The sequence below is a fragment of the Salvia hispanica genome, chromosome 1, assembly GCF_029641045.1.
Source record: "Salvia hispanica isolate PSC_SH4W2 chromosome 1, Shi_PSC_v1, whole genome shotgun sequence".
Classification (NCBI taxonomy): Eukaryota; Viridiplantae; Streptophyta; class Magnoliopsida; order Lamiales; family Lamiaceae; genus Salvia; species Salvia hispanica.
In genome coordinates this window covers 23,618,908-23,740,803 of record NC_142692.1, presented here as the reverse complement: position 1 = coordinate 23,740,803, position 121,896 = coordinate 23,618,908, and the positions used below count along the sequence as shown (strand labels likewise).

The 121,896-nt window shown below is 36.8% G+C and overlaps 22 protein-coding genes, 1 long non-coding RNA gene and 1 pseudogene across 31 annotated transcripts; 10 read left to right on the top strand and 14 right to left on the bottom strand.

Moving 5' to 3' along the window:
- The first annotated feature begins 8,685 nt into the window (after window positions 1-8,685).
- Window positions 8,686-11,828, top strand: LOC125185234 (uncharacterized). 2 transcript variants are annotated; one of them, XM_089063158.1, is made up of 6 exons: window positions 8,686-8,868; window positions 9,194-9,459; window positions 9,543-9,754; window positions 9,861-10,128; window positions 11,304-11,523; window positions 11,725-11,828. In XM_089063158.1, exons 1-6 carry the CDS (start codon window positions 8,778-8,780, stop codon window positions 11,727-11,729), a joined length of 1,062 nt encoding a protein of 353 aa, XP_088919284.1. In that variant the 5' UTR covers window positions 8,686-8,777; the 3' UTR covers window positions 11,730-11,828. The 2 variants fall into 2 exon arrangements, with proteins under 2 accessions (XP_088919284.1, XP_047937692.2); XM_048081735.2 differs by having other exon boundaries at window positions 11,304-11,767.
- A 4-nt stretch (window positions 11,829-11,832) lies between these two features.
- On the bottom strand, window positions 11,833-12,635 carry LOC125185235 (germin-like protein subfamily 3 member 2 pseudogene; annotated as a pseudogene).
- Window positions 12,636-20,115: 7,480 nt separating this feature from the next.
- Window positions 20,116-25,726, bottom strand: LOC125222772 (F-box/RNI-like superfamily protein). 3 transcript variants are annotated; one of them, XR_016134522.1, is made up of 6 exons: window positions 25,451-25,724; window positions 23,669-25,357; window positions 22,373-22,410; window positions 22,041-22,282; window positions 21,122-21,160; window positions 20,116-20,486 (listed from the first exon to the last, which is right to left on the bottom strand). XR_016134522.1 is itself a non-coding variant. In XM_048125573.2 (3 exons), exons 2-3 carry the CDS (start codon window positions 24,974-24,976, stop codon window positions 23,717-23,719), a joined length of 1,179 nt encoding a protein of 392 aa, XP_047981530.1. In that variant the 5' UTR covers window positions 24,977-25,357; window positions 25,451-25,726; the 3' UTR covers window positions 23,453-23,716. The 3 variants fall into 3 exon arrangements, 2 of the variants coding, with proteins under 2 accessions (XP_047981530.1, XP_088918770.1); XM_048125573.2 differs by lacking the exons at window positions 20,116-20,486; window positions 21,122-21,160; window positions 22,041-22,282; window positions 22,373-22,410 and having other exon boundaries at window positions 23,453-23,880; window positions 23,962-25,357; window positions 25,451-25,726; XM_089062644.1 differs by lacking the exons at window positions 20,116-20,486; window positions 21,122-21,160; window positions 22,041-22,282; window positions 22,373-22,410 and having other exon boundaries at window positions 23,453-25,357; window positions 25,451-25,723.
- A 3,681-nt stretch (window positions 25,727-29,407) lies between these two features.
- LOC148933467 (uncharacterized) lies at window positions 29,408-33,637 on the bottom strand. 2 transcript variants are annotated; one of them, XR_016135574.1, is made up of 3 exons: window positions 33,327-33,637; window positions 29,850-29,998; window positions 29,408-29,597 (listed from the first exon to the last, which is right to left on the bottom strand). It is a non-coding gene; the product is annotated as an uncharacterized LOC148933467 (long non-coding RNA). The 2 variants fall into 2 exon arrangements; XR_016135573.1 differs by lacking the exon at window positions 29,408-29,597 and having other exon boundaries at window positions 29,733-29,998.
- LOC148933468 (uncharacterized) lies at window positions 31,210-33,132 on the top strand. Its single transcript, XM_089065053.1, has 3 exons — window positions 31,210-31,383; window positions 32,408-32,725; window positions 32,866-33,132. Exons 2-3 carry the CDS (start codon window positions 32,408-32,410, stop codon window positions 32,950-32,952), a joined length of 405 nt encoding a protein of 134 aa, XP_088921179.1. The 5' UTR covers window positions 31,210-31,383; the 3' UTR covers window positions 32,953-33,132.
- A 3,385-nt stretch (window positions 33,638-37,022) lies between the features above and the next one.
- On the bottom strand, window positions 37,023-37,581 carry LOC125221615 (2S seed storage albumin protein-like). Its single transcript, XM_048123779.2, has one exon. The coding sequence runs from the start codon at window positions 37,521-37,523 to the stop codon at window positions 37,098-37,100; it is 426 nt and encodes a 141-aa protein (XP_047979736.1). The 5' UTR covers window positions 37,524-37,581; the 3' UTR covers window positions 37,023-37,097.
- Window positions 37,582-39,316: 1,735 nt separating this feature from the next.
- Window positions 39,317-40,381, top strand: GNA1 (glucose-6-phosphate acetyltransferase 1). 2 transcript variants are annotated; one of them, XM_048123780.2, is made up of 2 exons: window positions 39,317-39,467; window positions 39,775-40,381. In XM_048123780.2, exon 2 carries the CDS (start codon window positions 39,806-39,808, stop codon window positions 40,253-40,255), a length of 450 nt encoding a protein of 149 aa, XP_047979737.1. In that variant the 5' UTR covers window positions 39,317-39,467; window positions 39,775-39,805; the 3' UTR covers window positions 40,256-40,381. The 2 variants fall into 2 exon arrangements, with proteins under 2 accessions (XP_047979737.1, XP_088918585.1); XM_089062459.1 differs by lacking the exon at window positions 39,317-39,467 and adding an exon at window positions 39,483-39,658.
- On the bottom strand, window positions 40,358-40,928 carry LOC125221618 (2S seed storage albumin protein-like). The gene has a single exon (XM_048123781.2). The coding sequence runs from the start codon at window positions 40,876-40,878 to the stop codon at window positions 40,432-40,434; it is 447 nt and encodes a 148-aa protein (XP_047979738.1). The 5' UTR covers window positions 40,879-40,928; the 3' UTR covers window positions 40,358-40,431.
- Window positions 40,929-43,630: 2,702 nt separating this feature from the next.
- On the bottom strand, window positions 43,631-44,280 carry LOC125217696 (2S seed storage albumin protein-like). Its single transcript, XM_048119217.2, has one exon. The coding sequence runs from the start codon at window positions 44,221-44,223 to the stop codon at window positions 43,735-43,737; it is 489 nt and encodes a 162-aa protein (XP_047975174.2). The 5' UTR covers window positions 44,224-44,280; the 3' UTR covers window positions 43,631-43,734.
- A 1,842-nt stretch (window positions 44,281-46,122) lies between these two features.
- LOC125221011 (Iron-sulfur cluster biosynthesis family protein) lies at window positions 46,123-51,190 on the bottom strand. The gene is made up of 13 exons (XM_089063015.1): window positions 50,615-51,190; window positions 50,434-50,541; window positions 50,264-50,364; window positions 50,061-50,141; window positions 49,258-49,330; window positions 48,845-48,910; window positions 48,315-48,401; window positions 47,909-47,974; window positions 47,217-47,359; window positions 47,051-47,137; window positions 46,896-46,959; window positions 46,601-46,744; window positions 46,123-46,516 (listed from the first exon to the last, which is right to left on the bottom strand). Exons 1-13 carry the CDS (start codon window positions 51,014-51,016, stop codon window positions 46,373-46,375), a joined length of 1,566 nt encoding a protein of 521 aa, XP_088919141.1. The 5' UTR covers window positions 51,017-51,190; the 3' UTR covers window positions 46,123-46,372.
- Window positions 51,191-53,308: 2,118 nt separating this feature from the next.
- On the top strand, window positions 53,309-56,535 carry APG10 (Aldolase-type TIM barrel family protein). Of its 2 annotated transcripts, none has more exons than XM_048081913.2 (9): window positions 53,309-53,424; window positions 53,903-54,042; window positions 54,147-54,208; window positions 54,482-54,689; window positions 54,955-55,040; window positions 55,333-55,434; window positions 55,559-55,692; window positions 55,852-55,900; window positions 56,169-56,535. In XM_048081913.2, exons 2-9 carry the CDS (start codon window positions 53,928-53,930, stop codon window positions 56,343-56,345), a joined length of 933 nt encoding a protein of 310 aa, XP_047937870.2. In that variant the 5' UTR covers window positions 53,309-53,424; window positions 53,903-53,927; the 3' UTR covers window positions 56,346-56,535. The 2 variants fall into 2 exon arrangements, with proteins under 2 accessions (XP_047937870.2, XP_088919853.1); XM_089063727.1 differs by lacking the exon at window positions 53,309-53,424 and adding an exon at window positions 53,455-53,559.
- A 134-nt stretch (window positions 56,536-56,669) lies between these two features.
- Window positions 56,670-57,248, bottom strand: LOC125221012 (uncharacterized). Its single transcript, XM_048123137.2, has one exon. It carries the CDS (start codon window positions 57,215-57,217, stop codon window positions 56,774-56,776), a length of 444 nt encoding a protein of 147 aa, XP_047979094.2. The 5' UTR covers window positions 57,218-57,248; the 3' UTR covers window positions 56,670-56,773.
- Window positions 57,249-70,601: 13,353 nt separating this feature from the next.
- LOC148933466 (uncharacterized) lies at window positions 70,602-71,705 on the top strand. The gene is made up of 2 exons (XM_089066741.1): window positions 70,602-71,415; window positions 71,523-71,705. Exons 1-2 carry the CDS (start codon window positions 70,608-70,610, stop codon window positions 71,549-71,551), a joined length of 837 nt encoding a protein of 278 aa, XP_088922867.1. The 5' UTR covers window positions 70,602-70,607; the 3' UTR covers window positions 71,552-71,705.
- A 7,266-nt stretch (window positions 71,706-78,971) lies between these two features.
- Window positions 78,972-81,817, top strand: LOC125223608 (Thioredoxin family protein). 2 transcript variants are annotated; one of them, XM_048126822.2, is made up of 12 exons: window positions 78,973-79,320; window positions 79,403-79,467; window positions 79,534-79,606; window positions 79,701-79,719; window positions 79,803-79,922; window positions 80,315-80,384; window positions 80,565-80,608; window positions 80,704-80,745; window positions 81,068-81,127; window positions 81,307-81,374; window positions 81,483-81,540; window positions 81,616-81,817. In XM_048126822.2, exons 1-12 carry the CDS (start codon window positions 79,088-79,090, stop codon window positions 81,703-81,705), a joined length of 942 nt encoding a protein of 313 aa, XP_047982779.1. In that variant the 5' UTR covers window positions 78,973-79,087; the 3' UTR covers window positions 81,706-81,817. The 2 variants fall into 2 exon arrangements, with proteins under 2 accessions (XP_047982781.1, XP_047982779.1); XM_048126824.2 differs by lacking the exon at window positions 80,704-80,745 and having other exon boundaries at window positions 78,972-79,320.
- Window positions 81,818-82,170: 353 nt separating this feature from the next.
- On the top strand, window positions 82,171-83,729 carry LOC125223609 (alpha carbonic anhydrase 1, chloroplastic-like). Its single transcript, XM_048126826.2, has 6 exons — window positions 82,171-82,327; window positions 82,407-82,624; window positions 82,703-82,809; window positions 82,877-82,979; window positions 83,065-83,247; window positions 83,325-83,729. The coding sequence occupies exons 1-6, from the start codon at window positions 82,243-82,245 to the stop codon at window positions 83,445-83,447; spliced, it is 819 nt and encodes a 272-aa protein (XP_047982783.1). The 5' UTR covers window positions 82,171-82,242; the 3' UTR covers window positions 83,448-83,729.
- Window positions 83,730-88,694: 4,965 nt separating this feature from the next.
- Window positions 88,695-89,931, bottom strand: LOC125220005 (uncharacterized). The gene has a single exon (XM_048122112.2). It carries the CDS (start codon window positions 89,759-89,761, stop codon window positions 89,030-89,032), a length of 732 nt encoding a protein of 243 aa, XP_047978069.2. The 5' UTR covers window positions 89,762-89,931; the 3' UTR covers window positions 88,695-89,029.
- A 1,453-nt stretch (window positions 89,932-91,384) lies between these two features.
- LOC125223994 (F-box/kelch-repeat protein At1g57790-like) lies at window positions 91,385-93,709 on the top strand. 2 transcript variants are annotated; one of them, XM_048127320.2, is made up of 2 exons: window positions 91,385-91,546; window positions 92,376-93,709. In XM_048127320.2, exons 1-2 carry the CDS (start codon window positions 91,512-91,514, stop codon window positions 93,463-93,465), a joined length of 1,125 nt encoding a protein of 374 aa, XP_047983277.1. In that variant the 5' UTR covers window positions 91,385-91,511; the 3' UTR covers window positions 93,466-93,709. The 2 variants fall into 2 exon arrangements, with proteins under 2 accessions (XP_047983277.1, XP_088918638.1); XM_089062512.1 differs by lacking the exon at window positions 91,385-91,546 and adding an exon at window positions 91,625-91,761.
- Window positions 93,710-94,261: 552 nt separating this feature from the next.
- On the bottom strand, window positions 94,262-95,480 carry LOC125223965 (Nucleic acid-binding, OB-fold-like protein). The gene is made up of 3 exons (XM_048127289.2): window positions 95,372-95,480; window positions 95,013-95,274; window positions 94,262-94,521 (listed from the first exon to the last, which is right to left on the bottom strand). Exons 2-3 carry the CDS (start codon window positions 95,266-95,268, stop codon window positions 94,457-94,459), a joined length of 321 nt encoding a protein of 106 aa, XP_047983246.1. The 5' UTR covers window positions 95,269-95,274; window positions 95,372-95,480; the 3' UTR covers window positions 94,262-94,456.
- Window positions 95,481-95,873: 393 nt separating this feature from the next.
- ABCB29 (ABC2 homolog 12) lies at window positions 95,874-99,875 on the bottom strand. Its single transcript, XM_048122340.2, has 10 exons — window positions 99,253-99,875; window positions 98,893-98,979; window positions 98,679-98,786; window positions 98,188-98,454; window positions 97,722-97,805; window positions 97,119-97,335; window positions 96,934-97,019; window positions 96,497-96,684; window positions 96,224-96,353; window positions 95,874-96,124 (listed from the first exon to the last, which is right to left on the bottom strand). The coding sequence occupies exons 1-10, from the start codon at window positions 99,841-99,843 to the stop codon at window positions 95,996-95,998; spliced, it is 1,887 nt and encodes a 628-aa protein (XP_047978297.1). The 5' UTR covers window positions 99,844-99,875; the 3' UTR covers window positions 95,874-95,995.
- Window positions 99,876-100,835: 960 nt separating this feature from the next.
- Window positions 100,836-101,740, bottom strand: LOC148933465 (uncharacterized). Its single transcript, XM_089062723.1, has 2 exons — window positions 101,611-101,740; window positions 100,836-101,214 (listed from the first exon to the last, which is right to left on the bottom strand). Exons 1-2 carry the CDS (start codon window positions 101,728-101,730, stop codon window positions 101,068-101,070), a joined length of 267 nt encoding a protein of 88 aa, XP_088918849.1. The 5' UTR covers window positions 101,731-101,740; the 3' UTR covers window positions 100,836-101,067.
- A 494-nt stretch (window positions 101,741-102,234) lies between these two features.
- LOC125220187 (Pentatricopeptide repeat (PPR) superfamily protein) lies at window positions 102,235-104,197 on the top strand. Its single transcript, XM_048122342.2, has one exon. It carries the CDS (start codon window positions 102,264-102,266, stop codon window positions 104,133-104,135), a length of 1,872 nt encoding a protein of 623 aa, XP_047978299.2. The 5' UTR covers window positions 102,235-102,263; the 3' UTR covers window positions 104,136-104,197.
- On the bottom strand, window positions 104,146-106,249 carry LOC125220189 (rho GTPase-activating protein 5-like). Its single transcript, XM_048122343.2, has 4 exons — window positions 105,678-106,249; window positions 105,125-105,365; window positions 104,809-105,039; window positions 104,146-104,731 (listed from the first exon to the last, which is right to left on the bottom strand). The coding sequence occupies exons 1-4, from the start codon at window positions 106,004-106,006 to the stop codon at window positions 104,306-104,308; spliced, it is 1,227 nt and encodes a 408-aa protein (XP_047978300.2). The 5' UTR covers window positions 106,007-106,249; the 3' UTR covers window positions 104,146-104,305.
- A 3,143-nt stretch (window positions 106,250-109,392) lies between these two features.
- LOC125218900 (putative small nuclear ribonucleoprotein G) lies at window positions 109,393-112,039 on the bottom strand. Its single transcript, XM_048120696.2, has 4 exons — window positions 111,892-112,039; window positions 111,776-111,798; window positions 109,793-109,914; window positions 109,393-109,689 (listed from the first exon to the last, which is right to left on the bottom strand). The coding sequence occupies exons 1-4, from the start codon at window positions 111,924-111,926 to the stop codon at window positions 109,627-109,629; spliced, it is 243 nt and encodes an 80-aa protein (XP_047976653.1). The 5' UTR covers window positions 111,927-112,039; the 3' UTR covers window positions 109,393-109,626.
- Window positions 112,040-116,392: 4,353 nt separating this feature from the next.
- Window positions 116,393-117,041, top strand: LOC125185610 (auxin-responsive protein SAUR50-like). Its single transcript, XM_048082169.2, has one exon. It carries the CDS (start codon window positions 116,433-116,435, stop codon window positions 116,913-116,915), a length of 483 nt encoding a protein of 160 aa, XP_047938126.2. The 5' UTR covers window positions 116,393-116,432; the 3' UTR covers window positions 116,916-117,041.
- The last annotated feature ends 4,855 nt before the right edge of the window (window positions 117,042-121,896 follow it).

Below are 121,896 nucleotides of genomic sequence, written 5' to 3'. Positions count from 1 at the left end.
AAAGGAGTTCTTCCGGCTATTCTATTTTCTTAAGGTACTTGAGGTGTTTCCCCCAAACTTAAACAAAACTTACCACTAACAAGTCATTGTGATGCACAAATCAAAGGACTTTGATCATTTGGTTGTAATGGGGCTTTTGGTCAAGGTGGGATCATATTTGGCTAAGTGACTCACCACCAAGTTTAAAGTTCTAGCACATCCATTACACATCTCACATCTCAAATACAATACAATACACGCCCCCAAACTTGATATTTTTCATTTTCTCAAAACTAACAAACCAACACTTTTATTCTATTTTTATTTTTCACTTCACTTTTCTTTCTCTTTTTTTTTTTTTTTTTATCAACATCATTTACCACCTAATGGCTCAAACACAAGCCCTTTCTTGTCACACAACAAACCCTCCCAAGATGTGCTAGCTCTTTAACCTTGGTGAAAGGGACTATCAATTAAGGCTTAGCAAATGATAAAATAACATAGGCTCATTTAGTGACTCAAAAATTTCAACAAAAAATAAGGCTTCAAAGCTCAAACTTGGCTCACTAGGGGTTTATGAAGGGTAAGGCATGTGATAATATGGATGTGAGGCTTAACGTCCTATTGCCTAATCATTTTCATGCATCAACAATAACAAGTTCACAATTCATCAAGCTTAAGTTTAGAAGATCAACCTTAAGCCCTTTTTTCATCAATTTTTCAAAACCGGAATTATCCTCTCTCCTTAGCTCAAGAAATCGGACTCCTAAGGACACTACATTCACTTGATTGAAATATGGAAGTTATAGCTCTCAAGCGGTTAATAAGTGAAAGAAAGGTTCTGCGGCCCAACTCTTAAGTAAAACTAAGTCCACACCAACAAATCCAAGGAAACGATGTGCCTAGTGACATTCGAAGGAAGAAAATCAAGCATGCTTATACACAAATATAGGAAGAATTTAAGCCAAAATCAACACTAATCAAGCAAGCATGCAAACACCCCCCAAACTTAAATCATGCATTGTCCTCAATGTGCATACTCATGAAAAGCAAAGGACAAAAATAGTAAAGAAAGGGGTACGAAGACTCCATCAAATCATGTTAAGTTGGGGTGGGCGGGTCTGGTATTTCTTTCCTTCGGCTGGGCTCCTCATAAGTAGCTTGTCCTTATTCCTACAAAACAAAACTAGACAACAAACTATTTACAATACCCGGTTCAAGATCAAAAACGAGGGAAAGAACCGAGTTAAGAAAACCCTCGCGATCAAAATAAAAACTAAACAAAAAAAACATAAAACAATCTTACTACAAACCGTTGGGTTGCCTCCCAACAAGCACCTTTCTTTAACGTCTTTGGCTAGACATTCTTCCCAACTTTATGAGTTTTCACCCGTGGGATTACTAAACTTCCCGGATCCCTCCTTCTTAACAGTTGAATCCCCATCACAGACTCAAAGAAGGGATTCGAGACCACCAACCCCCAATGTTGAGATTTTTTCTTTGCTTTCTTCTTCTTGCGAGTTGGGGGTGGTGTGGATGGCCGGTGATCATGGATGCTATGGAATAGCAACAAGCCAAGTGCTTGGCAAGACTCATGCTCAACAAATGGAGGCTTTGTACTCTCTGCAGCTCTCTTCTCATCCTCCTTTACTGCTTCCACAGTCGATGTGACCCACTCCTCTTCTTTTTCTTCGCAAACATGTTGAATATGTGGATCATCTAGCGTTTCGATGCACATAGGAGGGCAGACTTCATCTTCAGTCGCGAGAGAGGTTGCTAGTTCTATCAACTCCTCCATTTTAACACATAATTCGGCCCTAGTGAGATCCTGATCATCTTCAAATGCCTTATCTTTAAGAATCTTAAATCTCTCACTTCTTGCATTTTGAAGATCGCTCAAGGTTTTTTCTAAGGCAAGTTCTTCTCCAAATGTGAAATCAGGATCATTCCGCCTTTTCTCGAGATCAGATATCCTCCTCTTGAGCAGATCAATTGGATCAAATGAGAACTCCTCTTCTTCTTCATGGCCGAAACCGAAGTGTGAGCTCGAATGGCCTTGTTGCACTCCACAGACATCACACTCAGATGTCTCCCACATCTCACACTTTCATATCTCTAGATGCCTACAAAAATAGAACATCTCTGCAACCTAGAACTCATTCCAAACAGAAAATACCAAGCACAACACAACAATATAAATCAAAGCAAGTAAGGGGTTAAGTTAGCACGATGTCACCCTTCTACCGGAAGCGAGAACCTCGACAACTCCGGGATTAGTCCTAATAATCGTGTGTGTGGTAAGGAAAGTGTTCTAGCATAAAATACTAAGAGTGGGAGTCAAGCCATCCATTACCAAACCGTTGAGAAACGGTCTACCTCATCCGAACTTGGTGACCACTCGTCACGTGCTTTCCACACAAGCCCCGTTCTCGTTGCTAAATAAGATTTCTGCACAAGAAACACACGGATTACTGGCACCCTGTGGAAAACAAAGTAAAAAAAAAACTAAAAATTTAACTAAACTAAACTACCTATAAAACTAAGAAAATTAAAAAAAAGAAAACACACAAAGTTCTAACAACTAACGCCTCCCCGGCAACGGCGCCAAAAACTTGTTGTGATTTTTAGGGTGCAATTTAAGTACACAAAACAAGTAATAAATTCCTAAAAATACTACCTCTGCAAGTATACAGACGTGCAATGCAGTATAAAAGGTGTCGAACCCACAAGGAGGAGATTAATTGCTAAAACTACTAAACCTAATTAAAAAGCAGTAAATTAGTTTGATTTTGAGTTTTTTTGATCTAGAGGCGAGTGAAGGACGAAACGAGAAGGAAAAAGAACAAGGAAATCACGATAAAGAGGGAAGACTACTCCTAGCTTGTTTCGGGTTGCTTGTTCACATGAATCCTAAAGTCTAATTACTTTCCAATATTTATCGGGATCGTGTTGATTTTACGCTCTCACGCAGCTGATCACTGATCGTGGAATTTTACACCTAGGATAAGCTGATCACGTCTCCTAGGCTCTACTCGCCAACCACTCACTCCTACAATCGCATAGTAAGCTCGAGATTGGCTTCTACAAACGTTCAACACATAAGATCCACCCCGGACTATCCCCTGATCAGTTTTAGCCTAGGGTTCCTTATCTATGTTAGCTCCCTACTCCAAGTTAAAGAGACATTGAAGTTAAGGCCTTTACCGGATTAAGTTTGCTAGCAAAACCCAACACGGATTGAAATAAACACATAGACAAGAACCAAAACATGGAAATCTATCAAAACACAATCATAGATTCATATTTACAAGCTTCCCTAACAAACTAGGAGTAATCCCTAAAATCTAGCCACTCATGGTGGGCAACAATACAAGAAAATAAGTAAATGCTACCATATGGGCAAGATTAGGGAAGAATTAGCCTCAAGCTTCTTCTTCTTCCTCCGAAAAATGGACTCCAAGCCTCTTTCTCTCTCTAAGAATCGCCTCCAGCCGCCAAAAGATGCATTGGAAGTCGTGCCCTAGCTATTTAAATAGTTAGGGCCCGAAAAACAGGCCCAGTAGCATTTGCCCGGTCGGGCGATTTGCATCTTGAAAAAAATGCCCGATCGGGCGTTTTGTCATACTCTCGATCAGGTCGCGCGTTTTGACGCCCGGTCGCGCGTTTTGCACTGCATTGCGCAGTCTTCGTAAAACAGCCGTATCTTCTTCATCCGGACTCCGATTGAGGCGTGCGAGGTATCCACGCGAAGCTCTTTCGAAGGTGAATGGAATGGTGGACTTGTAGAAGCATTTTAAGTTAATATTGCAGGGCTGATTACTGATCAGATTTGGACCTTTGTTTTCTTCCTCCTCTCTCTTATGGATTGGTCTTTTGTCCTACAATATATCAAAATGAGTGGGTGCAATTTAAGTACACAAAACAAGTAATAAATCCCTAAAAATACTACCTCTGCAAGTATACAGACGTGCAATGCAGTATAAAAGGTGTCGAACCCACAGGGAGGAGATTAATTGCTAAAACTAGTAAATCTAACTAAAAAGCAGTAAAATAATTTAATTTTGGGTTTTTTTTTTTTATCTAGAGGCGAGTGAAGAACGAAACGAGAAGGAAAAAGAACAAGGGAATCACGATAAAGAAGGAAGACTACTCCTAGCTTGTTTCGGGTTGCTTGTTCACATGAATCCTAAAGTCTAATTACTTTCCAATATTTATCGGGATCGTGTTGATTTTACGCTCTCACGCAGCTGATCACTGATCGTGGAATTTTACACCTAGGATAAGCTGATCACGTCTCCTAGGCTCTACTCGCCAACCCCTCACTCCTACAGTCGCATAGTAAGCTCGAGATTGGCTTCTACAAACGTTCAACACATAAGATCCACCCCGGACTATCCCCTGATCAGTTTTAGTCTAGGGTTCCTTATCTATGTTAGCTCCCTACTCCAAGTTAAAGAGACATTGAAGTTAAGGCCTTTACCGGATTTAGTTTGCTAGCAAAACCCAACACGGATTGAAATAAACACATAGACAAGAACCAAAACATGGAAATCTATCAAAACACAATCATAGATTCATATTTACAAGCTTCCCTAACAAACTAGGAGTAATCCCTAAAATCTAGCCACTCATGGTGGGCAACAATACAAGAAAACAAGTAAATGCTACCATATGGGCAAGATTAGGGAAGAATTAGCCTCAAGCTTCTTCTTCTTCCTCCGAAAAATGGACTCCAAGCCTCTTTCTCTCTCTAAGAATCGCCTCCAGCCGCCAAAAGATGCATTGGAAGTCGTGCCCTAGCTATTTAAATAGTTAGGGCCCGAAAAACAGGCCCAGTAGCATTTGCCCGGTCGGGCGATTTGCATCTTGAAAAAAACGCCCGATCGGGCGTTTTGTCATACTCTCGATCAGGTCGCGCGTTTTGACGCCCGGTCGCGCGTTTTGCACTGCATTGCGCAGTCTTCGTAAAACAGCCGTATCTTCTTCATCCGGACTCCGATTGAGGCGTGCGAGGTATCCACGCGAAGCTCTTTCGAAGGTGAATGGAATGGTGGACTTGTAGAAGCATTTTAAGTTAATATTGCAGGGCTGATTACTGATCAGATTTGGATCTTTGTTTTCTTCCTCCTCTCTCTTATGGATTGGTCTTTTGTCCTACAATATATCAAAATGAGTCCATTTTTCATCTAAAAATGTGTGTTAAAACAATACAATAAGGACTACAATTTGATTCACATCACTAAGCACATTACATACCATTCTAGCAAGTTCTCTCGATGCACATCAAATGTCCCATTTTACTATGGGTTGTTTGAGACTTATCTTACCTTGTGTTAGCTATAAATTATAGATGGAGGGAACTAGCACATTTTTAGTCCCTGTATATTATACTACTAATATCAAATATGATCCGTGTTTTTTAAATATCATCAAACATCCGTGTTTGAGTACTATTTATTTATGCCTTTTTTCATGCGAGAGAGAACTGTCAATTCTATTGCACTTGGTTCATTCAATTTTATTGTATTCCCAAAGAATTCACCAAAGTACGTGCCAAATAATTGTTGGTCACGCCACATAATTGAAGGAAAATGAATTAACAAAACGTGACTGTTCTGTCTCCATGAAAAATTCATAAATAACTCTAATAGTCTTGAGAATATTTTGGCCCAAAAAATACAAAAGACCTTCCAGTAATATCAATATCTAGAGACGTCTTGTGATATTTTAAGAAAAATAAGAACCACAGATAATATTAATGCAATATTCAAGGATTTAAAATATAATTCTCTCTATAGTGCAATAAAATTTCCTATATATAGTACTTATATATTGTAGTAATACCTAGTTTGTGTGGGATAACGTAAATCTAGGGATTTCATGTAGTATTATACTATCGTTTACTCGTATGTGGAGAATCCACCTTTTCAATTCTTGGTAATCAACATGAAAAATCTAAACAAAAGAAGGTTCTGTTATACTATTTCTTGTATTGCCTTTTTTTTTATATGTTAGTCATTTCTTAGCCGTTATAATGAGTGCACGCAAAGTTTTTCCATCATCTTTTTTCTATTGTCAAATTAGAAAGTTCTATTATTAATTTTATTTAAGGATGTGTTTTAAAATTGACACTTGTTTAGACACTCTGGTTTCTATAGAGTTTAGTATTCATATATTGTTTAAAGTAGTTCCACAAATGAAATGGGCAGACAAATCAAAGTGGCGAGGATTCCATACTTTCATACTCTCATAAGACATTCTTAAAATGGAAATAAAGAATGTCTTTTTCTACAATCAGAAACCATTGTTTGTTGCCACTTTAAGACTGGATTAATGCTTCATGTCCCCACTTTTGTGACTTCATATCCGATGAGTAGTGTTCACTGTGAAAATGGAGGCTGCTTTATCTTCATGCATGATCGGTTTTTGTTTATTTATGTATATGCTTCTCGATGCCCATAATTTGATTCTACCCTGCAATATCTATATGCTTAGTGGATGACTTTTTCACTAATCCACCTTCCTTTCCTTTCGCAGTTGGTCGCATTTGAACTGGAAAGGCATTTCAAGAAATATTGATCACCTTTCTATTTTTTTTATCACTAGTCACATTGATGGCACGTATTCTTCTTACTAGATCAATGCCATCCGAATCTCACAAAAAAGCAAAATATCATTTATTAATACAATTAATTTCACTAATAATTCATTGACTTTATACATTTATGACAATATATTTACCTTTAACATTTAAATTTGTAATTTTCACGATAACCAAATCATACATTCCCTATTTTCTCATTGTTGAGCCGGAACTTTTTGATATGGAATTTAAGAAATAGTATAATACTCCCTCCGTCCCATATTAAGAGTTACTTTTTGCCATTAAAGTACGTCCCAGTTTAAGAGTCACTTTTAGAATTTTTCATATTTGGTCATACAATTTTACCCCATTCTTCATCAAAATTACATAAAAATATCATTATCTACATTAAAATAAATCAAAACGAAAATCAAAAGTCAAAGGGACCCACCTTCAACCAACTCCATCATCACACTTCATTTATTACACACTCTACCATCTCACTTCATTTATTACACACTCCACCATCTCACTTCATGTATTACACACTTCAACTCTTTCTTAAAACCCGAGCCATAACAATAAGTGACTCCAAATGTGGGACAGATGAAGTATATTTCTATGGGATGGAATGAATATATAATTATTGGATATCCAAAAGATTTTAATTAACATATTCTATGAACTAAGTACAATATATTTGTTCGGTTTTTTATGCATACTAATAAATTGGATATTATACTCCTATATTTATTAAGGAAATACAACTTATTGTGCATCTCACAGAGAAGACACTAGTAAAATCGAAAAATTAAAGATGCTTTACAAAAATAAAAATCAATAGATTATTATAGTGTGAACCAAATTAATTACTCGCTAGCTATGTCCCGACTCAACTCTCAAGTGATCAACTACTCATTTGGATTGTTTCAGTGATTGATTTCCTTTTTATCATAAAAAACTACATTTTGTTCCCTCTTCAATTTTTCTACTTTATTCTCTTATATTTTATCCTTTCTATTTAATTTAATAAATATTATTTTCCTAAATCATGTGATGAAAAGAAGTTGATCACTTGCAACGGGATCGAGGGAGTATGCCTTGGTGCTAATTAATTATAAAGACAAAGAAATACTATTTTTGTCCTATTAAAAGTTAAACATTTTCCATTTTGGGTTGTCATATTAAAAATGAAACGTTTCCTAAAATAAAAATATCATCTCTAGTTTTTCTTTCTCTTATTTTATTCACTCTTGAATTAATTTACAGAATACAACACGATATAATATCTCATGCCAAAATCAAATGTTTTATAATAGTACTTCTTCCGTCCCACGAGAGTATACACTCTTTCCTTCATAGTCTGTTCCGTAAAAGTATACACTTTCTATGAAAAATATTTTCTTTCCAATAAGGTGAGACTCATTCTCCACTAATAATACTTTATTTACTTTTTTTTTTTCTACCTCTATTTTATTTTATCAATTTTGTATTATATAACTTATGTCAATAAAAAGTGAATATTCTTATAAACATAAAAAATACTCTATTTTAAAGGAAAGAAGGAAGTAGGAGTCTAGTTACAAGGTACTGATGTAAATTTAGGTTACTACTAATTGGGCCTTGACTGGAATAAGCCTCATTTATAGTAGTTGTCAAGCTACTAGGCCACTGAGGTGTGGGCCGACCTTATTTGATTGGCACACTATAGTACTATAGGTAAGTTAGTACTTATGGTCCAAATGTTGAAAAATTAGTTGGCAAATTGAAGAAACAATATCATACTAGATAACTTGATTTTCTACTATTTTGGAGGGATTGGTGCTATGATTGATTAAGCACACCACATAATAATATATTTGGATTATTTAATTTTTAGTCATCATTCTCATAGTATAAAAGGCCAATTGAAGGCCGTGTTTAAGAAACTAGACCCATTCGTCCTGCGTAAATAAAGCACTGTTCATCTTTGTTAAATAAAGATATTCCTTGATAGTGAAACACGACCTTATTTTACACACTATTAATTAAGTAATTTATTAATCAATATAATAATGATGCAAACATTTACCATTTCAGCCTTTAAAAAAATGATAATTAATTTGGCTTAATTATCAACGTTTAGAACCAAAAATGTATACAGTATTAGTGTAGTTTCTTTCCAGCAGAGCTGACTGCAAATCTCCGCTTAATTCCAGCTCCGCCCAACCAAATCATGGCGGTCGGAGCTACCAGAAAAATATCTGCCGCCTCTGCCAGGGCTCACACTCGAAAATCCAACACCAAAGCTTCTTCTCAAATTTCAGGCAATCATCTCGTTTCCTCAATTTGCACGCTCTCATTTCTATTGTTTTAGTCTAGAATAATGAGTTCCGGATTACTTATTTGAATCAACAAATTATTATTGGATGTTTCCCCAATTAACATAAGCATTAGTGATTCATGCGTAGTATTTGAGATCCCTCAGTAGTCAATTTCACTATCTATTGTGAGATTTTAGTTTGGAGTTATGAGAAAACCTTTGCATTTTGGTTGCATGATACTGAATGAATCCACCTATAGAGTCTGATTAGAAACCATTTGTGGCTCTGTTGTTATATTTGATGAAAGTTCTTATGGTAAATGATTCAGGGATCCTCATCAAACTACTGTTAGTTGGCTTGGTGGGTTTCCTAGCTTGGGCTTATCAAGCAGTAAGGCCTCCTCCACCAAAGACGAGTGGCTTGCAAGACGGGCCTCCCGTTACAGCATCTAGAATACAGCTCAAGGACGGGAGGTACTTGGCTTACAAAGAGTCTGGTGTGCCGAAGGATGTAGCAAAGCACAAAATAGTGTTTATCCATGGATTTGATAATTGCAGGCATCATGTTTCTGCAATGACGGCTAACCTCTCCCCTGTAAGGACGCTTCCTTTCACGTTACTTGAAGAATTTCCGTTGATCAATATTTACATCTGATTTATTTATGAACTCAATTGCAGGACATTGTTGAAAGTAGAGGCATATACATTGTTTCGTTTGATAGACCTGGTTATGGAGAGAGTAGTCCTCACCCTACCCGGACTGTTAAGAGCTTAGCGTTTGATATCGAGGAGCTTGCTGATCAGTTGGGGCTAGGACCTAAATTCTTTATTATTGGATTTTCCATGGGTGGACAGGTTGTCTGGAGCTGCCTCAAGTATATACCTCATAGGTGAAATTCATTTGTGCTACTTTGTAGATAATGATAACAAGGGCTTTCCATTACATCTATACCTTCTCTGATTGTACCAACATATTTTTATTTTTAAACTGAGCAGACTAGCTGGAGCTGCTCTATTGACACCAGTTGTGAATTATTGGTGGCCTGGTTTCCCTTCAAACTTGTCTCAACAAGCATATGACATGCAGTTCAGACAAGACCAGTGGGCTCTTCGTGTTGCTCACTACTTGCCATGGCTTACCTACTGGTGGAACACTCAGAAATTATTCCCTGGTTCAAGTGTTATTGCTAAACGCCCAGAAATTTTTACTAATCCAGACAAAGAACTGCTTCCAAAGATTATTTCTTTGACCAAGGAGTATCGGGTAACATGTTTTACTTTCTTTTAAATTTGAATAGCAAAACTTACATATGAATTGTTTGGTTATTGGTTAGTAAGAGATTAAGAGTAAAAGGAAAAGTATGGCTATTCCATCGGTGTTATTAGTTTTTTCCCCTGTCACTAAAGCCTATCAAACTTTCACTATGGCTGGCTGAATTAATGAAAATTTTATAAACAGAAAAATTATCAAAGAAATCATACACTCTCAGTCTGAGCTCCAGAGAGAGACATCAACCCTTTCGTAGCTGCAAATAATCTATCTTATGAAGAAATTTCATGTTCTCATAGAGCTAAGCTGATGCAGAACGAGTATTGATAATTGATGTTTGTATCAAGTTTTCTCCTCCCCTACAATTCCCTCGTTTTGAAACACTGATCTTTACAGTAGGAGTAAAGTGACTAAATACTGATTAAAAAGATTGAAGTGGTTCAAATGACCTTGCTACATCTGGGAAATGATACCTCTCTACTGGTTCGTGTTTGTAATTTTCTCAGAAGTCACTATGTAGGCAGTGTAGCTATATCTATCAGTATTAGTTGAATAACCTGATTAAAATGCTTGATGCACAAGTTTATAAAAGATATAAATAAGAAATGAGGCACATATAACTAAATAAAAGATGAAGCGTAATTTAGTCGGTAAGATGATTCCCCTCCAACCATTAAGTGGTGGTTCGAGTCATTACGGCCGTGGCGGTAAATGGCAAACCAGAATTGGTGCTCTTAAAGAAAACTCAATGAAAGATTAGAATATTGATATTTTTCAATAGCACCTTATGTTTGACAGTTTTTTATTACATACTGTCTGATCTAGGATTGGTTAATTTGTCATGAAAATAAGATACAGTAATGCAGCATTCTCTTCAACAGCAAATTGCCAAGTAAAATAGATGTCCCTCGAATTACATATCCTTCATTCCTTCTTAAAGGGCATATAAATGCAGAAGCTTGATTACATGTATAGTGTAATGTGTCGTCTTATGTCATTCTACATTGTTGGTATGGCAAAATATTTTATTTCTTCTTCAGTGTACTTGTTGATTCTCAGGTATTAATGTTTTTTTCATAATTAACCTTGTTGCACTCTCTTAACATCTTTCATTTTTTGAAATTAGAAAGAAAAGTATCTGATGCTTTTGCTTCCCTGACATGATCCAGGCAACACCAAGACAACAAGGCGAGTTTGAGTCTCTTCATCGTGATTTAATGATTGGTTTCGGGAGTTGGGACTTTGACCCAATGGATCTGAAAAATCCATTCTCGGAAAGTGGAGGTTCGGTTCACTTATGGCAGGGGGATGATGATTATCTCGTTCCTGTTACCCTGCAGCGTCACATTGCCAGCCGGCTTCCATGGATCCAATACCACGAGTTATCAGGTACTGGACATATGTTTCCATATGCTGATGGGATGGCAGACACCATCGTACAAGCACTGATTGGTTAAAAACGAAAGGTTTCTGTGACCCGTTTATGTATCTCAGCTTTGTTAATTATTGAGTTTAGAGCTTCCTTCGTTAATTATTGGGTTTAGAGCTTCCACTGCTATCTGAATTGCATGTTGTATTTTGTCTGGATAGGATAAAAATTTGTGTTAAAAGAAGGATGATGCTTTTTTCTGAATCTTGTGCAACATTGAAGTATGAATCTAGCTCAGCAGAATCCGGTGCGTGTTGAGTGTTAATGAATTGTACAGCAAATAGAAGAATTGCATTTGAATGGATGGTTACAGATTGAAAATCGATGCATGATTGGTAGCCCTAGTGATGAGGTTTAGGCAAGAATCTCCTCCTCATCTTTATAATCTGCTTAATGCTCAACCCAAACGCCTTCTCCAGAAGCACATCGCTGATTCCCGAACCAAACAGAACATTGGGAATCTTCTGCGTCCCCGGATTCTGGCTGTTGAAGCATCCGAATACAGTCGCCTGCCTTTTCCCGACGTTCATCTGGAAATGAACCAGTCCTCTCGGGAACACCATCACGTCTCCCCGCTTGATGACCTTGGCGAACACGCGGTTCGTGGAGTCCACGAACCCTGCGTACACCTTCCCGTGTAGCACGTACACCATCTCCGTCGCCCTAGGGTGGAAATGTGGTGGGTTGATCCCGCCGGGCTTCAGATCTGCACGCACCGCCGACATTCCCAGCGTGTTCAGCCCCGGGAACACGGCGTGGTTTACTGGAGACGATGATAGCCCAGTGTCCGAGAAATTGCCGGCTAATCTTATGCCGGTAAACACGAAGTCATCCGGCGTTGCCAGCGTCGGGTTTTCGCAGGCGCTCGTGGATGATGGAATGCAGAAATCCATGACAGGGTCTGGATCTGAAGCTAGAGTGGAGACGGAGAGATACAGAAGGAGAAAACCTAGTAATTTATGCATTTTGAATTTAATGAATTTTGAAATGGAGGTAAGCATGTGTTTTATAGATGTATTATGGCAATAGCTTTTGTATGCTACTTTACTACAACACATGATAAACCTAACCAAAACAAAAGATCAATAAACTTAGATGAGAAAAATAAAGTTTAAGTGATGAAAGAAGAAAACCAATAAAATAAATTAAAAACTAAAAAACACTAATTTGATGTACGATCGAAAGGAAGCAACATTGAGCTTTTTTTGAGAAAAGAAAAATAGTGGTGGGGTTTGCAACATCGATGATGCATAGGTGAGTAATAGCACACTCCATGATCATGAAATAGAGGGAGTGATTGGGATAATGCCGGAAGAGGATGATTATTGTTGCTAATTATTAATTATTATTTTTTACTTTATTCAGTGGAAATGCGGTTCCATATCATTATTTCGAGCTATCTGTTTTACTTCTTCATATATTGTTGCAATTCATCAATTTTACGTAAATACTAATGCACCAGTTCTTTTTTATATGTAAATCAATTATGCGAATTAGTGGGCCCGGCAACTCGAATGGATCTAATTGCATAATCAAAATGTCCAACACCAATGGTTTAAACAATGTAAACTGTAGTCTCTTGTAGATAATTTGATCTTCCATTTCTATTTTCCAGTTCGCGACTTCATATCTCAAATATTTTACTCTTAGACCTTAGTCGTTTACTATTCAATCGATCATAATTATCATAAATCTAATTTTCAATCTTTACATTTCTATACACGTAATTATTCATCCTATTTTTTGTACTTATATTTTCATTTCAATAAATTGTATTTCAAACTAATAATGTATAACTAAAATTAATGTAAATATGCAAAAATTCAAAACAAATAGTCAATAGAATAAAAATTTGAAGCAAGTGAGAATAATATAAAAATGTTAATTTCTATGACAATGATTATGCAAGTGAGAATAATATAAAAATGTTAATTTCTATGACAATGATTATTACTGTATATTGTTGGAATTTAGTCTAAGCTCCAACATAATTGTGAAAGATATTTTTTCTTGTTTTTCTTTTCTTTATTGTTGCTCACTTTATTAGGGTGTTTTTTTGGGCATCGAGGTTAAGATTATACTCGACAGTGATCCAAAGATGAAGCATGCCCCACGATGTTTCTCTCCGATGTTGTGACCACCCAAGGAAGAGAAGTTATATGGAGCTCTACCGGTAGCTGCGTTTGCTACCCCTAATATGTTGGTTGCAATTCTCTGAACGATTCTCTCAGGTAGAACTTTTGTAGATAATAGAGTTTGTAAAATTTTGATACTACCAACTTTTTTATAGATTTGTGCTTAAACACATGAAATAACTATATTCTGGCGTGCACATCTGTAGTTTGACATTCATGTCCAAGATGTTTTCTTCTTCAAGGATTCACCAATAGAAATAAAATGGGTGGAAATGTGTTTCGGCTACGTGTGTTTAAAGCCGAGTTTTTGTCGACATGGATTTACTGATCATAAAATTTTAGCAAAACCACTTTCCACTTTTTGTCAAAGCACATATATTTGGTTGATTTCAGGTGAGTTGGAGGAAATTTTCGGCCACTTTCTCCGGTAAAAAATTATCACGTTGTTATTCACCCTTATATTTCGGTAGGTATTGTAGTACTGAGAGGACAGACCATATCCTACATCGGAGAATGAACAAGAGTTGTAAGCATATAAATGGGCTTCCCCAACTTCATTAGTATGAGGCCTTTTGGGGAGTACCCCAAGAACAAAACTGTGAGAGCTTTATCCAAAGCGGACAATATCATACTAATGTGGAGTTCGGGTGTGCGCTTTTCCCAAAGCGGACAATATCATACTAATGTGGAGTTCGGGTGTGCACCACCGATATCCAACAAGTACAATATAAATTTAGATTTACTTTGAAGTATTTAAAATGTGTATGTAGCTCTATTTACATAGAAATTAGTTTGCTTGAGAACATAAAATCTCTCGAGCCCAAAGCTCAACAAACTTTTCAAACTATGGGTTTTTAATAATGACCAGAAGCAATCCCGACACAACCTTGCCACGACTACATTAGAATGTAATGCGGAGTTAGCCAATATACACTCATGTCGGGCTTCCTTCGTAGCATGGAGATCACCCCAGCCGTGGGGCAACATGGCACGCTGCACAACATCCCAATGTCGATTCTCACCAATTGCATCTTCTGTTGGTTGAATTGCATTCTCTCTTGAGTTTTCTAATGACAAACAAGAGAATATCAAAACCACAAACTTTCGTGATTAAGAAAGTGTTGTCAGTAGCTAAAACCAAGCGCTCAGAGCGAGGAAACACGGCCACAAAGGAAGCATCTTAAACAGGTGTTTCGCTCTACTAACTAGTTCTACAATAATCTAACCACATGTTTCCGATCCTTTCACTATCGCTGCTTTGTCTAACCACCTGTAATAGTTTGAGACGACGATATAAAGTTAGTCAATGACAATATAATTTTAATTCCATATAAATAAGGGTAAATGACCCAAAAATTAGAAAATACAACGAAGACAAAAGCTTAAAGGATTAAGACAAGTTTAAAGGTCACTTATTGATTAAATTCTAGCAATATATGTCAGGGACACCGGAAACGCGACTAAAGCATTTTTTATATCGGAATGACTTGAAATTCGCACGGTGCCATCCGACATCGTTTAGGGGGCTAAAAAGACATTTTTTTTTGTTTTTCCAATCATATTTTTAATTTTTTTGTTTTTGAATGCTCAACTAAATTCGCAAGCACCGTGCAAATTTCAATTCTTTTAACGTTCTCAGTGTCATCTACTTATCCAAAATAAACAAGTAGTATTAGAGATTATGTAAGATCTCAATGCAATCTTCAAGCAGGTCGGAGAAGGTACTCATCATGCACCTTTGAAACGTTCCTGGTGCATTACAGAGGCCAAAAGGCATCCTCCTATACGCATATGCCCCGAAAGTAGGGCTGTCAAATCGTGCGTGTTGGGTCGTTATCTGTCAACCCATTATCGACCCAACCCAATCGTGTCCCAACCCAACCCAACCCGAAATCATCGGGTTCTTATCGTGTCCTGATCCAACAGGTTTGTGTCAGGTTAGTGCGTGTTATCGTGTACCAAAAAAAAAAGTAAACTCTCTATTAATGATAATTAATAGTAAGTTAGCTTGGCACGACACGATAACGACTAAAACATGATGTTATTATACGATTTAAACATGATTTACATGATAAAAAATAAAAAATTACCAAATTAAAATAATTATTTTCTTAATCAAAATAATAAAATTAAAGTATAGTAATATTAAATATATATATAATAAAATTAAATAATTAAAAAATAATAATTTTTAATAAAATATAAGCATAATATTTTCTTAAAATTCATACAAAATTAATTAATATTTTTTAATTAATTAAAATTAAAGTATAATATTTTTAATCAACAAAAATAACTAAAAATTAAAGTTTAATAATTTTTTAATTAATAAAAATAATTATTTTTTTTCTTAACGTGTAACCCAAACTCGACCCAAACACGACCCGGCCCAACCCATTATCTTCATGTTCTTATTGGGTCGACCCTATAATGACCCAAATCCTGAACGTGCGTGTTCGTGTCGTGTTAATTTCGTGCGGATCTGTGTCGTGTTATCGTGTCGTATCAAAAATTGTCAGCCCTACCCGAAAGGGCATGTGAAGGTTGTCTTTTCTTGATCTTTTGGGTCCACATAAATCTGAAAATACTTGATGTAACCATCTAAAAAGCAAAAATACTGCTTACCGGAAAATCTCTCAAGCATCTGGTCAATGAAAGGCAGTGGCAAATGATCTTTCCTCGTAACCTCATTCAATTTCCTATAATCGATACACATCCACCACCCTGTAACCAACCTCGTGGGTACCAGTTCATTCTTGTCATTTTTAACTACTTGAATTCCAGACTTCTTTGGTACTATTACATTAAAACAAGAAAATATGTCTTCATATGTACTTAGTTTCCGAAACCTCAACTCTACAATGTTTTCTCTATCCTTCAACCTCTCATTCATGTTTATCACATAAAGCTGAAGGGGTTGGCAGCGGAAGCGCTCATATAAATCAATTACATAATAATTCCGATCTATTTAGCGGATTATTTAGAAAAATTGCATTCGCGTAATTATCACATGTATCATGCTCAAAACTCAAATAAAACATGCTTTAAATTAATTGAAACCTAAAACATGCTTTTCTACGGTTTAGCCATTATACCTTGAAGATTCTCCAAAGAATCGAAGATGGCTAGCGCCTTCTCCACGTGAAGATCTTTAGTACAAAACCACGGATCTTCTGTCTGGTTCCCGGACTGTAAACTGATATCAGGGTGGTCTGATCTCACCAGTGTACTAGGACTTAAATAAAGAAGACAGAAATCCTTTCCCACAGAGGTGAAGAAAATTCGACCACTCCTAGAAAGAGAGGGGGCGAAAATTTTGAGTAAAAAGTCTAAGTGTATTTTCTGTCTCCTTTATTCTCCTATTTATAATAAGTCACATATTGGGCCCAGACAGGGATCTATGGAGGCTTTGGATATGGGCTCCTCCAATTAGTTTTTTACTAATTAAATTAAACTCAATTTAATATAAGCTTATAATTGGAATATTACGAGCAGCCACTACAGAAGTAATATTGCACTCCCCATCCAAATCCGAAATTATAAGTACTTCAGGTTTCCATTACTTGATATTTATTTCCCGCGCTTAAGATAGAAACATCCATTAATTAATTATTGTCTGCTATGGACTTAATTAATTAATATCTTATTTATTCCAAGAGAGGACTCAGCAAGAAAAACTTATTTATTATTCATAGAGTAATTAAACTCTAACTAGCTAGGTTCCGAATAATAAAACCTTATTTCAAGCTTCTCTTGAGGACATTATCAAACGAGACTCACCTCGCGCACGATTCAACATAATAGCAATCCTAGCACCGCTAGATATTAATCACCACTACCCAATATACCATGCTTATTGGGTTACGAAAAACCCGCACCATTTGGTAAGTCAAAGTAGTGCATAATCAATATCGTATGCTCAATGCTAACGTACATTGATTGAGAAATAATTTACGAGACCTCGTCTTTCAGTAGATAGCATAAAGACTGTCTCGCTGTTAGATCCATTCAGTGCTATACCACACCAATGTCATCTTATTTTAGTAAGGCTTAGAAATAATCGGACTGACATTGCAACCTTTCACGATAGGTAGTCTAAGCCTATCTAGGTTGTGAAATTATTCTTTTTCTTTGTTTAGAACTGACCGTGTTACCTTAAAGTGAACGACGCCCACAACCGATCTACTAAAACAAAGACTTAGACTTTGTTAAGTTAGTTATACATTTAAACATGTAATAAACATCTATTAAATGTAAAACATAACAACATTATGACAAAATAATCTGTTTATTCCTTTGAAAAATAAAATAAGAGTTTTAACAGTATTCAATCACTCGAAAAGTGATTTCTAGTATACAAACTCTAACAAAAGCACCAACCTCAACCATGGAAAGCAAGATTTGCATATAAATAATAGTCAGAAATTTTGTTTTCAAGGGCTCTGATGACGACCATCCTACATCTTTAAATGGGTTTTCGTCTGTGGTGACCAAGTTGTAGTATATGGTACCCGACAAGAACATCACACGGGAAACTCTTATCGTCAAGGTTAATACGCCTACAAGATCTCCGAACATAAGACTCCTTAAGGGCTCAAATTGAGAGAATATGGCCGCCACAAATGAGACCGGTACACAGTAGAATTTGGTGCACTTTCTATGATCCTCATCGACATCTGTAAGCCGAAGTTGATCATCAAGAAACACTCAAGTGTCACTGAGCGTGCCGCTTGCGCAAAAGCACCATTGCTACGTGCAGAGGCGGACGTACGTGTATGGATGGGGGGTCATTGGAACCCCCAACTATTTCAACATTAACTATATATATTACGTAATTCGGATACATAAAGTTTGGTTTAGCACAGTTGGGCTTGTGATAAATGATAGAATCATTTGATTTTCATGCCTCGGGTTCGATTCCTGAAGGTATATTTTTAAAATTTTGATTTTTCTTATGTTGTTTTTTTTCTATTTTCATTTTTCTTGTGACTTGGACCCTCCAATTTAAAATTCTTGGGTCGCCACTGGCTACACGCATCCATGCACTAGTGAATGTAGTAGAAATCTAAGTTGATTGATCAAACCGCATGTTTCCAATATCGTCGCTTTGTCTAAACCACCTGCTATGGTTTGGGACACTCTAAAGTTATTTAATGACATATAGTAATAGAATTCTAATGCCATATAAATAAGAGCCAATTGCTTGAAAATTGATAAACTTATTTTTATGTATAATTTATTATAAATAAACTAGTATAAATAGCAATCAACAACCCTAACCCTACCTAACTCCACCCAAATTTCAGAATAGAATTTCGGAGCAATGACAATCTTTTGGAGAAGATCAATCGGTGTAGCATTCAATCGTCGTTACCCCAAAGCAACTCATTGTTCCAGTCCCCCCTTGCCTTCCTCAGTGACATTATAGAAGGTAATGTCTATCATTTCAGTTCTATGGGGCCCTTCTTTAGCGATCTTATATTAGAAAATACAAAGTAGACAAAAACTTAAAGGAGTAAGAAAAGTTTAACAATTACTAATTGATGCAGTTCTAACAATAGACGTCCATGACAACAAGAATTTTTTTTTTTTTTTTGTGTCGGAATGACTAGAAATGTGCACGATACGATGGATTTTGGTCATCTGACATCGTCTATAGGGAGAAAAAGACAATTAACCATTATTTCAGTCATATTTTTAGTTTTCTAGTTTTTTATTGCCCAGCTCGATTCGCAAACACCGTGCAAATTTCAAGTCATTCCATGTTTTCGGGCGTCGTTAGCATCCCAATCTCGTTGACATATTTCTTAAAGTATAAACATCATGATCTCTACTTTATTCCCTTTCTTATTTTATTCTCTCTCCATTGAACAAAACAATAATATATAAAATTTCATGCCACATAGTAAAAGTTCCACTTAGAGTGGAATGGATGAATACAATTTACTATTATTTTGATTACATAATAGTGTAAATAAAATAAAATTAGTTGAATAAAAAAACAAAAAATAAGAATGAAAGATTGTAAAAATAAATAAATAAATAGTAACTAATTAATATAACATCAAATTTTTGGAACTGCCACTAAGTATACAGTATATATAAGTCTAGTCATTAGAAGAGTAACAAACTATATCTACAGTAATTAAAAAAAAAAAGAGTAATAATGTCCAAGTATTTGAACATTAGACGTTAACTTAAATGTCATTTTATGGATAGCTACATTGTGGCTAGCAGTGGCTGCATAGATTTATGGTAAGATTTAACTACTTCATCTCAAGTTAGAAATTATTTGAATATAAATTTTCGAAAATGGTTTGGGTGAAGTATCAATGTTTTTTTTTGTCGGAGTAAGATAGTGAGCAATTAATGGGATTTATGATTAAACTGGATTGAATTTAACTGAATTTTTAAAAGCCAATTTTATTATTGATTGAACTTTTACGTGTATATAGGGAAGATTTATTGATAGTTTTGACATATTCAGGTTCTAACTATACAAGAAGAGTGTTCGAGATATTCCTAACAATACAAGGAGAGGGTTCGACATCCATTGTTTCGACCTTCATCCCCGTTCACATGCCATTTGCCCTGGCAGCTCTACAACAAGGTCAGGGTAGAGGGATTTGCAAAGAAATGAACTCACATATCAACTTAAGATTTTTTTTGCATCTACCACCAAGAAGATTTGCCAGAGTGGAGGGAGGATGAGAAGATGTCATCTGCTGCATTTTTGAGGTAGTTATGTGGTTATCTAGAATCATCATCTGTAGCAGCTTCCTGCAGCTCTGTTATGCAGAGATTAGCAACCAATTATAGAGAAATTAGCAAATTAAGTCTGACGATAATAACAGCAAGCTACCTTGTATAGGAAGGCAGTTTAAGGATCTAAAGTATGTTGATCTCAGACTGTTGGTGATTGAAGGCATTAAATTATGCGATTCACAACAAATATGGAGATGAAGCGAATTAAGGAAATCTGACAATAATTACAGGGAGCTACATAGTATAGGAAGGCAGTTTAGTAATCTAAAGTCTCTTGATCTTAGACTATTGGTGATTGAAGGGATTAATATGTAAGATTAGAAACAAACGATTGAGAAACTGAACGAATTAAAGAAGTCGACAATAGTTACAGCCAGCTACATTCCACAGGAAGGGCGGTTTATGAGTCTCAAGTATCTTGATGATCCATATTGGTGATTGGAAAAACTTAGAATTTATCGAAAGCCCTTTAACCCCAACCAAAACAATCTAGTGATGTGAAGTGAAATAAAGGGTTTCAGATGAAAACTGTATTTTGTAGATACCAAAGTTGAGAACAAGAAAGAATAGTTGAAAGCATTAAACCATAGCACTCTTATATCTATGTCCTGCTGTAATGAGCTTTCATCTTTTGCTTAGAGATAAGAAAGTTGCAAACCTGAGGATTTAGACACTGCATCCGATTTATGATTTCATCCTGTACATAAAGACGATATTAGCAACAGCGTCTCTAATTACTTTTCAAGGTAACAGGAAAATAAATCTTAAGACTTAAGAAGCTAGTTGATATCGATCACAAGAACTTACTAACAATGCAACAGATGAGGTGATAAATATAAAATTGAATGTAAATAGATAGCAGACATCTAATATCTCTGGATGTAGCACAACAATACCAAGAACACGGCAAAGAAGCCTGTTGCATATAAGCTCGTTAATAGTACATATCCTATTTGAATGAGTACTACAGTATTCAAGATTTTCTACTCTAGTCACTTTGGTTGAAGTAACTTCAGAAAGAAGGATATGTGACTTCTATGGGATAATTTAAAATTGCAACTCTGTGTCCTTCAATGTCATTTGTGTTGATCTTATCCTATGAGGCGGCCAAATTCCCCCTTTGATTGTCAAAATTACAAGGTGAAGGCTCACCGTCCTTGGTTATCCTATGCGATTTGAGATGATGAGCAACACGATCATCTATACTGGTCAAGAAATATTTGGATCAATATAGAGAATCAACCACGTGAACTGAATTGTAAGCTCTGGCTTGAATTTTGAGATGCAACGCAAGGTATCAAAATCAAGAATGATGCCCTTCCACTGTCAGATGATAATGAAACACACAACCCGCAGAGGAGCAGCTTCAAAGGAAATACTAAGTTTTAGGATAACGAATGGGCAAGAAAAGCAAATCTTTCTCGCCCAAATGCTTCAAGCACATCATAATAACTTCCACTTTTTCTCTTCGGGATAGGATATTGATGGTTTTTAGTGAATGGAATATGCAATAAAGGGTAAAAAAAATTTAGAAAAAATATGATCTCTGTAGAGCATCTAAGAGTAAAGTTGCATACCCTTAACGTTCAGAACTTTTTGGATCTCTTTCATGCTCAAACCGTTGTCACGGATTTCTGAATGGGTGAATAGAGTGTCTTGAATAAGTCGGGTTGAATCAACGGACTATTTACTTCATAAAACATGAAGAAAATAGATGTTTGGCATAGCCCGCCATAGCTTCCCATGGAGATTCACTAAGCTGGAAAGCTTCCGAGGTCCATTCTTCTTCATCAGGCATATATCTCCATATTAAACATTTCTGCAGACAACCCACCAAGGATAAGTCCATTGAAGACCTGTCAAAACTAGATATTAACTTGTTTGAATCATCAACGAGGTGGCCAATTACCTTGAATTCTGTCTCTCCCAGGTTGAAAGAGTATTTTCCTGCATTCAACCATTGAAGCTTCATAAAATCTCTCAGAAGACACTGCTACACACACAGGCATTAGGCAATCACTTGCATATATTCACTTGCATATATGCTGTGTATATTTATAACTAGCATAACATGAGTAACCCTAGTACTTCAACTGTACGTCCAAGTACAGCATCTCTGTTTCTTGAGTTTCTTACAGATTAATAAATCGACAAGTCTCATCCTCTTTGACATATCAAATATATATTACTCTGTCATTACTAATCTCCATGTAAAAGCACTGACATTTATATCTCGTTTCATCATATAAATCTCATTCAGGAATTATAGGCTCTGATACTTGCAATTCAGAGAATTGATTAAGTAGATGTATATGATAAAATATCATGCTATGTCAGCATGATTCTGACTACAGCCGAAAAGTTGACAGCAAACCAAAAAATATGACAATACAATGAGGAAGGTGAATAGATAGATTTAATAGATGAACAAAACTGCATACAGAAAATATGATATAGTGCTGGCACTGAAACCTTCACTAAATTTCCTTTCGAATGTCCTCTTTCTTTCCGGTTTAACAATTGGAAACTTTTGGGATTTCACCACTTAAAAGAAGTTCAGAAAGAAATCTTACAGTCATATCATTAATATTTCCCAGTATAAAATACCTGCATTTTAGCATAGTTTCACAAAAGGTTCACTGAGTTGCAAAATATACTAATTTGACCCCTTAAAATGCGTATCTCTCTTAACATCATGGTTTATTATTGAAGATAAGAATGTGAAAGTTGGACCTGTATATCTGCATTGCTATTCACACATTGGAAAGACCCATATTACTCTAGCTGTAAAGATGAAATCTGGCTAGTTAAAGTTTCTGGATAGTGCGTATAAAATGGCTCCATATATTAACTCAGCATGTATTACTGAGTATAGACCCTCACAAAGTAAAAGGGCTCAAACTGTGCGTAACTGAAACAGAATGAAGGAAATTTTCCCCTGCACTGATGCATACATATACATATACATGCATACAACAAACTTGATAAATAAGCAAACACGCATAGTATGTGAAACTTCTTCATGAATGTAGAAACAGATCATTCTTCGGTTAAGAATAATGATGCGAAGAAACATCATTAAAAGCAAACATAACCTGATCTTGTCCAGAAAAATATCAATCAAATACAACTGTTCTCAGTCAAAAAAATTATCTGGGAAAGACCAGATCAGAGTAAATGAAGAATCTGCAATGAGGATCTTTGCCTGCTTCTGTAGCCCATAACAGATAAGCTCGGATAGAGTAAAATATCTCTATTCATATTCAAACTGAACCTCCACATGCAGGTACTTCCTCATGAGTCTCACAATAGCTGAAGTGAAGTTGGCCAATGTGTGGCATTCTTCGTGAGTTTTGGTCTCAGACACGACGCCGTGTATAACCAACTTCTTAAGATGAGGGCATCTTTCCAGAAGTCCTGAAACCCATGCCGAGAACAGGTCATTAATTACTGTCCACCCAAGTTCCAAGACAATCACATTGTCCAAAACAAAAGAACCTTGTAAGCCATACTGAAGAGCTGCCTCTCTTAGATCATAATTCAGGGACAGATGACTCAATAAGGGAAAGCATGAAGAGATGGTTTCCACATCCACAAACTCTTCCTCATCATCAAATACAACACCCCATAACCGAAGCTTTTTCAACTTAGATGATCTTGAGATCATATGGAGGAACTTGGCCCACATGATCGTGAAATTGCTCACATCAACAATCTCCAGATTTTCGGCACTCTCGCCAATATCAAGATGGATGACACTAACATCATCGATCTTTAGAAATCTCAACATCCCTTTACCAACAAGCTCAAAAACTTCAAGTGTGCAATCTTTCAAGTGCAACTTTTCTAAGCTATCAGCCTCCAATATAAACTTATCCAAGCTGATTGCCTCAACATAAACATCCTTTAATGAGTGGCTACTCAAATCCATCGTGGCCTGGGGATCCGACATGACAATATCTAGACTGATCAAGATCAAGTATTCAATTTTTGGACAGGCATTAAGCAGGAGACTCAGATCCAAGGCCGATATGCTGACATAACTCAAGGAAAGAGATTTCAAGCTGGGGAATTTTTGATAACTAGGCTCGACTCCAGTAATTGTATTGTGGGCTAAAGCCAATACTTCAAGCTTCTGTCGACCACACTTCTCGAGCATGTTGATGTTAGGTTGTGTTCTCACATTATAATGTAGCTGACGTAGGGTTTCACGAGTGTACATGAGCCAAGCGATTACTGGGGCAGCAGAGAATTCATCTACATCATCCATTATTATTGAAAGGCACTGCAGTCCTTTGGTCTGGAATATGGTTTGAGTGATAATAATTTCCAGTCTACTGGTGGAGTATTCATGATACAAAGGCCAATCGTTGGAATTAAATGTAAGAGTGTGGAGATGATTCCTCCAAGCCTCATGCCATTTCCGGCAAGTTGCCGATGCAATCACAACATCACGAGCAGCTCCAAGACGTGATAGAATGTTTCCAACAACCTCAACTGGAAGAGACTCCATATCCAATCAATCAAATTACTGCAAACCAGAGGGCCTGAAAAATGCTATAGTTCACCAAATTCAATCAAAAAACACCAGTGTGAATAATCCAATTCCAGAAAATGGCTACTAAGATATTCCAAACACGGTATCTGATTTCACAACCACAAATCGAAATCCTCACAGCCGGTCAAATCCAGAGGGAAGATGCCAAACCTAAACGCACTGAATCGTAATTTTATAGTGCTATAGAAATCTCCAGCAATCTATAAGCACTGAAATCCCAAACGACAAACCTCGAATCCCTCAGTTGACCAAACGTTCCAATTCCAACCGAATAACCAACACCATCAGACGTCTTTCAGAAACATCAACTTCACAATGTTCGTCCAAATCAAAAACCTGAAATGACGTATTGAACAGATTATATAACAGATATGCAAAAGAACACTAAAAATAGCCGATAAGTATTAAGTCAGAAACACGCGCCATTACCTAAAGAATCCGCCGCTGATTAACGCGAAAAGCAATCTCGGTTAACGGAGATGGTATTGATCGGCGCAATTAGATCGTATGCATAAATCACAACGACAGATTTGGGTGAAAATGAGAGGGGGAGGGAGTGGAGAAGAATGGAAATGGTGGAATCTGATTCGCTGAAAGTCGAGGGAAAAAGTGAAGCTGTAAAACACCAGAGTGCGACGGCGTAGAATATCACGTTAAGGAAGTGGCGCACACTGTACATCCACCAAAATTAGGTTGTATTTCATCATTTGCAATTATTCACATTCATGTACATAGTGCATCACCCAATCATATGCCACCGCTTAAGTTTATTAATGCGCTTTAATTAATTAATTAATTTGGAGATCATATTGTTATTGTAAACGCTGATCATAAACGAGTGAACTGCATAAATGCTACCTGATATTTTACTTTCGCAAATAAATAATACTTGATCTTTATTTTATATCGTTTTTGGTATTTATAAATCACATTTTTGGTACCCGATACAATTTTGACCCCAAAATGCCCTCTAAACAAATACATATTTCCATTTGTATCATTAAGGTTATTTTGGGCATACAGAACTAAGTACCAAAAGTGATATTATAATTTCTTCACTCATTCTTCTCACTCTTTATACTATTATTATTAATCAATATTTAAATTATTATTTTGATATTATAAATTAATAATTAATTTATTTTTTAATATCAATCAAATATACAGTACTTAATTATAGTTATATTTATAATTATATTTAATTATTGTAATAATATTATTGTTATAATACTAAAAACTAATTGTAATAAATAAATAATAATAATATAATTATTTAAATTATGAATCACACAATATTATATAATAATAATAATAATAATAATTATTATTATTATTATTATTATTATTATTATATTACATTATACTACTAAATAATCAATATAATCTTAATAAAAATTTAAAATTGTGAATTGTATTCATAATGATATTAAGAGTTGAATATTTTTAGTTAGGTGTTTCAACCATAAAATAGTATAAAACAATTCAATACAAAATATTTAATTGATTTAAATATTTTAGATAATTAATTTAATTAAGTGTTTTGTTCTTGATTTATATTATGAATGCAATTAGATATATGTATAAAACACTAAAAAGAAAGAAGAAAAAGAAGAAAAAAGAAAAAAAGAGGAAACATAAACTAATAAGAAAAAGAAAGAAGAAATGAAGATAAAATACTAAAAAGAAAGAAGAAAATGAAGAAAAGGAGAAACTAAAGATAAAAAAAAGAAATAAGAAATGAAGAAAAAAATAATCAAATGTTTGGTATACTATTTAATGGAAATTTCCAAAAATATCCTTCATAACAAAATAATCACAAGTTTAGTACCTAGGGTTATTTTTGTCACCGGGTACCAAAAACGATATAAAATAAAGATCAGGTACCATTTGTGTGCGAAAGTGAAAGATCATGTAGCATTTATGTAGCTATGTCAGGATTACTGCAATAAATAGTATTCCTACTATCCTAGTTATTTTATGAGTTAAATAAAGATAAAAATAAAGTAGATAAGAGGAGAGAGAAAAGTAAAAGAAAGAATAAAGTAAGTGAAATTAGATGTTATGTGAAATTAGTAAAAGAATAAAGAATTAAAAAAAAACCGACTCGAGTAACTTGGGACATCCCAAAATGTAAAGGAAAAAAAGGTCTGTGAGATATGAGACAGTTTATTATTTATGTTAAAATTGAAATAAAACTCTTATCATGTGACAATCCGAAATGGCAAAACATGACTCTTATTATGGGACCGATGGAGTAATTTTTTTAATGGAACATGTGCATATTGATTTAGCGAAACATAAAATCCGCTTATCTAAAATCTAAAATGAAAAAAATGGGACAATGGGACTTCCAATTGCAAATCTTTCAAAATGGCAAAATTAAACATTTAATGCAGATGGAGGGTGGGTTAAGGGTTTAGGAAGTCATAGCATTGAATACTCAAAAACTTTTAATTATAAAACCCTTGTAATGTTTAGGGCCCGTTTGATAAGTCAGTAATGTCAAGATATAGATATATATCTACTCATTTCTAAATGTTTGATATTATAGATAACCTACCATACAAGCCCGTGTTTTTACTAAAGCCCATCTAGAGCCTGCAGATATAGCTTCAAAATAGGGAGATATGTATCTTACAAAATTCGTCGGATAGCTTTCTGCTTCAGCTTATATACGCAGAATTATAATTTTTCTCTCTTTCATACACTTTGGCGTTAATCTTCACGGTCGTCATCTACAAAAAGTTTGATCTGGTGGGTGTTTATTCATTATCGTATCTTCCTCTATTTCTCTCTCATCTTCTTTTTCATGAAGAAATTCTTTGTGAGTTCATTCCATTGCCGGTTGCGAAGTTTTACTGTTATTTTTTGTCATCAGTTCAATATTACCAGTGGATTTTGTTGGATAAGGCTGATTGGAGACAGAAAAAAATAGGTTTTTTAACAACATTATTTGAGGTTTAAATTCTGCATTAGTGACTTCGAAACTGTTCTTCTATATGAATTGTCTAATGATTAACACATTTTGGATAGGTCTCCTCATAAGTGAGGCAAAAACCATTATGCCGTCTCTCGTAATTTTTCATTACTTATTACTTTGTGTCCAACAATAGAGCATTATTTATTCTCCAATAATTTATTATCTATTTTGTTTATTTTAGTGTTCATACACCTAACAATCATGGTAATTTTGTTGTGGGTAACTCACGGTTATGCTGACAATTTTGAGGCACAAATTTTAGTGTGTGGGAAAGGTTGTAATAATGGTGCAATGGCTCGAGAAAGAATTTGAAGTCCAGCTAGTTCTATTTTTCATGGTTGTTGTGCTTGAATTGTTTAGATTTGTAATAGGTAGAGGTTGTGCTAAACAAAATGGAACTAGTATGTACTAGAGAGAATGAGAAACTAGTTACTGCTAAAAATCAGATGAAACTTGGTAAGGGTCAGAAGTTGCATTCATCTTTGAAAGGAAGTCAAATGATCCCGTGTGGCTTAAATATATGGGGATTTTCCCCACCACTGATTTGAACACCAGGAATAAGAAGTGGAAGAATGAAGATGAGAAGTGTTTTAAAACAATTGAGATTTGATTGTAGCACACAAAATGAAAGGGAAAAAGAGAGAAAAGGTGCAGAGGGCATTGGCTAAGGATTGAAAGTTTATGTTACGGAGAAGATACCTAATTTCTTAGCTTTATTTAGTTTTCTTCAAAAACTTTGTTAAGTATAATAGAAAGATATAAGAAATTATCGAATTGATATAAGGTATTATTTGATAAGGTCAAATATGTCATTACAATTTATTTCTGATTTTGTAACTTCCCTACCAAACAAAGTGGACTTTATAGGAAAAAAATTAACTTGAATATCAAACGGGTGTTATTAAAATTAAATCTTTCCCTAACTTGGTCCTAAATCTTGATCACTAACTAAATTAGGCATATCCCACACTACATATCAAACGAGCCCTTAGTATTCACAGAATGCACAAGCACACCTCGGCTAGATCTGCAAAAAACATGTTGGAATTTCTTCTTTGTTTGCTTATATTCTCCCACAAAATGATTGCTTGTGATGCAATTGTTTATCAACGTTATCCAATTCTTGATTTTGTGATTATTTCGAGTCCAATTAATTCCTAGAAGAAACTGAGCTGTAGACTTTCAAATCCTAATTTACTGAGGAACTTCAAACTACTATACTACTTTTCATGTAAGATTATAAAACCATGCAAATTAAATTTATCCAAATTAGTTCTGAAGAGAAGGAAACAATAGAATCTTGCAACTCATAATCCTGGTAAAAAGTTGCAGCTCAGCTACACTTTTAAAATATAAAAGCTAAAAAATAGAGAATTAATAGTAATATGACTCAGATAACCAAATAATGGTGCAAGAAAGCAAATGATAATTATTAAAGTAATCAAAAGCCTTAGCTTTCTTCGCTGTGCATAAGCATAAAGCATAACACCATGTTCTATGAGCTAATCCATCCAAAGCTGTATATATGGTCGCTTTTCCAGAAATTATTGTTTCATCTTTGTTTAACGCTTGTTATGCTGGCCTTTCCTTCCTAAACTGCATTACATTTACATGGTTATGGTAAGAAAAATGTGGTGATAAATTTGGTACCAAACTCAGGGGAGAAGTTTGATGGCCTGGCCTGGCCCCCATTCTATTTCTAACAGTAATGAATAAATATAGGTGAGATGATGCGCACAAATCAATTTTATGTATAGTATATAACAACTGCTCGGGTACACGAAATCATTCTGCCTGTTAGTTTTTGCATATCTGTAAGCAGACAGAAATGGATTAATAAATACTAACATGTATTTGCAACAATTTTAAGATGGGGTCGCTTTCTGTCTCCGGGTCTACTTCTAATGATGCCATCAAGAGGTGCCACGCAGTCATACAGCAACATTGATCCATTACGATTTCCAATATATTCTAAAATCAAGGATGCAATTTCCTCTCTGCAATAGACATAAAAAAGTATAATGTTACTCTGCTAGATGAAATATTCAGACTTAGATATTTCAGAGATTCCACTCATCTGGGGGAGATGTAGACATTCAACGAAGCAAATTGGTATTGCTTGAAGAAGATATAGGTCTAAACAGACATGTACACTGTTGTGAATCTCTAAGATTGATTGACCAGCAATCCGTTAATTTCAAATTTCCTTGCATTTGGTGTTGAGAGCAAACATTATTCAGTAAAATTAAAAGATCAGAAATTGTTAAGAGCTTAACAGCCACTTTGCAAAAAAGCCTGGCACTTCCATTCCAAAACATTTCCAAAGAGTTGAGTTTTTGTTTCAACTCCTAAAAACATCCCAGACCAATAGCTAGATCAATTAGACATTAGTAACAAGTGAAATCAAATCCCTGCATGATGCCACTTCGTCCTCGAGAACAATGCAATAATGATTGAACTAGAATAATCCCTCAAATTTCTCATTTCCTGAACCTAAAAGGCTTAGATTTGCTCAACAAGTCAACATAACACAGCCAATAACCAACTTGTACCTAGACTGCAGTTTCTGGTACTGAAATTCTAGTATTAAAGTTAATTAATTTGGAAACATGATACTTCAAGTCAAGCCACCACTGCTTTTAAGGCAAACCTATAATATAAGTCTCTTAACTGCAAATTCAGAAATAGATTTTTTTTTTATATTTTAAATAATGGTAACACTATGCACTATGGTGTAATGGAGATCACAAACTATAATAATTCCTACAGACTGTCAATTTCTGTCTTTTCACTAAACCAGAAAGTGAATCTAGAATCTTGTTCTATAACTGAATCCTGATATAGAAAAGTAGGGTGCCAACTAGCTTTTTCCAGGCTAGTATCAATTTTAACCTTCATCTAATAATACATACATCTAATAATACATATAAACTGTGAAAAATGGCATCTCAACTTAATATTATTGCTGTAAATATCCAAATGATATTTATGGCATTATTAATATATTAATATATTAATATATACTATAAGTTTTAAATAATAATTAATCCTTCAATCCCAGTCTCCAAATATTTTCTAATAGCCTGACAGATTTTTATGAACACATGCCAAAGCATATTTGGTAGGAATGGAGATTAAAAAGACATTATAAATGATACTTAAATTCATGAAATCCAACTAACCGACTTTATTGCCACGGGATTGCTGACAGAAATTACAAAAAGTTGAATAAATGATTCGAGAAAGGCCAAAAAGTGTAAATGCTAGGATCTGAAAGATAACCATTTAAACGTAGTAAAAGACTCTATTTTGGTTCCTCATATCTCTGCTAAATTCGATTACCAATTTCATTTCGGGAAGGAACGAGCATTTCTCTGGCAAGGTTAGTAATAAATTTCTGATTCCCTTCTTTTAAATTTCTAGAATTGAAGGTTGAGGTCATTAAAATTTAAAGCTCAAAATTTGTTCCTGTCAATCCGATCTCAATTAGAAAATTTTCATCTGAGCTTCCCATTGTATTGAACTTACAACGCAATCATGTCTGTCAATTAACAACAGCATTGATTTTCACAAATAACCATAGGGGAAAGACGGATTTCGTAAGAAAATCATAATTCCAGCTCTAATTAATTTTTAGCAACAGGCTTTGAATCATGGAGAAATCATAACAGTGGATACATTAAGCCCTTGTTTCTCCAAAAGTAATGCTCGGTTAGTAATCGAGTCTAGACTTAGCTTATTCGGAACCTAGAATTTTCTATTATTTGGCATTTTTTGAGGAACATAGGCATCCCAATTTGTCAGGCAGCATCTTTCACTTGTGAAGGGAAGACCTTTAGAAAGGCATCTTAGAATAAGAGACAATGATAAATCCCCTAACAAGGGTCTGGCAAAAAAATTTCATTCAACAGGACTGAAATCATGTCACTTGAAAACCCTTTTACCACTAGAAAAAAGAAATAGAGTTCCTCACAGAAAACAGAACTTAATGAGCAAAAAAAGCAGTTTAAGCAACAATGAAACACTTAAAAAACAGATTTCAAATGAGTTGATCTTAAGCATCAAAATACAAATCCAAATAATCATATGCATCTTCACTATCTAGATTAACATCTCAGAATAGAATTTAGCGTGAAAGCGTTATAAAGAAGGATTCATGGAAAAAAAAGGTACCGCTGCATTGAAGCACCCTGCTTTCATTGGCATTAGAACATAGCATCTCTTGAAGACAGACGACAAATTTTTCTTTCTTGTGTAGCAGTTTATCACCAGAAAACTTAGCTTCTAACTCCTAGCCAATATTAGACTGCACATAGGTTGGGTACTTTATCTGTTGCTATGTCGTGCTGCCACATATTTACTTCTTATTTGCATTATGTGTTACCTGACTACCAAATGAGTCACAGATGGCCGGTGTACTACATGGATATGGAATTGGAGGGCATGGTAATTTTCAACTCCTAAAGATGATGGTGGAGGAGATTGAAAGGGGGAATTATACACCAGGTTCAACTTTTAGAAAAGAAAGTGAGCTATATGTTTATAAGAAGTTCCGTTCAGTGTTTGGTCGAGTTCATTCAAACCGTATTCTCAAGTCAAGGCTCCAGATCCTTAACAGAAAATACAAAATCTTCTCAGAGATAATGAACAAGCCGGGAATTTCGTGGGACATGAAAAAGAATGTTGTTTATGGCAACGAGAAACTGCTGAGGGAAAAATACAAGGTAACAGCTGCTCTTTCATCTATTTATCATATAATCCCCGACTTTTTTTCCTTTGATCTGATGGAAACTGAAGAAACCAACAGATTACAATATGTAAAGAACATCTTACTAATCCAGCTAATACGATGCTTCGTTTCCAGTACCGATGCAGGAACGGGCATTACTATGGAGAAAAACACTTTGACCTCATGTGCCAAGTCTTTGAGAGTGGAGTGAAGTTCAACTAAGGAGAACAAGTTTTCTACACCAGATGCTTTGGGCTGATCAAAATAATTGTCATCTTAGACGAGTTCATGTTCCGTTATTGGCATTGCAAACTCGACAGCCTTAAATTTCTATGGATATGAATGCTTAAACAGTGTCAAATATCATACAAGCTGGCACATCATCTTATCATTTTTCTTAGTTTTAACTAACCGCAGTGCTGTTTTTAGCCACAATTAAGTTTTCATTTCAACAATTGCATCCTGGAAAATGGAAGGACTCATCTACTGAAAACTCAATTGAAACAAATCTAATCGTATCAAACACACCAAAAGAAAAGGTGAAATCGCAGTAACTTGAAATAAAATAAGGATTCAGATCAACTTTAAATCCATACCATATCGATTGCTTCGCGCGGTAAATTCACGGCTTCGGCGACGCGAATTTGTTGCGAGGAGAGTTGCATATTGCAACAAATTAATATCCCGGAAGATCGAAATAGCTATAAACATATATGACGGTGATTGGGCCTCTGCCCTCTTTGCATTATCATTAAAACTATGTACTACTCCATGTTTTGGTTATTTCCCTGAATTTGGGTTATTTTGGGATATTCCGATTGATTATTTAAGAGCTTCACAATAGGGCAAAATTCTCAATTGACAGAAAATAGAATGTATCAGGCTTACTGATTTCTTTTGAAAACAAAAAACAAAAAAAAGAAGAAGAAAGAATGCATGTTTGTGATTAATGTTTAACTAATAATATATGGTAATGGTGGGTCATAGTAATATTAACTTGTAAATAAATTAATGTATATTGGTAATGAGTTGGGACAGCTTTCCGTAAATGGAAATGCTCTTATTTTTATGGGAGGGACGAAAATAAAAAGTGCACATATTTTATGGGACGGAGGGAGTATGAACCAAAATTCAGCTTAGGATTTCATCCAAAAATATGAGATTCATGATTTATTCTTCATCGTGAATCGTCAGATTAGTTCTTCATCGTGAATCGTCCAACACGAATCTTGATTCGTTGATCACGAGATTGATCAACGCGATTTACGATTTGTTCTAGATTTCTGATCATCTGGATTAGTTCATCGTGAATCGTCCAACGTGATTCCTGATTCATTTATCATGGGATTGATTAGTGCGATTCATGATTTGTTCATCACGATTTGTTCCAGATTCCTAATCGTCCGGATTTGTTCCGGTCATTATATTGTCATTCATCGTGAATCGTCTGGAGTAGTTTTTCATCGTAATTTGTCTGAATTCCTGATCACATGAATTCAATTTCGATGTCGTCGGAAGATTATTTCTTCTGATTTCTCTTCGTCGGGCGACTGAATCTAAAGGTAAATATCAATTATTATCATTTAAAGTGACGAAGATGAAGTCTATGCTTTGTTCTCACAACATGATTAGAGTGTATGATGTGAAAAGACATTAGAGTGAGGTATTTGCAGCTAAAGTGATGTTTAGGCTTTAAATTGAAGTGTACGTATTTTGTGAATTGCTCAACGTGATTATCTACAAAATTACTTATAGTTATGTATCGCTTATAGTGATGTGAATATTTCATATAGTAAAGTATATGTAACGAACCGTGAAGTATAACATTGCTTATTTTATACAATAGTGATTTATCACTTACAGTAATGTGAATATTTTATATAGTGAAGTACATGTAACTAACACTGAAATATAATACAATTATTTTTTTTTACAACAGTGATTTATCGTTTACGATGTAAAATTTTCATATATTGAAAGTATAACATTGCTTTTTCATACAACAATAATTTATCGCTTATAGTGATGTGAATATTTCATATAGTGAAGTAGGAATGTGATCAAATACAAACTCAAAACTATGATTTGGGCCGTTAAAAAATATCAACAAATGATAAAATAATAGCAACAAAAAATGTCAACACAATGTCAATGGTTGATGCTGTGTTGAAATTATATTGACATTGTATTGATATCAAAATTTTGAAATTTTACACTATGTTGACATTGTGTTGAAGTTGTGTTGATACCAGCGGCGGATCCAGGTGGGGTCGAGTGGGGTCGGCCGATCCCACCACCCAGCCCCGGAGTGCCGCCGGTTAGCTCTTTTCTTCGACCTCCGACCCTACGGCGTTCACGTTTCCGCCCCCATCTCACGCGGTGTGAGAAAAGACCGAGCAGAGAGAAAGAAAGGAAGTGAGACAGGACAAGCTCCGGAATCTGGCGGCGGCATCAAGGCGGAGGCGGCAGATGTCGAGAATGGAGAAATGTTGAGAATTTAGAAATGGCTTTCAGTTTTTTTTGCCGAAAAGAGAGAAAAGAAATAGGTTTGGCGATGTGGGTAAGGAGAGAGAAGGGAGTTATCATTATTATTTTTTTCTCCACTTTTAATTATCTTAATTAATTCTGTTATGATATGGGGCGAGATTTTATTTATATTGGATTTCTTTTGCGATTATTAATTAATTCATGCACCATTAATTTACTAAATTTAAAAGATTAGAGATCTTGAATTATGTACTGTACTCCATCTAATTGTAAAATGGCCTTTGAATTTTTCTTTTTGTCTGTATTAATTCTCAGAAGTTCATTAAATGTATATTCTCATTTAATAATTTTAATTAATGTTACATTTTATTTATATATCACTCAATAAACTTATCTAATATAAACACATAGGAGTACTTACATGAAGTAGTAAATATTTCTTAATTTCTTCTAATTTCAGTTTTATAATTTAAAATTTCAACCTTATTATTCATATTCAAAGTATACTCATTTCACCCATTATAAATATTTTATTTTTGGAGGTCCCAAATAATGTAAGTCATTATTTTCATTGGTAAAATATAACATAATTATTTGTTTACTTTATCTTTTTACTTATGTGCTTTATCTCATCTTTTTTTTTTTTTTTTTTTCTTCACTTAATTCTCTAAATATCATTTTCATGTATAATTTCCATACTCAAAGGGTGCGACGAAGAAAGTATGTTGTTTAAGAATATCCATACTCGCATAAATTATTGATATTAAAATATATTTTTATAATAATTAATAATATATAAATATTATTTAAATATTTATAATGTGGTTCGACCCCACGATATTTAGTTTCTGGATCCGCCATTGGTTGATACTGTTTTGAAAAGTTTGGAGTTTATACAATATATGAGTTTACAATTTATCACTACCCGAGTGAAGTATATGTAACGAACAGTTAAGTATATCATTGCTTTTTATACAATAGTGATTTATCGAGTGTATGAGTATGTCATATAGTGAAGATACATGCACGGTGATTTATCAATTAAAGATAGTGAATTATCAATTAAAGATAGTGAAGTAAATGTAATGAACAGCGAAGGATTTATTATACAGTAGTGATTTACGTACTAGAGTATCCTAAAGATTTGAAGGCAAAAATTGCACAGAGGTTTATCACTCTTAGTCGTGCATTGAGTTCTGAGGTTTATCACTCTTAGTCGTGCATTGAGTTCTATAATTCCAAGCTTGCATTCCGGGAATTGGACTGGCTTAAACAGGATGACTCTGCTGACCCTCGTACCTTGAAGTAGAGCAAAATTGCACAGAGGTTTATCACTCTTAATCGTGCATTTAGTTCTATAACAATTATGCTCGCCATGTTAGACTTGACACCTGTAAAAAGGATTTTAAAAAAAAGGAAATTAATATTTTCACTTGAATTTTCGTGGTGTGCAGTAGAAAAGGTACAAAGCGAAAAAAAGAATAGAACATCATGAGGTGAAAATGCAAGCGATCTCCAATTAAGTACTTTTGTAATAACGCAAGCGTTCTCCTCGATTAAGTGTTTTTTTAATGATAAAGTGTCTTGAAAGTTTAGGATGAGGTGAAAACGCAAGCGTTCTCCAATTAAGTGTCTTTGTAACGCTGAAGTGTCTTTCAATATGAGGGTTGGTTTAGGGAGTGTCCTGTATTTAGTGTAATTATTCAATTCCTTAAAGGTTCCACAACTTTGTAAATTGTAATTAGAATAAGATAACCCAACTTCAAGTAGTATAGTGGTGTGATTGATTAGAAAAGAGAGAAAAAGAAAATCCCAAATTGTGGTTTATTTATTTGGAAACAGAGTCGGGACAAAGGCTAGGCCGATAGGCCTCCCACAGTTTAGACAAAGACAAGGTTGAAGCTGCATTGCTGCTCGCTCAATCTGCAGAGGCGGGGTAGAGCGCGTGCCCTCTGGTAGATCTTCTCGCTCTGGCCGGTCTGGTAGGAGGAGCCTCCCTGCTGCGCCTTCTGGACGGCGTGCTTGATGGCTTCACAGCCGCACTGGTATCGGTCCATGTCTCTCAGCTGCTCACAGCACTCCTCGACGTACTCCTGCTTGCTGCTGCCGGAGTCCATCTCCAAGTAGCTCCTCTGCTTCAAGTAGCTCTGGCACGACTGGAACTGTCGCCCCTGCACCTTCTGGCTGCACTGCTGGTACTTCCGGCTGCCTCTCTCGTCGTAGGACGTGGTTGTGATGGTGGTGGCGCTGGCCACTGCCACTAGGGCCATCAGGAGAGCTGCTGCTACCGCCGCCTTGATCGCCATTGAAGAGATGAAGAGTGTTTTTGGTGTTGAAGGTGATGTTGAAGGGCTTTTGCTGCTTTTTTTTTTTTTTATAGTGGGAGACGGGAGTGAAGAGGTTGCATGGCTATGACGTGTTGTATGAAGGGGATTAGTAGTTGGTGGGGTGATCACGTTTTGCTCTCCCATCTTCCACATCGATTTCGCATGCAAATCTTGCCAAACGTCTGCTCTATATTTTACTCCTATGCATACTCTTGCTATTATATTCTTATCTATGCTCAAGTATATCCACTTTGCTAGTATTATATTTATAGATCAAATTTCGATCATTAAATTAAAAAAAAAATGAAAGATCGATCATTAAATTAAAAAAAATGGAAGATTGAGATTGAATTTTAATTTTTCCTATTTAATAAGACAGAGTTCATTGTAAGGACATTTTAATTCATAACACTTGCTCTCCTTGTTCCATAATAGGAATCTATGTTTTGTTATTTCGATCTGTCCTACAATAAAAATCTATTTCACTTTTATCATAAATGACAAATAAATTGGCCCCACATTCTATAAACTTATTTCACCCACATTTTATTTTAAAACTAATGTATATAAGTGAAACTCATATTCTACTAACTTATTCATTTCATTTTTTTTTACATTTCTTAAAATTCGTGCCATAACCAAATAAAACTTCTAGATGGTGTACACCCTTGGAATGAATCAAAATGCCCTTGAAAAGTTAAAATGATCTCAGTCATAATTGAATTTTCTTAATTAAACGTGATAAATTTGCTTTTATTATCTTTATTATACTTTATTTTATATATTGTAAGTATTAATAGTAAGCATAATCATATTGCTATTTTAATCTTATTTCTATATTAAAGAAATTTTTCGGATATATTTGAAATATCATTTTAACTATAGAAATATAAGTAAAATACTTATCATACTATTAATATCTAGGGCATGTTTGATAAGTTAGTAATACCAAGATAAAGAATTATATATGGACATTTCTAGTCGTTTGATATCATAGTTAATCTTAACTCAAAGCCCAATATAAGACCAAGGCCCTATCTAATCTTACCAAAATTATAACATTAACCTTGTTTATGTATCCCATCAATTTGTCAAGTTAAGCCATGTTATTTAATATACAATACAAATTTAGATAATTTCTTTTCTATCAAACAACAATGGAAAAAAATCATATCTTTGCATATTTTGACATGAAACCCGTATTTCTTATCTTATTTTACATATCTTCTCATATCCCATCTTTTTTATCAAACGAGTCCCTAGGTGTATCGTTATAATATGATTCTCGATATCCAAAATCTGTCTAATTTTTCAAATAAGAAAAAATGTCCCCATACCTTGGATGTATTTTGGGCCGAAAATTTATCGAAATAGTGAAAAAAGTATTATGGATGTAATAAATGTTGACTATTTGTGCTCAATCCTAAAAATATTAGGAATTATTTACGTAGTTCACTTTAAGATTAAGATGACAATAATATGGTAATAGTGTTTGTGTATTGCTGGAAAATTAAAATGATTTCCAAAAGTTATTTGTTTTTTATCCACGCTGCCCAATTACACCAGTCTCAATGCCAACAAGTTCATGTATGATTAAATATGTTATACTATGTATTTAAATTATAGCTCAAAAAACTTTGTCGTGGAAAATAAAATACTACTTTTATGACCATATTTAAAATTTACGAGAAGTATTAAATTTCAGCAAAGTTCATAGTTTTAATAAAATTGGAAAAAAAAAGTCACAATAATCATAATTGGGCTTACTGGGCCTAAATTAGATAGACAAGCCCTAGAAGAAGAATATGCTGCCTGCACGGTGATCCCCATTCCAGCAAATCCACTTTTCAGTTTGTTCCCCACTCAAACATTCATCATGTGAGTTCATTGTTAAATCGGGGCAATTTTCCTCTGTACGAAAAGGTTCGATCCGTTTCTTAGATCTATTTTTGAGTTTATGCAGATAAATTAGCAGTTCAATTCGTTGTGTTGGCCGATACTGAATTTTGATATATGTGGCTGTTCTTTCTCGCTTTTTATGTTTTGTGGAATATCTCTAGAATTAATCTATAGTAGAACATGTTGAATTACGTACCGTTGATCCCCACGAAGTTGTGAGTTATAAAATTGATCACCTGAATTTGTAGATAACTTTTCGTTGTAGCTATGACGATGTTGAAATCCACTATCTAATTTTATATATATATCTCTTGATCTTTATCATTTTCAGAAATTTGGATTGAATCCTAACAAAGTCTTCCATGGAAGAGGAGGCATTTGAAGTAAGGAAGTTAGAGATCTCGGATAAAAAGAAGGGGTTCGTGGAGCTACTTCAGCAGCTGACTGTATGCGACTCCATCTCCGATGAAGCATTTGAAGAACGGTTTAGGGAGGTGGCTAAGTATGGCGACGACCATCTTATATGCGTGATAGAAGATAAAGGTTCAGGCAAGATCATTGCAACCGGGAGCGTCTTCATAGAGAAGAAATTCATAAGGAATTGTGGCAAAGTTGGTCACATCGAAGATGTGGTTGTGGATTCCAACGTTCGAGGAAAGAATTTAGGAAAGAAGATAATCGAATTCCTATCTGATCACGCCCGGTCGATGGGGTGTTACAAGGTGATTCTCGATTGCAGCAGCGACAACATGCCGTTTTATAATAGGTGTGGTTTCAAGCAAAAGGAAATGCAGATGGTGAAGTATTTTTAGTTCTTGAAAAGTTAAAGTTAAAGCATTAGGATTGTTTGATGGATTTTGGATTGTTGTTGTTTCTTTTGTTTTACTTATATTGATTGATGGGGAAAAAGAAAATACGGAAATTTTATCCTTGCATCACATTTATTTGGAAGGGGAAAACACAGGAAATTGGCACTTGATCTATTTCCTCAAACGAAGAGGAGGCGGAAGCGGCATTGTTGCTCGCGAAGGCCACATCGGCGCGGGAGGGCGCGTGCCTGCTGGTAGACCTGCTCGGATTGGCCGGTTTGGTAGCGGCGGGTGCTCTGCTGCGCCTGCTTGACGGCCTGCCTGATGGCCTCGCAGCCGCATTGCTGGCGGTCCATTTGCTTCAGCTCCCGGCAGCAGGCTTGAAGGGACGACGACGGCTGGTAGGAGTCGAGGACCTCCTCGTCCTCGTCCTCATTCGAGTACGGGGTGCTCCTCTGCTGCAAGAAGCGCTGGCAGGAGTTGAATCGACGCCCCTGCACCTGCTGCCTGCATTGCTGGTAGTTATCGCTGGCCTCTTCGTCGAAGGAGGTGGTGAAGGTGGTGGCGGTGGCAAGAGCCACCAGGGCCATGAGGAGAGCTGCTGCGAGTGCCGCCTTGGTTGCCATTAGGATGTGGGAGAGAAGGTGAGTTTGTTGGTGGTGTGGTGTTGGTGACGCGTGGGCGGGGGGGTTTATATAGGGGAGTTGAGGGATTGCATGGGGTTTGACGTGTTGATTGATGGGGGAGAATGAAATATGCGTATGATTGATATTGGTGGGGAGTTGAGGTAGCTACCACATCGATTGACATGCAAATGTTGACAAAACTCATCTCATTTTCATTTGTTTGACACATATTTAGAGTTCATTGAATCTCAAATGCTCAACTGGGGGTGTTACGAAGAACTCCCTTTGTCCTGTAGAAATAGACTAACTAGAAACAACACATGTTTTAATGCGTAATTATTAAAGTAAGAGAAAAAAAGGAAAAAATAGTTGAAATAGTATGGTGAATGGTGGAACCCATAAATAATAAAGTAAATAAAAAGGAGAAAAAAAATTCTATAAATGGATATGGACTATTTTCATGGGATGGACAAAAAGGAAATTTGACCTATTTTTATGGCACGGGAGAGTACATATTCTCCCCTCAAAATAAATAGCTATATACTCCCTTCGTCCAACAAAATAATAATCTTCTTTTTCCATTTTGGGTTGTCTCGTAAAAATAGTTATCTTTCATTTTTGGCAAGTTTTTTCTCTTATGTGAGTCTCATTCTCCACTAATAATGTTCTAATTATTTTTTTTACATCTCTTTCTTACTTTACTGATTTTATATTAAAACCCATGTCATCTTAAAAATTTCTATTTTTATAGGACAAAAGTAGTATTACTTTGACAAAATAAATTTGTTTTGGTTTGAGCATGCTCCTAGAGCTAGTTTAGCATCCGCAAGATTTTCCTGATTACAGCTGCGAGATGTATTCTTTGAGGCTTGTGTCACTTGTGTTAGATTTTATGCTATACACTAGTTAAAATTGTCATAGGCAGTATTTTTATTTCTTTATATAAGGAATGGATAGTGTTGGACTCAATATTTAAGATTTGGGGAGTAGTATATTGAAAGGTCTATTCACGTTCAAAAGAATTACTACTACTTGTGAAGTCATTTTCTCCAACATGGCCTAGCCTCTTGTGTCATGTGTGTTGAGTCATGATTCTTGATAGTACAAGAAGTCCCAACAACAACCTTGCTTGCAACCAGTACAAACTGCTTCTTTTTTTAGCTACCATAATTGCTTTCTGGCCTTTTGAAACTCCTTTCTGGGCCATTAAGAAATTATCCTAGATTTTCGGTGGGATTTACGTTCACTCTCTCTTACGAATTTCTTGAAGCCTAGGATTCAAAATCACTTCGACTTTCTGGCGATTATCAATGAATTGCACTTCTATATATTCTGTGTTTTTGAGGTATTAGGAAGAGGCTGAAAGTGTAACTATAATATGTACGCATTCTGGATGAATGCAATTATTAAGACCAAAGGATGCAAGTTTATCTAAGGGGTGTGAAACATATAGACATATTTTTTATTCTGGATGAATGCAATTATTAAGACCACACAGTATGCAAATTAATCTAAGGGATGTGAAACGTATAGACATATTTTTGATTCAGTCAGTTGCCACATGGCAGCGTCCCAACTGCTCAATATATATCTTGATAGAAATATATGAGTTACGTCCTAAAATATATTGGTGAAAATAGAAGGGGCTCATGAGATTTATATAGTGATTTAGAAGGGGCTCATGAGACTTATATAGTGATTTCAGTTTCTTTGTAAACCGATATGAAATAGTTATATTATGTTTTTTAGTTTCAATTGTCAACACCCTCCTTCAAACCCTTCAATGTGAACCTTGAAGAGGTTGGACTTTTTTTGTGATCGGTTGGACCACTGGTCCAATTTTCTCCCCGATTGATTGGAGCACTGACTCAAATTTGAAGTCCAAATATACTTATGGGTCAGTAAGTCCAAATATACTTTTGGGTCAGTTATTTTTTAGTTTCAGTCCAAATATATTGCTGGGTCAAATTTAGTTTCAGTTTTGGGTCAGTTATTTTTTAGTTTCAGTCCAGATATATTGCTGGGTCAAATTTAGTTTCAGTCCAGATATATTGCTGGGTCAATTAAATTTGATCCACAGTTGACGACCTACTCTAATATCAGAATAGAAATTCAAGGATTCCATCCTAAAACTAATTAGCACCAATATAAGATAGTTGTATTATTTTTTTTTGTTTCAACGGTCAACATATCTAAGGGATAAGGGTTGAGTGTTGGGACTTAATTTTGTACTAATGAGAATCATGATCTCAACACAAGTAGGGATAAGGGTTCTGAGTGTTGGAACTTCTTGTACTATTAAGAATCATGATCTCAACACAAATGATAAAGTGGTTGATACTTGGACCGAAGATCACATGTTCGAATCCATTGTAGTGCGATCTTACATCTATATAATCCCCTGTCCTTTTCTCTCTAGTGAGGGGGACTTATTCTCCACTAATAATATTTTATTTATATTTTCTCTCTATCTCTCTCTCCTGTATCGATCCTAAGTGCATATTCTTTGGAAACGAAATATGAAAGGAGTACTAGTCAACCTCATTTCCCCAAATTTCTTTCAAAACTTCCATCTCATCTATATATACTTGGTATGACACAAAATAACACACATCAAGGAGGATAATAATTTGATAAATACACCCGTGTAACTCAATTAAAACATTATCCTTCAATTATTACTTTACCAATTTAATCAAGACAAGAATAGAATTGAAAGTCTGAAAGATGTGGAGTATTTGAAAAAGGGAGCAGCTGAAAAGAGGTGTAATTTTATTGATGATAGTACTTATTTGTCGGAAACATACAAAAGTTATCAACTCAGATGGCCGATAGGCCTCTTGGTTGGCCTGGCGTCTAGACAAGCACAAAGCGGAACTGGCATTGCTGCTCGCGCAGTCCGCACATGCGGGGAAGGGAGCGTGCCTTCTGGTAGATCTGCTCGCTCTCGGTCTGGTAGCGGGACCTTCCTCCCTGCTGCTGCTGCTGTGCCTTCTGCACGGCGTGCTTGATGGCCTCGCATCCGCACTGCTGTCTGTCCATCTCCCTGAGCTGCTCGCAGCACTCGTTCAGCTGTGGCTGCCTGTGCCGGGTCTGCCTTCCGGTGCTCATCTCCAAGACTTCCTCCTCTACCTCCTCCTCGTAGGGGCTGCTGCTCCTCTGCGAGAAGTAGCGTTGGCACGAGCGGAACTCCCTTCCCTGCAGCTGCTGCCTGCACTGCTGCTGCCTCGGGTTGCCCTCTTCCTCAAACGAGGCGGTCGTCACCGTGGTGGTGAAGGTGGTGGCGCTGGCTAGGGCCACCAGAGCCATCAGGAGAGCTGCTGTAAGTGCCGCCTTGGTTGCCATTGGGATTATGAAGAATTGCTTCTTTTTTTGTTGGTGGGTGGTGGTGGTGGTGGTAGAGGAGGAATGAGGGGTATTTGTAAGTGGTGGGAAGGGTTGCATGGCGTTCACGTGTTGATGATGGAAAGAGGAGGTGGGAAGTAGTAGAGGCATTTGGCTCTTCGTCCTTCCACATCAATTTGCATGCATATGCTTCCAAATTTACACGTGTGGACATTGTATATGCATCAACCAACTAATTTTTTTAGGACTCTCAGTTTTTACTGCTCCCAGTTTTTACTTCTACTACAGTCTGATAGATTTAGTTGCCTTGGAGGGGTCTGATAGTCTGATAGATTTAGTTGCCTTGAGTTCCCTCTATCTTGCTTTCCACAATCCCGACTTATTCTACTTTTGTTTGTGTGGTAAAATTTATAGTTCATTCCAAATTGGTCTGCGTTAAATTATTCGTTAGTAGAAAAAAATAATTTGAGTTTCCTGGACATGAGTTTTTATGTATCTAAGTTTGAGGATACAAGAGTACGTACTCCCTCCTTTTATTTTGGCATTTTGGTACGTTCCATAATAGTGGAGTCATTTTACCTTTCAATAAAAGTCAACACATTTCGCTCTTATTTATTTTAATATCTCTTACTCCTACTTTATTCTCTCTTCATCTCTCTATCTTTTTCATTTCCTACTTTATTCTTTCTTTACTTAACTCACTTAACACAATTTTCTTAAATCGTGTGCTGAAAAGAAACGCCTCCACTACTATGAACGGAGGGAGTAGTATTTTACTCTCTCTTAAACAATAGTCTATTCTTTCCATTTGGTCTATTTAATCCACTTTCATTTCTGATAAATTTTTCTCTTTTATGAGTTGAATCTATTGTGCAATAACAATACTCCAATCAATTTTTTTTTCTATCTTTTAGCCTACTTTACCAACTATTCACTAAAAACTCTATTATCTCCAATATTTCTATTTTTAGGGGATTAATGGAGTACTTCATCCGTCCTCTTGTAGTTGAGCCGTATTCCTTTTTTGGATTTTTCTCACTTGAGTCATTTTATTTTCTGACAAAAAAGCAACACATCTCTTTTTTCTTGCTTTATTTTCTCTTATCTCTTTATTTTAATTTTCTCTCCACATAACTCATTTAACACTTTCTTCAATTTAATGCCCAAAAGAATTGCATAGACTACAGAAGGACAAAGGGAATCAAACTATAGTTATTTTTTTTCCCTCTGTTTTATTATATAAAATATTTCATAAACTCATTTTAGTACTCTCCTATCCTTGTTAAGTGTAGGTATTCTTTTTTGGAATGTCATAAGGTAAGTGAGTCATTTCCACTTTTGGCATCCATGTGTTACTTTATTCTTTTTCCACTTAATTAACAAAATCTCATTTTCTCAAATTTCATGTCGAAAAGAAGTGTCTCTCTTAACGAGAGGCAAATGAACAGAAGATGGCGTCTGGGATCGAAAATTCTGTGTCTCACATTCCCACATTCCCTACTACTTGCAATCTTAGTTTTATAAAACACAGCCCATGTGAGTTGCACTGCAGAAACGGAACTAAAGCCGCGGGCTGTTAGTTTATACGGACCAAGCGGTCTGTGTGAAAAGTAAGGCGAGAGACAAAATTAAAATGCATGCTGCGGTCCGTGTGAAAGGTGCGAAAAATATGCAATTTTGCTGGATCTATATCTCTAACTGTAGATATACTTCCTAGATTCAAATATCATGAGATGTCAGCATTCTCCACATCTATAAGAAGACCTCTTTAGGCTCATATTTACATAGGTCTTATTTTCTGGAGAGTAGGGGTTAGTTAGACAGAAAACTTAAGGATTCCACACGGGAGAAGTATTGAATTTTACCACCATGATAATAACATTGAAATAAACTTGAAAATCGAAGCAGTGGAATTCAATTTCTCTTATTCCATACTAGTTGTGAATTTCTATAAAGATTTATGAATGAACCATTAATGTACAATACATATCTCTAATCTCACTCTCAGAAATGGTGCAAGTCAGCAAGTGCATTTGGGCGTGCAATGGTATCTCTGTACGTGAAGGATTAGTATTACACTTAATAAACAAAACTAAAGTTTGCTCACTTTGCACCATCCCCACATCCTCCGACTCCACCACTTGTTGTGTTAGTCAGACTTTTCCAGCTCCTTAAATCTACGATCCCATTCTTGGGAGTCATAATCCTGTTCGTTCAAATCCCTCTCCGTGCTATACACGATCCTGTCCTTCCCAATGAACGTCTTCTGTGCCATGTCTCGCGCGCTTAAAAGCTGACATTCAAATTACAATGCTTCGCATTACTATAACATGGATTTTGTCGACTAATTATTATAGTGAACCTTGCAAATGTGTACCTTCCGTCTCAGAGAAACATCAGGTGATTCGAGTGCCCTGGCACGTTGTTCCCTTGCTTGATTTCTTTTAGCAATTTTGGCATTTTTGTTTTGAACCAAAAACCATCGGATTAGTGGAATTGCGAAAAAGGAGCCAGCATATATCTGCAAAGTTGGTGTCAAATATTAGAGAATTGGGTAAGAAACCGCTTCAGTTGCAGAAAGAGACACATCAAAATCATGCATTCATTTCAAAAGGCATGGCTCGTTTAGTTTGACCAACACAAAATAGCGGCTGAACTGAACAACAGCATACCTGAAGAAGGGGAAATATCTCAGACACAAATGAAATGAATCCACTGGTGCTGATATTTGTATTCCTTCAAGTCAAACAACCAGATGAAGTAGATCAGAAAAATATCACAAAAAAACATTGTGTTATAAAAAAAAACAATCCTCGAAGAATCTTACTTCAACATGGTACCAAGAATAATAACCCCAAACAGATTGAGTCCACCAAGACCAATCACCATTGCCCTCTCTGAAGGACTAGTTTTGCTGTGGCACATAATATCAATATCAGGAGAATGCATGATATTAACTGACTAAATAGTACTCCTATGAAAAAGTAGAGTACCTGAATTTCCATTTATTTTCCTTAAAAAATTTGCCTACTTCTCCAACCCAATCAGCCCATTTTTTCCCAACATATTCCTTCCGCCCACTTCTTTGTCGAGCAGCAGTGCGTTGTAGTGATGGGAAACGGTATAAAATATTTCCCTGCAATATGGATAATATGCATTTATTTCCCTAGGAAAAAGAATCACAATTGATTTGGAATGATCAGCATCTGCGTAATGTGACTACCCTAACTAGTACAGTTACAGAGTTGACCCAGCAGAAGATAGCTTTGCTCCTCTGAAAAATTATCCAAAAAGGTTGTGTCTTTTACTAGCCTTAGTATTGTATAAGAAGAGAAAGCTTGCACTAGTTCATACTCCCCCGGTCCCATATGCACTCTTTCCTTTTTAGTCCGTCCCACAAGAATATACACTTTCTAATTTTGGACATTCTCTTCTCTCTAATGAGGTGGGACCCATTTTCCACTAACAATACTTTAACTACTTTTTCTCTCTAACACTTTCTTAGTTTACCAATTGTTCATTAAAACCCGTGACCAACCCAAAGTGCATATTCTTATGGGATGGAGGGAGTATTAGATATAACCAACCCCCTACAGTTAGACTTAGAACTACATGACTAGGATGATTTCACTGAACATGTGTCTATCAAAACATGCGAAAGGGGGAAACCAGAAATCAGGCTGACCTCTTCATCCACTTCTGGCTGACCATCAAAGCGCAGTAGAACCGGCAGTATATATGAGTCATCATCCTGGAGCAATTACAAATAACAGAATAAAAATCAAGCAAGAAAGCAACCTCAAGAGGAATAGAATCAAAGGTTCTTGGGCATACCTACATGCACAAATACCATCAGAACCAAATTAGATAACTAAAAACACACACAAACATGTATATATATGAAAGTACAGCCGATTCTTCTTGGAATATTAGCCATTCAAATCGTCAATGTTAAAGGAATGACATACATCGAGTTTCATTTACATTTCAGAACCTATCAACTCACAATTGGGAAGGTAAAAGCTAGGGTGAAGCAGACAAACAATACTACCAGCGTTTATCTCACTGTACAAGTTCAGTTCAAACAATACCGTTTTTTCAGTAGACTCCACATCAAGATAAGGCGCAAGTTCTTCAGCTGTCACAACACCACCATTAGAAGCTATGTATTGACCGATCTGCGTGGATTAGCAAAACATAATTATCACAAGAGTTGAATTGACCGCAGAGAATCAAACTCACTAGCAATTCAGCTGTTCAAACTGTATTCTAGTTACATGATTTTGGTCCAGAACAGGTAACAATTGCCAATTTTCACCCACTAGGACAGGCTTCGATTAAATTAATTTCCTCTTTAAGGCATGTGACATCTAGGATTTAGGTTATAAAGCTAAGGATAAAATGCTTTCTGTTCCAGGGAGAGACCCATATCCCCTGTCAAATTCTCATCTACTCCATTGCCCTTATCATTATCAGTTATATACTTTAAACATAGCTCAACATCAGTTGCCTTGCACATAAAACGAAAATATGTAAACAAACTACATCTATTTGATAAAATCAACACGATGCAATAAAAACCCAAAGTAACGGACCACTGAAACCAGTGCTCGATTATTACCAACTTCCACCTCTCTTCTTCAATCCCCTGATTGGGATCACCATCCCCAAATACAACAGAAAAAACCTGAAAAGGTAAGAAAACCATCAGTTTGTCTATAAATTATGTGAAGAAATCAGAAACATACTGCTCCCTCCGTCCCATAAAAATATGGGCAATGGGTATGGCATGGGAATTAAGACAAAATTGGTAAAGTAGGAGAGATGAGGAGAATGGTATGGTAAAGTAAGAGGGAGGAGGAGAATGGTAGTTAAAGTAGTGTTAGTGGATAGTGGGACCTACATTATTAAATTGATATCTCTTTCCAAAAATGGAATGCACATATTTTTGTGGGACGGACGAAAATAGAAAGTGCACATATTTTTATGGGACGGAGGGAGTACAATATAAAATCAGAAAGTATTTTTCCTTACAGATTCAATGAAGTTCATTCCACCATCACTTTCTCTTGATCTTCGTCTCCTATAATAATTAGGATCCCAGTACCTGGAAAGAGGAACTAAGATGAATTATCTGAGTACATTTGCCTCCAAAAATCTGCAGTTCAGACACAAACTTCCCAACACGTGCCGGCACAGTTATTCCACAGCCAAGCCAGGTAAGCTATGCTAGAACAGAAGAATGCAATATAATCCAGCAAAAGAATAAAATTATGATTAGGGTTAGTCAACCTTCACCCTGTACACAGTTACCATGTTCATCTGCATAACGAAAGCTAATGGGAAGATAACATTTAAGTGTGAGAATGCCTCTTCTAACACTAATTATAAAATATGGTCTTAGACACAGAAGCCTAACTCTTCATTTCTAGGACTTTTAGCCACTCTTTGAAATTGAACTCCAATAGTCCCCAGTTTTAATTTGTACAAACTACAAACATCCCCTACTGAATGAAAACCTCAATGCCGAAGATAATAGATAGCGCTTCATGGACAAAAAGGTTCCTGAGAGCCTAATGTCCAATAACAAAACTACCAATCTCTTTAAACTTCTTTTATAATAAATGTTAAGCGCTAGAAAGTAAATTTTGATGATGTAACTATAACCAGAAATCCCTTACTGCAACCAAAGCTTTTCCCCAGGCACAAACAAATCCCCAGATATTAAACAAGAAGTACAACCAATATGGTAGCTTCCAATACCTCACTTAAGTGGATTAAATTAAACCCTTTTTTCACTATATATTTTGGTATACATCATTAGTTAGAGATGTTACCAAAATAAATCAGTCGGACTGAAAAAGAAATTGACTCCACCGCCATAAGATCTTCCTCGTCTGCCACGGTCATCTGATTCACTGTTCATACCCATGAAAAGCAGAAACTGGAATTAGAAAATACTCCAAGTCACAGTGGTTGCATAAGCAAGCAGTTACAATCAGAGACTCAGCAGTGCAGATGCATAGATTGAGAGACGTACCGACTACTTGAGACTATAGCGATAATCGTAGTATAAACAATCACAATGGATGCAATCAAAGCAGTCCCAAAGGAAACCCTCACTACATACTCAGCTGCCATCTGTCACCCAAAATTGCAATCCCAATCAAAACACAATCATAAAATCCTCTTCAAACAAAGTCAGTTTACCTTCCCCTTCTCCACCAAAGGTTCGAATTTTATCTTAAACGACTTTGCAGCGAGCTTGGACCGATAATCCTTGGGGAATCCATACAACACATCGCCCTCATCCGACACCTAAAGCAGCATAGCTAATGATCAACATCTTCCACATCAAAAAACATCTACAGAAAAGAGAAAGAAAAATGACCTCTAAAAATCCATCAGTGTCGGCGGCAAGAGCCTGAAGAGCTCGCTGAGCTTCATTCAACTTGAGGCCGGCTTTGCTCGCCACGTCGCCAACGGTGACTCTCCTCCCGCTGGAATCAATGGCATCCATGGCTCGCTTCCGCACGTCGGACGGCAGCTTATCGCTCTCGACGGCGCCGCCGGGCCTAATCCCTGACGCCGCGGAGACATCGACACCGGCGCTGTTGCTGCTGCTTGCCCTAATTACGAGACCGGAGGCTCTGCCGCAGCGGAATTCGGTGGCGCGGGTGAGAGGCAGGGGAGTGAAATAGAGGAATTCGGAAGGCTTGAATGGTTTGTGAGTGAGGGCGAAAGAACGAGTTTTAGGAGTTAGAGAGAAGAAGGAGGCGGACATAGACGCCATAAATGAAAATGAGTAAGCTTTTTGAGCGCCTGTCAATGGTTGGGGTTTGGATTTTCGGCCATTGATGAAAGATTTTTTATTTTTGGAGATTTATGGTATGAGAGCCGTAGATGAAGATCGTTATTTTTCCTGGTGTGGAAGACGCTACCCTTTTTTTATGAGTCAATAGATTAATTGAATCGCAGGTTGATTTGACCCTCTGTGTTTTTGCTATGAAAATTGAACAAAAATATTGGATAACCAATTGATTGGAAATATAAACAAAAGATATTTAAAAAGTAGTAAAACATACTCAAAATTTAAAACCGAACGGTCCGAACTTATCACTTGTTTACAAAACTTTAGTTGAGACAATACACACACTTTAGTTGAACCAAGCTCGAAAAATAGGTCGATCGAGATAAAATTTTGAATATCTTTCAAGCATTTCATGAGCTGAGCACGAAAACCATATATGCATAAGTGTAGCTCAAACTCGAATATGATACTCCCTCCGTCCAATGTCTCATTAAATATTAAACATTTGAGATTTAATACGAAACTTTATATAGGGTTATTTTGTGAGTTAATGAAAAGAAGATAAAGTAAGAGAGATGAAAAAGTGAAGATATTGTTATTTTTAATAGAATAATAATCCCAAAAATAAAAGTTTATTTTTAATGAGACTAAAGAAGTATCTCACACAAGCACAGTGTCGGAATTGAACTTGAAAATTAGATGAAAATCTGAACTCCAATAACAAGACTATAGCTCAAGTGGAGTTCAAGCTGGATAAATAATCTGATAAAACAGAAGTCGTAACAAAATTTATTTATGTTAAACAAAAAAGTCAAATCAATAGTAGCATCTTTTTATTTAGACCATCCGCATCACTATCTCTTATCTATCTTTTAACCATCTCATCTTTTCATTATTTATAGGCCGACTATACTTTTTATCCAATCTCTGTCAACTTGGTATCTCTATTCACAACACCTGATGTAGCAAATCCAACGTGGAAAAGATGTTCTCATGGGACAAGCTGAAAAGTCTCAATAAGGATCTTTAAGAGGAGCATGCTTCATATTCTAAGTAGTTAACTCTTCTTGTTGTTACAAACGTTTATTTCTTTAAGTCACATTCTAGACTCTTCACTCCATTGCTATAAATATTTGTATCAGTAACTGGAACTACACCAAGCAATTTAGAATATATCAAAGGCCTTTATCTCTCTTCTTTGCAATGAGTTCTCTAAAGCCTAACTAAGAGACATCATATGCATTCCTCTATCTCTTAACTATTCATTCAATTTCATTTTTTATTTTTATTTCTAACAAATTCAATTAATAAAAACACACTTTATTAAATAAAAGAGAATTACAATTTAAAATCCTAAAAAAATAAAAAAGATATAATTTAAAATACTAGAAATTAAAAATTGCAACCTTAAATTCAAAATCTCAAAACTCAAATCATAAAAAAATGGAGACAAAGAAGCAGAAGAAGGAGTCCTCTAGTGACGATCATTTGTATGAATCATTTGGTATTTATAAAACTGATTGGAGGCTTAAAAAAATTGAAAAAAAAACTTAAAATTTGAAAATAAACGGCTAGTATAATTTTTAGGATTTTTTTTTTTAATTTTTTGATTTTTTTCTGAATTAAAAAAAAATATATTTTTAACGGATATAAATGAAGCCCACTCGCGGGCCGACGAGTGGGCGTCACGGACGAATGGGAGAGCGCCACGTCCCCACGAGACAGCTCGCGAACCTCCTCTTCCGGAAGAGATAATGAGATAGAGATGAGATAGGGACGAGACGGAGCTTGCATCGTTGTCTCGAGAAACGAGATCGAGACAGCGACGAGATGCGTTGCAGATGCCCTTAACTTCTATACCTTTTCAATTACTATAACTTTTTTTTTACACATTAGCCTAGAAACTTTGGATCTTCAATTCCCTATAAAACTTGATTATTAACAATTAAAGGATGTTCTAAACTTAATATTTAGTACTCCCTTCATCCTGGATAATTCGGGTCATTTTAACCGGGCACGAATTTTAAAAATTGTAATAAAAAGTGGGTTAAAAAAGTTAGTGGAATGTGAGCCATACATTTATGTATTAGTTTTATAATAAAATGTGAGTAGGAATGAGTTAGTGGAATATGTGGTCCACTACAAAAATGGTAAAAGTGAAATAGGACAAATTATGTGGGACGGACTGAAATGGAAAATTGGGACGAATTATCCGTGAAGGAGGGAGTACTAAATAAGAAAAAGTATATTTGTATTAAACCACAACGGTGTCACACGTTGGTAAAACCACGACCACACCGCCCGTCGAGGGGTTGCAAGTACCCGGCGGCCCACGCAGACCGAACTCAAGCTTTGATTGCAGTATACTCGAGCCCAAGACTTGATTTTAGGTTGGTGACTTGGTCTATAAATTAATTGTGGAATGATGATAATGATTTTGAATATTTGGTGTTTTTTTCCCCCTCTCTCTATTGGCTGTTGAATACTTGAAATGTCTGTATATTCAATATTGCTTTCAGTATCAGGTGATTTGATTTTATTTGATTTGCGTTTGTGGGGAATTGAGGATTGCGATTCTTGGCAGATGAAGTATTTGAGAAAATGCTCTAGTAGAGTTAAGCTTGCTCTTGTTTAATGAATCAATTGTGAATTGGTATTGCTGCTGTGCTTACTGTGTATGTCAGTAAAAAATCTGTTATTTCGGGATAGATTAACTGACCAGTCAAACTGTGTCTGTTAATTCGAGATTGCTGGTACTTCCAGAATGCTTTCAATTCGAAGTCTTGCTTCTTCCATGTTGAATTTGAGATTGTAAAGTTCACGTACATGTTTGATAAAATGCCTCTTCGGCTTCTTCTGATTTTCTAGGTTATAATTCTCATCCATTTTTATCATGAGCATTCACAATCTTCAAACGAGTTCATGGAAGGATTTTACTGAGCTTTCTTCGGTTTATGCACCTCGAGCCAAGCAGACTTTCGTCGATGGTGCGTCTTGGGTTGTCCAGAGTATGTGTTAGCTTTCCTCCATTATCATTCCTGTCGACATTTTAACAGTGACACTTTGTGGAACCAGACGATTGGTGTGATGAGAACATTTAAACTGTTTTTAGGAAAGCCAAGGCTATCCATACAATGTGCCGTCAAGTTTCGTCCTTGCATTGACATACATAAGGTTCGATCCTATGACTTCTGCGATGTGCTTTAGTGCTGCTAACACGAGTAACCAAAGGCCCTCATATCCGTTGAGGAATCATGATGGTCTTTCCTCTAATGAAGGATAACATGTTAGGAATGCCTTATTGTTGGTTTTCTTTCGCATTTACATCCATAGCATTCTAATGATATACTGCACAAGCAGCATGACTGAATTTTTTCGCTTCTTGTGGTGTCACCTTATTAGTATTGACTACGGATGACTGACACCAATGTCGTGACTATCTTTCAGGGGAAAGTGAAACAGATTGTTGGATCCACTCTTCGAGATTCTAAAGAGGGAGATTCAAGTCTTATCACTAACTACGAATCTGATATTTCAGCTGCAGAATATGCTAAAATGTATAAGGACGATGGGCTTACTGGTGGCCATGTGATCATGCTTGGGGCTGATCCATTGAGCAAAGCAGCAGCAGTTGAAGCATTACATGCTTATCCAGGTACCATAATACACCCGATGCTGCAGTCCTGGCTGAAGTTAGCTGGATCTTGAATAATTGAAGTCAATTTTCTTGTTTATTGTCATTCTTTGTTAAGACCTTATCCTTGTCCAATGTTACTAGAGACACTATCTTGAGCTATATATTAAAATCATGCTGAGAGGTTATGTAGAGTATCCTTAAACGTTAATATATGATCTCCGATTGTAAATCTTGACCAACAGATGCTCTTGCTAGTATACTTACTTAGCGATGAAAATATCAGGTGGTTTGCAAGTTGGGGGTGGGATCAATACAAGCAATGCCTTGACTTACATAGAAGAAGGAGCAAGCCATGTTATTGTTACATCTGTACGTTTTAATTTGGTGTATTTCAATGAAGTAGAGTTTTGGCATCCCACATGTTTCCTTATGCATAGCCTAGAACTTCATATTTCTACTGTTGTGATGGTTATGAAAACAAGTAGACTTGATTTTTTGCCATGCAGCCACTTGTTAAAATTGTTAAAACATCCTTTCACTGATTTGTACTCTACTTGTGATTAGGATTTTACATGAGATATTTTTGAATGTTTAACATGCTAGCCAGAAGTTTTTTATATGTGGACCCTTATGAATTGGTACTTCTTCACGGCGATTGCAGTATGTATTCAGTGATGGACAAGTTGATTTTGAAAGGCTAAAGGAACTTGCTCATGCTGTTGGGAAAGAAAGACTTGTGTTGGATCTCAGTTGTAGAAAGAAGGTAGTACATTGCATCCACATGATAATATATGTGAAAAAGAGAAAAATGGTGCCTCTGTCAGTACATCGAAGATGCTAGCAGATGAAGAAAAGCTGCTTAACTTATCTTACTTCTGCTCATGCAGGATGGGAGATACGCAGTTGTGACAGATAGATGGCAGAAGTTCACTGATGTATTTCTTGATCAAGAGGTGTTAAATTTTCTTGCGGGGCACGCTGATGAATTTCTTGTCCATGGAGTAGACGTTGAAGGCAAAAAGTACATCTTGAAGCTAATTAGCTCATTTTATCTTCCTGAAGTATTTTTCATGATAAATCTGGCAACTAATCTGGATCATCTTGCTTTTGTTGGTGTGAATTCATGAAGTTTGTGCTGCAACTTAACATCCCAATTTATCTTCCTGCTTCAATGTTGCAGGTTGGGAATTGATGAAGAGCTCGTGGAATTGCTTGGCGAGCATTCACCAGTATGTTTGCTTGGATATACTGTTTGATGGAGTATTTGTTTTCCTTACAGATTTTACACAATCTACTTGCTTGTTTCAAAATCAAACTAAACTATATTTTATTTTATATTTCGGTTTATTGCAGTACTAGTCTTCAACGGTTGTGTTTTATTACAGAAATACTGGTTTTGCTCCTTTTTGCCATGGAAAAAAGGCTGTGTGTTGAGTTTCTCCTTTTCATTATCTCTTAAGCTTCTGCAATTTGAATGGTTTCTTATCTGTTTGTTAGATTCCGGTGACCTATGCTGGTGGAGTGACGACTATGGCTGATTTAGAGAAGATAAAAACAGCAGGAAAGGGCCGTGTAGATGTCACCGTTGGCAGTGCATTAAACATATTTGGCGGTAATTTACCTTACAAGGATGTAGTCACCTGGCATTCTCAGCAAGAGTCGTTGGCTGTTTAAAGTTAACCTGCCTCTACAAATTATTGGTATTCGATTTTGATCATTATGTAACAGCAAAACAGTAGTACAATATACTGTTGAGAACTAAATAGGCCGGCCGACGCCTTGGTTATTTAAAATCACACTAGTAGAAATTTTCGGAATTGAATACGTTACTGGATGTGGGTTTTTGACTATTTCTGCAGATAAAGTGTCTTCACTCTCCCTGATTGCATGAAATAGTATAGTGATGTGTGTTGTGTATGTAGGCGTGTGTGATTGCCTAACACATCAAAGTTGGAGTTAGAAGTTAACTTGAGAAACCCAAAGTCTTCATAGCTTGATTTGGATTGTATACATCTATTAAAGTGTATGAAGTACTAACATACATAATCGATACCTTCCTTTTTTTCTTGTTTTTGTCCTTGTAAATTGGAAAAATCCATGAACTAGTCATCTAGCTCAGGGATACTATCCAAGACGGCGATCTCGAGCGGCTCTTTCTGCACCTTTGAGATCATCTTTTCAACCGAAAGTCCCTCTTTGGCAAGCATTGCCTGCAGCTCTTGCTTGGTGATCAGAAGCTTGATCCTCACGGCCCCCGTGGCCCGTCGTCTCTCTTCCTCCACAACCTCATCTGAGAAGCGGACCCTCTTCTTCTTCTTGGCTGGCTGGGGCGCCACCGGGATGGGGAGAAGATAGTACACGCGGCCTTGGAGAAGCTCGGTGTTGGGATGCAGGTGTTTTGCTACTGGGAGTTTATCAGATATGGCATGGTGAGAATAGTCACACAGAATTTGGTGGACTCTAATGGGAGATTTGTATTCAATGACCTTTCCATCTGTCTTCATTACACTCACAGATTTTTGCTCAAGAACTAAGCAGTTTCCCATGTATGTTTGTTTTTTGCTTGAGAAAGACGAATACAAGTTGAAATTTGATCAGGTACAAGTGTTGGTGGAGTATATATATATTGCTGAAGAAACCATGTGCACTTTTTAGGCCCCACTAGATGATTTTGATCAAGTGGTGATTAATCTTGATTATGATCTAATGCTAACCTTTGCTGTTTGGGAATACGAGTGATTAGGACTAATTCGGAGCTGTGCACTTCAATTTGGCTTTGCATGTGAAAAGTTTTAATAGTGCAGAATAAGCTCTAATGCTCTATATTTATCGATTTGGATTCTCCTATCATAAATAGTGTCATATCCTGTGTATTTAATTTGACTCGAGTATGTAACCTTGAATCTTGAGATTGCTTTTGTCTTTTCATTATCATTATTCATAGCGTCGATCTCTTATTTTTTTAATTCATAATAATTTATAATCATATAAGATTGATAAAAAATAGTATAAAATTAAAATAAGAATTTATTAAATAAAAATGTAATTAACAACAAGAGCCTTTGGTAAAAAATAAAGGATTAATAAATTCTAATTTGAATTTTATATATTATACTCCCTCCGTCCGCAAATAGGAGTCCCGTTTTTCCATTTTGGTCCGTCCACGAATAGGAGTCTCGGTTCATAATTACCATAAATGGTAAAGAGACCCCACATTCCACCAACCCATTCCACTCACATACCATTTAAAACTAATATACAAGTGGGACCCATATTCCACTAACTTTCTTCCACTCACTTTTCTTAACATTTCTTAAAACCCGCACCGATAAGAAATGGGACTCCTATTGTTGGACGGAGGGAGTAGTTCCAAAAAAGTTGAAAAAAATGCAAAAAAACACCTATCAAAATCCTTGAATTTTTTTATGATACTCCCACGTTCCATAAAAATAAAGATATTTTTCTTTTTCGTCAGTCTTATAAATATATCTCATTTCCATTTGTGTAAAATTCTCCCAAACTCATTACACAAATATTTTAATTTATATACAGTACAATTTATACCACTAGAATACAACATTAAACACTAATAATAGTATGGATCACACTATCCACTTATACTATTTTAACTATCATTGTCTTCATCTTTCTTACTTCACCAATTATGCATTAATTATAATTCTGTCTCAAATATATATTTTTTTAATGGAATGAGTATTTTTTTTCAAGGAATCGTAATCCGCAATGTACAAAATTTATGGACTATCTATATAGAATTTCACTGTTTTAAATATGTGGGTGGAGTGATAGACTGGTGGTGATTAGTAAGCAAATCTTAAGAGTCTTCATCAATTATCACTATCATGATGAGTATTTTTGGAACAAGCAATCTTTTTAAGGGTGCCAGCCCTTTTATTAATATGTAGACCAACTTGTTAATCGTGCAATATTTAATCCATTTGCCATTGGGTAATTAAGTGGTAGGCAAGAAACAAAAATTTAAGAATAAATACTGTAAAAAGGAAAATGGTGAATCTACCATGATATACTTATGAGCATTGAGCAATATATAAAATATCTAGCAGCTACATAAATTTAGCAGATAGCAATGTTGCCATTTGTGTTATAAGACAATGGCACTTTTGGAGAATCCAGAATATGCATATCAATATCATGGAGTGGTGGTTTTGAATAAAAAAATACTTCCACTTATGATCATAAAAGATTTAGTGCGCAGTAGGAAATGTAATCAATATTAGGATTGAAGTTTTTTTATTTTTGCTTCAAAAAACAGTAGCAGAATTGAGATATTGCGATGCAGGTAAACCCAAAGTTGCAATATAAATAATATATATCCCATCTGTCTCATAAGATTATGTATATTTTCCTTTTTGGTTTATCTCATAATAATATGCACTTTTCAGTTTTAGAAACTTCTTTTTTAATGAGGTGAGACTCATTCTTCATTAACAATACTTTAACTACTAATTTTTTCTAACTTTCTCTTATTTTACTAATTTTGCATTAAAAATCATACTGAATCCAAAGTGTATATTCTTTAGGGACAGAGGGAGAGGGAGAGGGAGTATATATCATCGTCGATCTCAATCATATATAGTTGTTGACTATCCAATCTTTCCACTTATTTGATTTCTTCTAATCAAAATCTGACATGCTTCCCACCGACTTCATGGAGCATCATTTTTATGTCGGAATTCACTTCTTTTTTCTTTCTTATTGCTGAACCTTTTATTCTTTCTACATTGGGGGCTAAGGAAGTTGATCGTCCTTTTTTAAATAAAAAAATGTTAAAGCGAATGTTCTTATAATAATATACAATTAGAGGTGCCCAAGGTTTATGGTTCCAGCGGTTAACCGTGAAATTGTAACAGACGGTTACGGTTCTAAACCGACGGTTACGGTTCTAAATCGAAACCGTGCGAATTTATCTAAACCGAAACCGTCATTTTCTAAATCGTGGTTTAGTTCAAGTTCGAAAATTTTTGAACCGAAATTGTGCCGGAAACGCCGGATCCGGGCGGTTGCAAACCAGAACCGCGAAAAACCGTGAAACCAAGACGGAACCGCAAAAAACCGCTGAAAAATTGCCTGTTCGGAACTGAAACTGAAACCGATGGTTTTGGAACCAGAACAGAACCGCGAACCGCTGGTTTCAAACCGTGGACACATCTGTATACAATAATGTGTGCTTTTCTTATTGATGATGATTTTGTTCCTGTTGGAATCTATGCCGGTCAATGGACTTTGACCAATTATAATTTCAACGAGACATTTAATTTTATGAAATTAAATGATATAGCGTCGATCTACGTTCGGAGTAGATGACCGTGGTATATTCATTTTCTCAAATCCGATTCCCGACGAGTGAGAAATAATGGATTAAAGTTGTGCAAAATTGCAAACTTAAATGAACTATGAGAGAAGCTTAGGGAATAATTATGAGAGTTAATTATCCCACATTGGAAGTTACAACCTTATTAAACTAGTATTTAATAAAAAGGATTATTACATGTAATAATTAATAGTGGACTAAGATGGGCTGTAAGAGCGCACACGCGTGCACACGCCCGCGCCGCCGCGAGCCGCGAGCCCGAGCCCGAGCCCGAGCCCGCGCCCGCGTCCTTGTCCTTGTCCTTGTCCTTGGATCTTGGCAATTGGACTTTGGGCTGTTCTTTGGGCCTGGTCGTGGGCTTGGTGCACGTCATGATCGAATCTAGAAGCGTCTAGATTCAACCTCTCTAGCTCTGAGCTTGTAACGGCTCGTAACGCCCTACCGCTCGTAACGGCTTGTAACGCCTCGTAACCGACAACCGTTACGGTCTGACATTGATGACAGCCATCAAGGCTGCGTTGACCACTACAGTGGACTGAGCCTATAAATAGGCTAGTCATTCTAACATTCTACACACTGAAAACTAGAATCTGCATCATACACTCTCTTCTCTCTCTGCATTGTTTTTCTGTCGAAAGCTCTGCCCTCTCCTCCATCCAGTTCGCCGGAGCTCTGCTGATAGTGGTGCTGCTTCATCAGAGACGTAGCCGTTTTATCTTTGGGGACGAAACGTCAATCCGAAAAGCACTACCGGGGCGTATCTCGTCTTGCGGAAAGAGGACTCCTCGACTCGGCTAACAACTGTTCACGGTTTATTTGTTTCAATTTCAATATTGTAATTTCGTTTCAATTTTCCATTTGTATTTCTTCTTGGGTTGTATTACGCCCGGCTAGTTTATCTCTTGTAATACAGTAGAAACCAACAATCGCAAGACGAGATATAACTTGCAAGGGATTTGGACTTATAAACTGAAACTAAAACTTTCGAAACTTTAAACACCTTTGCTTGGAGATGTCGACTGAATCCAACACTGTTGCTGCCACCACTCCGGCCACCACCACCGCCATCATTTCCTCCACCATGGCATCCACCACGATGATGCCAACTCCCGGGTTCTATCCATCTTCATCAACAACCTCTTGGGTGTATTCTAACACCCATGGGCTCACTGGTGGATCCACCTCGAGTGGGTCGGTTGGTTCCACTTTTAGTGGTTCCTTCGGATCCTTTAACGGATCGAGTGTTGGGGCCTTCGGGTCTCATGCGAGTGTTGGAACCTTCGGGTTCAGCACGGGCATTGGCTCCTTCGGGACCAGTGCGACCATGATGGGCTCTATGCCCAACATGAATGGTGGGGGCCATATGCCCAACCATGTTGTTTGCTCCTTCGGGGGAAACATGAATGGTTCCTTCCAAGGACCAAATGCGGCACCTTTGGCACCTAGAATGATGCCACCCGCCGAGAAGCCACCTAAGTTTGGAGGATCTGACTTCAAGAGGTTGTACCAAAAGATGTTGTTCTATTTGACAACATTGGGCATCGCCAACTTCCTCACGGAGAACGAGCCGCCCACGCCAAGTGATCAAGTGACGAGGCTCGAGATCTTGGCGGACTATGAACAATGGCGCAAAGGAGATTATCTTTGTTAAAATTTCATTCTAAGTGCGTTAGATGATAGTTTGTACAATGTATACTCCATTGTAACCACATCCAAAGAGATATGGGAAAGCCTAGAGAAAAAGTACAGTATTGACAATGCTGCAGGTACTGAACATGTTGTAGTATCCAAATTTACGGACTACAAAATGGTCGACTCTAGACCGGTCATGGAACAAGTTCAAGAGTTCCAAATGATCATCCACGGACTAGCGGCTGAAGGGATGATTTTACCCGACAACTTTATACGGTGCATACTCATCGAGAAGCTTCCTCCTAGTTGGAAGGACTTCAAGCACTATCTCAAGCACAAGCGAAAGAAGATGAGTCTTGAAGACTTGATCGTGAAGCTGCGCATTGAAGCGGATGTGCACAAGATCGATCAAAAGGCTAAGGGCTTTAGCCCACTTGATGCCAAAGCCAACTTGTTGGAGCGAGGCGGTCCCTCCAACAAACGCCCTCGCCCAAATCAGAAGGACAAGGGGAAGGGAAAGCAGCCTACAAAGAAGTTTGAAGCTGAATGCTACAAGTGTGGCAAAATTGGCTACTTTGCCACTGCCACAGCAAGAAGAAGAAGCCGGCAGCCCACGTCGTTGAGAAAGAGTTCAAGGACTGGAATGAAGATGACCTTGTTGCCGTGGTCACTGAAGAAGTCAACATTGTTGACAACAAGGGCGGCTGGTACATCGACACCGGCGCTACGGCTCATGTTTACTCAGATAGGAGCAAGTTTGCCTCCTACACTGCTGTTGAAGGGAAGAAGATTAACATGGGGAATCAAGCATCGTCCGAAGTCCTCGGCATTGGCAACGTGATTCTCATGACGACGTCTGGCGTCACTATCACTTTGAAGGATCTGCTGCATGTCCCGGACATCCGCAAGAACCTAGTGTCAGGATCAATACTAGTTAATAAGGGGTTTAAACTTGTATTTGAGTCTGATAGGTTTGCTTTGTATAAGTTTGGGAAGTCCCTCGGAAAAGGTTATGTAACCGACGGACTTTTCAAGCTTAGTGTGGCTACGCGCCTTGTTCCAAAGCCTTTGCCTAACAATAATAATAAAGCATCTACTTCCTCTTATTTGACCGAGTCTTCAAATTTGTGGCATTGTAGATTGGGACATGTAAATTCAAAAGCCGTGAAAAGATTAGTAAACTTAGATTTACTAAAGGCAATTGAAGTGGATAGCCAAGACAAATGTGAAATATGTCTTGAGGCTAAAATGACAAAGTTATCGTTTCACTCAGTTGAATGGAAAACGAAACCCCTTGAACTAATTCACATGGATGTATGTGGTTTAAGGATGGTGCAAACTAGAGGTGGTAAAAAGTAATTTATCACTGTTATAGATGATTGCACAAGATATTGCTACATTTATCTTTTAAGAAGTAAAGATGAAGCAATTGAAGCGTTCAAAAATTATAAGAACGAGGTTGAGAATCAACTTGGTTGTAAAAATCAAAGCGATTCGAAGTGATAGAGGAGGCGAGTATGTAGCCCCGTTTGAAGAGTTATGCAACGCAAGTGGTATAATTCATCAAACAACAGCTCCATATTCACCACAATCTAATGGTGTAGTAGAACGCAAAAATCGAACTTTAAAAGAGATTATGAATGCGTTGCTACTGAGTTCAGGATTACCACATAACATGTGGGCGAGGCTATCTTGATAGCCAACTATATCATAAACAAAATTCCACTCAAAGGAAAAAAACATCACTCCTTATGAGTTGTGGAAAGGAAAGAAACCATCCTACAAATACCTCAAAGTGTGGGGGTGTTTGGCGAAGGTGATAGTTCCCCCGCCCAAGGTAGTCACAATTGGACCTAAAACGGTTGATTGTATCTTCATTGGATATGCACTTAATAGTAGTGCATATAGATTTGTTGTTCACAAGTCTGAAATATCGACTATTACAGTAGGAACAATAATCGAGTCAAGGAATGCCGTATTTCTCGAAAATACGTTTCCTTGCAAGGACAAAGAAGAAGTCCCAATCAATTTTGAGACAAGAATTGAAGATGAGGCCAATAGTTCTAAAACAGTGGATGAAGCCACTAGTTCTAAATCCGCGGATGAAGAGCCTAAATCGTGGTAGTAGGGTCAGAACACCAAAAACATTTGGTCCTGACTACATTGTTTTTATGTTGGATGAAGAGCCAACGTCAATAAAAGTAGCCTTCGATGGCGCAGACGGGTTACATTGGAGAGAAGCTGTTCAAAGCGAAATTGATTCAATTTTGCTAAACTACACTTGGGTGTTGGTCGATTTGCCCGAAGGTGCGAAACCTTTAGGGTGCAAATGGGTGCTTAAAAAAAAATTTAAGGCCGATGGAACAGTGGATAAGTATAAAGCCCGATTGGTTGTAAAGGGTTTTAATCAAAAGGAAGGACATGACTTCTTCGACACCTATTCACCTGTAACGAGGATTACATCTATCCGAGTGCTTCTTGCGATTGCTGCATTGCAAAATCTTGAGATTCATCAAATGGATGTTAAGACTGCGTTTCTAAATGATGAATTAGAGGATGAAATCTATATGGAACAACCCGAAGGGTTTGTAGTACCTGGACAAGAGAAAAAGGTATGCAAACTGGTTAAGTCCCTCTATGAATTGAAACAAGCGCCGTTGCAATGACACTTGAAGTTTGATAATGTGATGTTATCGAATGGGTTTAAAATCAATGAGTGTGACAAATGTGTCTATATTAAGAGCACTGATAACGAGTATGTTATAGTGTGTCTTTACGTTGATGACATGTTAATCATGGGAAGTAACACTCAAGTGATTAACGAGACAAAGGTCATGTTAAAGAGAAACATTGACATGAAAGACATGGGTCTAGCCGATGTAATTCTTGGAATGAAAATTCTAAGAACATCCGATGGAATCATCTTAACCCAATCTCATTATGTTGAGAAGATATTGTAGAAATTCAATGCCTACGATGGCGCGCCGGTTAAGACTCCAATTGAACTCGATGTTCACTTGAGCAAAAACAAGGGCGAACCCGTTGCGCATGAAGAATATGCACGGGTCATTGGGTGCATTATGTACTTGACTAATTGCACTCGACCGAACATTGTTTGTGTCGTGAACAAGTTGATTCGATACACGAGTAATCCAAGAAAAGAGCATTGGAGAGCTCTTGTAAGGGTTTTGAGATATCTAAAACATACTCAAAATCATGGGCTACATTTTTCGAGATACCCCCGGTACTTGAAGGGTACTGTGATGCGAATTGGATATCCGATAATAAAGACTCACTTTCAACAAGTGGATACGTCTTTACAATTGGGGGTGGTGCTGTCTCGTGGAAATCCACGAAACAGACATGTATAGTCCGTTCAACCATGAAATCAGAATTCATAGCTTTAGATAAAGCGGGGGAAGAAGCCGAGTGGCTTAAGAACTTCCTTGAGGATATTCCAGGTTGGTCTAAGCCAGTGCCACCAGTGTTGATTCACTGTGATAGCCAAGCCGCTATCGGGAGGTGACAAACACGGATTTTGCATGTTTTTAAGGGCTAGATTTGACTCGTTTTAAATGTCAATCATGCAAATTATATTATTAAATTGCATATGTTATACATTTGGTATTTTTGACGTGTTTGTTGATAAATGATAGAAAAAAAGGTGCAAAAAGGCCAAGGTGCAGCAGCCTCTGTTCGAGCCCATTCTGCCAGCGATTTTGAAGTTCAATCAGTGCTTAGTTCATACCATTCTCTTCTTCTTTGAAAGAGATTCGCGTGGATGTCTCGCACGTCTCAATCGGAGTTCTATGGAAAAAGTTGTGGCTATTCTACGAGCATTGCGCAGTGCAGTCAAAGCTGACGGGAATTTAGGCGGAAATTCACGGAAGAAAATAAATTATTATATTGTGAAGTCAAATCTCTCCCATATCTTGAAGGCCACGAAAATTAACCTTTTTCCAACCTATAAATACCTCTAAACCTAATTTTAATCTTCATCTCAGAGCCTCCAATCCTTCCCCCACTATAGATTCTTCCATTCCATCTTCCACATTTAATTCATCCATCTTCCATTGGAGCGGAGCTCTACAGATCCAGGCAAGAGAAGACTGAAGATTGAAGATTCAACCTTGGGTTTTATCATTTTCTTTCATGTCTCGTACTTTGTTTGTAGTTTTTACTTGTCTATGAGTAGAACATCTTTTGTGGATTTTTTTGGTGAAGATATTCAATTGATTTTCCTTGTTAGCTCTTGCAGTTATTTGATTTATCCTTGTGCCTTCTATATTCAATTGATTAGCTACCTTTTGAATACATGCTAGAGTTGATTAGAGTACTCGGGAGACGAAATAATTGACTTGGACGAGGGATAATTCACACTTTAATTCAATAGAACTCGGGAGAGTTGAGGTTTCACGTGAGGTCATTGGTCTTAACGATCTTTTAGGAGTTAGGTCTAAGAATTAGAAGGGGACTTCAATTATTACACCTAATCTACGGATTTCTCACCTCGGGAGGGGGTTTAATCTAGTTAAGTGACCGACTTAATAACTCTAGAGACCGTAATTCAAGGAAGTCAATTGTGTTTTGAATCCTTAAATTCTACTTTCTTACGCCTGCTTTGTATCATTGTTTTTATGTTTTTTGTTATTTGTTTATTTATTTTCTGTCTAGTTTAATTAATCCAAAACCAAAAACTCCGTGTCTCTAGATAGTATGTGATGCTTAGTATATGGTAGTCAGTTGCAATCTTATTCCCTGTGTTCGATATCCCGGTACTGACCTTTAGCTATACTAGATCTACCCTGTATGCTTGCAGGTATTTTTAGTGCTAATAAATAGTGCATCAAGAGGGCGAACAATGGCTTCTATAATGGTAAGTCTCGACATATTCGTCGACGACATAATACCGTGAGACATTTGATCACAACAGGCGTGATTACAATTGACTATGTGAAGTCAATAAATAATCTAGCGGATCCGCTAACCAAAGGGTTAAACCGTGATCAAATGAATAAGTTGCTAGAGGGAATGAGTTTGAAATCCACAAACTAAAGAATTGTCATAGTGGTAACCCAACCATGATGACTGGAGATCCCAAGAACTTGGTTCAATGTGAAAACTAAGCTATGAGAGTTCGTGTGTAACACTCGTCTACATCTATTCCCTAAAGAGCAATAGAGTGTTGAAAACTTGCCTTGTGGTGAGGATAAGTCTACGACTTTTAATGATTTCTAAGGATCTCAAGGAGATTGAGTTCTCAAAGAGACCGAGTAGGGCAAGATACTCGAGTAGGAATCACCTATGTAAGTGTGAAGTGTGGCCGCTTCAAATTACACACTTATGAATCCAAAGTGGTGTCCAAGGACGCAAAAGACACAAAACGTGAGAACGGATGAGGTTGAGGTGTTTAAGTGTTAACACCATTGTCTCGGTGCACGCCGTGGGGGACTAGTTCAAAGCATCGCGCTACTAGACCGCCTGTGTATTCGATGGCGTTGACTATGGAAGGTTCAAAGCTAAAAGCTGCCTATCCTTATGCTTATATACCTCTCGAGGGTTGAGCTTGTGTCTGCATGCATTTGCATTTGGCTATTTCCACTCATGTGGGGGATTGTTGGAATCTATGCCGGTCAATGGACTTTGACCAATTATAATTTCAACGAGACATTTAATTTTGTGAAATTAAATGATATAGCGTCGATCTACGTTCGGAGTAAATGACCGTGGTATATTCATTTTCTCAAATCCTATTCCCGGTGAGTGAGAAATAATGGATTAAAGTTGTGCAAAATTATAAACTTAAATGAGCTATGAGAGAAGCTTAGGGAATAATTAAGAGAGTTAATTATCCCACATTGGAAGTTACAACCTTATTAAACTAGTATTTAATAAGAATGATTATTGCATGTAATAATTATAGTGGACTAAGATGGGCTGTAAGAGCCCACACGCGCGCACACGCGCGCGCCGCCCGCCCCGCCGCGAGCCTCGAGCCCGAGCCCGAGACCGTGCTTGTGTCCTTGTCCTTGGATCTTAGCAATTGGTCTTTGGTGGTCTTTGGGCTGTTCTTTGGGCCTGGTCGTGGGCTCGACCCAAGGCTAGTGGGTCTAATTCTTTTTAGACCACCACCGTTTCCATGTCAGCGAGCCAAGCGGGATGACACCTCGTCAGTATGACGCGGGAAGCCAACGTGGCTGACACGTGATAGTCCACGTCATGATCGAATCTAGAAGCGTCTAGATTCAACCTCTCTAGCTCTGAGCTCGTAACGCCCGATGGCTTGTAACGCCTCGTAACCGACGACCGTTACGGTCTGGCATTGATGACAGCCATCAAGGCTGCGTTGACCCCTACAATGGACTGAGCCTATAAATAGGCTAGTCATTCTAGCATTCTACACACTGAAAACTAGAATCTGCATCATACACTCTCATCTCTCTCTGCATTGTTTTTCGGTCGAAAGCTCTGCCCTCTCCTCTATCCAGTTCGCCGGAGCTCTGCTGATAGCGGTGCTGCTTCATCAGAGACGTAGCCGTTTTATCTTTGGGGACGAAACGTCAATCCGAAGAGCACTACCCGGGCGTATCTCGTCTTGCGGAAAGAGGACTCCTCGACTCGGCTAACAACTGTTCACGGTTTATTTGTTTTCGATTTCAATATTGTAATCTCCTCGCACGCTACCCAAAGCTTCGGGACTCGGTAATGTGGACAGCGAGATGGAGGAAGAGTCAGTTGGAGAAGAAGAAGTCCCTAACTATGAGCGAGAGGAGATCTGGATCACAAAGAAGCTTTTGGGAGCTATGACTAAGTTCAACGACTCCAGGAGGGCACAAGAGAGAGAGAGAGAGAGAGAGAGAGAGAGACTTATTGAGCTAGAGAAAAGGAAGGAAAGAAAGAGAGGTGTGGTTTCAGTAAAGTATTATATTTGTCCATTACTTGTGTAATTTGGTTTTGATTTGATCTCACTTTGGGAGGACCAGTTGGAAATAGGCATGTATGATCACCTTGCATGAAATTTCCATGCTACACTCCATAATTGATCTGTTGTTGATTATATTTGCATATGTGATTAATGATGGGTTTAATCATGAAAAAATATGGTGACTGCCCCTTTAGTCCTATGTCGATATGGTTGATAATAAGATTGTTCGGAAATACACTATGTGATAGCATTTTGAGCGCTCATTCAGTTTGTACACATTTATTTGGTGCCATGTGTTGCCCAAGTGGGAGATTGTTAGAATTTTTGGGCTTCCACATGACTAATTTAATGTGTATGGCTATCTTTCAGTTGCCCAATTAAAGTGATCCAATAAAGATTAAAGTTTGGGCTAAAGTGTATTTAATTGTTATGGAAATAAGTGTAGATACCATAAAGTGATTTTCTATTTGATGAGGGACCGAATAGAAAATAAAGGGGTTTATATTTAATATAAATATAAGCTAGGGTTATGGTCCCCAGACGTCAGAAGAACGTTCAATATCTCTGTATTCTCTCGGCAGACTATTGTGAAGGACGTCTCTGATCGTTTGGAAGATCCATAGCCGCTGCAAAGCAATTCCGCCTTTAATTCGTTATGGATCAAGGTACGCTTCCGCTTTACAGTTTATGCTCCTTCTCCGTTGTTCTTGGTTAATCATCATAGAGAGCTTTTAAGTAATTGTTCACTCAATTATTCCATCAAGTGGTATCAGAGCCACTCTATTGATGATTCTCTGAGAATTGGGAATAAGGAGAATTAGGTTTTAATTCTTGCTTGCCTTGTAAACCATAAAAATTAGGATTTATATTTTATGGATTTGTTGGTTTTTTGGTGTTTTGCTTTTCTCGATTAAGGATTGTGCGATTATCTGATATGAATTTGCTGGATTACTGTAATTGTGAGAATTGTTTTCCAGTTCTTGTTTCCACGGTTTAATTTAAGTAATTGTTGAGGATTATGATACGAGATTTGTTTATTATATGTGTTGATTAAGAAATTGAGCACCGCCACTTTGGTTATAGTTATCAAAGTCGTGTATTTTGATAACTTCTTTTGTCAACTTTTTTTTTTTGTGTATATGTATCCGAAATTGTTTAGTGAAAGAATTATGCTTTCATGTTGGTTTAATAAGAAAAATTGATTTTGCACGCATATCGAGCCTGTATTAATTCAATTCTTTCTTATGGTGTATCGCCGGATTGTTTATGGTATTTTTAATTATGTGCATATATCAAATTGACTTTTGATGATGAATTGAATAATTCAATTCTTGTATACATGTGTAAAGACCGAGAATTGTGAAATCTAATTAAGGAATATATATGTATATGGAATCAATTCTCGATGAATTGATATTTTGTCTTTTCTGTTTACCAATTAATCTAATATTTAATGTATCTAAATTTTGATACTTTCTGGCGAAAATTATTTGGTCAACAGATTGATGGTTAACTAATAAGGTTTTATTTGGTTAACTAATTTGGGATGAATTCTTTTGAGAGTTCAATTAAGTTTTAAATTCAATAATTTTGGTACATCTCATGTTCCTTTTTGTTTTACTAATGTTCAAAATAGATTAGTCGAAATAAGACGTTGCAACAGTAACCTCTCTTGTCTAGACTTCTTTACTGCGAATGTTAGGACGGTAAGTGTGTGTGTATTTTAATGCGGATACTAGTCGGCCCACAGGAAGATTAATATTTGGCACGAAATGCACACATACCTGTGGTAATAAATACGTGATGATTATTCAGTTTTCGTGTAAGTAAATGTGATGCCCACAGGTGGACATTACTTGACATGATTTTATTGTCAGTGTTTGATTACTACAAAGAGGTTGCCACTTACAAATTCATATTACTGTCCACAGACTTGATTTGAATGTTGTGCCGGTACCTCGAGATGTTACATTCTTATTTGAATTTTATGATGTGAGCATTAATTTGGTTTTGTTTCTCTGTAGTTATGACGTCTTCTGCTACTGTGTCAACCAACGTGCAAAACATACCTATGTTAAATGGGTCTAATTTCAAGGATTGGAAGGAAACCCTTCTAATCACTTTGGGCTGCATGGATCTTGACCTCGCGTTAAGAACCGAGAAACCCGCCCCTCTTACGGATGTAAGTACCGCTGATCTTAAGCGGGACTTTGAGAGGTGGGAGCGCTCGAATCGCGTGAGTCTCATGATCATCAAGCGCAACATCCCAGAGGCCTTTCGGGGCACGGCTTCTGAGGATATTGCTAATGCTAGTGAATACCTTGCCAAAATTGAGGAGCGTTTTGCTAAAAACGAAAAGTCCGAGACAAGCACGCTTCTGGCTAGCTTGATCTCAATGAAGTATAAGGGCAAGGGCAACATAAGGGAGTACATCATGCAGATGTCTCATATTGCTTCAAACTTGAAGGCGCACAAACTTGAAGTCCCTGAGGACTTACTTGTGCATTTGGTGTTACTCTCTCTTCCTACACAATTCAGTCAATTTAAGGTCAGTTATAACTGCCAAAAGGAGAAGTGGTCTCTTAATGAGCTCATTTCATACTGTGTACAAGAAGAGGAGAGATTGAAGCAAGACAGAGTTGAGGTTGCTCAACTGGCTACTAGCTCAAGCAATAAGGGAAAGGGCTTGAAGAGAAAGCCTATTGAGAATGCTGCTATGGACAAGGGACCATCACAAAAGAAGCAACATAAGGAAAATGGTTGCTACTTCTGTGGTAAGTCTGATCATATGAAGAAGAATTGTGCCAAGTATAGCGCATGGCGTGCTAAGAAAGGTATGATTCTTGCTTTGGTCTGTTCTGAAGTTAATTTAGCTTCAGTCCCTAGTGATATTTGGTGGGTAGATTCTGGTGCTACTACTCACATAAGTTTATCAATGCAGGGCTGTCTGAGCTGCCGAAAGCCAATTGATGGTGAAAGATACATCTATGTGGGAGATGGCAAATCGGTAGAAGTTGAAGCTATTGGGCATTTTAGATTGTTGTTAAAGACTGGAATTTTTCTAGATTTGAAAGATACTTTTATTATACCGTCATTTAGACGGAATTTGGTTTCTATTTCTGCATTGGACAAATTTGGTTTTTCTTGTTCATTTGGAAATAATAAGTTTACTCTTTCAAATAATTCTGGTATTGTAGGCACTGGTTCTTTAAGTGCATATGACAATCTTTACATGCTTGATTCTATTACTTCATATTCAGAAGCTTTACATGTTGAATCAAAGGGGACTAAGCGAAAATTAAATAATGAAAATTCGGCAAACTTATGGCACAAGCGTTTAGGTCATATCTCAAAATCAAGAATTGAGAGACTTGTGTCAGATGGTATATTAAACACACTTAATTTTTCAGATCTTGATGTGTGTGTTCAATGTATCAAAGGAAAATAGATCAAACAAAAGAAATTAGGTGCCAATAGAGCTACATGCGTCTTAGAATTGATACATACGGACATTTGTGGTCCATTCCCTACGGCTTCTTGGAATGGGCAACAATATTTTATATCATTCATAGACGACTATTCTCGTTTTGGGTACCTATATTTAATCCATGAAAAGTCTGAGGCTCTAGACAAGTTCAAAATATTCAAGGCTGAAGTTGAGCTCCATCTCAACAAAAGCATTAAGAAAGTCAAATCTGACCGTGGTGGCGAATACTACGGCAGAAATGACGGCTCAGGTGAACAGCGTCAAGGACCTTTTGCCCTCTATCTGGAAGAGTGTGGAATCGTCCCTCAGTACACAATGCCAGGGTCGCCTAGCATGAATGGTGTAGCTGAAAGACGAAATAGAACTCTTAAAGATATGGTGAGGAGTATGATTTCTCACTCCTCCTTACCACAATCACTTTGGGGAGAGGCATTAAAGACTGCAGCATATATTCTCAATAGGGTACCAACTAAAGCAGCTGCTAAAACACCTTATGAGCTTTGGAATGGGCGAAAGCCTAGTCTAAATCACACTCACATTTGGGGATGTCCAGCTGAAGCTAGGCCTTACAAGCCAAATGAAAAGAAATTGGACTCCAAAACAGTGAGCAGCTACTTTATTGGTTATCCAGAAAAGTCAAGGGGTTACAAATTTTATGATCCCACCACAAGAACAATTTTCGAGACGGGAAATGCGGTGTTCTTTGAGGATGTTGAGTTTGGGGGGAAGAATGCAATAAGGGACATCACTTTTGAGGAGGAGTCTATGATTCCTGCTACTGCTTCTGACAATGCTCAGATTTCTATTCCTGACATTGAAGAAGAAGCAGATCAAGAACCTCAAGAAAATGATGTTATAAATGCACGACTTCAAGTTGATAATCTCAATGAGGACCAACATTATGTTGATGAGATTATTCAAGTTCAACCTCAACAACCTCAAGAACCAATGCCAATAAGGAGATCCACTAGAGAAAGGAGAAATGCCATTCCGGATGATTATGTGGTTTTTCTCACTGAAAATGAGGATAATATTGGTTTGAAAAACAATGACCCTGTCACTGTTGCTCAAGCAATGAAGGATCCTCAGTTTGAGAAGTGGACTCAAGCCTTAGATGAGGAATATAAGTCAATGCTATTTAATGACGTTTGGGATATTTACCCATTACCTGAAGGTATGAAACCCATTGGTTGCAAATGGATTTTTAAGACCAAAAGGGATTCAAAAGGTAATGTGGATAAATAAGGCACGTCTTGTAGCTAAAGGCTTTACTCAGAAGGAAGGCATTGATTATAAAGAGACTTTCTCTCCGGTTTCTTCGAAAGACTCATTTAGAATAATCATGGCATTAGTAGCACATTTTAATCTTGAGCTACATCAGATGGATGTTAAGACAGCGTTTCTCAATGGTGAACTTGAGGAAACGATTTATATGGAGCAACCAGAAGGTTTTGTGGTCGGAGACCCAAAGAAAATGGTTTGCAGACTAAAGAAATCCATCTATGGGCTCAAGCAGGCCTCTCGTCAATGGTACCATAAATTTCATGAAGCAGTTCTCTCATTCGGTTTCGAGAAGAATGTTATTGATGATTGTGTGTATCACATGTTCAGTGGGAGCAGATGCATCTTCTTGGTGTTATATGTCGATGACATATTGATTGCCACAAATGATAAGGAAATGTTGCACGATACCAAGAATTTTCTCTCAAAGAAATTTGAGATGAAAGATCTTGGGGAAGCCTCTTTTGTATTAGGGATCGAGATTCACCGAGATCGCTCTCGTGATATTCTACGATTGTCACAAAAGGGATATATTGAAAAAGTGCTAAAAAGGTTTGAGATGCATGGCTGCAAGCCTCTAGACACCCCTGTGGCTAAAGGAGACAAGTTTAGTCTTGCTCAATGCCCTAGAACAAGTCTTGAGATTAATGAGATGCAAAAGTTTCCATATGCTTCGGCTATTGGAAGTCTCATGTATGCCCAAGTATGTACTAGACCCGATTTGGCTTTTATTGTTAACATGTTGGGAAGGTATCTCAGTAACCCCGGAATGGATCATTGGAAAGCAGCAAAACGGGTTATGAGATATTTGCAGAGAACAAAAGATTACATGCTCACATACAGAAAATCAGATCATTTGGAGATCATTGGGTATTCTGATTCTGATTTTGCTGGATGCCAAGATAGTAGGAGATCCACCTCGGGTTATGTATTTCTGCTGGCTGGAGGAGCCATATCGTGGAGAAGTGCTAAGCAGACACTTGTGGCACCTTCCACTATGGCAGCAGAATTCGTAGCTTGTTATGAGGCATCTTGTCATGGGTTATTGCTGTGAAATTTTGTCACTGGGCTGCGTATTATTCAAGGAGTTGAAAGACCACTTAAGTTGTTTTGTGACAATAACTCGGCAGTGCAATACTCCAACAACAATAGGAGCTCTGCCAAGTCAAAGCATATTGAGATAAAGTTCCTAGTTGTAAAAGAAAGGGTTCAGAGTGGAAAAATTTCTATAGAGCATATAGGAACGGATTTGATGATTGCAGATCCGCTTACTAAAGGACTACCACCTAAGGTCTTTCATGGGCATGTAGCCCATATGGGTGTTTTGTCATTTGAGGACACTTCCGTTTAGTGGGAGTAGTTAATTTTGTTAATGCTCTATATATTTTGTTTAAACATGTTGTAAAACTCATGTTATTTTCTGCAGAAGTAAAGTATTATATTTGTCCATTACTTGTGTAATTTGGTTTTGATTTGATCTCACTTTGGGAGGACCAGTTGGAAATAGGCATGTATGATCACCTTGCATGAAATTTCCATGCTACACTCCATAATTGATCTGTTGTTGATTATATTTGCATATGTGATTAATGATGGGTTTAATCATGAAAAAATATGGTGACTGCCCCTTTAGTCCTATGTCGATATGGTTGATAATAAGATTGTTCGGAAATACACTATGTGATAGCATTTTGAGCGCTCATTCAGTTTGTACACATTTATTTGGTGCCATGTGTTGCCCAAGTGGGAGATTGTTAGAATTTTTGGGCTTCCACATGACTAATTTAATGTGTATGGCTATCTTTCAGTTGCCCAATTAAAGTGATCCAATAAAGATTAAAGTTTGGGCTAAAGTGTATTTAATTGTTATGGAAATAAGTGTAGATACCATAAAGTGATTTTCTATTTGATGAGGGACCGAATAGAAAATAAAGGGGTTTATATTTAATATAAATATAAGCTAGGGTTATGGTCCCCAGACGTCAGAAGAACGTTCAATATCTCTGTATTCTCTCGGCAGACTATTGTGAAGGACGTCTCTGATCGTTTGGAAGATCCATAGCCGCTGCAAAGCAATTCCGCCTTTAATTCGTTATGGATCAAGGTACGCTTCCGCTTTACAGTTTATGCTCCTTCTCCGTTGTTCTTGGTTAATCATCATAGAGAGCTTTTAAGTAATTGTTCACTCAATTATTCCATCAGTTTCTAGTATTTTTGCACTTTTTTAATTTTTATCGGACTGTAATGCTCCCAAAATATATAGATTTGCATTTTTACTTTTGAGCTTTTCGATTACACTAGCATTTTTGCACTTTTTATTTTTATTTTTATATGATTGAAATGCTCCCAAAATATGTATGTTTGCATGTTTACTTTTTAGCTTTTCAATTAAACTAGCATTTTATTTTTGATATTTTTTGTTTTAGGTAAATGTCTAATTAGGCACACCACATATCTCACAATTACCAAAAGTAGTCGATTGACAGATTCAATACAATATAGGTCGAGTCACCCGCTTCAGCAGAAGTCTTAGCCGATGTCAAAACAAGAAAAAAAAATAAAAAAAAATAAAACCATGGTAATTGTTGAAAGAGATGTTGGATTAAAAATGGATAATGAGGTAGTGAAATTTAAAGACCCAAAACCCATTAACATTTAGTAGCCTATTTACATTTGCCATTCAATTCTCATGATGTAATATTTTAAATTAAATCAATTGAAATCATTAGCTTTTATTGCAATTACTTCTTCTTTTTTTCCATTAATTTTCCTACAAACTTCTATCAATTTCCAAATCCCAATTCAAGTACTGTATCTATTACGTGTGTTATGTATATGAATTAAATAATTCGCATAATCAATTCATGTTGTGTTTTATTATATTTCATTTTCTTTATTTTTATTTATATTATTTATTATTATACTATAGCATGTGATAAGAGCATCCACAATGGGCGACGAGCGACTGGCTAGCCGATTCTCGGTGCTGGCCGGTCCGCTCGCCGAACCATTGCAATCGGCGAGCGCCATTTCGGCGAGAATTTCGGCGAGCGCTGGTCGATGCGCTCGCTGATCTGCTCGCCGCCATTGTAGGCTGGCGATCTGCGAGCGATCGGCCAGCGCATTTTTTTTAATTAAATTTTCGAAACACTATATATACGCGATTTTCACGTCATTTTCATTCGCACCACTTGTTTTAACGAGTTTTCTATCTCTCTTAATTTCTGTACAAGAGCAACAACGCGAAATGAGTAACGCGGGTGGTAGTAGTGGTAGTAGTGATGAGGAGTACGAACGGCAAATGGGCGAAGCATTAGAGGCATATACGGAGGGTGAGATAGACCGGCTGCTACAAAGGGCTATGCAGCCGGCGGTACCTCGACCTCCACCCATTGTCCACCGCCGAGCAGTGATTGCTCGGGATCACGTAGCTGCACATCAGCGGCTATATGACGACTACTTTGCAGAGCAGCCGCGGTTTAGCGCCAACATGTTCAGGCGGCGTTTTAGGATGCGCATGGAGCTGTTTATGCGTATCGTTGATGCTTTGGAGCGTCGATATAAGTGCTTCTGCTTGAGGCACAATGCGGCTGGCAGACCCGGCCACACCCCTATTCAAAAGTGCACTGCGGCAATCAGGCAGTTGGCCTACGGAGGCGCGACAGATATGTGGGACGAGTACCTCCACATCAGTGAGACGTCTGCCCTGAAGTGTCTGAAGCATTTCTGTGAGGGCGTCGTTGAAATATTCAAGGATCAGTATCTTCGAAGCCCTACCCCGACAGACTGTCGGGATCTGATGCAGATGCATGGGAAGAAGCATGGGTTCCCGGGGGATGTTAGGCAGCATAGATTGTATGCATTGGGAGTGGAAGAACTGTCCCGCTGCCTGGAAGGGGTTCTACACCACCGGCTACAAGGGAAATAATCCCACGATGATCCTCGAGGCCGTAGCTGATTATCGGCTGTGGATTTGGCATGCGTATTTTGGGGTAGCCGGGTCGAACAACGACCTCAACGTCCTCAACTCGTTGCCCCTTTTCAACGAGCAGCGCCAGGGCGTCGGTCCGTCCATCAGTTTTGTCGCCAACGGCAACCGGCATGATTTGGGCTACTACTTGGCGGATGGGATATACCTAGGTGGCCCGTCTTTGTGAAGACGATCAGATGCGCAAATGAGGACAGGAAGGCCTACTTTGCGGAACGGCAGGAGTCGGCGCGCAAGGGCGTGGAGCGCGCATTTGGTGTGCTCCAATCCAGTCCCGATGGGTGGCAATTAGGGGTTCAACGCGTTTGTGGCATGTCGACTGCATTGCTTCTATAATGTACGTCTGTATTATCATGCACAACATGATAGTCGAAGATGAAGGTGTACAACTGACTAATTGGGCCAATGACGATGAAGCCGGTCCAAGCCACGGCGTGACCACCCCCAATGTACGAAGGGGGGTACCTCACGATGAAGCCGTCCGCCTCCAGGCACATGCCGACATGCGCCAAGTGGATGTGCATATCCAACTCCAAAAGGATTTAATTGAAGAGTTGTGGGCGCGGAGGACTGCACATCGATAGTTTTTTTGGTTTTATGTATTTTTTTTATTATGGTATTTTTTTAATTAATGTAATTTTTTAAATTTTAATGAAATTAATGAATTTTCCCGTATATGTGTTGTATGTTTAATTCTGCAGTTTTTGTTTAATTCCGTAAGTTTAGTTATTTTTTTTAATAGGGCTAATGATGTGGCTAGCCTGTGGCTAGCCTATTGCTTGTCCAGATGTTTGTCCTGATGATGTGGCAGGAGGAATTTTAGTGCCGGATAATGTGGCAGGAGGAGAAATAGACTAGCTTATGTCTGACCTATTTACCATTGTGGCTGGCCTATTTATAATCTCCGAAGTCAAAATTTTCACTTATGTTTTCATAAATAAAATTATACTCCCTCCGTCCACGAAAATTCGTCCCGGTTTGACCGGGCACGGGTTTTAAAAAAAGTAATGGAAAGTGAGTTGAAAAAGTTGGTGGGATGTGGGTCCTACTTTTAAAGTATTAGTTTTATAATAAAATGTAAGTAAGAATGAGTTAGTGGAATATGAGGTCCACTACCAAAAATGGTAAAAGTGAAATGAGACAAATTTTGGGGGACGGACGGAAATGGAAAACTGGGACAAATTTTCGTGGACGGAGGGAGTAAGTACTGCGTACTATTTATAAATTTATATTTAATAAAAATATTAATTTTTTTGTTCATATCAAAAGCGTCGTGAAGTTTTGAGATACGGTCACAGTAGAGAATATTTTATTTTTTTCAACTTTGTAATAAAAATTATATTATATAGAATTAAATATTTTTTAAAAATTTCAGCAGCGACATATTTTAATTTCTGATTCAGCCACTTAAATAGCCAACCCACATACACTAGCCAACCCACTCCTTTTTCCTTGGTCAAAATTAAAAATAGTCATACAATGAAAGTCCCCTATTTAGTTCGGTCCAGTTATTAAAATCCTATAGCCCAAAACACATGTTATTTTATTCGGAGCCGAATCTGGGAAATGAAATGAGCCCAACCTAACAAAACCATTAAATTTGTAACGTCTGCAAATTTTGATAAAAAAATACTATCCGGTTTCGTATTGAAAAGCTGGTGATTAATTAAGTGTATCAGCTGTCGTGTTTGAGGCCACAAGCGGTCGGTTGAACTCCAAATATCACTCTGCGCCATTGCTCAGCATAACCATGGCCGGAATGTTGACCTACACTGCGGCTCCTGCATTCTGGCCGGTGTCGTCAAACAGAGGCAGCAACGGCGGAGTATTCAGGGTGAAGTTATCAGCATCGATATCTCCGCCGCCCAATTTCAAGGCGCCTTCGCCCAAACCATTCTCCATCCGCCCCGATAGGGTTTTCGACATTATGGGGGCTTCTCTCGCTTTGCTCTTTCGCCTCACCACTAGTGTGCTTGTCTCCGGGTATCTCCTCTCCTATTTCATTTATTTATTTTTACTTTGTTGTGCTCAATTTCAAACAATTTATGACTTCATCACGTGACAGGTATTCTGTGAACCTCGTGCCAGCATCGGAGATTCCACCTGATCAGTATGCTCTAGGATTTGCTGGTATCTTTCCTATATTCTTCACTATTGGAATGAATGGTATTTCTCTGAAAATCCACTCTTATTCAGGCTTTAAGTTGAAGGAGACTTCAAAGTTAGGCCCTCGCCCTGAGAAGCCAATTGAGATTTATGAATTTGAAGGGTACTCCTTTTCCTAAATTACTCTCTTATATTCATCTCTTAAACAAAAATAAGCGTGTATGTTTCCATGTCGCTTATGATGGGAATGCCGCCAGCTGCCCATTTTGTCGCAAGGTATCTTCACAATAATATAAGTACATATCTCGCTACTAGTATATTTTTATAGCACCAACTCACACTTCATTTCATCATCACAGGTTCGAGAAATTGTTGCAGTTTTGGATCTTGATGTCTTGTATTATCCTTGTCCAAGAAATGGCCCAAACTTTCGTCCCAAGGTTTCCCAAATGGGTGGCAAACAGCTGTTTCCCTACATGGTTAGACCATTACACTTTTCACATCACATGAAGCTATTCTGTTAAGATACAACTGCCTAATGCTTAATCTTCTTGCGTATCATGTAACCTTCTTCCGATATTTAGGGTAAAATGTCCATAATCAAGAATATGATATCTGTCATTTATAACTCAAAAGGACTTCCAGAGGTTAACACGCACAATTAGTAATCAGGTGCTGTATAAAATGCCATGTCATCATTATTTGTTTACTGGAACAGATGTCTCATTATGCATGGTACTGTTCTGGAGTTGACTGTTGGTATTAATCTCTGAGTCCGCCACTCTCTCTCGTCGTGGACTACTTCTTGAGCTTTTAAGTTAAAACCACCATGCGTTTTTGGAGGAAGTGAGCTTCATATTTTCTTCTGCAGGTGGACCCAAACACAGGAGTTTCTATGTATGAATCTGATGACATAATCAAGTATCTGGTTGGAAACTATGGTATGTTTTTCTAAATCTGGTTAGCTTCCATTTAAATTTGTTTCACTGAAGAAAAAATTCAATGAAATGTTACACCATTAGATGACCTTAGAATGTTGTGTTTATTCACTGAAATGCTATGTAATATTCGAAAAAGAAATTTATAAAAAGGTACATGTCCCATTGCTGTTTTGGTCTCAGGTGATGGCACTGTACCATTGCTGCTCTCTCTTGGTCTCTTAACTGTAAGCAAACCATTCTTTTTTATATAGTTTCATTCTCTTACCAAGGAGCATTTTCCTATAATGATTTTTCCCACCTGCATATTTGTTCTTGGTAGACTTTAACAGAGGGATTTGCTATGATTGGTCGAATTGGGAAGGTATACTTTATCCTTTCTCTTTTCATGCATGTGGCATACATTCATGCAAAAAAATACCCTTCTCTTACCTAATCTGAATGTTCCGAAGAAATTTGAGACTCGGACGTTTTTTCAAGCATACACATATCTACCCGATCACAGAAACACAGCAGGTGGTGTAGGATGGAGTTTGAGCGGATATCACAAAGGATACATCCTCTTATGATATGTTATGTTAATACTCTGTAGGATAACATTGTATGAAGTTCGGAAATAAACTAAATGTTTGTCTCATATATTCCATCAGTTTTTGGCTTTACATAACTTACACTTAACTATGCAGGGCAGTTTGTACACTCCTTCAAAACTACCGCCTAAACCTCTAGAGATTTGGGCGTATGAGGTCAGATTATGATGATCTTAAAGATTTCAATATTTTTCTAGTTGCATATATTATCACAGGAGGAAATCCCTCTTTCTAAAAAAACCAAATGATATGAGCAATGGTGGTGTAGATTTATATGCTTTTTAGTTGAACCACGTTATTGCCTACACCCAACGGCATTATTTTCTTCTATTCAGGCATCACCATTTTGCAAAGTCGTACGCGAAGTACTTGTGGAGCTGGAGCTACCTCACATACTTCACAGGTAAACTCCATTTTTGCCCTGCTTGACATAACTGGATCAAGCATGAAACAAACTCAAGGAGAAATGTTTTACGTATATAACCATTATATTCCTTGTTTCACATTGCAGTTGTGCTAGGGGCAGCCCGAAACGTCAAATCCTTTTCGAGCGAGTTGGACATTTTCAGGTAGTTTGCGTTTGGCCGATATTAAACGTATTAGGGAAACTTGATCATTTTTTATATATGTTTATGTGTAAGCAGGTCCCTTATTTGGAAGATCCAAACACAGGAGTGGGGATGTTTGAGAGTGCAGAAATCGTTGACTATCTAAAGGCAACTTATGCTCTTTAAGTGTATAGGATTGTGTTCACATTATTGTGTTGATAGAAAATCACTGTAACTACAAACAAATTTTCATATTTTTTGTGATTCATTATATATAAAGCAGCTTTCTTCCAAAGAATTCGTGCGTGAGATGAAGTAACATCTTACGAAACAATTTATTTGCACCTGTAATGATCAATCATGAATCTTGATAGCATACTCAATAATTCAAAATTCATGCTTATATTGAAAATTTGGGAGTGGTTGTGGTCGTGTCCACACTTTTTTAGGAAAATTTGTCCACATTAGGACTAATAATTGAAACCCCTAAAAAGCCTTGGATCTGATAAGGTAAGGTCAGCTGTCTCTTTCTCGACACACAAAAAAAGTTGAGGGCGCGAAGAAGATTCAGAAAGTGGAAGTGGGTCTACGTATGCAAGTTGTCGTTTGTCACACACACATCATTATTCAAAGGTGACAATTATATTCAGCAATATAGTAGTATATGATATTTACATCAATAACAAACCATTTCTACTTTCAAAATCTCTAGATATTATTTCCATGGCTGCTCGGTTCGGATTCTTCACTTGGACAATTAGTCTGCTGATTATTCTCGGCTCAAATGCTTTTACTACAAGCACAAGTGGTAGTATGATTGCCTCTTCATATTATTTACTTACGTAGATATGTTTATAGATAGAAAATTTGATGTTTGGATTATTTAGAGGTAGAGGAGACGCTGCAATTCACATACTCTGGAGCAACGGGGCCAGACAAGTGGGCGAGTTTGAATCCCAACTTCTCCCTCTGCGCAACTGGGAAACTGCAGTCGCCCATTAACATCGTCTCGGCCAGAGCTGTTCGAAACAGCAAGTGGAAGCCTCTCATAAGAAATTACCGAGCTGTGAATGTCACTTTGGTCGATAATAAGTTCACCGTTGCAGTAAGATTATTACTCAAGCTTGATAAAGATCAGTTGTACTTAATTGGGAGTAATATAAATTGATTTGTGGTGATGCAGATTGAGTACCCTGATGATTCAGGAGAGATAAGTCTGGATGAGAAGCAGTATAGGTTGAAGCAAATGCACTGGCATTCGCCATCTGAGCATAGAGTCAATGGAAACAGGTAGCTAGCTAGTAGTATACGATGAGTGACATGATCAATGAATTTCCTTGGTTACTTGCATATATAGGTTTGCGGCAGAGCTTCACATGGTGCATGTATCTGACGATGGCAAAGTGTTAGTAGTAGCCACCCTTTTCCAGCTTGGACGGCCTGATCCAGTTCTTCAAACGGTCAGTCACACTTGAAAGTTGAAACTCAATAGAGTAGTACTCCCTCCGTCTCTCTGTAGTAGAGTGATTAATGAATGAAATGCAGATAGACAAGAAACTGTATGAACTGGGGAGTGAGTACAGAAGCAGCGAGGCGACAGCGCCAATACAAGTAGGAGTATTCCATCCGGCAGAATTAAGGACAAGTCTGAGGAAATACTACAAATACACAGGGTCTTCGAGTGTTCCTCCTTGCACCGAGCATCTCATCTATCTTGTTATCGCTAAGGTCAAAATCATACATTCAATTTCACTCTTCCATGTATCAAACCTTTATTTATCATCATTTCTGTATGTTATATACAGCCGAGATATATATCTAAACAACAAGTAGCAGCTCTCAAAGCTCCACTCGACATCAGATGCAAGAACAACGCCAGGCCTTGTCAGCCACTCAATGCACGACACGTCCATCTTTACCAGGATTAATACTCACATCTTCTATTATGTACTTATATTAAACATGTCGCTACTAATAGTAATATTAGTACTATTTCTTTATTTAGAAAGCACTGATTGTCATTGTCTTGTGATATAACGGTTAATGCTATGCGGCCCAGAAAGAAACGAATTCTTTGTGCTTGATTGGATGGAATTCGTTTTAATTGGGCTGGTCACGGGCAAAGCCTAATAGACTAAATTCAGTGTTTAAGAGAGTAAGCAAATAATTTTGTCACATTTTTATGATAATTTTGCAATTTTGCTGACCAATCGCTTGGTAGACTATCGGTGTTAACGTCTAGTTGGGATAACGACCAGAATATATATATCATGATTTGTGCTAGTTATATTTCTCATTGATGTATGATAATTTAATAACAAAATTGAAATATCTTTAGTCAATGTTTGGTGCAAAGATAAAATATCATGTTATATTTTATGTAGACTTTAATATGCATGCATAAATTGTGAGTGGGAAAGATAAAGGACAACTTAGGCGGCGCTGCGCTTCTTGGTATGATAGAATGAAATGAGGACGAAATGAAATGGAGAGGAGAATGGAATGGAGGTGAGAATGGAATGACAATTCCATTCCATTCTTATGCTTGGTAAGCACAAGGAATGCAAAATGAATGAAATTGTTATTCCTTCATTAATAATGAGTTTTAATGTGGAATTGGTAAAGTAAAAGAGAAGTAATGTTAGTGGAATGTGAGGTACATATTATTAATAAGAGATGAGAGAAAAAAGTAAGAGAGAAGTAGTGTTAGTGGAAAGTGGGATCCATATTATTAGTAAGAGAGAAGGGAAAAAGTAAGAGAGAAGTTGTTGAAAACTTTTCTTTTTTAGATACGCTCTATTTTTTGTGGACAACCAAAAATGACAAATGTGCTCTATTTTTTATGGACGGAGGGAGTACGTTGATTCTACCAAAAAAAAAACACTACACGCACTACACACATTTCACGCACTACACGCACTACATACATTTCACACACTACACACACTACATGCACTTCACACAATACACACACTTCACACACTACACGCACTACACACACTACACACACTACACACACTTCACACACTACACGCACTTCACACAATACACACACTTCACACACTACAAAGACTACTCACATTTCACACATTTCAAGCATTCTATTTTTAAGTGTGTGAAATGTGTGTAGTGTGTGTAGTTCGTGTAGTGTGTGAAGTGTGTGAAGTGCATGTAGTATGTGAAGTGCGTGTAGTGTGTGTGTGTGGATTTTTCAATTATTAAAAAATTTTAAATTATAAAATTGTGATGATATTAAATTTAAATATAATATAAAATAATATTTATATAATTTTGTTAAAATTTAAAATAAGAAGAAAGGAAAATGGAATGGAATGGAATGACCATTCCTTAGCTAAATGGATGGAATATTGTGAAATGGAATGGTGATTCCCAACAAAAATATTTACCAAGCAAAGGAATGGAATGGAGGTAGGAATGTCATTCCATTCCCTCATTTCATTCCACCATACCAAGAAGGATCTTAGTAATTTATTCCACTATCTTGGTTCAATTTTCAAAGCTGTTAGTGAAACCTATTAAAATTGGTTTGAATCCCCTGCTGTGGCTGATAGCACAAGGATGATGTTTCACCCAATCATATTATTTTATTTTTAATTTATAATATTAAAATATTAATTTCTTTTATTACAAAATAATTTGACGTGTGTGCATTATTTAACACAGCCTCTGCTCTGCAAAAAAGACAATAATTGCCCCCAAAATTGTGGGTGAATTACTTAATTAAGTACATTAAAACATAGGCTTCAAGGCGGGCTTCTCAGAGCCATAAAAGTAACACGAGATATTAATTAAGGAAATTAATATAAGCACGAAACACACGGTTAAAGCTAGATAAGAGCTTATAACTTGCTGTAACATAGCCACCAAACGGCCCCTAAAAGCTCAAATTCATGTGTTGAACAATCGATATTTGATAATTTGGTCACGCATGAGGTTTTTCCTCTTGCTGTTGTGCACAATAAGCTCTTTTTGGCTCAGTTGGGCATCTAATCATTTTCAAAATTACGGGCCACCTCGGGTATATCCCATTAGCCAAATAGTAGCTCATATAATGCTGGTTGTCGTTGGCTTTGAGTCGATGGTCGGGCCCAAACACATGCATTGCTTGTTGAAAATGGGCTACACCGTGTCAAATCCACAGGGGCTGGTCAGCAATGACTTCGAGAATGATCGTTGGGTGCGTGCCTTTAAATCCAGTCATGAACTGTCATCTCTATTGCCAAAAGTGCATACTCTTGTGGGACAGAGGATATATGTTTTATGATGACAACTGATATCAATATATTTGTGAACCAATATAGTTATGTTCTGATTTAAGAAAAAAATTATCATGATCAATCTCATCTCCATATGCAAGAATTCTTAAACATGGGGAAAAAAATACCTAAAAAAATCGAAGAATCAGAATCTTGAAAACTTGTACTAGTACTTTCTTTTTTGTTTTCATAATTTTAATTACTTTTTTAATTTAATTAAAAAATCAATTGAAAAATAAAAAAAGTCAAATTCTTTTTCCAAATAAAATCCTGATAAACAAACATGCCCTTAATGTAGTATCATGTATTTCATTTAAATCTATCATGCGTTATCTCGTTCCATGACAAAGTCAAGAACAATAATGTTTGGGTCATAATTTTTCCTATTGATTGATTGAAAGCGCCACACCCACACTATACCTCCAGTCAATAATTTCAATAAATATACTAACCAGTTGCATGATTTTTAAGGTAATTATGCAATACTGCCATTTGGTATGCTGCACTAGTGCTGGATGTCTTTCTCATAATGTATTTTGTAAAGAATTGACATTCGAGCTGGCACAAAATCATCGTATTGGCAATTGAAGATCGTCCATTATATTTAATGAGTCGAGTTTAGGAGTTTTCAGTCCTAATATTTAGAGTTTGTTTGGTGATTCTGTTTTAATTTGTTGGGATGCAATTTAATTAGTTACATTAAATTTTGTAGTATCAATAAGTTCACCTGAATTTAAATACATTAGCTAGTCGAGATTTTAACGACCATTAATTTAATATATGGAGTATAAACGAATGCAGTAAGAGTATTTATCTAGCTAAATTTAATAATTATGTGATCGATTAGACTCACATGTCTTCGACCTATTTGATAAACTAAACATGAGTCTGATTCAATTATAAGTCAATCAATCTTGAATGAATATTTACTCAATCTCGATTCAATTACCCTTTATTTACGATATTGATTTTGAAGATAAGCTCATGCTTACTGCATTAATCTTATACCTACCGTGAAGACTACTACAGTTTAGAGGAAAATGAAAGATGATTAATCAAATAAGTTAATTAGTCAACAAGTTTTCCTAATTTTTTTAATTTCATTATAAATGTAAAAGAAGAAAAAGATAGTCCAAGTTGAATATTATTTTTCTTGTATTAACGTGGGAGAAATCTGTGTATCCTTGCCCTTGCTTTTATTTCCTGTGTGCCGTCCTATTGATCTCTATTAGGAATGTTTTGTTAATGCCATTATTTATTTCTCAATATCAAAACTACTCTAGTTTTTTTTTTCGTTCCTGCGTGCCATCAAAGTTAGTACTGTACTACTTTCATTTGATTTTTATTTTTTATTTTTTATTTTTTATTTTTTAATTTTATGTCTAGTTTTACTATTCATTTCTTGATTTCAATTTTATTAAGTTCATCTTCAGCTTAAAATTGGATCATCACAAATTTTAAATTAATATAGTTACATTTTAGCTCTGCGTTAATTTTATTCTTTCTTTTTATCTTATTCTTTCTTTTTATCATGGATGCTATACTCTACTAACTTATTATTCATATTCAATTCGCCCTTTGGATGCTTTACTCTACTAACTTATTATTCATATTCAATTCGCCCTTATGTAATAGAGACATTTCTTTTAATTAGGCACGAGATCTAAAAAAATTATTTTAAAATAGTTAAAATAGAAAATATAATAAAATAAAGAGAGAATAAGGTAAGAGAAAAAATAAAGAAATGCGACTCAACGACAGGTGGATGGAAGGAGTATTATTTTTGCTACAGAGATAGTATATTCCACTAACTCACTAAATTAATACTCTCGTTGTCCTAAGGTCATCTCGAATTATTTAAACCAAATTCAAACCCATTTTTTAGTATATGTCACACCAAAAAATAATTTTACTCTAACCATTTACATCAAATTCAAGATTTACACCATTTTTGAGTTTTTGTCTCATAAAACTTTTGCGATAACACCAAATATATATGGTGTTGTTTCACAAACAAACCTAAAAATGAATTTGATTTTGGTGTATGGTTGGAGAAGATTTTACACCAAAACTCATTTTTGGTGTATGGTTGGAGATGGTCTAAGATAGATGTCACACTCTTCTTTTTAGTTTGTTGCACACAAGAGATCACATATCATTTTTTTAAAAGTTCTCTCTCATATTAATATATAAAAATATAGTTTATCACTCTTCATTTAAATACAAAACAAAATCTCCTAAAATCTCGTATCACTATTTTATTATATTAAAGTACGATACACATTCCAATAATTTATATTCACTAATTCGATTTTATACTACCTCCGTTCCCCAAAATTTGTCCCACTTTGACTCGGCAAGAGTTTTAAGAAATGTAATGGAAAGTGAGTTGAAAAGGTTAGTGAATTGTGGGTCCTACTTTTATATATTAGTTTTATAATAAAATGTGAGTATGAATGAGTTAGTGGAATATATAGTTCACTACCAAAAATAGTAAAAGTGAAATGAGACAAATTTTGGAGAACGGACGAAAATGGAAAAATGAGATAAAATTTTCAAGGAATATATTTTTAATACTATATTGAGTCAATTGGACATGTAATCCGGGGTAGTATTGATTAGTTATACTCATATAATGTGTGTGAATATGTTTGAATTTAGATAGTTAACGTAAAGAGAGACTAATATATTGTAAGTAATCAATATCTAAATCAAAATTAGTTTGATAGGGCAAAAAAATCCCGGATCGTTCTAGCCGGTCAAAGCATTTATAATTGTCCAACTGCAAGCCTGGATATGGCAAAAACATTTTGTTGGTAAATTTGATCTAAAAAGTAAAATCTCTACCCCTTCAAATAGATAGAAACTATAATATAATTTTAAGATGTAAATCATATATAACATGCAAACAAGATCCCTTTTTATATAATGGACTAATTTGAAGCACTGCACATGATTGATTATTGAAGTAGAGAATAAAGTACTATTAAGCAGAAGAAATTACAATTGTAACACAAAAAAAAAAAAAAAAGTATATTTACCACCGCTCGTATATAATTTGATATTTCTTACCTATATTCACCAACTCAAAAATCTTACCATGAACAAGCATTTTTAAAAAGAAAAGAAAACGAAAGGCGTCAAGAAAATGGCATATCTGGAAACAGTTATGCAAGCTGCCACGTCACGCAACAACTCCAATATTCCGATCTACCCGAAGACTTTGTGTCACCTCACAGCTGGATTGAACTCCTCGGCCGCCTCCCCGATGCAAACCGGGTCATCCCACCCAAACCGGGCGGTTCGCTACAAACCGGTGCTTTCACACTCACGCTTATCCGCGCCGGTTCGTGGATACTCTCCATCACTCTCCGGCTCCCTGACCTGGGCGCCTTCTTCTTCGACCCGAACAGGCTCATCACCTTCGAGTAGAGCCCGGTTTTCTTCTTCTCAGCCGGTTTATCGTTTGTCTTTCTGATGGAGTTGGACCGTCGCCGGGCTCGCTTAGATCTGACCCTCCCCATGCAGGAGACCTTGGGTGAACCCGGTTCAGCCGTCGGTTTCCCTGCAGACGAACCGGACCGCTTGGGAAACAACCTTATGTTGGGCGGTTTGCAGGCGCGGCGTTTGGACTCGACGAAGGCGGTTTTTTGTGTTTTCGGCAGGCCGATGATAGACTTGAAGCTCCCCTGGGGATTGGAGTTGGAGGTAGCACTAGCAGCAGCGTGGTGGGTTGAACTTGAAATTGAATTGGAGTTGCCTCTGGTTGAATCCTTTCGCTCGTAAAACGCGTTCCGGTCGAACCACTCGTATTCTGCGTCTTTCGATAGCCAGAACGACTCCGGCGGGATGTCTGACGTCGCGGCGTTGTCGTCGTCGGCAGCGAGGGTTTCGCAGGTTATTTTCCGGTCGTTTCCTCCGCCGGCGCAGGCCGCCACTAGGGTTTCCAGATCAACTTGAGGCATTATAAGAATATTTTTAACGGCAGATGTTTTGGAAATGGTTGGATTGGAAGAATAAGGATTATATAAGTGCGATCGGATGTAGGAAGCATAAGAGAATTATAGAGGCAAGAAAAATGAGATTGAATTTAGTAATTACCGGTTTTACTAATTGGCATTTTTGGTGGTTGGGCTTGACCGCTGATTTTAGTTGGGGTAGAGTATCTTCTCTCTAAGGCCTGTTTGTTCGTACGAAAATATAATTATACGCATAAATTTTGAAATATCAGTGTCATCAAAATAGATACCCCTTCCCACGATAATATGCATTCATTCATTTTTAGTCGGTTCCATGAGAGAACGCATTTTTTAATTTTAGAAAAAAAAATTCTTTTTAATGAGTTTGGACTTATTCTCCACTAACAATACTTTACTTTTTCTTTCTACGTTTCTTTTATTTTACCAATATTTGTGCATTAAAACTCGTGCTGAATCAAAAGTACATACTCTTGTGAGATAGTGAGAGTATCATATTTTTATTTTCGTTCATCTCATGCACACTATTTTATGATATTTTTTACTATCATAAGATAGGCCCGAATTCACTGTCTCAAAACATCAATAAACTTGGATTTAGTAATGGAGTTATAATCCGACTCCGACTCTCTTCCTCGAATTCACTGTCTTAAAACAACATAAACTTGGATTTAGTAATGGAGTTATAATCTGACTCCGACCCTCTTCCTAGGCTGGAAGTCCTAAAAGGGGATAAAACATGAATAAACTAATGATTAATGATGGTATCTTGCATAGCGTTCCATTTTTAGTGTTTTACTATCTAACCACTAACTCGACTTGTACTACAATGTTTTATCCTGAAAAGCAAAAATGTTTTATGTATATAACCATGGTAATTAACATTCGTATGAGTCTGATTACGTGTTTACTCAAATACTCGACTTATATAGTAGATAAATAATTCTATTGAAAACCTGTTGCAAATTATGCATGTGTTCCAATCACAACATGTGATGGTAGGGTGGTAATTGTCCAAAATCTCTGCACATACTAGTACTACTTTTCTGGGTAAAAACAAAGAAGCTCCGAATCAATAATAATTGATCAATCAATACTATTGTTGTTGCTTGGTGTCCAATTAATAAAATGCAAGAAAGAGGTAGACTTTCAACATGCTAGATGGCATGTATCATGTTTCGAAACATTTTAATACATTATGTGATTCATTAATAATGTAAGAATCTAGGAATATAGTTGTAGTTGAGTACAATATATAGAGTTCGTGTGTGTGATCTCGTATAAAGGAGCTCAACTAAAAGGATGAAACAGAGGAGATTGGTTTATGACTAAAAATAAGTAGGTACAACCAGTATCGTTTTATTGATCTGGTTGGAAACTTGATTCATCTACTATAAGTTGTTGTTCCTAGCAAATCATGCTCAAATATTTTAAGAAGCAAAAGTATGTAAGAGTTAAAATTCTTTAAGGGTTTGTTTGGTATATGAAATTAGAATTAGAATTTTATGGAATTGAATAATATTTCAATTCCAAATTCTACGTTCAATAAAATGAAATATTTGATATAAAATTCAATTTGAAGAATTTGTGTGTAAACATATAACATATAACACATCATAGTTACTATGTTCTCCATAATCCTCGTCTCCTTACTTTTTTCACAGGAAACACACAACACTGAAACCCAAAACGAAGAGAACATTACTTTCCCGTGAAATTCTATCTGGTTTCGCCAATTATGGCTGGAAGAAGAAGAAGAAAAAAGACGAAGTTGTGAGTTTATCTAAACTTTTTTTCAGTCATGGACTCACACTGCTACTTATCTGAATTACGTGAAATAAGGGGTTTTCGTTGCCCTAGTATGTGGGTTTGGGGGTGAATTGGTGATTGACGCATGCACGAATTGTATACTATAATTGTATTTTCTTGAATATTTTCAATTGTGCGATCACATTTGAGTGTCTGAGAAGAATCAAGAATGCGATTGGGTAATTTGATAATGCACCTTTTTTTTTGTCTCTGATCCATCATACTGTTTTCATCTTTGTGTTAAATCCAAAACCCTACCATCCACTAAAAATAATCTTGGTAGAGAGAAAACGTGGTTGAAATATTGTTAGTGGAAAATTAGACATATTTCATTAGAAAGACAATTAAGAGAATTTAGCTTAACAAAATTAATGTTCTTGGATGGATGGATTAGGTTTTTCTCACCCAGTTTGAGCTTCGTTGAACATGTAAGGAAATTTGTCCATGGTAACAGGTCTTTGTTGATATAGCTACAATGTATATCACTGTTGGAATCAGGGTATTAACTCTCGTTTTTGCTGCTGCGATAATTTATATGTGACTATAAATCCTCGACCATTCAATTGCTATACGCATCCTTTAACTCTCATAGGTCTTTTTGTTGATATGGCCATAATGTATATCGCTGTTGGAATCAGGGTATTAACTCTCACTACTGAGAATTATCTAGTTTCTTTTTTGGACCGTATACTGCAGAGGCAATCTTCTAATATTGCATTGTTATCTAGCCTACTAGTGAAGTAGCAATGCTTAAAATGGTGTGACTTTACCTTACGAAATTTCGTGGGTGTAGGCTGTCTGAAACAAGAAGAGGCAACGGACAAGTTTCAAAGGGGCAGAGAGATGCGCAACTAACACAATTGCAGCTCCCAACAGAGATTTTGGAAGTTATTTTTTCTAAGTTAAGCTTGAGGGACAATATTCGTGCTTCTGCTGTTTGCAAAGAATGGCTAGCTATTGCTGTTTCTGTCAGAATGGCCAATAAGCCTCCATGGCTTATGTTCTTCCCAAAACAAGGAAACTTGCACAAGTTTTATGACCCTTCTCAGCGCAAATCATATTGGCTTGAGTTGCCAGAGCTAGATGGTTCTAGGGTTTGCTGTGCGAAGGATGGTTGGTTGCTGCTATACAAACCTAGATCGCAGTCCATATTTTTCTGTTGCCCTTACACGCGGGAAATCATCAATTTGCCTGAGCTAGAAGGAACGTATCAGATAGTTACTTTCTCTGCTGCTCCAACATCTCCTAGCTGTATCCTTTTCACAATTAAGCCTGTCAGCCCCACCATAGTCACGGTTAGCACGTGTCGTCCTGGGAAAACTGAATGGACCACTGTGAACTGCCAAAACCGTATGCCATTTGTTAGCAGCATTTGGAATAAGCAAGTTTACTGCCAGGGTCATTTCTACTGTTTGAGTCTCACTGGCTCGCTTGGGGTTTATGACCCTGAAAAAAGCACTTGGGCCGTTCAGTCTGTGCCACCTCCTAAATGCCCAGAGAATTTCTCCGTCAATAATTGGTGGAAAGGCAAATTTATGGCAGAGCATAATGGGGATATATTTGTCATATACACTTGCGCTGCAATAAACCCGGTGATTTATAAGTTGGACCAGACAAATAAAGTATGGGTTGAGATGCAAACTTTGGGAGGCATGTCACTATTTGCTAACTTTTTTTCTTCCCATGCTAGGACAGATCTTCTTGGAACAATGACAAATAATGTCTATTTCTCAAAGGTTCGATTTTATGGAAAACAGTGTGTTTCATATTCACTCAAAGATGGGAGGTACTATCCACGGAAGCAACATTATGATTGGGGGGAGCAAGATCCTTTTGAGAGTATTTGGATCGAACCGCCTGAAGACCTCTCAACATTTCTTTAATGGTTGCAGTTATAGAGTTCAAAGTAAGTTCACTTCTTTGCTATTCAAAAATTGACCATGCTCGATAGTTATCCCTCATGTAGCTAACCTACCTTAGTACATCATTTGTTCTCATTTTATTCCATAATGTAATTAGTATGTAGACTATAGCTAGACTTTGAAATATTGCTGTAATACATGATTGTGAGTTGTGACATTAGAGATTTATTCCATACTTTCCTTATTAAAAGATTGTTCTGCTTTTTCTGTTGCACCATCATCGACTCAGATGAGTTATTGCCAATGTGTTCTGCTTAATTTTATCATGCTTTAGGTTTTGATGTGCTTTCGACAAGAACAGAAGTAGGAGTTCTTCTGACTAATATTTGTACAGATCAATCTTGCTAACTGGTAGATACTGAAGCAAAGCATATCCATTAACTCTGCGTCAAATTGCCATATTCTGACATGATGGAACAAGTATTTTCATCAATATGAATGGAAGTTAGCAGAGTAGCTACTTTCTGTATTTCACATGGTGTAATCCTTAGATTAGTTTTATTCAAATTCTAGTGCTTTATAATTTTATCAATGTTTCTGAAGAATATAGTGAGATTCCAAATTAGCGTATAACCAAGTTTAAGAACAGAATATCCAGATCATACTAAAAGGGAGTTTTGGAAAAATGTATGTGTAGTTGTTGAAATTTAGACTGACATGGTTCGGTTCATTCCTTTACTGGCAAACTACTGCTAACCTCATGATCCTCAAAATTTACTTTGACAATTCATATTAATGAGGTTTTTTGATTGATATATGAAGCAACATTCAAACTGAACATACGTTAGAAAGTAGCTAGCTAACACCACAAGAAGGCTTAAAAGATTCGAATTCGTCCATGTAGATATAACAAAAAGGCAGACCACAACATTCAGTCACGAATTCAAGAACTGCCCTACTTGTGAAATGTGAATGCAGAATCAATCTTTACGGCTGCAGACAAGATAACTGCTTAGATGAACAGGTGCTTGAAATCCCCATTTGCAAGTTGACAAACAGTATTGTAGCTTGAGACATCTGCACAAACAAAACAGAGTTGGTAAGAATCACAAGAGTTTATGTAAGTGAGGCAGCACACAATTTTCATTCCTTTAGTTGCAGAGGCAGCCAACCAATACTAGTACTACAATTAAATAACCCTCCAAAGACTTGTAAAGAGAACAAAACACCGATCAGAATAAACAACTGCAAAGATTATTCTTTTGAGCGTATTGCCATTTCCAAGTAGAGATACAAGATTCCCAAACGGGGGGAAAATTACCTAAATTGAACTATGATTTTCAAGGTAAAGGACGAAGCGACAATGAACTATAGATATCGCGTTTCCCATTGAAAATCAGCAATTTACTATAATTAACTTTAAAACGAAGAGAAAGAAGGGAAATTACAACAAATAGTGTACTGAATTTAGTTGCAAAATAAACTAGAAATGAAACAGAATACAAAACAGAAAAAGCAAAAGACGCAATTCAACGGCAACGAATATGTTAATCAAACTCTGAACATACCAAAATTGTCACCGAAGTTAGTCCAAATCTCAGCCTGAATAGATCGATTGCTGTCAGCGATGCCGATAACCTCAACAAAAGTCGTGAGGGGATTAGGGGGCTGCCCCTTGATAACCAGTTCCTGCTCATCGGTCGATTTTCCGAAAATTGAGCCGCCGTCGTTTCTGAGCACCTGAATCACTGCGCGAACCCTACGCCCTACATACATGCGCAGCAACTCCGCGTTCACAAAAGCCGCCGGGTTCGATGTATCCATTTTCTTCTAGAAGAAATAAACAAATTCAAAGTAGATATCAGTAGAAACAAAATACGCTATCAGAAATCATGAATGAGATTGCTAGGGTTAATTTTGGTCTAACCTTCAGATTTCAATGTGAAAGACCAGGAATTGAAATAAGGATTTATGATTAAAATGGTTTATATAAAAGTTGAAATGGCGCCAAATATTCCCGCCATCTATTTTCTATTTTTCTATATACATCTTATTCCATAATTACTTTTTTTTCTTTATTTAAATACAGAACTACTCATTGTTAGATAACATGAATGCTACCAACGTCATTTTTAAGGAATCCTTTCTAAAATAATCTAAAAATTAAGCAAAAAAGATAGTACATCATAATCTTTGAAATGTATTTTTAAACCCCATGAAATTATTAGCACTCTCTTCGTTCCATTCAAGATGTCCATATTTTTATGCCACGAAATTTATAGTGTGATAAAGTAAATTAAAAAAAGTGATTGTATATTATAATGAGAAGATAAAATTCATTTCTAAATATAGAAAGTAGGTATCTTGAGTTAAATCAACTGAAACGAGGTACTACCCCTACTACCAATACAAATGAATACAATGATGTATTATACATAAATTAGGCTTTCATATAAAAAAAATCCGAATATTTACACTCTAAAATACACCTCGTGAAGCTTTTGGAATGATAATTTGAAGAAAACACCAAAATTCCCCTTGTTTTCTAATTCTAAACTACAAGTCCTGATGCCAGTGATCCAAGAGCAGAATGACTCAACTGCTGCAGCTTTCCATCCCTTAATAGGAATATTCTTTCAGCCATCAAAACTGTTTCTACACGATGAGCAATCACCACCACCTGCAAACATATCCATGTATTTAGTGATTGCAACAAAACCACTACATAAAATCGATTCAGATAGTCCTTACTATACAAAACTGCAGTTAATTAGCTTACCGTGCGATCTTGCATTAGACGTTGAAGAGCTTGTCTTACCAGTAGCTCGGATCTGCTATCTAATGCGGAAGTTGCTTCGTCTAGAATAAGAATAGACGGGTTCTGATAGAGTGCTCTCGCAATAGCTAACCTGGCAGAAACAAACAGGTACCTCAGGGACAATATCAACTAAGACTGCAGAGAAAACTATATGCTTGAATTATAACGAGGATGGTAAAAAACCATGCATTGAAAAAGTAAATCAACTTAAAATGAGCAAATAAATTCCCCTGCCTTTGCCTCTGGCCTCCACTAAAATTTGAGCCCCTTGGACCAACAGTGGTTTGATACTGATCGGGTAGGCATTTAATGAATCCGTCTGCATTTGCAGTTTCAGCTGCAAATCTAACTCTTTCCATGTCAACACCACTCAATAGATCCTTGTACCCAATATTCTCAGCAATAGTGCCAGCAAAGAGTACCTGAGATCGAGAGAGTTCAAAATAGCTTTCAACTGATAGCAAACACGACCTTATAAGTTATAAGCAGACCTAGTTTGCACTTTCATGGATCATGCTGCTTATAATACCTATTTGATGATAACAAGTGGTACCAAGCAAAACTAAATCATAACAGATCATCTCTGGTTCTCTTGAATTTCACTAAATTTGATTTAAACCCTCCTGACTTTAGAGCAAAAATTTAAGACATAGATCGGTTTAGCCACTTACTGCATCTTGAGTCACCAAACCAACATGTCTTCTTAAGCTCTGTAATTGAATATTTTGAATGTCGCAGCCATCTATCAATATTGAACCTGCCGGTGAAGAATTAGAAATTAGAGTTACATCGATGTAAAAGATTCATACAACCGACAGTGATGAGCTTCTATTCTACGAAGATTCCCGATACTTACCTGAAAGAGGTTCATATAGGCGAAGCAGAAGTTTTACGAGAGTTGTCTTGCCACCTCCAGATGGCCCAACTAGAGCAATTGTCTCTCCAGCTTTAATATGAAGATCCAGCCCATTCAGTACAGGAGCCATACCATCTCCGTATGAAAAAGAGAGGCCGCACACCTCCACTTCTCCCGTAACAGAGGCCAAGTCAACTGCATCTGGTTTCTCAATTAGCTGCAGATGCCATCATAATTCATAAGCAGCATATGACCCATATATTCTAAGAATAGCTCATCTATTTCAAAGAGTTTACTTTTTTATTTTTAATTATACATGAATAATGTAGCAAGTAGAAATCACATATCTAAAAGATTCACTATTGCTATATAAAAACTGACACAACTTAACGGGAAATGCTAGGAATCTTACTTTGAAGCATCAACGAATTCTCAGAAACACATGAAATAATGAGTTAAATAAATCCTGGAAGCAGTTATACTAATTCTTTGAGTTAGAGCCAAAGCCCCTACAGGAAAAATAGGAAATTGTCTTATCAGCCGTATTAGATTAGTAATGACAGACCTAACAATAAGAAAGTCTACTGGTGCATATGAATCTACCTGGGATTTGAACAAGCTTAAGTTAAACAACCGCTCAATTGCTGGTTCTCCTTGCTTTAACTCATTGTATGCTTTTCCGATATCCTGCAAAATCCTGTAATTTTCAAATTGATGCTATGCTCTTAAGACAGTTGCACACAAGAAAAGCCAATAAACTTGCATTTTTTATTAGGTTTTTTATGAAGTGATTGAACTTTTAGCAAAAAGCTAACAAAACAATATTGACATATGCCATAACCATAGACCGCTCTCTTAAATTTGGTTTTGGGGTTAATGTCTCCATGTGCCATAGATTATGGAATCAAATTAATTTTTGAGAAAGTAAAAAAGAAAATACTACAAAACCCCAAAATACTTGACCATGAAAACTGAAAACCCCACCTGATTCATGATCCATTTTGAGTCAGCAGAATATCATCACACGAACAAAATCAAGAAACTATTAACAAAAGGGGAAATTCAGTACCTGAATAGGATCAATCAAAAGAACCAGTGATGTCATGAAGGAAACTATGACAGAGCAATTTAATGAGCCTCTTGAAACTATGATTGAGGTGGAACCCAGAATGAGTAAAAGCCCAAAAAACATTATCTGCACTATGTGAGGGATTAAAACCTTCGCTTGCTTCTTCTTCAATCGTGCAGATAGATCAGCAGATGCAAGCAACTGGAATCTAATACGTTCGTTGGATTCTGCATTGTTTGCCTTCACAAAAAGAATTGAAGGGAAGACCTGGAACAAAAGAAATAACGCATATGCTGTCAATCCTCAGCTGTATACTAGAGAAAGAGCAACGTGGAACTTATCTATCAAAAGAGAGTACATGTCCATGTCCTTTAAATTAGGTGCAGACAAGATATTAATAGATCAAAATTTGTGATATGCATGTGGGTAACCATAACAAAGAAAAAAGTCTGAATAGTTTCAAATGTTCTAAATGAGTTCATCTATGAAACCTCATTTAGGTAGGCTGCTAGAGAGGCTGTACTAAGATTCGCCTCATTAGATATTATGCGAAGCTTTTCACCTAGGCATCCAACTGTTAGAGCCATTGCTGGAATCACCTTAAAAGGAAATAGAAGAAACAAATTGATTCATCAGTTCTAATAAACAAATCTATTCATGCTATGCATATATATATATATATATGTTTATACACCACTTCCTTACAAATGCAGAAATTAGAGAAAGTTGAGGACTTATGGTCAACATCTGAGTTGCCATTGCTGATAACTGCAAAACGCTTGGTACTATCGTCTGTTGAACAAAAACGAGAATTATCAGAATCAGAATAATATACTCCATTGTCAATCCTAAAAAATCAAATATGACACATGAGTCTCAAGACCAGAAGAGATCAAAATTAACCACAAAGATTTACCATTACTAGTTAGACACATAATTCACCCCCAACTTCAATAGTTTACACCTTAATCTCTCCTATTTGTTCCTTTACTTAGATATAGCTTAAGTCTTAAGTTCATATAACCTAACTCAAGGAGGTATAATGTTTAAAATAGCAATGCTCACATTCAAAAGAGAGTGCACTGTGTCAGCCACATCCTCCGCCTCTGCTGTGATCCGGTACGCCACATCCCCAGGAAGAATCCCGTTTCCGCCCTCGAAGAACCCCAAATCCCTCTGCAAAACCCTATCGAAAACATGAACCCTTATATTATACGCACAATTCAACGCGGCATCCCACAAACAGGCCTGCTGCAAGTAATTCGCCACAATTCGGATCAGAAGGAGAGCCCCCAACGCCAAAGCCCCGTTTCTTAAGGTCGCCAAATTTGAGACAGCGATCGAGGAAGAGAGTTGCCCCGCCAGAGGAACGAGTTTGGAGAGCGAGTAAACCGAAACGGCGCTGCATAGCCAGCCAGTGAGGATCGGCCGCCATTCCGATTGGAGGTAGGGCGACAGGGCAGTGAGGGAAGGGAATTTGATCGGCGGAGGGCGGTAGCTGCAGGAAGCGGCCCTCGTCGCAATTGCGGAGCGGATTCGGCCATGATTTAGGATGGCAATTTTGCGATGTCGACCGAGGATGTTGAGGTTGCGGTGGAAGAGAGAAGGGGAAGACGACGGGTAGTGTGGCGGCGGAAATTGGAGAAATTGAGCCATTGAGGTCTATTGAGGCAGAGAGAAGAACATCAGTATCAACTGTCATAACTGAATTTATATTTTGCTTTTCCTTTTTAATGCTGGGGAAAAATATCAAAATACCACGCTTATCATACTAAAAAAATACCAAAAATATCAATTTTTTGATATAGCGCAATTTCTGGTACGGTAACCGTAGCAGTGTTCATATACCGACACCGCATATATTGAAATATTTTCGAATAAAGATTTGATTATTGAAGTTTTATTGATTTGAAGATTATGAAAAGATTTGATTGCGATGAAATTTTATTGTTTTGGACGTTATTTAAATAGTTAAAATGTTATTTAAAATATTTGGGTATAAAATGGGTTTTTTCAGTATAATACATGTACACCATTTTTCGCTATACTGAAATATGGTATGGTATACTGTAAGTCTGCAATAATGACTTGCAATAATGATACGGTAGCGTAGCGGTATCAGAAATTTATCATACCAAATAAAGTTTTTAGTATAAAAGTGGGAGATTGCAGTGTATATGTAATATGTGCGCATTAGGTTTTGTCATGTGTGTGTGCAATGGATGCGTTGTTATGCTTGTGTGCAATGTGTATGTGTTTAGTATGTGTGTTGTGTGTATATAGTGTTTATGTGTGTCTGTGTTAGTGATTTAGTGTTTGTGCTTGTTAGCATGTATGTGTAGTGTGTTGTGAGTGTGGGTATGTGCGCACGCATGTGCAGTGTGTGTGTATATAAATGTATGAATGCACGTTTGTGTGTTGTATAAATGTGTGTATTATCTTAATGTAAGGGCACTATATGTGTATGCAATGTGTATATAATGCATGGGTAGCAATGTGTGAAAGTATCTAATTTTAAAACTATTTAGAATTCTAAATAGTATTTACTTTACTCTTTACATATGGAATTTAAATTATAGAAATGAAAGTTTTGGATCTTAATTTTATTCTACAGATAAATATATTTTGACTTCATGTGATACCCAACATTAAATTTAGAATTAAAAGCTGTATATCCAATCTCAGTTTCGTGGTTCAGTTGAAACCTAATACTACTATAGAAGTTGTGATGCAATCATTCATAGATCTGTAATATACTAGTATATGGGACTATGGTAGAACTAATCTGCATCGAGAAACTCAGCGGTTTTGTGGCAAAATTGGAAAACTACATTAAATCCTTATGACAGAGAAAAAAAAAAGTAGTGTTAAAAGTGTCTACTATTTCTCTCTGATTTTATTGGTTACGGCGAAGATTGCGCCGGTGACGGCAAGGACGATCCCAGAAATGATGATCGTCTTCTTAAAGTTGTGCAGCGCATCCTCAGTCTCCTGCTCTTTCCTTTCAGCCAATTGTTTTTGCTCTTGCTGCACATCATTCATCATTCATCATTCATTTTCTTACCTTACAAGTACCAAAAAATACTACTGTATTCATTTTCTTACCTTACAAGTACCAAAAAATACTACTCCCTCCGTCCCGCTAAGATGACACATTGCTTAGCCGGCACGGGATTTTAGGAGTGATTGGTTAAAGTGTTTAATTGGACAGAGAGAAGGTGAATGTAAGTATTAAAGTAGAGAGATAAAGAAAGATGAATATTTTAATAGGAGTAAGAAAAAGTGGTTGGGTGTATTAATTGGAGAGAGAAAGTTACCAAAAAAGGAAATGTGTCATCTTAGTTGGGACAGACTAAAAAGGAAAACGTGTCATCTTAAGCTGGACGGAGGGAATAGTAGTAATGAATGGAGTGGTTACCTTACCTTATTTTGGTCGACGGCGGAGGAAACCGAATCTACCTCAAATTCCTTGTTGCTGCCCGGATGCAACTCTTTCTCTAAGTCCGCCGCTGGAAATGGTTCACTCGAACTTGTCATTCTCATTAATTTCTTGCTTTCCAGATCATGTATTGTATGCCTTCTTTTCAACTAACAAATGTAACCAAATCCACCCCACCAATTGTGGATCTCATACTGTTTTCCATTCTTTATTTCCCGTTCAACTTCTCTACAAAATAGCTAATCTCTAACCAATTCTATCATGCCATTCTAGTCTAATAATGTACGCCAACATTTTGCCATTTTTGTATATAGGGCTATTGGTTCTAAATATCAGCAGTACCGAAATTTGGTATTTTTCACAAGCTTAAAATTTGATTGCAAAAATCATGAACTTATATAGTGTAGTGTGCGTTTTCCACTATTTGAGATAGATTTTAAAACTGAAGTAATACACAAATTTGCTATGTCACTCTCTTATTTTTTACAATATTATTTTTATTAGAGATTATTCTTTAAGAGTAAATAATTAGGTTCGAGTATTAAAGATAAAAATGTTTATATACAGTAGAAAATAAAAAAAATATTAAAACAAAAGTAGGGGATGCTGTGATTTCTATTGCAGAGTCCCCCAGGCAATGAGTAGGCAGAGCTTGCCGCTATGCTTCAAGACAGCGCGTCTTCCGCAACCCACTGAAACCTCCTCCGCCGCCGCCGCGAGCGGGTCCAAATGGAACACGCAGCTGCGACAACTCTCTAAGAATGGGCAATACAAACATGCCCTGCTTCTCTACCGCCAAATGCTCCGCTCCGGCGCCACTCCCAACGCCTTCACCTTCCCCTTCATCCTCAAGTCCTCTGCTGCCCTCTCCATCCATCTCACCGGAAAACAGCTCCACTCCCACGTCGTCAAATCCGGCTGCCTTCTTGAACCCTTCGTCCAAACGGCTCTCATTTCCATGTACACTAAGTTCCGCTTGTTTCATAATGCGCGCAAGGTGTTCGACGAAATTGCTGACTCAGCCAGGCTAACTGTTTGCTACAATGCTTTAATGTCTGGATTCATTCTCAAAAGTCTCTCACATGCTTTGCTTCTCTTCCTCGAGATGAGGGCTAAATGCGTGCCGTTGAACACAGTCACCATCTTGGGGCTTGTCCCCGGTTGCTCGATTCCACTGCACTTGAATCTCGGGAGCTCATTGCATTGCTTGGTTATGAAATTAGGTTTCATCTCACATCACGATGTTGCAAATTGCTTCTTGTCCATGTACTCGCGTTGTGAGTCGATCGAGTCTTCAAGGAGGCTGTTTGATGAAATTCCTGAGAGGAGTTTGATCACTTGGAATGCTATGATATCCGGTTACTCGCAGAATGGACTTTGTGCCGAGGTATTGGATCTTTTCCGTGATATGCAGTGCTCTGGATTTCCCCCCGATGAGGTGACTCTTGTTGGCGTACTATCGTCCTGTGCCAACCTTGGCGAGCAGAGAATCGGCCTTGAAGTGGAAGAGATGATAAAAGTTCTTGGATTTGAATCCAATCCGTTTCTGAGGAATTCGTTGATCAGCATGTATGCCAGGTGCGGTAATCTGGTGAGGGCGCGTGCAAATTTTGATGCCATGGCTGAGAAGACTCTGGTGTCGTGGACAGCCATCATAGGTGGCTATGGAATGCATGGACAAGGAGAGGTTGCTGTGGAGCTCTTTGATCAGATGATCAAGGAAGGCATTCGGCCAGATAAGACAGTCTTTGTCTGCGTTCTGACCGCGTGCAGTCATGCTGGGCTGATGGAGAAGGGATTGGGTTATTTCTACTCGATGCAGGACGTTTACAGATTGAGTCCTCTTTCAGTGCACTACTCATGCGTGGTGGATCTTTTGGGTCGAGCAGGTCGGTTGGGAGAAGCGCTAAACCTCATTGAGTCGATGCCACTGCAGCCAGATGGTCCCGTTTGGGGTGCCCTACTAGGTGCTTGCAAGATTCATAAGAATGTTGAGTTGGCGGAGTTGGCCTTCAACAAGGTTGTTGAGCTTGAGCCTACGAACATCGGTTACTACGTTCTGCAATCGAATATTTACTCTGAAGCGGGTGACATGGAAGGTGTGGTGAGGGTTCGAGTGATGATGAGAGAAAGAGGGCTGAAGAAGGATCCTGGTTATAGCTATGTTGAGTACAAAGGGGAGAATCATCTGTTTGTGGCGGGTGACAAACGTCATCCGCAGTCGAAAGAGATCTACAGTATGTTGAAGAGGTTGGAGAATCTAGCAAAGCAAGGCAGTGAAGGGGAGAATTCAGGTGTGCATAGCGAGAGGCTAGCGATAGCGTTTGCACTTTTGAACATGAGTTCAACAAAGGAAATTCTTGTTATTAAGAACTTGAGGATATGTGGAGATTGTCACAGGTTTGTAAAAGCAGTTAGCAAATTTGTAGATTGTCGGTTTATAATTAGGGATGCGACGCGGTTCCACCATTTTGATGGTGGCTCCTGCTCTTGTAAAGACTACTGGTGAAGTTCTGCAATTCACAACATGGATACATTTTGATCTGTTATAAAATGACTTTAACTGAATAATAGTCCATACATAAATTACATTACAAATTTGAAATCCATCCCAAAGAGTGTGAAAAAGACAAGCAGTGAAGGATATTAGTAGAATAAGATGAATGGAAGTAGGGTGGTTCATCGCCATGCTTCCCTCGGCACTGTGCACGAATTTGCACGCCTAATCACGTTCGCTTGTTTGTTTCTGTCACCTGCACTTGCAGCCTGGTAAATCTCTGATTGACTAGTGTTTCTCGTTGCTCCTTTCTTCAAACTTCTTGGCTGCAACCTTGGCTGATTTCTTCCGCCTTCAACTTCAACGCTGCTGCTGCTGCTGCTGCTTAGCATATCACCAAAATGTCCTTTTCCTTTTCCATCTTCATTTTGAGGCTTTTCATCTTCCTCCTCCCGTATTTCGCTTTCGCCTTTGTTCTTGTGATGCATCACCGAACCACATTCCACCACAGAGTCCTCCTTCCTCTGTCTCAGGGTTTTGACAATCAAAGTCTTGAGGAAGTTGATGACTTGGACGGCGTACATCAACGCTGTCATAGGATCGGACATCTGCAACAGTTAAAGCAGCCTCATTAGTAGAGTGAGTAATTCTTATTGTTTGCTTTCAGTTTTCAGCATTACATTACCTGAGTCATATTTGGAGCAAAAACCATGGCAATGTTTCGTGCATTCATCTTGTTGAGATGGTCTAACTCAGCAACGTCACTCATCAGATTGATCACCCAATCCAGCAGCGCTGCTTCTGTGGGTGGAAGGAGGCTCACAAGGTGAGCACACTCTTCCTCCGACTGCGCCTGCATCACCTGCTCCGCCTCCACACAATCCAGCACCCCTTTGGGAAGCTCTCTGAACCAAGCCTATACACACAATACAAATACCATCAATCAACTTTCATCACTTCCCATCTTATCTTCACTTTTTAACCATTCTAAACAAAACTACCTTGATGAGACCTGCTAAGCAGTGAACGTCGATGTCATCTGGGATCAATCCATTGTTTAGCTGTTCCCTCACATACTCTTCCTGTCCATTTTCTGGATTGATTCGGAAGATTCCTTCAGACTCGAGGCCTCTCTGTGAGTAGAGGCGCCGTTGCATCATGAGTAGGATGGTAGGCACACAGTTGCCTTTTCCATCGAAAGATAGCTGCATCGACTCTGTTGAAACTCCAAACACTCGAGTACTACACAAAATCCTCAATCAAACTTTGAACATCAAGTTTAAGATGATCTATTTTGGAAGAAATGGAGTATCACCTTTCATATGCAATCGAGAGCATATGACTAGCTTTTAAGAAAGCAATATTTCATGAAAAGGAAATGAAATGCAAAAACATTTTGAACAAAAGTTCCAGACTTTTTGGTACTAGTATAACTTGCCTTCCTCATACAGTTTGATAAGTCTACATTCAAAAGAATTTAGCCGTTATACTACTAAATATGCCTATACCCAAAATTAAAACAAGAATTGAAGAAACACAGAGAGCCTCTCTGACCTGGCACTAGGAGGCCTTCTAGGAAGCTGAGGTTCAAACTCAACAGGGAGGCCAAGAAAGCCATTAAACCTATCAAAGGTGACATGAGCAACATGCCTAACATTGGTAGGGCCACCAATCTCCATTATCGCATGCTCTTGAATTCCACTCCTGCTTCTGCAACCAGCCAATGACTTCCTAAAAACACTCAAGAAAACAGCTAAAACAGGCAGCTCATCATCCCCTTCTTCTCCTATTTCACAACCCCTGCTGTAAAAATCAGCATTGACAACATTCTGTTGTGAGGTGGAGGGCAGCTGTTGAGATGGAGAGCGTACTATCTCTGTCATATTTCCTCCTTTAAAACGGTTATGAAGCTTGTGTGTGTTTCAAGATTTTGAGAGGGGGGTTTTGATGGAGGGAAATATATTCAATAGGGAATTGTTTGGTGGATTAATTAGTGTCCTATTTTTGTGTAAAAACTGCAGGTTAATGATTATGAGGTTGGTGGTTGATGGTTGATGGTGTTAGAACTTAGAACAAGACAAGAATTTTGAGAGAGAAATTCTACTGTTTTGTTGAGTAGAAGTAAAGTTTCTGTGGAATGGTGGGACTTGTTCATCATCATTTATAACATTTCTTCATGCTTTATTTACACTTTATTTTTAATGCAATAACGTGTATATTTTTGTGATATTAAAGGTGGTGATGCTTTGGGTTCTACTATAGGTCTATAATTAACCAAATATATATGGAGCCATCAACAAGCACCAAAAAGAAAGAAGAGGGGAAATGGATAAAGAAATGAAATTTGAAACCTAACCCCAGTAAGTATTGGCACTCCAGTCTATCAAACGAGTGTAATTAATGAGCTCTCCTTTTGAAGTTAAATTCATTTATTACCATTGGCATTTGGTCTCACTTTTTGAAAGGTAAATTAAAAGAGATATTATTAATTGTTTAAAATTAGAATGTAACTACGATTATATTATTCATAGAATATCAACAAAATTCTTTAAAATGACAGACTATCTTAGTTGGATCCACTTTGTTCACATGAATTATTGCAAGTTAACATAATATTTGTCTTAACTAAGTCAGTGGCTTCTCCTACATTCAACCAATTAAGGATCTTCTCCATATTATTCAAATATGGTTTTATTTATAAAGCACTCTAACTACTTCCACTTGCTTATAATCATGGCACTGGATCAAGAGTTGGCAAATCAAGATGCAAAATCCAAAATAGACAATGAAAGTCGGCACGTTCTTATCAAATGGTATAGCATTTGATTCCTGAAGTAAACTGCGTATTTTGATAGTATGATAAAGGGTTTCACAAAACTTATTTTAAATTCTCATGTCAGTGCATTAATAATTTTTTACGATAATATTATTAGTATACATAGTGGCGGACGCATGAATTTTAGTGGGGGATCCAAATTCCTGATAACCGTTATAGTGTACTATTTTTTTTTCGATATTTGTCTCACATCAAGTAGTTGAGGCATGGTGGTATAGGAAGTTACGAGATAGTAGTATATGTATGGATAACGATTGACGAATAACAAAAGGATGGCGATAATTCCCTAAATGTGAAACATTTGTTTTTCAAGACGAGATTTTATTTAGAGTAAAAGTCAGTTTTGGTCCTAAACATATGGCCGAAATACCAATTTGGTCCAAAACATCCATTTTTGAAAAACGGGTCCGTATATAACATATGAAATTCGTGTCGTTTACGTCCATTTTTTATGGTGCCGTCAATTTTTGACGGTCAACCGGTGATTAGCACAATAATTTTGACCTGATTAGGCTTATTTTAATTAATGTAGCATAATACGTCCTCAACACTTTACAATTGAAATCAAGGCCATTGCCGAATGATGTCAGAAAACAAGTTTCTATGGCACTGGCACAGTCAAAATCACCGTTGATTTCTGAAAAATTGAATGGCGGAGCTCCACAATCCGAAGAACTAGGGTTTGTCGTCATCTTCCTTGCATCGTCTTCTTTCTCAGGGACTTCGTCGTCGGGCTCGACTTCTAGAATTGGAGAAAGCTCGATTTCTGCGTCGGCATTAGGGTTCGCCGACGGACCTTGTTCCATTTGCTTCGGAGGAGGAGAATGGTGTCCGACAGGATCGGGCTTCGACCGCCCTTCACTTTCACCTTGATTTTCAGGCGAATGGTGGCTGGACTTCCTCTTCCTCGAATATGTCGCCTTGACGTTCACAAGTCCGTCGATGGAGCGGAACTTAGGGTATGATGAGTTCCAACTCATGGCCATCAAGAGATACTCGGCGGCGGCAACGGCGGAAGTGTTCTTGGTCGGATTCGGAGCTAGGTTTTTTTTTTTAAGAACGGCGAGAAAAGAGAAAGAGAGTTGGGAGGGAGTCGATTAGTTTCTAAGTGTTTGGAGTGTTGTAGGGAAAATGAATGATCTTTCAATTAGAAATGCAAAAGGAATTGAAAAGGAATTAAAATCCATTTAATTAGAAAAATAATTAGAAAATAATTAGATGCCTAATAATCCAAGATTAAGCCTAATCGGGTCAAAATTGTGCTAATCGACGGTTGACCGTAAAAAATGGACGCAAACGACACGAATTTCATATCTTATGGACCCATTTTTCAAAAAATGAATATTTTGAATCAAATTGGTATTTCAGCCATATGTTTAGGACCAAAATTGACTTTTACTCTTTTATTTATTGTTATTTTATACTAATAAGTAAAAATAATAATATAGAAGAAAGTGAAAAATATAGAGATAATGTTGTTTCCATTTTAATGAATAATAAATAAGAACTTTTTTATTGCCAAATTTGTGCGAAACAAAAAAAAATAGTGTGTGTAGGGTTTAACTTAAAGTTAAAACCTTGTGCATTTGAAACAAATAAAATAGTGTGTGTAACTTAAAGTTAAAACCTTGTGCATTTGAAAAAATGGGAAGTATTAACAATATAAAAGGAAAATTGGGAAGATTAAAAATACTCCAAAGCAGCTGAGTCATGGAGGCATAAATGAGTATACACATTATATGCACTAATATAAATTGAACCAATTTTAGACTTGAGTCTTCATAAATTTGGTGGAGTGCAATAAAAATTACTGTAGTATGTGATAGAGATTCGACTAAATTTATTGTACCACGAAATAAAGGTAGACATACAGGTCTAGTGTGTATGCATATGTCTTGATGATGTTATCAATGTATTAGCTTGAGAAATAAATGTTGTGTCATTATGAAAATTCAAAATAAGAGTATAAGCTATAGCCCTAGAATAGAAGATAAAATTTGATTTGTGCTTACATGTTGCACACATTTCATCAAAAAATATGATACTACTCCGTACGTAATTAAATGAGGCAGTTGATCAACATGATTGGGGTAGCTTATAATGGACCAAAATTATTTCAACTATCTGTCTATCTCAGTATGAAAATTAAAAAGAAATACGAACAAGAAGAGCATATCACACGAGATGAAGAATGAGATTCTTTCACTCTCATTGTTCTATCCGCAACGGTCTGCAGACGCTGCACTAATAAAGCAAGAAAACAAAAAGGCAAAAGCCACAATTTATTTTTAACTTTATGGGGCAAAAGGAAGTAGATATTCCAAGATAAGTGACGCTCCTTATTTTTTTTATACAAACAAAAAAAGTAAAGTTACCACTTTGTTAAACTAAGAAAAATACTTCAATATTATTGGACGCTCCCTACTTTCGAAATACAATAATATGGCGTATCATTCAAAAAGGAGAATTCCAACCGCAAAATGCAGATAATCATTCTTTACAAGTCACAGCATTTTATAGAAAGGCTCCAACATTCACCAGCATAGAAATCAGAAACAATAGGTAAGCTATTTAGTTTGGACGATTAACATAAGTCGCATAATGTTGAAATCACTACAGCTGCAGTATCCCATATTAGATTGGATGCATACACAAACAATGTACAGTTTATTGTGCTCTACTAACCGGCTCAAGAGCTTCCACAGTAACCACGCTGTTACCCCTAATTACCTGCAACAGAAGCAAGCAACAACATTTGTAAGGTTGATTGACCATCATGATGTTGTGAAGCATACAAATATTCTCAACCACCACAGGTTCGAAAAGGACTTACCACCATGCCAATGTCAGTTTTCTCATTTCCATTCACCTCGACAGTATTGTCCACCACCAGGTTCATGAACTGATCGAAACCACGTAGTGTTCCAACCACCATGCGGTTGGCATTAAGCTTTACTGGAAAGTACAGTATCAGACAATTTGAGTGTGGATATCAAGGAGAAAACAAACTATAGAGCACATCCAATGATATCAAGGCAAATTCTATTAAGCAATTAACATGAGGGGATGATTCTAGATCAAGTTTGCCTAAAGCAGCTGTGTGGTACAATAGTTTTCATCAGTCAGCGTAAAGCAACTGATTTATTAATATTAGTATATTATTAATGACTTAAGATTCATAACCCATAAATAAAGCTTAGATATCTAGTCAATACCATGTTAGAAATACATATTTAACAGTTTCAGATGCACTATATGGCTAGCTTAACAAAGCTGTTAATCTAGCGCAAATGTGTTTCCATGGTATTTTCTGTGTGTAAATTTCAATTAGAAGGTATGGATAGTGCAACAGCTTTAACACGTGATGTACACCAATATTCTGCAGGGTGCTAAGGTTGATAACTCTACTTTATAGGCTACAAGAATTACAAAGACCGCCATTCTTTCTTAAGAAGCACAGATTTTAAAGAGAAAAGGGTTTCTGTAACCCATGGCCAATACACTTTTGGTTGCAGTGCAGCCTATCCATACCTAACAATTGTACTCAAAGCATATCATGTAGTTAAGAGAACAAATGATTCCCGTGTCATAAGTGTTGGTACATAGAATTCCATATTATTTAATTACTCCAATACTATAGAATATCAGATATGATAATACATGTCCCTAAACAGGAGAAGAAAAAAGATCAGTACTATAGGTCGTGGCTTGAACTTGTAACAACCATGTTTAAACATCTAACACAGGCAGGTTATAACAACACTCACAGCATCAAACAACGTAGAATCAATTAGTAATTGGCTGCATTTTTATTTCCATTTTACTTTTTTAAGAAACAAAAATATTGCTCGTCTGACTTAGATTCAAGCTTGATTGTAGAACTAAATGACAATATAAACAGAGCATAAATTACTATAACCAAGGACCTCAGCAGAAATATACATATACATGTGGAAAAACAAAAACAGACGCAAAAGAACTGAATAACTAAAGCATCATTATTTTCGGATAGGGACAAGTGCGAAAATGAATGGAGGATTTCTATTAAGCAATTAACATGAAGGGAGGATTCTAGATCGAGTTTTCCTAAAGCAGCAGTGGTGCAATAGTTTTCCCCAGTCAGCGTAAAAAAATTTGAGAGTCATTGAATTCATAAACCAAGAAATACTGCTTCGATATGTAGTCAATACCATATTAAACACACATATATAACAGTTTCAGATGCATTACAAGCTTAAATGGCTAGCTTAACAAAATTGTTAATACAAAATTAAAATCTAATCTAACTGTGTTTCCATGACATTGTTTGTGTGTAAATTTTAATTAGAAGGCATGGACAGTGTCAGCAACTCTAAACGAATGCTGATGGAAATTTTCAAATTCATACATCAATATTCTGCAGGGTGCTAAGGCTGATAACTCTAATTTTATAGGCTAAAAGAACTACTACAAAGACTGCCATACTTTCTTAAGAAGCATAGATTTTAATTAACTGCATTTTATTTCCATTATAGTTTTTTGAAGAAACAAAAATATAGGTAGGCTGACTTCGATTCAAGCTTGATCGTAGAACTAAATGACAATATAAACAGAGCATAGATTACTGATAACCAAGCACCTCATCAGAAATATACCTATACACGTGAAAGAACAAAATAAACGCAGAAGAATTGAGCAACTAAAGCATCATTATTTTCGGATAGGGACAAAGGCGAACATGATAACAAAGTAGCAGCTGCCATTTAGCGTAATAAACTTAAATACATCATCAATTACTGTTCACAGGAAATAATCAACAGGAAAAATGATAACTCACTCTGGAGCTTCTTGTCCATGTACCTGCCGATATGATAACAAAAAAAAAGGTTAAGATCAGTTGGTTTAATTCTCGCAATAAACGACGATATACTGATAAAGCAATGAAAGGCTTACTTCTTTAGATCCGGTGGCTGTCCCGATCTGCTCATGGCTGATTCCTTGAGAGAGAGGATTTCCAGTCAGGGTTTAACTTTCATCAAAAACCCTAGAATTTAGGAGCAATCATTCACAGGAAATAAAAGGGCCGATGCAAAATATTAGGCCCAATAGCCACTTCGTGATGGACATTTGAGTTACAACCATTTATACCGTTTTGGGTAGGTCTACTTATTCGGCTGGTTCTAGTTCTAACCGGATCGGTTGAACGATTAACCAATTTGAACTTTTTATAAATCACAAAATCGGAATCGGTTGGTTCCAGTCTGGAACCGGCTGGTTAAAACCGATCGGTTCCGATTCCGAACCGGAACCGATGTATAATTTTAATCCGAATTTATTTATACTTCTAAATAATTCAATATTAATAAAATAATAATTCAATATCTGGAAATATAACAAATAATACTAAAAATTCAAATAAATACAAAAAATATAAACCAACGATACAATAATATTCAATTATTCATATATAGGTAAAAGTGATGTCAAGTGTACTAGGCCAGACTAGTTTATGTTGACAATTCTTTTATAAAAAAAAGAGTTCTAAAATTGAGCCATTTTATTAAAAGGAGTTTTGAAATTGAATTTCATTTTCCTTTTTTTAGCTAAACAAATATTTCGATGGAATTTTCAATACTAATTGATCTTGTTGTAACTTTTTTGTTTAATACAGAATAATTAATAAATCATTCACAAACAGGTTAACATCGTATGTTAAATGAATTGTTATATAAATTTATTATAAAGTTTAATTTCTATCATATGAAATGATATTGTATTTGTATAAGTTCTTTTGGAAATTAAAAAAATACTTATAATTAGGGCTGGCAATTTTTGACACGACACGATAACACGACACGAATCGGCACGAAATTAATGGGTTTGGGTCAGAGATTATCGTGTTCGTGTCCTTATCGGGTTGACCCATTAAGGACACAAAAATTCTGTGTCGTGTTCGTGTCGGGTTCGTGTTATCTGTTAACAATGCGTGTTCGTGTCGTGTTCGTGTTATCCGTTAACACATAATATTTTAATATTATTATTCTTATTAACACATAATATTTTAATATTATTATTCTTATTATTTTCATTTTTCAATACTTATTTTCGTGTCATTAATGGGTTCGTGTCGTGTTGACCCGAAACGGTTCGTGTCGTTAATGGGTCCGTGTCGTGTTCGTGTCGTGTTCGTGTCTGAGGGTAGCGGGTCGTGTTCGTGTTCGTGTTTGAGGTTTTCTTAATGGGTCGTGTTCGTGTTTGTTGTTATCGTGTTCGTGTCGTTATCGTGTCGACACGATAACGACCCGACACGCACGATTTGCCACCCCTACTTATAATGTCCTACTCATAGCAGTTAGTTCATAAAAAATGGATTGGAGAAATAATTGTACATTTAAAAGCATCATGGTTTAAACATTTTAAATACTTCAAAAAAACAGAGCTCGCAAATTTAACACTGTTTAAATCTAAAAATCACTCAATGTTCAAATTATTTTACTTAAATTCAATATTAATTCAATTAAGTTAGATTTATATTAAATTATAAAAAAAAAAATTGAATTGTAATCCGGTTCTCGGTTAGAAATTGCTTGGTTCTGATTTGAACCGGAACAAGTTTTATTTCAAAAGTTCAAACCGGAACTGGAACTGGTTTTCCGGTTCCTCAATTAACCGGTCGGTTCCAGTACCGATTCCGGTTAACCGAGAATCGGAAGCCGTTTAAGCACGCCTAGTTTTGAGTTATACTCTGAGAGTTGTTTCTTCTGACGTTAGATGGTTTTTCATCTCCCAATTCACTATTTTAGCTTTTTATCAATTACTCCTTCCGTTCCATAGTAATAGAGACAATTCTTTTCGGCACGGAGATTAAGAAAAATGTGTGTAATGTTATTAAATAAAATGATAATAAAGTAGGGAAAAGGAAAAAGTAGAGAATAAAGTAAGAGAAAGGGAAACGTAAGTGAGAAGAAATGTGTCGACTTTTTACTAAAAAGAGAAATGACTTCACTGCTATGTAATGGAGGGAGTATATTCTTCAAAAAAATTACTTGAACCGATAATCTTCATATTACTAGTTATGTAGGTTATGATTTATTCTTTTACAAAAACGTACGGTATATAGTACAACACCATCTAAAAAATGAATTCAATAAGACATTTTATTTTAGGTACGAAGTATAGGAAACTTAAATCTCCACCATCTACTTTTTGAATTTAATTTACCATATTTAACTTAATTTTAACATAAATTTTGTTTTCACTATAAAGTTATCAAAGTATATATATGATGATGACGATGATACATGTTCGAATATTACAAGAATCCAGAGATATTATTTATAACGAAATAATATACTTCCTCTTTAGATAAGAATATATACCATTTTCTTTTTAGCCCATTCCATTATAATATACATTTTCTAAATTTAAAAATGTAATTTTTATTTTTATTTTATTTTATTAAGTATATATTAAAATTTGTGTCCAATTAGAATGGGTATATTACTGCAAGAGCGAGAGAGTAGGAGAGAACCTAAAATTTTGGAGTGGGGAGACATAGTGGGGAAATGGGAGGTAATTTGGACCATAGAAAGTGATGAAGGTTGACTTGACCTCGAAAGTAAGCGCACCACGTCAACTGCATCCTATATAATTGGATATCGTGTTTTCAATTTAGATTTATTTAATTTCATACTGTTTATTTCTGCATCTAGATGCATTTCTTTTTTATATGAGATTTAATAAAAAAATTGTTTTGAGTATATTATATAAAAATAAAATAAAGCAGGCATAAAACAATTATAGGGATAAAGAAAAATTAAATAAGAGAAATAAAATGTGATTTATTTCAAAATATAAGGAGAAATGACTCCGCAACAAATGGATATAGTGCTTATTTCTTTTATTTTCTTGTTTGAATTTCACTCCAATTTCTTTGCTGCCAAGTTGCCAAGCATTCTTTATCAACCACAAAAGGCAAAACGCAATAATATACTAGTGCCGTCTTTGTTTACTTATTTTCCGGATCATAATTGGCTAATTAAATTTAAAAATTGCTAGTAGTATAGTTGACAAAATTTATTGGCCATATACTAATATAGTGATATACATACAGCCTACATCTCTTTTTATCTATAAAAATGATCATCTGCAGTTTGCCTATAGCATTATACATATACAAATGCTATATAACAGTTGATGTTATTAATTTATCCAAAAGTAATTGTCTCTAGTTGTGAAACATTGGTATAGTACATCTGCTACCTATGAGGTTATGACTAAATAACTATCGAAAAATATGTAAATATTATCAATTAAATACACGGACTCATAAACGCGCTCTACTAATACTATTTGAAAGCTGAATACAGTTGGCATCTAATAATACTAGTCAAACCAAATCAAAGAGTCTCATTTCAAAATCTTGGTGATGAGTCATGAGACGTGCATCTTTGGTTATGGACCATAGTCCATCAATAATGATACAGCCCCACTAATCACTGAGCTAATTAGTCTAACAACTTGCTGGCGCACCTTGTATATATTGGTAGTTATACCTTTTTACCAACTTTAAAGTGTATATATGTATAGTGTACGCCACATGTAATTGTATTTTCAAAATTTATTTTAACAGTATATCGCATACTGTACAGGGACATCCGGCATAAAATAATTTTCCAAGACTTCACACCGAAGTGAGAGTTTAAAAAGAGAAGACATTTGTGTCGCCTTAGCACATGGGTGAGGGGTTGGTGCTCAGGATTTCCTTTTTCCCCTACACAAATGGCAGAAAACTTGGGGATATTACATAGTTTTTTTGGGTATGTCTTTTATTTTTGTTTTATTCGTTCATTTGTTAACGGCTGTTTTGATCGCTGCGTCTTCAGTTTGAGCATTTCTTTTGTATCTAAAAAATCTAAACATAACCAGGAGCTACTATAGTGCTACCTTCGTCTTAAGGAAGATGACACATTTCTTGGGTGGCACGAGATTTTATGTAATTTTATTTTATGTATTAAATGTGTTTCCCTTTTTAGTAATATGTCATCTTGGTTGGACAAACCAACAAGCTTCAATTATACGGAGGGACTACTAATTTATAACATAATAAATTTTTTGCACTTCAAAGAGTTATATTGGTAGACGAGAAATAAATGAAATTTCTGATTAATTCTTAGAGTTGCTCTTGCAGCCTTAGATTATGATTGGTGATGCGAGTCTAGTTTCCACAAACAACTTTCCATATTTTATTGGAAAAAATGGTAGTAATAAGATCATCCAATCATGTTTCTTCGAATGTACCTATACATATTAAAGTACTAACCTAAATATAACTGTTACCGGATCAAAGTAAATGAAAAATTGAAAAGAATTCCACGTCAATTAACTACCACAATCATGCAAAGTCTCTTGAGTCTTGATTCAAAAAGTCAAATGAATGACAATTTTCCCAAAAAACACTACAAAAAGCCATCTCCCATCCACCCTTTCCCTCTATGCAACAGTCAAGAAACCATAACTTACCTCTTCCACAAAATTGCTATAAATCTCCAATCCATGACACAAAAATGTTGGGGAAGAAACTTGGATCAATGAAGAAACTCGGCTCAATGAAGAAACTTGGATCAATGAAGATACTAGCCAAGAAGGTTAAGTCCATTGGAAGCAACGAGGCATCATATGATGACAACTTGCTCGGGGATGACGGAGTAGTACTCTCCGAAGCATGCACGACTCCCATCGGAACCTTCCCTATGTACGTGGGAAAGTGCCGGCAGAGATTTGTAGTGCCAACGGGCTATCTGTCACACCCTTTGTTCAAGATCATGTTGGAGAGGGCGTATAATGAGTTCGGATTCGACCAAACAAATGTGCTGGTTGTACCGTGCAGTGTTGCCGCATTTGAAGAAGTGATCAATGCAATTCAATGCTGCAATCCCAAATTCGATTTTGGTGAGTTGGTGCAGGAGTTTATTTAGCCTAATTAGGCCTTGTTTAATTAGTTGTACATTAGCCACATACATATTAGAAAACACACAAGTTCTAATTTATTTTGTCATGTTATAATCAATTCCATAGATTCAATTCAGAAGAAAGTTATTTCAGTCTTTTTACAGCAAATACAATCAACCTTTTCAAGATCGATCAAGTACAAACAAGTCAAGATTAACCAGACCTAATTAATAATTAATTGGTAGAAAGATTATATACCAAAAACATTAACTCAAAAAAGTCTTAAAATGTTTAATTAATTTGGTGTTATTTTAGTTTGACAACTTTATTTGAGACAGATGCATATATTGATATATATATATATATATGGGTTAGGAATTAGGATGGTCCTTGTGTAAACATTAATGGAGTATATAATCTTCACAGCTTTAGAATTTGGTTTTGTATTTTCCCCTTTTCTTTTCTTATTTATTTATTTGGAAGCGGGAGTTAAAGAAGTATTCAATCTAAGATTTCTTGCTTTGGTTCAACTTCAACATCAGCCTCAAGATATAAATACCTTTAAAACCACACCACTTGCAGGATAAAATAAATATATAGCTGATTTCCCTTTCTTAAGATGGCCAACCTCCAAATAGACGACACGATTGTATATAATTTATATGTTACGTGAAAAAGTGTTTGCCGTTTCAATAATAAAATTAAACTTGAATCATATATTATAAAGTTAAAATGCCCTCTGAGTATTACATCAAGACACAATCAATTATATTACTTAGTAAATAAAACGGAGCGGAAAACCCTAAACTCTACCAACAATGGTAGAATCTAGTTGAAGACAAAATAAAATATTACTCCCTCCGTCCCGGCTAAGATGACATATTGCTTAGCCGGCACGAGGTTTTAGAAGTTATTGGTTAAAGTGTTTAATTGGAGAGAGAGAATGTGTGTCTAAGTATTAAAGTAGAGAGATAAAGAAAGATGGATATTTTAATATGAGTGAGAAAAAAGTGGTTGAGTGTATTAATTGGAGAGAGAAAGTTATCTAAAAAGGAAATGTGTCATCTTAGTTGGAACAAACTAAAAAGGAAAATGTGTCATCTTAAGCGGGACGGAGGAGTATAAAATAAAATCACTTGATTTTGGCTTTCACATATGACTATGAGTATCATTGAGAAGAATGTATCCTCTCATGTATGGCTGTAACTGCTATTGAAATGTCAACTAAATCAAGTTGGCAAATACCATCAAAATCACTTCAATTCAACATGTGGGCCTATTCATGGCAGTCACGCTCACACTTAATTAGTACCAAAAGGCAACGAATGACAGAATTGATTGATGTGATGATTCTATATTGTAATTTTAGACAATCAAGACTAAGCCCACCATTATATTTAAAGCAATGATAAACAACCAAATTTTGTACAACTAAAACAAGATTATATTAATAATTTTAATATGTTAATTAAATATTAAAATAATAGATATAATTAATTAACAAATTAAAACCAATTTATTAGTCTTTAGCCTCATTTTCAATTTTTTATTTTTATATTTGAATTATTTCTCTATTATATTTTAAATTTGTATTAAAGTATGCATTAATTACATTTTATGGTTCAAAAAAATTTAAAAAAATTATACACAAATACCATAATATTGTGCACATTCCATATACTATATATATGTCTATACTTTTTAATTAAATGCATAAATAAATTATTTTTTTACTCAAATAAATCAATTTTTGGTTGTACAAAATTTGGTTGCATAGACTTATTGTTATATTTATAAATAAGTCTGTAAAAATGAAGCCCAACACTTGATTTCCCCAATCTTGTTCAAAATCCGATAAGTAAATACCGAAACTACCCCTAAACCAGGGAATTACAAAGGTGATCACATAATTAAATGAAATTTTATGCATCTCACAATCACAGAAACATAAATATATATAAATTATATATATAATCATTACATGTGATCATGAGTGAGTTGTATTCTTAAGCAGCTAAGCATAACCACAAAATTCGACCAGTTGGAAAGAAATCATGTAATTAAATGTGATTAATTCCAAATTGATCTTAGTCCAAAAATAGAGTAGAAGTTTGTGGTTTCCATATGTACATTGAGTCTTGCCTCTAAAGGTTGTATCCCGCACATATTCAAGTAATACAATTGAAACAATTCCCCAAACTATTTTTATCATGGCGTTAGAGCAGGATTTAGGGCTCAGAAAAATTTCATCCTAGCCCTATTTTCATACCAAAACTCGGCCAAGAGGATGAAATCAACCAGAAAATCCTTTCCTATAACACAAAATGTCAGACACAGACACAGAGGAGGAGAAACCTACGACGGAATCAACCAGATTGAAAACGACCAGGAATGTTACCGTGGCGTTCAAATTGAATGGGGACAAACTACCCGCTGTGGTCGCGATTGGGAGTAGAAGGGGATACTCTCATATCACTGACGAACCACCAGAACCCGACAGCAAGGGATACCACGGTCTGGAAGAAACCGATCTAGTGGTCTTCTCATGGATCGTTGATAATATTGAAACCGATATTATCGCCGACTTTGCCCACCACCAGACATCTAAAGCATTGTGGGACAACCTGGCGATAACCTTCGAGAGCAAGGCAGATTCGTACCTTATATATGACCTGGAAGACAAGGTAATATCAATTAGACAGGGAAGTATGGATCTCGAGACGTATTACCGTTGAATATACGGTTTGTGGGTGAGCGTTGACAGAAGCCAGAAATCGCCGATAACTTGCTGTGACAAAGGGGTCAGGCAGTTCCGGCAACACTCGAGTGAAAAACGGTTGATCAAATTCCTCCCTGGATTGAATGAGGAATTCGATGGGATTCGAAGGGACATCCTCAAAATGGAACCATACCCCTCAGTGAAGAGGCCTACAGATATGTGAAGAGGGAGGCGGCTCGACGGAAGATCATGCCACCAGCGTCCTCTCAACACATCGGAGACACACCTGGCGTGGGAAGCGCCGATGCATCATCGGGGGTGATAGGTCATGGATTTGGAGCACAGCGAGATTGACCAAATAACCGGAACGGACCGCATCGACCGCTGCCAACCGGAGCCACACACCAAACCGGAGGGAAGCCGACGGACAAGAGAACACTATGGTGTTCCCACTGTGGGAAAATCAAGCACACAAGAGAAACGTGTTTCCTTCGGGTAGGATACCCAGAATGGTGGGACGAGAGGCAGAGAGCACGAGCTCAGGCGAAATTGGCCACCATCGGCGTCGCAGAAACATGGTAATGGCAGAATGCCTCGATTCAGAGTCAAGAAGCGGCAATCAGGGGCGGAACTCAACAGAACAGCGCCTCATACCTAGAATCCTCCGCTGGCGATGGAATTCGGGTCGGGAATTTTGTGGAAGGGGCCAGAGCGGTGGAGTTACCAAATCGGGGAGGCGACACATTTGATGGAAGTAAAGGGTTTGATAATCTATCAAACCCTAATATGTTTATGTTATCTCAGTCAACTCCCCATACTCTCTATAAAATGCAAAATCAATCCCATTCCTACAAATATGATCCCCCAGATTTACAGTATTATGATAAGCCACCCAATAGTTTCCCAAATTCTGCAATCACCCCAGAAACTATCACATTGATGTCCAAAATCGTTTTGCACCTCTTATGAATTTTTCGCTGCATTCAATGTACAAAACAGTGATAAAATTGATAGGAAAGGTTGGATTTTTGATTGTGGAGCCACCGATACTATGACTCCCGAAAGGACTGATTTTAGTGACTTTTGTGAAATCACTAAAACTTACATTAGGACTGCGAATGAGGAACTAATTACTGTGGCAGAGGCTGGAACCATAGAAATTTCTCCCAATCTTCGATTGTCGAATTGTTTGTTTGTTCCGGGTTTATCTTAGAGATTGATGTCAGTAAGTCATGTTATAAGGGAGCTAAATTGTACACTCCTAATGCATCTGAGTTTTTGCATTTTACAGGATATTCGGACGAGGAAGATCGTTGGGCGTGGCACTGAGGACCAAGGACTCTACTATGTGGACGAGGTAGCTCAACATGGCAGTGCAATGCTGGCTCACGGGTCCACAAAAGAGGAGGCTTGGCTGTGGCACAGAAGACTAGGACATCCCTCCCCGGGTTATTTTAAGCTTTTGTTTCCTGATTTTACTGTTCCTGAGAATTTTTCTTGTGAGACATGTGTTTTGGCCAAGAGCCACAGACAATCTTTCAAACCTTCAGACACTCGTATGAAATTTATGTTTGATTTAGTACATGCTGATGTTTGGGGTCCTGCACCTGTCATTGGGGGGAACGGTTTTAGATATATTGTTACCTTTATTGATGATTACACTAGAATGACTTGGATCTATTTCTTGAAACACAAATCCGAGGTAACCGAAAAATTTGTCTTTTTCCTCCAAATGATTCAAACTTAGTTCCAAACGACCATAAAAACCTTCGATCAGATATCGGGAAAGAATTTGTTAATAAAACTATGTCTGAATTTTTTAGAGAAAAATGTCTTGTTCACCAAACTTCTTGTGCCTATACACCTGAACAAAATGGGGTAGCCGAGAGAAAAAACAGAACCATCCTAGAAGTAACCCGTGCTCTTATGATCGAATCCAAAGTCCCCACCTTCCTTTGGTCCGAGGCTATAGCCACCGCAATCTATCTCATAAACCGATTACCCACAAAAATCCTAAACAAAAAAAGCCCCTCTCGATATCCTCTCCAAACAAGCCAAACTACCTGTACCTCTTATCATGACACCGAAAGTTTTTGGGTGCGTAGTCTATGTCCACGTTCCCAAACACGAGAGAACCAAACTGTCCCCGTGTGCGACAAAATGCGTTTTCGTGGAATATGAAGTAAATAAGAAGGGCTACAGATGCTTTGATCCTAATACTAAGAAGGTTGTCACCACTATGAATTGCAATTTCTTAGAAACAGAGTTCTTTTACCCTCACCACCTTA

Coding starts and splice junctions, on each gene's coding strand:
- LOC125185234 (XM_048081735.2), top strand. CDS start 8,778: ATGGCGGTCGGAGCTACCAGAAAAATATCTGCCGCCTCTGCCAGGGCT. Junction 9,460..9,542: donor TGACGGCTAACCTCTCCCCT/GTAAGGACGCTT, acceptor ACTCAATTGCAG/GACATTGTTGAAAGTAGAGG. Junction 10,129..11,303: donor CTTTGACCAAGGAGTATCGG/GTAACATGTTTT, acceptor GACATGATCCAG/GCAACACCAAGACAACAAGG.
- LOC125222772 (XM_089062644.1), bottom strand. CDS start 24,976: ATGGAGTCTCTTCCAGTTGAGGTTGTTGGAAACATTCTATCACGTCTT.
- LOC148933468 (XM_089065053.1), top strand. CDS start 32,408: ATGGCCGGTGTACTACATGGATATGGAATTGGAGGGCATGGTAATTTT. Junction 32,726..32,865: donor TGCTGAGGGAAAAATACAAG/GTAACAGCTGCT, acceptor CTTCGTTTCCAG/TACCGATGCAGGAACGGGCA.
- LOC125221615 (XM_048123779.2), bottom strand. CDS start 37,523: ATGGCGATCAAGGCGGCGGTAGCAGCAGCTCTCCTGATGGCCCTAGTG.
- GNA1 (XM_048123780.2), top strand. CDS start 39,806: ATGGAAGAGGAGGCATTTGAAGTAAGGAAGTTAGAGATCTCGGATAAA.
- LOC125221618 (XM_048123781.2), bottom strand. CDS start 40,878: ATGGCAACCAAGGCGGCACTCGCAGCAGCTCTCCTCATGGCCCTGGTG.
- LOC125217696 (XM_048119217.2), bottom strand. CDS start 44,223: ATGGCAACCAAGGCGGCACTTACAGCAGCTCTCCTGATGGCTCTGGTG.
- LOC125221011 (XM_089063015.1), bottom strand. CDS start 51,016: ATGGCGTCTATGTCCGCCTCCTTCTTCTCTCTAACTCCTAAAACTCGT. Junction 48,911..49,257: donor GAATGAACTTCATTGAATCT/GTAAGGAAAAAT, acceptor TTACCTTTTCAG/GTTTTTTCTGTTGTATTTGG. Junction 47,975..48,314: donor TGGAGTCTACTGAAAAAACG/GTATTGTTTGAA, acceptor TAATTGCTCCAG/GATGATGACTCATATATACT.
- APG10 (XM_048081913.2), top strand. CDS start 53,928: ATGAGCATTCACAATCTTCAAACGAGTTCATGGAAGGATTTTACTGAG. Junction 55,435..55,558: donor ATCTCAGTTGTAGAAAGAAG/GTAGTACATTGC, acceptor CTGCTCATGCAG/GATGGGAGATACGCAGTTGT. Junction 55,901..56,168: donor TGCTTGGCGAGCATTCACCA/GTATGTTTGCTT, acceptor TCTGTTTGTTAG/ATTCCGGTGACCTATGCTGG.
- LOC125221012 (XM_048123137.2), bottom strand. CDS start 57,217: ATGGGAAACTGCTTAGTTCTTGAGCAAAAATCTGTGAGTGTAATGAAG.
- LOC148933466 (XM_089066741.1), top strand. CDS start 70,608: ATGACGTCTTCTGCTACTGTGTCAACCAACGTGCAAAACATACCTATG. Junction 71,416..71,522: donor CGCATGGCGTGCTAAGAAAG/GTATGATTCTTG, acceptor TTATCAATGCAG/GGCTGTCTGAGCTGCCGAAA.
- LOC125223608 (XM_048126822.2), top strand. CDS start 79,088: ATGGCCGGAATGTTGACCTACACTGCGGCTCCTGCATTCTGGCCGGTG. Junction 79,468..79,533: donor GTATGCTCTAGGATTTGCTG/GTATCTTTCCTA, acceptor ACTCTTATTCAG/GCTTTAAGTTGAAGGAGACT. Junction 79,923..80,314: donor AACAGCTGTTTCCCTACATG/GTTAGACCATTA, acceptor TTTCTTCTGCAG/GTGGACCCAAACACAGGAGT.
- LOC125223609 (XM_048126826.2), top strand. CDS start 82,243: ATGGCTGCTCGGTTCGGATTCTTCACTTGGACAATTAGTCTGCTGATT. Junction 82,328..82,406: donor TTTTACTACAAGCACAAGTG/GTAGTATGATTG, acceptor TGGATTATTTAG/AGGTAGAGGAGACGCTGCAA. Junction 83,248..83,324: donor TCTATCTTGTTATCGCTAAG/GTCAAAATCATA, acceptor TGTTATATACAG/CCGAGATATATATCTAAACA.
- LOC125220005 (XM_048122112.2), bottom strand. CDS start 89,761: ATGCCTCAAGTTGATCTGGAAACCCTAGTGGCGGCCTGCGCCGGCGGA.
- LOC125223994 (XM_048127320.2), top strand. CDS start 91,512: ATGGCTGGAAGAAGAAGAAGAAAAAAGACGAAGTT. Junction 91,547..92,375: donor AGAAGAAAAAAGACGAAGTT/GTGAGTTTATCT, acceptor TCGTGGGTGTAG/GCTGTCTGAAACAAGAAGAG.
- LOC125223965 (XM_048127289.2), bottom strand. CDS start 95,268: ATGGATACATCGAACCCGGCGGCTTTTGTGAACGCGGAGTTGCTGCGC. Junction 94,522..95,012: donor TAACTTCGGTGACAATTTTG/GTATGTTCAGAG, acceptor TTGTTTGTGCAG/ATGTCTCAAGCTACAATACT.
- ABCB29 (XM_048122340.2), bottom strand. CDS start 99,843: ATGGCTCAATTTCTCCAATTTCCGCCGCCACACTACCCGTCGTCTTCC. Junction 98,980..99,252: donor CAGTGCACTCTCTTTTGAAT/GTGAGCATTGCT, acceptor TTTGTTCAACAG/ACGATAGTACCAAGCGTTTT. Junction 96,125..96,223: donor GTCTAATGCAAGATCGCACG/GTAAGCTAATTA, acceptor ATATGTTTGCAG/GTGGTGGTGATTGCTCATCG.
- LOC148933465 (XM_089062723.1), bottom strand. CDS start 101,730: ATGAGAATGACAAGTTCGAGTGAACCATTTCCAGCGGCGGACTTAGAG. Junction 101,215..101,610: donor CCGCCGTCGACCAAAATAAG/GTAAGGTAACCA, acceptor AATGATGTGCAG/CAAGAGCAAAAACAATTGGC.
- LOC125220187 (XM_048122342.2), top strand. CDS start 102,264: ATGAGTAGGCAGAGCTTGCCGCTATGCTTCAAGACAGCGCGTCTTCCG.
- LOC125220189 (XM_048122343.2), bottom strand. CDS start 106,006: ATGACAGAGATAGTACGCTCTCCATCTCAACAGCTGCCCTCCACCTCA. Junction 105,040..105,124: donor GCTTAGCAGGTCTCATCAAG/GTAGTTTTGTTT, acceptor TTGTGTGTATAG/GCTTGGTTCAGAGAGCTTCC. Junction 104,732..104,808: donor TTGCTCCAAATATGACTCAG/GTAATGTAATGC, acceptor TAACTGTTGCAG/ATGTCCGATCCTATGACAGC.
- LOC125218900 (XM_048120696.2), bottom strand. CDS start 111,926: ATGAGCAGATCGGGACAGCCACCGGATCTAAAGAA. Junction 111,799..111,891: donor CAGCCACCGGATCTAAAGAA/GTAAGCCTTTCA, acceptor TCATATCGGCAG/GTACATGGACAAGAAGCTCC. Junction 109,690..109,792: donor AAACTGACATTGGCATGGTG/GTAAGTCCTTTT, acceptor CTTCTGTTGCAG/GTAATTAGGGGTAACAGCGT.
- LOC125185610 (XM_048082169.2), top strand. CDS start 116,433: ATGCAACAGTCAAGAAACCATAACTTACCTCTTCCACAAAATTGCTAT.